We start from the raw sequence: 144,179 nt of genomic DNA, 5'->3' as shown, positions 1-144,179 counted from the left end.
TTTGTGTGACAGACCCACTTCTTCAGGTCAGGGAAGCAAGCTGTAACAGAGGGCCTAGGATACATCCCAACAACCATGGAGAAGCCTGCAGCCAGGGTGCCAAAGTAATGCCATAATAAATGATGGGTGCAGTGAGGTTTTAAGGGTCCATTTGGGAAGTTGGCTGCAGTAACTGGTTGAACTAGTGTGCTGAGCTCACCCCCTGGGTAAGTGAATGCCAGGGCCCTGCTGTGGACAGCAACATGGTTCTCCAAAGAGATGTTTAAGCAGAGTTAATTGTTGCCCCTCACACCTACCCAGCATACAGAGGGCTCTGCTGAAACCTTTCTGTAGGCCCTGCTACGGCCAGGCCAAGCCAAGCCAAGCCAGGTCCGCCAGGGGGACTCCCCGGGGGCACGCGTGCTTAGGCAAGAAGAGAGGAGACTTTGGCCAGGTGTTTGCCACGCTCCTCCCACCAGGCTTAATGCGCAGTGCAACGGACTTCCCTGCAGATTAGAGCTCCCTGGCTTTGCCTTCTGGGCGCACAAAGGCTCCCTGGGGGTCGCTCCCGCCCTGCCCAGTGCTTCTAACCGCGGGCGCCCACCCCTAGGAGCACGACAGCGCCGGCTCCGTGCGTGGGGCGTCTCCCCAGCCCTTTAGCCGCTGCGGCGAGGGAGGCTGGTTTGTGGCTGGTTTTGTTTGTATCCTCCCCGATCTCTTCTGTCTCGCAGCAGCAAGAACAACGCCTAGGCTCGCAATTGATGAATGAGCGTGACTCAGAGCAGAGGCAGGCAGACTGCGCCGGGAGGGGCTGGCTTGCTTCTCTGCCGGTGGGGACAGAATTTGAAAGCCTTACAACAGAGGGAGCCGAGCTGACTTCACGCCGCAGCTCGGGTGTTTCTGCAGGGCCATTGTGAAGGTAGGAAGCCTTCCTCCGCGAAAATGACCGCACCTGCTGACACACACGTTTGCGGCCATTTAGGGTGCGAGCCACAAGTCCTAAAGCTCCGTGGTGCAGTAGGTCCGCAGGTCTGTTCCAGTTAGCTACATCTGTAAATATTAATCGACCTGTGACTGGCATTGACGTATCTGGAGTAATCTAGAAAGTTGGCACTCGTGCTACCTTCCTGGTACGTTGCTGTTGGTGTTTCCAACACTCAGTATGCATTCCCTGGAAACGGAATGGGCATTTCCTTTCTCAGCTGTGTGGATGAATTTGGGTTCTAGGTACACTTTCTTTTTCAAACACAAGAGGTTTCTCTGGAGAGGGGGGGGGGTGAGCCCTTTGCAGCAGGCAGTCCGCCATCCCTGCTAAATACAGTATAGAGAAGGAGTAAAAGCTGATGCTGACAAACTGGTTATAGGAACAGATTTCTGCCTTGCTGTGAGTTGGGGTTTTGGAAGTTTTGCATGGTTCATCCCTTGTCCCATCAGGGAGAGAGGAAGCTGCAAATGCTGGCTTTGGAAATAATGTACTTTAATTGTGAGCACTCAGTGCAATAACATGTTTGTGGTCTGTAGTGCCTGGGAGAATAACTGTGCCTTTTATGTCTCTACTTTGCATTAATCTTTGCAACAAAAGGAGGCTGTCAGCCCTTGAGTCCCCACTCTGAGCAAACGGTATGTGCTGCCCCTTGGAGAATAGGGGACTAACTGGGGGATGTTGCCCAATGTCGCTTTTCCCACCTACCACTTACTGATTACTCCCAAGGTCCAGAGCCATGGTCCTTTGCTGACAGTGGTGTAAGTACTATAATAGGCCTAAGGAAAGCTCAGTGACTGATTTCATAAGATCATGGAAACCAACCTCTGTGGAGGCTTTGTGGATCCTCTCCTGACAAGTGCCATTCCCTCAATGTGAAAGCCAAATGCCGGGCTTGATGGAGCTGCACACATTTACTTAGTGGAAGGTCTGGGAAATATGTTAACGGAGAGCTGTGTCTGGGGACACATGAGTGTATAGGTGTATGTATGTATGCACGCACACAAGCTGTACACAGACACTCATGTTTACTCTCTCACTCATAAGCTACCCATACACACAAGTATGAGCACACGACAGTCTCTGGTGTATGTAGGGATGAGATGTGTGGCCTGTATTCCATGGGATGCAGTCACCTGATGTGAGCAATGGACTGTGCAGGAGCTGAGTGCAGTACTAGCTTTTGACTTCTTTGCTTTCTTTTTCTGAATTAATTTCCCAGAGATAAATACAATACTGTCTAGTCTGTGCTCGTGTGTGTGTGTAAGAATTATGTGATTGAGTGACAATAGCACTCTTCACCTTGCTTCTGTGACTCAGGCAATAGGCTCTTGCAAAGCCATCCTTAAGTTTTATGGGTCCCTAAACACTGCTATTACCCTGGTGCTCCTTTACCCAATGATACCCCAGGTGGGAGAGGAGATGATTATTTTAGAGATGTTATTTTACATACTACTAAAATATTTTTACAATAAATTTTAAATTAAGGTCCTATAGACTAGCACAGTAAATTCAGAAAGTTTATATAAATGAATATACGTGGGGTTGGCAAATGCCTGTTAAATGGGTTCATTACCACTTGAATGGGCTCTCTGTGTTTTGCTAATAGGTCTGGCAGGCTTTTTTCTTTCAGGTTAATTAGATTCTCTCCTGAGGAAGCAGAACCTCAGAACAAGAATAGAAAGAGACGTTGGATGGACATTAAGATCCACTGGTGCCACAAATTTTTGTGTGGATTATGCAGTTGCATATTCTGCATATGGGTAAAGACAGCCCTGGTCTCTTACCACATATTGTAGGAAAGCTGGCTTAATGGTTTGGCCCAACAGGTAGTGGTCAGTGGCTCAATATCTGGATGGTGGTTGGTTTCAAGTGGAGTGCCCCAAGGCTCAGTTCTGGAGCTGGTGTTGTTCAACATCTTTATTAACGACCTGGATAAGGGATTGGATTGCACCCTCCGCAAGTTTGCCAATGACATGAAGCTAGGAGGAGAGGCAGATAGGCTCCAGAATGACCTGGATAAATTGGAGGATCGGCCCAAAGGAAATCTGATGCAGTTCAACAAGGAGAAGTGTAGAGCCTGCACTAGGGATGGAAGAATCCCAGTCATTGTTATGGGCAGGGGAATGACTGGCTAAGCAGCAATACAGCAGAATGGGACCTAGGGGTTGTGTTGAATGAAAGGCTGGATATGAGTAAAGAGTGTGCCCTTGTATCACAGAATCACAGGGCTGGAAGGGACCTCAGGAGGTCATCTAGTCCAGCCCCCTGCTTCAAGCAGGATCAGCCCCCACTAAGTCATCCCAGCCAGGACCTTGTCCATCCAGGACTTAAAAACCTCAAGGGATGGAGAATCCACCACCTCTCTAGGCAACGCATTCCAATGCTTCACCACCCGCCTGGTGAAGTAGTTTTTCCTAATATCTAACCTATACCTCTCCCTCTTCAACTTCAGACCATTACTCCTTGTTCTGCCATCTGACACTACTGAGAACAGTTTCTCACCCTCCTTTTTAGAGCTCCCCTTCAGGAAGTTGAAGGCTGCTATTAAATCACCTCTAAGTCTTCTCTTCTGTAAACTATACAAGCCCAGATCTCTCAGCCTATCCTCATAGGTCTTGTGCTCCAGACCCTTCATCATTTTTGTTGCCCTTCGTGAACCTGCTCCAGCAAATCCACATCCTTTTTATACTGGGGGGCCCAAAACTGGACACACTATTCCAGATGTGGCCTCACCAGTGCCGAATAAAGAGGAATAACTAGTTCTCTAGATCTGCTTGAAATGCTCCTCCTAATGCACCCTAGTATGCCGTTAACCTTCTTGGCTACAAGGGCACACTGTTTACTCATATCCAGCCTTTCATCCACCATAACCCCTAGGTCCCTTTCCATCGTACTGCTGCTGAGCCAGTTGGTCCCCAGCCTATAACAATGATTGGTATTCTTCTGCCCCAGGTGCAGGACTCTACACTTCTCCTTATTGAACCGCATCAGATTTCTTTTGTCCCAGTCCTGCAATTTATGCAGGTCCCTCTGGATTCTCTCTCTACCCTCCAACGAATCTACCTCTCCCCCTAGTTTTGTGTCATCCGCAGACTTGCTGAGAGTGCAATCCAGTCCTTCATCCAGGTCATTAATATAGATGTTGAATAACACCGGCCCCAGAACCGAGCCTTGCAGCGCTCCACTTGAAACAGACCACCATCCAACTATTGAGCCATTGACCACTACCTGTTGGGCCCGACCATCAAGCCAGTTTTCTATCCATCTTACCGTCCAAGGATCCAATCCATATTTCCTTAGCTTATGGACAAGAATGTTGTGGGAGACCGTATCAAAAGCCTTGCTGAAGTCAAAGTATATCACATCCACTGACTTCCCCATGTCCACAGAGTTTGTTACCTCATCATAGAAGCTAATCAGATTGGTCAGGCAGGACTTGACCCTGGTGAATCCACATTGGCTACTTTTGATCACTTTCCCCTCTTCCTAGTGCCCCAAAACGGATTCCTTGAGGATTCCCTCCATTATTTTCCCAGGGATTGAGGTGAGGCTGACTGGTCTAAAGTTCCCTGGATTGTTCTTCTTTCCTTTTTTAAAGATGGGCACTACGTTTGCCTTCTTTCAGTCATCTGGTATCTCCCCTGATCTCCAAGAGTCTTCAAGGATAATGGCCAAAGGTTCAGTAATGACCTCTGCCAATTCCCTCAGTACCCTGGGGTGCATTAAATCCAGACCATGGACTTGTGCACATCTAGTTTTTCTAGATATCTCAGATCTTGTTCCTTCCCCAAAAATGGCTGTCCTCCACCTTCCCATACTGCATTGTCTAGGACCGTCATGTGGAAGTTGACTTTGTCCGTGAAGACTGAGGCAAAAAAAGCATGGAGTACTTCAGCTTTTCCTGCATCATCTGTCACTAGGTTACCTCCCTCATCCAGTAATGGCCCCACACCTTCTCTGATAACCTGTTTATTGTTCACATGCCTGTAGAAACCCTTCTTGTTACTCTTCACATCCCTTGCCAGCTGCATTTCCAATTGTGCTTTCGCTTTCCTGATTACTGCCCGGCATTCTCTAGCCGTATGTTTATACTCCTCCTTAGTCGATTGTCCACATTTCCATTTCTTGTATGCATCCTTTTTGAATTTAAGCTGACTAAGGATTTCCCTGTTAAGCCAAGCTGGTTGCCTACCATGTTTGCATTTCTTACTATGCAGGGGGATCGTTTGTTCCTGTGCCTTCAGTAAGACTTCTTTAAAATACTGCCAGTTCTCCTCAACTCTTTTCCCCTTCATCTTTGTTTCCCAAGGGATCCTTCTCGTCCATTCTCTCAGGGAGTCAGTCTGCTCTTCTGAAATCAAGGGTCTGTATGTTACTACTCACCTTCCTTACTTTTGTCTGGATCATGAAATCTATGATCTCATGGTCGCTGCAGCCCAGGTTCCCTCCCACTTCTATTTCTTCTATTAGTTCTTCCACGAAGACTAACAGCATATTAGGGTGAATTAGGAGGAGGATTGCGAACAGATCTAGAGAAGTGGGTGTTACCCTCTATTTGGCACTGGTGAGGCCACATCTGGAATATCGTGTCCAGTTTTGGGCCCCCCAGTATAAAAAGGATGTGGATGTGCTGGAGCAGGTTCAGTGGAGGGTAACAAAAATGATTAAGGGGCTGGAGCATATGAGCTATGAGGAGAGGATGAGGGATTGGGATTGTTTAGTTTACAGAAGAGAAGACTGAGGGGTGTTTTAATAGCAGCCTTCAACTTCTTGAAGAAGAGCTCCAAAGAGGATGGAGAGAAACTGTTCTCCATGGTGACAGACGGCAGAACAAGGAACAATGGTCTGAAGTTACAAAAGGAGAGAAGTAGGGTGGACATTAGGAAAAAACACTTCACCAGGCGGGTGGTGAAGCACTGGAATGCATTGCCCAGAGAGGTTGTGTCTTCTCCATCCCTAGAGGTTTTTAAGTCCTGGCTTGACAAGGTCCTGGCTGGGATTACTTAGATGGGGTTGATCCTGCTTGAAGCAGGGGGCTGGACTAGATGACCTCCTGAGATTCCTTCCAGCCCTATGATTCTATGGTACAATATTTCTGTATGGAAGAGCCCCAATATTATATCTGGCTGTTTGCCCCGAAGGCTGCTGCCTCTGGATCTTATCCTGCTTTTGGCTGATCATCTGGGTGAGGCTCCAATATCAGTTCTTCTAGGGCAGCGGTTCCCAACCTTTTTCCAGATGAGGACCCATTTTGACAATTCAGGAAGATTGGTAACCAAAAGCATTTAAGAACTGGAGGTGGGGGTGGGTGCCATAACTAGCTAATTTTGTGCCTGAGGCAAGAATGTAAAATTGTGCCCCATCATTTTTATCTATTCATAATCGTTATTTCATAGAAAAAGGGAAATAAAATAACACTACATTTACTATAGTTAATCAGAGTTGTGGTGGTGGAAAGACACCTATCCCCAAACCCCTCCGCCTGGCTTAAATCCCACACTCGGGCTAGGAGTCATTCAGGCTGGAGAGGGTTAGGGGAAGCACACTCAGGGGCTACGAGACTCTCACTTAGGGGCTAGGAGTCACTCAGGGGCTGGAGTGGGCTAGGGGAGACACAGGGACCTCGGACTCCCATGACAGAAAGCTGGCTAGAGCACAGAGCTCCAGCCAGCAGTGCCAGCTGAAGGAACCCTGGGTGGGTGCAGCAGGGAACCCTGCACCCTGCAGCTGGAATTCAGCTGGGGTGCAGAATCCTGGGCTGGCAGCGCCAGCTGCAGGAACCCCATCTGGGGGCCCCTGATTCCCATGACTGAAAGCTGGCTGTGGTGAGGAGCCCAGGCCAGCAGTGCCAGCTGCAGGAACCCTGGCCGGGTGGAGAGGGGGCCCCCTGAGCCCCACAGGTGGAAGCTAGCTGAGGCGTGAAGCCCTGGGCTGGCAGTGCCAGCTACAGGAACCCTAGCCAGAGTGGGGAACCCCTACCTCTGTGGCTGGAAGCTGGCTGTTGCAGAGCCATGGCCAGCAAGTGCCAGCTATGCCAGGGGAGGGACTCTGACCCCAGCAGCTGGAAACCTACTGGGGCAGAGCCCTGGCCGGCAAGCACCAGCTGCAGGAACCCTGGGCAGGGCTGGCGGGGGGAGGGGAATCCTGACTCCTGCAGATGAATACCACCTGGGACAGAGCCCTGTCCAGCAAGAGCCAGCTGTGGGAACCCCAGCTGGGGCCAGGGGAAAGACCTCGAACCCTGCAGCTGGAAGCCAAGTAGGGCAGAATCCTGGCCAGTAAACACTAGCCACGGGAACATTGCTGGGGGCTAGGAGAACCCCACCTCCTGCAGAGGCTGGAAGCTAGCTGGAGCAGGGAACTGATCAGTTCTCAGCCCTCTCTCCCAACCTCAAGCCTCCCAACCACCCATCCAGGCCAACCCCCACACCTCCCTCACCTGAGCTGGGTGCTGCTCCTTTGGCTCCCTGCCCTATTCCTTTCTCCTGTGAAGATGTACCGTTCTCTGCCCTGCAGTCCTGAAATTATACTCAATTTAACTGATTGGTTTGAGTGCCTGATGGCTGTTAAGCCAATTCAGAAGTTGAGTATCACTTCCGCCTCAGTGGCTTCTTAAGGGTCACCTGTGGAGCTGCCCAGCCTAGCCAGTGACCCTTTTCAAAAGTAATCACGACCCATAGGTTGGGTAACCCTTTCCTAGGGTTTTTATATGGCTCTTTTGGGAAGCAGAACTAGGAGTTGGGCCACTAGTTCCAGCTGGTGGGTCAGACGTTATCAGTCAATGGTGACAGGCCAATTGTTACAGCCACCCATTTGGGTTTCTGATACATGGTTTTTTACAATGTAATTTATACCCTTCTGGTCACTTCCCTCAAGTATCTTTACAGACCTGGGAATTTTGCCTTCCAGAACTTGGGATAAAGTGTGGCACAGCCCATGAGCCATAGGAAGAGAAACTGACTGTTCCAAACTGTGTGCAGCAATTGTACGGGGGAAAAAAAATCCAGGCACAGCTTGAAGGATGCTGGGTGACAAACTGGCCTCAGGCTTTCCCACAGTTGGGAGCATGCAAAGCTGGTTGTGAGCAGCTTTCTCAGGTCCCATGCTGTTTGTAGTTTAGCTCCAGAGCCCCTTGTGTATTCCAGCCAGTCCAGCCCTCCCAGAGTCCTGATGTCTTATCAACAATCACATATCTTGGTGAACAGTAACAGAGAGGGATCTGTGCTAGTCTATGTACTATCAAAATAAAAAAGCAGTCAAGTAGCGCTTTAAAGACTAACAAAATAATTTATTAGGTGAGCTTAGAAGTGGGTCTGTCCCACGAAAGCTCACCTAATAAATTATTTTGTTAGTCATTAAACTGCTTTTTGACTGCTTTTTTGTTTTGATATCTTGGTGAGGGTAGGCATACCACCCACCTGTTTCAGGGGATCCAGTGCAGTGGCACCCAGTCAGGGTGTATAAAAATTGATGATTTAAAATAACAGATTTTTTTAAAAATCATCATTATAATACTAAATTTTTAATTTAAAAATAACAGTTACAATTATATCTCATCACAAACACATCACACATACACTTACAGTCTCATAAAAATGAATTAAAGGGCTCTAGTCTGTCCAGCCTTACTACTAGCTCGCTCTTGCTTCTTGAAAGTTCTGGGCTTTCAACTTCTGTTTCTCAGCAGACTAAAAAGTAATATGTACAAAGAAAGGCATAAGCTGCATAGGATTCTTTTTGTTACACACTTATGTGGTGGACTTTCACCAGGCATGGCAGAGGAGTTAGTTAAGACATTCTCATAAAGAATATATGACAATATATAGGAAAGGATGAAGGCAGCATGGAAAGGAACAGTAGAGTGGACTGGAAAGAAGAAGGGAAGACATTATTCAGTGTGCACACAGCTTCATATATTTCCCCACACTTTTGCCACAGAAAAACTGTTATGGCTTCTGGATGTAAGAGAGACCCTATCTGGGAACATTTTGAAGAAATTCATTCCCTGAGTGAAAAAGAAAAATGTGTGAAGTGTAAGCAGGGCAAGATGATGCAGGGCTTAGTAGCAAAGATGAAACATCATGAGGAAAAACTGCTTATGGAGAGAAAATGATGTGGATATTGCTGAGTAGATCAACTGATTAGTAACTTAAATAATTCGCTTTGCAATACATCATTCTTCAAGACACTCTCTATGACTTTTAACATAAGTAACAGAGAGATAGCCGTGCTAGTCTATATACTATCAAAACAAAAAAGCAGTCCAGTAGCACTTTAAAGACTGACAAAATACATTTATTAGGTGATGAGCTTTCATAGGACAGACCCACTTCTTCAGATCATAGCCGTACCTGAACAGACTCAATATTTAAGGCACAGAGAACCAAAAATAGTAATCAAAGTTGACAAATCAGAAAAATATTATCAAGGTGAGCAAATCAAAGAGCAGAGGGGCAGAAGCAGGAGGAGTCAAGAACTAGATTAAGCCAAGTATGCAAAAGAGCCCCTATAATAAGCTAGAAAATTCCCATCCCGGTTCAAACTGTGTGTTAATGTGTTGAATTTGAATATAAAAGAGAGTTCAGCAGCCTCTGTTTCCAAACTGTTGTGAAAATTCCTCTTCAGTAAAATGCATACTTTCAGGTCATTAACAGAATAGCCCACTCTATTAAAGTGCTGGCTGACAGGTTTGTGAGTCAGGAGTGTTTTTATGTCTGTTTTATGCCCATTAATTCTTTGTCTCAGAGAGTTTGAAGTCTGTCCAATATACAAATCATGTGGGCATTGTTGGCACATGATGGCATATATGATGTTAGTTGAGGAACATGAGAATGTGCCTGTGATTCTGTGAATAACCTGGCTAGGTCCAGTGATGGTATCTCCAGAATAGATATGTGGACAAAGTTGGCAACAGGCCTTGGTGCAAGGAAAAGTTCCAGGACTAGTGTTCTTATGGTTTAGACTGTGGTTGTGGATGAGGATCCTCATAAGGTTGGGAGGTGGTCTGTAGGAGAGAACAGGCCTGTCACCTAGGGCCTTCTGGAGTGCGGCATCCTGATTAAGGATAGGTTGTAGGTCTTTAATAATGCATTGGAGTGGTTTGAGTTGAGGGCTGTAGGTAATGACCAGTGGTGGTCTGTTCTTGGCTTTTTTGGGCCTGTCTTGGAGTAGCTGGTCTCTGGGTATTTGTCTGGCCCTGTTGATTTGTTTTTTTATTTCTCCTGGTGGGTAATTCAGGTTTATGAATATTTGGTAAAGATTTTGTAGTTTTTGGTCTCTGTCAGTAGGATCAGAGCAAATGCAATTGTACCTAAGGGCTTGACTTTAAACAATAGATCTAGTTGTGTGTGCAGGATGGAAGCTAGAAACGTGTAGGTAAGTATAGCCATCAGCGGGTTTCTGGTAGAGTGTGGTACCAATTAGGCCATCCTTGATTTGTACTGTAGTGTCCAGGAAATGTATCTCTCGCATGGAGTAGTCGAGGCATAAGTTGATGGTGGGGTGCAGATGGTTAAAGTCTCTGAGGAATTGTTCTAGAGTCTCTATACCATGGGTCCAAATCATAAAGAAGTCATCAATGTATCGTAAGTAATACAGAAGGGGTAATAGGGGACGAGAGCTGAGGAGTCATTGTTCCAGGCCAACCATAAATACATTAGCATATTGTGGGGCCATGAGGGTGCCCAAAACAGTTCCACTAATATAAGTGTGATTTGACAAGTAAATTCTCAAGCTGTTTGTGGTTTTGGCTGTTGCTACAAAAAAAGTTTTAACTTAGCTAATCCTTATGTTTGTTAATTGGCTAACCAGGCTGAGTGTCTATCAAGTATACAATACAGCAACCGTTCTCCAACCACAGGGGTTATGTTCCTGAAAACCAGAAGGGTAAGGGAATTCATTAGAGGAACTTAAGAGCTTATGGGAAAAATAGGGTTGGGGGACCATGGTCAGAGTGAACTATGAAAGCTTTGCTCAGGCTGACATCCCCATTATTGTCATCCCCAGCTGGCCTCCTGGCTATTGCTGGCTCACTCTACACAGGTTGCAGGCCCTGCTATTGTCCTCTCCAGCAGGCCTCCTTGCTGCTGCTGGCCCACTCTTTTGGGCCTGACAGCCCTGCTATGGCCATCTGTGGCTGGTGTCCCAGTTGTCACTGGCGTGCCCAGCACATCAACCGTTCTCACAGAAGTCTGAGAGACAATATAGTGTCAGTTAACCATCAGAATGTGCAATGTTTGATTGTTTGAGTTGTGATGGCTTGTGGTTACTCTTGTATACTCAAGGCAATTGCCTCGCATTTGTGGAAAGGGTATACAGAAGAAGACTTGTGTGTATTTAAATTTCACATGTACAGAACGCTGCAGTAAGAGAATTCTAAAGTCAGTAGCCACCAAGTATTATTTTTTTATTTTAGATTACATAATACATGCCCCTTATTTTGAAACATCATGGCTACCAAACATAATGGCGATACCATAAATCTGTTCCCTATTTTATTTCTGCATAACTCAACTTTTCCAAGGGAACCTCATTCTATAATTGTTTTTCTCAAAAACAGAAGTAAGTGCCAGTGAGTTCAAATTGGGCTTACTCCAAAATTAAGTGCAGTCTGAGCACAGGCAGTCTTAGCTTTTTTTGTAACTTGATTTAAATCAGTAATTTTTGTTATTCTAAATCACTGTGATTTAAATCAATCCACTCTGCAGACAGTGCTGCCTGTGCTGCCATGCACCATGAAAATGACTAGCAGATCTGGGTTAGTGCAGCATTGTATGAGCATGGGCACTGCAGTAGCACCCCTCCCTTTTTTCTTGTAGTCAGTACAAGGGGATGGCATGAGGATGATGGAGGATTATCAAACACTCTCATCCCTGTGCAGCAGTCTCACCTGTGGTTCAAATGTTGCCCTGGGAAAGATAAAGAAAAGAGTTGAGTCTCCTAGAATTTGAATCTGTGGCTCCAGTGATCTCTGTGTAGGCTCCCCAAGGTTTTGAACACTAAGCAGTTTTCTCTGGCGTAGCATTTTGGCTGACTTACCCTGGGCTGTAAGGAGATCACATAGGCTGTGTCTGGACTAGCCCCCAACTTTGAAGGGGGCATGGTAATTAGGAAGTTGGGAGATTACTAATAAAGTGCTGCAGTACATATGCAGTGCTTCATTAGGCTAAATCTCTCCCACGACAACTTCGAAGTGTGAAACTTCGAGCAAGCCGGCACTTAGAAGTTTCACACTTTGAAGTTGCTGCGGGGGAGATTTAGCTTAATGAAGTGCTGCATATTCACCACATCACTTCATTAGTAATCTCCTGACACCCTAATTACCATGCCCCCTTTGAAGTTCGGGGCTTGTCTAGACACAGCCATAGAGCCTGACCTTGCAAAGTACTGCTTAGCAGCTCTTAAAGGTGCTTCTCTCTGCCATTGTGACCAATAACAGCTGAGGGTGCTCAGAACTGTGTTGGATCTGGCTCTTGAGACTGTTACAGATGAGCAGTGCATAGAGTAGATGGACTTTGCTAAGTGTTCCATTCCCAGGATGATGTTAGCTCTTGAAAGACTCTAGACGTTGGGATGTTCTCAGCAGTGTGTGTCCATGGAGATGTGCACAGGGGAGGCTTTATTGTGTAGTAAGAATAAAGCAGCTCCTGCATTTCTTATGGCTTCTCTCCTGCAAGCCATTGAAGCAAGGGCTGCTCTGTCTATTTTACCATGCCATACTCTTTTGGTATTCTTCCTCCAGTTAATTCCAAGTAACTTTATATTGTATTCGTTATAGGCCCACATCCAGTTACATCACTAGACTTATGCTCCAGCAGCTCTAGTGAAGTCAATCCATTGGCAAAATATTGTCATAGATTTCATAGCAGCTATACAGAGGGCACTCTGATACAGATGCACCTTGTAAATGTAAAACAGAGCCCCTGTTCCATCTACCAAAGGCATTAACTGCTGTGAAAACCCTCAGAAAAAGTGCAGATAGCCTAACAAGGTAGTTCTGGCCAACACTGGGCAGCCTGTGGCCTGCTCCTTTCTCTACCTCCATCATACATGGTGCTGGAGACTCTCCGCATCTACAACATGCCTTTCTGTTGATGAGCAGCCGTGGCAGTCGCTGTTCTGTGCTGTTATCTTTGTGCTGTCTCCATTGCACTGAAGTCAATGGGAATTTTGCCCTTGACTTCAGTGAAGCTAAGTTTTCATCCATAGTTTAACAATCGTCTCTCCTACTCCCCCATTGCCCTGTCAAGAAAATCAAACCTGCTGCTATGATCAAATGTAAACTCATGAAGGCCTAATATCCCTTCTCCTTGCCCATCCTTTCAGGAAAGACAGACTGTACTGGATAACTCAAAGGACCTTCCAGAATTGAGAGCCATGCAGATTTTTGTGGGCCTGGATAAGGTCCAGACTAGTCCACTGGAGTTCTCACATCAGCAACCTTGAGACTGTATGTGGAGTACATGTCACTGGCTTGTGAATCCTGTGGAGTAGAGTAATGACTGCTGTTCGCTAGGGCACTCTGTGGTAGCCTTCACTGATGGAATATTGCCATAGAGTGTCACCCGCTGCATACCCTGCCAGCACAATGCCCTCTCCCACCCTATGCCAGGACCATGGCTTAAACTATAAAACACGGGTGTGTGGCTGTTCTGCATGAGACCAGGGCTCCAGCTTGCCTTCAGTCTTGTCTTGTGTGCCAACACCTGTTGCTTCAGAGGAAGTTGATGATATGCCCATAATGGAATATTAGGCAATAACCTAGCCATAGGGGACTTCTCAGCCTGAACTCAAGCAGTTTGTAACAGAGAGGGAGCCATGCTAGTCTATGTACTATCGAAACAAAAAAGCAGTCCAGTAGCACTTTAAAGAGGAGGCTGCTGAACTCTCTTTTATATTCAAATTCGACACATTAACATGTAGTTTGAACTGGGATGGGAATTTTTTAGGTCATTATAGGGGTTCTTTTACATATTTGGCTTAATCTAATTCTTGACTCCACCCCCACCCCCCCGGCCCCTCTACTTTCTGATTTGCTCACCTTGATAATATTTTTTTTTATTTGTCAACCTTCATTACTATTTTTGGTTCTCTGCACCTTAAATATCGAGTCTGTTCTGGTGTGGTCTGAAGAAGTGGGCCTGTCCCATGAAAGCTCATCACCTAATCAATTATTTTGTTAGTCTTTTTCAAGCAGTTTGTGTGTGGCTTCTGCCCAGAAGTGCAAGACCTTTATATCTTTTCTATTTTAACCCTGTGTACTGTAATCCTTTGTATCCCTGTAAAGGACTAATCGAGGACTCCTACTTCACTCTTGGACATGGTAGAGAGAGTGGCAGTGAGTTCCACAGACATTATGCATTGTTTAAAAGAACCATTTCTATCAGTTTGACACACGTTGAGTATTGTTGAATGTCTCCTCTTTTCTGTCTTGAAACAGGGTCAGTATGAATGACCCAAAAACAATGAGAAGTCCTGTGGCATCTTATGGGCTAACAGATTTTTTGGAGGATAAGCTTTCATGGGCAAAGACCCACTTCACATGAATGCCCCAATCACCTTCACTCTCCCATTCATTACTCAGTAGACCTGCAGCATGTTCCTGCTCCTTCGTCTTGTCAACACTACTCACCCCACCTGTTTTCTGTCTACCTTGAGATGGCAAATGCTGTAGATGCCTCTGATCATTTTTGCTGCTGTTTCTGGACCCCTTTGATTTGTTTTTTGAGCTGGGGTTACTATCTTTTGCTATAGGAGTGGGAGAAGAAATCATTGCTTTATCCTTAGCTACCTGGAAGGCAACTACAGTGATCGTTTGGAGACAAAGGGATGGGAAGTATTCTATGTATGGGACAATTTGCTCATTTTCTTAAAGTCAGGATGCCTGTGAGACAGCTTCAGTAATGAACTCTCCAGGTAAAAATGGGATAGATGGTCACCTTATTTGTCACAATTCTGAGAGATGTCCTAATGGAACCTGCCTGGCACTGAGAACAATTGTTAGAAACAGGGACACACATTCATAATATGTTTATGTCTAAATCTGTTCAGAAGCAAAATTCTTGCAGAGCTGGAGCCTTTTGGTGTTGGCAACAGTTGGGAAAGGATGTTAAGAGTATTGATTGAGTTCGCAAGGCTGAGCAGGAGGAGAGAGTGTGTGTGTATGTGTGTGTTTAGTGATCTATACAAGTGGAAGCTTAGTGGGAAGGTGACTCTGGAAAGATCTTCTCCCACATACCAGGAGGGCTGGCTGCGTGGCTAAAGTATCTTTTTGCTATGGGGCATCTGTCTTATGACCACGCTGCCTGCATACATGGTTAGCTCTTTGGGACCTGCTTACATGGAGCTGCTTACACATTTAGCTCTCTTTCTCATGCTGTGGTAGGTTCACTGCCTGGCACAACATGAGGCTGAATTTGAGTGGGGTTGTGGTTGCTACTTGCATGTCATACAAATTAATAATTATTGTTGTCACCAACTCAGCAGGTGTTGGGCTGGGAGAGACCTTGGGGGTGGATGCTGGCAGGGGTGCTAATAGTGGGGACAGGTGGGAGACTCATCTTCAGCACCAAGCACCCATGTGAGGGTGGTGTCTAGCTGGTGTCTGGTGATAGGTGCAATAGAAATGCTGAGATGTACATACTGAATTTATCTAATTCTGGCGAGGAGTTTCTCTGGCTGGCTGTATGTTGTGTGAAGAAGTACTTCCTTTTGTTTATTTTAAACCTTCTGCTTGTTAATTTCATTTGGTGACCCTTAGGTGTTGTGTTGATGAGAAGGAGTAAATAACACTTCCTTATTTCCTTTCTCCTCACGATTTTATAGATCTCTATCAAATTCCCCCTTAGCTGTCTCTTTTCCAAGCTGAAAAGACTAAGCTTTATTAATCTCTCCTTGTACAGAAGCCTTTCCATACCCCTAATCATTTTTGTTTTCCTTTTCTAAACTTTTTCCAATTCCAATATCTCTTTACTGAGATGGGGAAGCACATCTGTACGCAATATTCAAGGTGCAGGTATACCATGGATTTATATAGCGGCAATCTGATATTTTCTGTCCTATATATCCCTTTCTTAATGATGCCCAACATTGTTATGTCTTTTGACTGCTGCTGTACACTGAGTGAATGTTTTCAGAGAACTATCCACAATGAGCGCAAGATCTATTTCTTGAATGGTAACAGCTAATGTAGACTCCATCAGTTTTGAGAGATGCTTTTATAGCTTTTCACATTCTGTCTGGGACTTAACTGTCTTGAGCAGTTTTATAAGATCTACAAATTTTGGCCGCCTTACTCTTTACTCTACCATCACTGGACCTAACCAGGTTACTCACAGAATCACAGGCACTTTCTCATGCTCCTCTACTAACATCATATATGCCATCATGTGCCAACAATGCCCAGATGCTTTGTATATTGGACAGACTTCTAACTCCCTTAGACACAGGGTCAATGGGCACAAAACAGACATCAAAACACTCCAGATCCACAAACCAGTTAGTCAACATTTTAATGGAATGGGGCATTCTGTCAATGACCTAAAGGTATGTGTGTTACTGAAGAAGAATTATTGCACCATTCTGGAAAGGGAAGCAGCCGAGCTGGCTTTTATATTCAAAGTCGGCACATTAACACATGGTTTAAATTGTGATGGGAACTTTCTGAGTCACTATAGGGGCTCATCTGCATACTTGGCTCAATCTAATTCTTGACCTTCCCCCCCCACCCCTCCACTCTCTGATTTGCTCACCTTGATTATCTTTTTCTGATTTGTCCTCCTTGCTTACTGTTTTTGGTTCTCTGTGCCTTAAATATTGAGTCTGTTCTGATCTGGCTATGGTCTGCAGAAGTGGGTCTGTCCCACGAAAGCTCACCTAATAAAGTATTTTGCTAGTCTTTAAAGTGCTACTTGACTGCTTTGTGTTTTAATTAATTTCTGGATTTGGAGTTAGGGGATGCTTTTTAGACATTGTAGCAGGAGGCTTCATTTGCCAGAGTTTATGTGCCTTTCTATCTTCTCAAAAGGATTTAACTTCCACTTTTTAAAGGATACTTTTTTGTCTCTCTCTGCTTCTTTTACTTTGTTGTTGAGCCATGGTGGCAGTTTTGGATCTCTTTTTATGTTTTCTAATTTGGGGTATACGTTTCAGTTGAGCCTCTATTACAGTGTCTTTTAAAGGTTTCTGTGAAACTTGCATGGATTTCACTTTTTGTGCTGTACTTTTTCATTTTCTGTTTAACTAACCACCTCATTTCTGTGTAGCCCACCTTTCTGAAATTAAATGCTATAGTTTTGGACTGCTGTGGTGTTTTTCCTGTTGTGCCAGAGGCTGGGAGTGAGTGACAGGGAATGGATCACTTGGTGATTATCTATTCTATTTATTCCTTCTGGGGCACCTGACATTGGTCTCTGCTAGAAGACAGGCTTCTAGGCTAGATGGACCTTTGGTCTGACCTTACATGGCCATTCTTATGTTCTCAGTTACAGAGATGATTATCCCAAGTAGAGTTTCCTGTAAGATGAGCACTTGGTGATTGCCCTGGAGAGATTCAGGTGCCTCCCAGTGGATTAACAAGAGTGCTCATAGCCACCCACAGTGAGCAGCATGTGTTTCTATTGGTGGTCACATCCACACATGGCTTGGTGCACATAACAAGATTTATTTTGCCCATAGGTGGAAAAACTTAGCTGTAGCACTGGTCCCAAGTGCAAGGAAGTTGACAGTCTTGGCAAAGGCCAAACAGACTTCCATAGCCTCTTGACAGTAGAGGTGGTGAGTGGGGTGATGCCAAGCTGTGGAGTGAGGTGGAGAGGACAGGAACTGTAATTATGTCCCTAGCAGTGTATGAAGAAGACATAAGAAATGGAGATGCTTCTTGCACCATGAGGTTTCTGCAATGAGATCTGGTATATCCCAGAGCAAAGACTGACTTGTTTTCAAGTAATGTAATCCATTTGCTTTTGTGATTTTTGTGGAGTGTAACATAATTTCCTTTCTGAGCAAACAGTGTAAGGTGGAGCTGTGTAGCCCTGGGATGCAGACAAAAGATGGGATCTGCTTAAAGCCATGTAAAAGGTGTTGTGGAACTAAACAGCAGATTTTAGTCCCTATGAACCAAGCATCTTTCAGGGCCACTGGAGTTTTCAGTAGGGGCCTTTCCTTGTGTTCCCTGTGTAGTAGGTGTCCTCCAACCAGAGAAGGGACAGCACTGTGCTTTTGGGTGAGGGTTGTATGTAGTGACCTGGGGTGACCATCTCAAGGACAGGAGAATGAGCTGGTACTCAGTGAAGTTAAAAATAATTAGTTGCAAGTCCATTCATGGAAACTGTCCTCTCCTGAGTCTGGGGTCTCAAGAGAGCTTGGCTCCTACTTGAACTCATAAGGGGAGCCCATTTCATGCTGTACCTCCTGAATGCTAGATCAAGTCCTTGGTGAACAGCTGTAATACGTAACTCTTAAAGTTCAGAAGCTGATGCTAAAATTAGGCACATTTTATTCTTCTGGGTGTAAACTGCTCATTGCAGCTGAAGTCAGGAAGGAATTTCATATTGCCACCTATATTACCACTCATAAATAAGCAGACTTACTGCTGGGGCTGCTCAACAATTCCTCTTTAAGACATCTGCTCTTACGTGCTGCATCAGGCAGGCCAGCACAGGAAATGGTCTGACCCAGTATAGCAGCTTGTTTTGCTCCCATGACAAGAAGACGACTGGTGATGAGATGACAAGGCCCTCCATTTACAGTGGTTCTGTCTTTCTTAACCTGCTGCAGGTACTGTGTGCAGCACCCATCTGCCACAGAGCCTTTGGCTTCACAGGGGCAAGCAGCACAACCTGTGGTGTCAAAACAAAAAGCAGTCAAGTAGCACTTTGAAGACTAGCAAAATGGTTTATTAGGTGAGCTTTCATGGGACAGACGCACTTCTTCAGACCATAATCTGTTCTGGTCTGGCTATGGTCTGAAGAAGTGCGTCTGTCCCACGAAAGCTCACCTAATAAACCATTTTGCTAGTCTTTAAAGTGCTACTTGACTGCTTTTTGTTTTGATAGTGTATAGACTAGCACGGCTCCCTCTTTGTTACTATTCAACCTGTGGTGTGTGTATCTTGCCTGCCTGCAAGGCAAGATATGCTGGAGATGCCTGGGAGGCTGTGTGGGCTAGGGTTGAATTTCACTGAACGGGTTATGTCAGTTATACACATGGAAGCAAAGCAGCACAAGGAATACCCACGACAACAGCAGAAAGTACCCAGCTGATTCTCTGCTTCCAAGGTACCCCTATTGGGCTACACAATGCCTCATAATCACATATTGCTACAGCCCTTCACCTCATTAACTAATCATTCTTTCCAGCCATGTTGTGCCTCAGTGCTCAGTTGCAGACACAGAGGAGTGAGCTGTCATTGCACCACAGTTCCTGGTTCATTGACTGGCTGTGTAACACCATCTCCCATCACATAAACATTCTTCTCCTAGAGTAGCTGTGGTGTTTGAGCAACTGGACAGAAATGGCTGCGTGTGGATTTTCTTGTGCTGGAGAATGTTTATATTGCTACGAAGGAGATGAGTTCTGGGCTTACGCTTCACCCTACCTGAAAGAGGAGCAGAGGGGATTTCCTGACTAGGACAAAGTAACAGATAAAATGATAAGGAAGAGAACTGAGCTGAAACTTCGAATCTTTATTACATTGTATCAGTGAACCCACATACAAAGTCCATGGAAACTGATTAGATAAGGTTGTCCGGCTAACTAAAATCATGCCAGATTACGGATGTTGCCAGATGATAGTGTTCTGGATTAGAGAGGTTCAACCTGTATTTCTCTTAGGAGGATGGTGAAGCACTGGAATGTGTTATCTAGAGAGGCGGTGGATTCTCCATCCCTCCATTTCTCAAGTCCTGACTTGACAAAGTCCTGGCTGGAGTGATTTAATTAGGATTGATCTTGCTATGGGCAGGAGGCTGGACTTGGTGACCTCCTGGTCACTCTTCTAGACCTAGGATTCTATAATTCTGTGAACCCAGTGCCAAAATGCAGGATTTGTTGTGTCTAAACCAGGGATAGGCAATAAAAAAGCAATAGCCCACCAGGGTTAGTCCATATATTTACCTGCTCCTCTGCATGTATTTTGTGATAGTAGCTCTCTTTGGCCATGGATCACTGTTTGCAGCCAACGGAAGTGGCGTGGACCAGAACATTGCTTTCTACAGCTCCCATTGGTCATTAATGGCAATCCACAGATGACAAGAGCTGCAGTCATCCAATAGCTGTGGAGGCACAGGTAAATATAGAGGTCAGGGCCTGCCAGGACTAAGCCTGGCAGACTGGATCCAGCCCATAGGCCAGTATTTGCCCATCCTGATCTAAACCATCCAAGACAGATGTCTATCTAGCTTCTTATTGATAAGCTCCAGTGAAGGAGCTTCCATGACAGCCCAAGGCAGCCTGTTCCATTGTCGTACTGTTCTTACAGTTAGGAATCTTTTCCTAAGATTTTAAAAAACCAGGTGAGTTCGCTGTAAATACACTTTGCAATGCGTATCATGTGCATGGAAGATGTTTGGTAGCACTTGCCTAGAACTGTTGGCCAATGTGTTCAGTCTTGCCCTGCAGTGTCTTGGTCACCTCCTGTGGATGAGGAGACTAGTTGAGTTACCCTGCCCATCCTGCCCTCATCTTTTCCACCAAGGCTTCCCACAAAGCCTCCAACTAGCACAAGTCTTGTGGGTGCTGTGGATACCTCTTCACTTGGACCTAGCCTAAAACTATCAGCTAATTCCAGACAGCCCAATGAGCAGCCAGCATTGTGTAGCTGCTTCTGGTCACAACAAGCAGAATCAACATTTCAAAAGTAAGAAATAAATATTTTCCTTAGAGAAATTTCTGAGATAAGATCATCCTACATAGATCATGCTGTCTGGTGCTAGGGCAGGGCTTTCCAGCTTCGTAGTATTGCCAGTTTTGGTTGGACGTATCTCTGGAGGTCTCATCACATGACATAATCATCGACTAAAAATTAACCTTTTTTCCTGGAGCTTCCAGGACAATCCCGAGGGTTGGTGACCCTTGATCATAGAGCAAAGGATACAGCATCTCTGGGCTCCAGCTATTCCCTGTAGCTGTGGAGCCCTGTCAGGCTGTGAGCAAGGAATAGATTCAATCACACTCAGGCTGCTTTAAATTATGCCACATGTTGACCCAGAGCCTGGGAGCCAAAAAAGATGGCCTAGTGCCCCTTCCTTGTTCTTTTGAGAGTTGTGTGAAGGCCCCAGGGTTTATGCCATCTCTGTAGGGCTACTGCAACATCTGCTTAATGGAAAAGATGTTTTGAGAAAGCAACTGTCCTGAAACATTGGCAGACTCTCAATAGTAGCAGAATCTGCTGAAGCAATATCAGGCTTTCTACCAATAGCACAGCATCTAGCTGCTAAAGATTCAGACTGCTGTTGCATTGGACAGATGGTGACTGATGCTTGTTTGATTCTTGTAAAGCCAGCATGGGCAGTGACAGCATGGGTTATACTAATTCAGTTCTAAACCCTGAACAGACTACACAAGTTCATCACAGCTTCCTTTAGCTTGACTTAGAAATAAAGAGGAGGAGGCCCAGCCAACTCTGCACAGAGCCTGCCATATTGATGTCTGGCCCATCAGCTGCACAAGGTGAACTTTTGGAGATTCCATATTAGGGCAATAACATAATGAAATCAAAAACCCAAGCAAGCACAGCCAGCATTTCTTTTTCCAAGATGCTGCCATGGAAGAAGATGATTGAGCACAAGGATTTCACGAGTGAAAACTGGGTCTGCTGTTCCACATTTATGGCTCTCATTAGTGTAAATCTTTATTGGTAATAACTTAGATTTGAACTAATAAGCATGTATGGTATTTACAGTTCTAGCTTCTTGATTGTAATTTATTTTTTCCCATATAGTAGTAGTAGCATCCTTCAGTCTACGTAGACTATGGAACGTGCCCTTCGTAGTTCTGTTTGGCATCCTCATTTGCAGCGTCGGCTGTGACTGTGAAGACCCACACGAGAGTGACAGTCCTTGCTGCATCTGTTGCGTATGTAATGGGTGTCTGGCAGGTCCTTGCTGTGCTTTCTGTGGGCTCGCTTCTCCTTTGCTAGCTGTCTGATCCTCAACTCACCCTTCTGAAGGCCCTTGTATAGTTCCTGCCTCCATCTGCTGCGATCGTCTGCCAGCTCCTCCCAGCTGTTTGGCTTGATGTCTACTTCCCTGAGGTCTCTCTTGCAAACATCTTTGTAGCACAGCTGGGGGCATCTGGGAGGTCTTTTGCCAGAGGCTAGCTCACCATACAGGATGTCTTTTGGGATCCTTCCATCATTCATCCTGTGGACATGGCCAAGCCAGCGGAGCCGCTGCTGCCTGACAAGGGTGTGCATAGTTGGGATTCCAGCTTGATCAAGGATGGTAGTGTTGGACACTCTGTCCTTCCATGATATTCCAAGGATGTGCCTGAGGCAGCGCAAGTGGAAGACGTTCAGCCTCTTTTCCTGGTGGGCGTACAGGGTCCAAGTCTCGCTGCCGTAAAGGAGGGTGCTGAGGATGCAGGCTCTGTAGACTTGCATTTTGGTGTGAGTGTACAGCTTGTTGTTGTTCCACACTCTCTTGCTGAGTCTGGACAGAGTTGTGGCTGCTTTTCCGATCCTCCTATTTAGCTCAGTCTCCAAGGACAGGGTGTCAGTGATGGTGGACCCGAGGTAAACGAACTTGTGGGCAACCTCTAATGTATAGTTGTCAGTGCTGATTGATGGAGAAACAGCAACGTCCTGAGCAAGTACATTTGTCTTCTTTAGGCTGATGGAGAGCCCAAAGTCCTTGCATGCTTTGGAGAACCGATGGAGCAGCTTCTGAAGCTGGTCTTCTGTGTGTGACACGACAGCAGTGTCATCTGCGAACAGCATATCTCTGATGAGGACTTCCCGCACCTTAGATTTAGCTTTCAACCTTGCAAGATTAAACAGTTTCCCGTCAGATCTTGTGTGCAAAAAGATGCCCTCTGTTGACGATCCAAAGGCGTGTTTAAGGAGGAGTGCGAAGAAGATCCTGAACAATGTCGGAGCCAGGACGCATCCTTGTTTGATGCCGCCCCTGATGCTGAAAGCATCCGATAATGTGCCATCGTATTGGACGGTTCCTCTCATGTCTTTGTGGAAAGACTGGATCATCTTGAGTAACTGTGGCGGACAACCTATCTTGTGGAGCAGTTTGAACCGTCCATCCCTGCTGACCAAGTCGAAGGCCTTGGTTAGGTCGATGAAGGCAATATAGAGTGGCTTCCTCTGCTCCCTGCATTTCTCCTGCAGCTGCCTCAGAGAGAAGACCAAGTCGACGGTAGATCTCTCTGCGCGGAATCTGCACTGCGATTCAGGATACACCCTCTCAGCAATCTTCTGGAGTCTGCTGAGGATGACGCGAGCGAACAGTTTACCAGTGATGCTTAGGAGGGAGATTCCACGGTAATTGTTGCAGTCGCTTCTGTCTCCTTTGTTCTTATACAAGGTTATGATGATAGTGTCACGCATGTCCTGTGGAACCTCTCCCTCTCTCCAGCACAGGCACAGTAGCTCATGTAGGGGTTCCAGAAGAGTGTCTGTGGCACACTTGATTACCTCTGGTGGTATACCATCCTGGCCCTGGGGCCTTTCCTACTGCAATGTAGTCGATGGCTTTCTTCAGTTCATCCACAGTTGGTTCCTGGTCCAGTTCGTCCACTACTGGTAGGAGTTCGATGGCATCGAGGGCTGAGTCGACCACAATGTTCTCACGTGAGTATAGCTCGGAGTAGTGCTCGACCCAGCGCTCCATCTGTTTGGCTTTGTCAGTGATGAATATATATAAATGAGGCCAAAAGCTATTGCTAATTGAATACTTCCAGTTAACCTGTGCTATCTGAGGCCAGAGTCAGTCTACAAACTCTGCTCCTAACGAAGTCCTAGGGACTTTCCTTTTTTGCCTGCAAGAGGACCTTGCATCTCCCAAGTCATAGCAGGTTACAGAAACTAGGAAAGTTAGGGGCAAGGATGAGTTATGTCCCATTTCTGTGCAGTGCCTGGTACAATGGGGCCCCCAGATCACTGTTTGGGTGTGTCTTTACAATGCTTGCTAAAATATCTCTCCCTACCCACAATCACTACCCACAATCAGTAGGGACCCTTATCGGGCGTGTGTTTGTATGGCACCTGGTACAATGAACCCCCAAATCTCTATCTTGGACCTGTGTCTGTATTAACATCAGGTACAGTGAGGCCTCCAATCCCTGGCTGGGTCTATATCTGTATAGTGCCTGGTGCATTGGGGCCTTCTGATTCTTGAGTGGAACCATGGCTGTAATTACAAACACCCTGTAAAATGGAACCCTGATCTGGCCCTGAAGGTCTGCTTCCACATTCTTTGGCTCTCTAAAAGAAGCAGACAATGCCCATCATTTTTCTGTTTAGACTTGTGTTTATAGTGCACCTGGTAGAAAGCCCCCCCCATTTGCTCACTGCCCCCATTATTCAAATATGTATTGTAATTGATTAATATTGCAAATGTTAAATACAGTGGACTTCCGATGATTCGGAATCTTTGGCACCTAGGTGGTGCTGGATTATCAAATATGCTGGACTATCAGGAGGTACTATAAACTGGTTCTGTATATCAAGTGTTTTTAACCCTTTTATTGTACATACTATATACAGTATACTGTAATATTTTAGTTTTTAACCTTTTGTACCATTTTTAATGTACATATTGTAATGCATAAATTCAGTCATAGAATGGAAGAATAAATGTACAGTACAATACTCACCATTATGGTTGTAAAGCCTTTGCATACAGATAGCAAAGGATACTATGTACAGCAGTGTGCAGAACTGGCTAATCACTTAAACTATTAATCACTTAAATTATTAATACAATAACTTATAACACTTAACACAGCCGAAGCCCTCTCACTTGGCTCTTGCCATTTTAATGCTGGAGTACTGGGAGTGCCATACCATTGGATGCCAGACTATTGGAGTTTTACTGCACATGTTTTTAATGTATTAGCACTCTTTTGCCTTGATTTTTGTATGCCCCAAATCATGGGATGAAATGGTGTTATTTCAGAATGCTCAACTGTGATTCAGTGTTATCAGACAGAGTCTTAAAATGTATGGTATTGAGATACAGAATCCACAGAAAAAACTTGTAGAGGCTAGGAATGTAAAATCTTGTTTAATTAGTTAACTGGTTAAACGTTAAGTTTAAATGGTTAATTGATTAAATGGATGTCAGGGAGGTGTTCTCCCTGCAACAAACAAGGTCTGCCTCAGCCAGGCTGGAGCATCCCTGCCTACAGGATGCATGAGGCCACCATGGACGGGGGCTGCTTCATCTAGACTGGAGCTCCCCCAACTGCAGCTCTCCTGGGGCCACCACAGACCAGGGCTGCTCTGGCTGGGCTGGACCCTCTCTAGAAGGAAACCTCTGATTGCTGTACTTACCTACGCACTTCTAGCTTCCATCCTGCACACAGAACTAGATCCATTGTTTACAGTCAAGCCCTTAGGTACAATCACATTTGCTCTGACCCTATTGACAGAGACCAAAAACTACAAGATCTTTACCAAATATTCATAAACCTGAATTACCCACCAGGAGAAGTAAAAAAACAAATCAGTGGGGCCAGATGAATACCCAGAGACCAGCTACTCCAAGATAGGCCCAAAAAAGCCAAGGACAGAACACCACTGGTCGTTACCTACGCCCCCCAACTCAAACCACTGCAATGCGTTATTAAAGACCTACAACCTATCCTTAATCAGGATGCCGCACTCCAGAAGGCCCTAAGTGACAGACCTGTTCTCTCCTATGGACAACCTCCCAACCTTATGAGGATTCTCACCCACAACCAGAGTCTATACTGCAGGAATACCAGTCCTGGAACTTTTCCTTGCAACAAAGCTCGCTGCCAGCTTTGTCCACATATCTATTCTGGAGATACCATCACTGAACCTAACCAGGTTAGTCACAGAATCACGGGCACATTTGCATGTTCCTCAGCTAACATCATGTATTCCATCATGTGCCCACAATGCCCAGATGCTTTGTATATTAGAGAGGCTTCAAACTCTCTTAGACAAAGATTTAATGGGCACAAAACCTGTCAGCCTCCATTTTAATGGAGCGGGCCATTCTGTTAATGACTTAAAAGTTTGCGTCTTACTGAAGAGGAAATTTCACAACAGTCTTGAAAGAGAGGCTGCTGAACTTTTTTATATTCAAATTTGACACATTAACATGTGGTTTGAACCAGGATGGGAATTTTCTGGGTCATTATAGGGGCTCTTTTGCATTCTTAGCTTAATCTAATTCTTGACACACACACACCCCGCCCCTCTACTCTCTGATTTGCTCACCTTGATCATTTTTTTCTGATTTGCCAACCTTGATTACTATTTTTGGTTTTCTGTGCCTTAAATATTGAGTCTGTTCTGGTATGGCTATGGTCTGAAGAAGTAGGTCTGTCGCACAAAAGTTCACCAAATAAATTATTTGGTTAGTCTTTAAAATGCTACTTGACTCCTTTTTTTGTCAGGAAGGGAAAGGCAGGTAGGGGAAAGGCATGAGCAAAAACAGGGCTGACAATCAAAGTGGGAGCAGCTGAAGAGTAGGCTGCCCTAAATCAATTAGGGCCAGCTGATCCCACTCAGGGCTACCTTTATAAGCCCTTCTCCATGCAGGGCAAGGGGGGTTAAGGAGAGTTTGGAAGGCGAGCAAGGAGGGGGAAGGAGACTGGGAGGAACACCAGAGACCACAAAAAAGGAGAGGAGCCTCAGTAATCCAGGGGGCCTGAGGCCCAACCAGAAACTGTGGGGAACTGGTCAGCTGGAGTAGCCAAACAAAGAAGGGGACTTGCTGTCATGACTACGACTAGCAGAAGGAGGTACTGGGGGAATCGACTGGGGAAGTGGCCCAGGGAGGAGAGCTGCAGAGGCAAGGGTGAAGGGAGTCATCCCTCGCTGGTAGCAGCCATCCAAGGTCCTTGGGTTGGAACCCAGAAGGAGTGGTTTGGGACCAGGTTCCCCCCAGACCACCCCCTGTGTCAGCAAGGGTAATGGGGTTTGTATGGTGGGGCCAGTGGACTGATCGGAGGACCTGGGGCCCAGGAACAAGACTGACCCTGTCACAGTATGTATCACTTATGTCACAGTTATTACATGGAATTTCTTGCCCACAAGGTCTGCCCTAGCTCCACTGAAGTCAGTGAAAGCTAGACTGGGACCATGACACACAGGGGTCATTTAGTAGTATTATCAGAATCCTTTTTATAGAACAAGCTCACTGCAGAGAGGTTAAAGGTGCCATGTGGATGTTTGCAAAGACATTTGGGCCCTGTGCTCAGCCATGGGATATGCAGACCTCCATCTGGCTGGACTTAGAATAGCTGGCATTTCCCCTTTTCTAGCAACCTGGTCACACTTGCTAGTGTCTGACCACTTTCTTCCATTGGTATTTTTAGCTGGTTGTTAAAACATCCTGAGCAGTTTCTCTCTCTAAGATCTGGTTGTCTCCTCTCTGTCACTCTATAGACAGTCCTGGCATTGTAGTCTCAAGCCAAAGTGCTGAAAGGGAAGTAGGTTGTAAGGACTGAAATGTACTACTGACAAGTACAGGATGCACTTCCAAAAACCGGCATTCTCTTCTCCGGCAACATCCCATATGTTCTTGGGTCAGAGGGCCAGAGCAGGAGGGCACCCAGCCTGGCCTCCCAGCAGTCCCATAGGAGGCAGCTGGTCCAGGTCTGGAGGCAGTGTCCCCCAGCAACCCTGTGCAGCATACCCTGGCAGCTTTGCGCAGAACTGTGGCTGGGGAGCTGGCGTTCCTCCATTGTGGAGCCACGGGTGGGGAGCTGGCATCCCTAGCAGCCAGACCCAGGAAACTGGCTGCAACAGGCCAGCGGAGGCAGCCAGGCGCTGGGGGGAAAGTCACCTCCCTGATCAGGTAAACTCTCGTCTGGGACCACTGAGGACTAGAAAGATGCTGGATGAGGGAGATGCAACCTGTAGTTCCAAGAATATATCTGTATGGTGGAGATCCTTCTTCCTGCTCTGTGGTCTGGTGGGTGTATCAGCATGCCTGGAATGACATTAGGTCCTTATATGCAGACCCCTGTAAAAGGCACTGCAGAGCATACCCTTCTGTTACCTGAAGATGATCTCTGTGTTTTTAATAAAATCATAATCAGTGCTCCCTGATATTTTGTGGAATGCTTTACATTTTAGGCTGAACTGCCCAAAGGCCCACCCTCCCTGCTTCAGATAAGCTGCTTACAATAAAATTGCTCAGACCTGGGCAGCTTGCCTGGATGAGCTCCAGAGCAAGAGTTTTGCTGTCATTTAATGGTGTGTGCCTTCATGGAATGGTTTCATTACCAATCAGATGCCATTAAGCAGTAGGGGCAGAAAGGAGGGGAAGAACTTGCCTTAGTGATCCATATTTCTTCTTGAATAGTAACAGAGAGGTAGCTGTGTTAGTCTTTATCCTAACAAAACAAAGAAGCAGTCATGTACCACTTTAAAGACTAGCAAAAATTTATGAGGTGATGAGCTTTCATGGGTAGGCCACCTCTTCAGATCTGGAGGGAGTGCTGTACTGTACATTTCCAGTACAGCACTATCTCGAGGTCTGAAGAAGTGTGTCTCCCCATGAAAACTCATCACCTAATAAATTATTTTGCTAGTCTTTAAATTGCTACATGACTGCTTTTTCATATTTCTTCTATTAGACTGATAAAATTCTCATTTTACACTGGGAGCCAGACCAGTTGGCTGTGCTCACTTACCTGAGAGTAAGTATCAGAGAGGTAGCCATGTTAGTCTGTATCTTCAAGATCTAGAAGTCCTATGGCACCTTATAGACTAACAGATATTTTGGAGCATAAGCTTTCGTGGGCAAAGATCTGCTTCATCAGATGCATTGGGGGGTGCGCTTCACAGGGTTATTTAAAGAGTGAGATCCCAGTAAAAGGGAGGGCCAGAGCTGACCAGGTCTATTGAGCAAGGTGGAAATGGCCCATTATCAGTAGAATGTATCTAAAGAGGAAAAAACAAGCCAGATCAGACAGGGGGATGTAGTCCATTGTCAGAGTCTAATGTGGAGATATTAACACCCAGGGCAGAGAAGCTGCTTTTGTAAGGGGCCAGCCACTCCCAGTCTCTGTTTAGTCCTTGGTGGATGGAGTCAAATTTGAAAATAAAGTGCAGCTCAGAGATTTCTCTCTCAATTTGATTTTTGAAATTTCTTTGTTTTAGGACTGCTACCTTTTAAGCTGTTACTGAGTGTCCAGGGAGATTCAAGTGCTCTCCCACCGATTTCTGTACATTACTGTTCCTGATGTCTGATTTATGTCCATTTATTCTTTTATGTAGGGACTGTCCAGTTTGGCCAATGTAAATTGTAGTGGGGCATTGCTGGCACATGATGGCATATATTATATTAGTAGATATTCAGGTAAAGGAGCCCCTGATGGTATGGTAGATGTTAGGTCCTGTGATGATATCACTGGTGTAGATATGTGAGCAGAGTTGGCAGTGAGGCTTGTTGCAGGGTTTGGTTCCAGGTTTAGAGTTACTAAGTTGTTGTCTGTAGTTGCCGGTAAGAATTTGTTTAAGGTTGGCAGGCTGTCTGTAGGCAAGGACAGGCCTGCCTCCCAAGGTCTGTGAGAGTGAAGGATCTTTGTCCAGGATGGGTTGGAGAAGCCTTAGGTAGGGGCTGTATGTGAAGTAAGACATTGTATCTGGTGAAGGATTGATTTAGCTGAGGAAAAGCTAGATCAAATGAGTGCTGGAAGGGTGAAGGGCAGATCAGTCCTTTACAGCTCAAGATATTTATGATTTATTAGTACTAGAAGTGCTTTTCTCCTCACACTCCAGCATGCTAGCTGGTACCTTACACATTCAGGAATGCTTAGTGGGGGAAGATACAAGGGTAAGTACCGAAGTGGCTACCATGAGTGTTCATTCATCTAGACACTGAAGGACATGCATAGCTTTAAGCACATGCTTAACTATAATTGATCTCAGTGGAAAGTGCTTAGCTAAATCAGGACTCAAGTGCAAAATTTAGCTGGAAAGGGTAAACTATCACCCTCCTGCAACTTCTCTTATGATAGGGGCAGCTGGAGGTATGCTGGGGAGGTGAAGATGAAGAGATTCCCGCCCCATAATTCCAAGTGTAAAACAATCTGATGATAATATTTAAAGAAGGATTAGTGATGACACCACACTGCATCCATTTCTCCTCAGTTAAGCACATGCAACATGATCAACTTTGTGGAGCTCTAGGGGCAGTACTGAATTTGTTTCATGGGTTGCATGAGCCGTTTCTGTACAGAATTCCAAAAGCCCAAATGAAAGAGCTGGACAAGAGAGTCTTTCTGTTGATAACCCTTTCCTGATTGTGTATTTGTTTTATTTTTAGGAAATTTGCCCTAGGTAAATGTTGAGTGCTATTCATTTTAATGAGAGCTGATGCTGAGCAAGGGTAGAAGGGATAGAAAAACTAAAAACTGTATTGATTACTTTTAACTAGACGACATCGGAAGGCAGCTGTTGGCCAACATGACAGGAGAACTTACCGCCATGCTTATATTGGTGTTCTTGTAAGGAATGTGCCAACAGGAGCTCAATACTGCTGAAGGAGTTGGGGAATGTGTCCTGCAGAGATCATTTGCATGAAAACACAAAGGTGTGCATATGTAAGGCCTTGTAAACAAAGCCTGCTGGGAGCAGGCAAAGCAAGTAGGTTTCGTCTATTGTAAACAACATGTTGCTGTAAATCACAATTTATGCTATCATCCAGTGTAAGAATTGTGGTGTCTCAACAATGCTTGAAGTTTTGTGGGGTGTATAAGGCAGACATCATGACTGTGTAAGATATGGATTACAGAGGCACCCAGCCCCAAACACTGTATAAGGGAAGGGAAGAGTTGGGCAAGCTGGCTGGAAGTCTTTTGGCTGTACAGCTGCAAGACTGGTTTGACTAGTTCTCCCATTTTCAGTTAGACTAAAAGGTAGGTGTATAGTTGTTCTGTGAGAATTTTCTTTGGTAGACAAGTAGCACTTTAAAGACTAACAAAATAATTTATTAACTGAGCTTTTGTGGGACAGACCCACTTTTTCAGACCATAGCCATACCAGAACAGACTCAGTATTTAAGGCACAGAGAACCAAAAACAGTAATCAAGGTTGACAAATCAGAAAAAAATGATCAAGGTGAGCAAATCAGAGAGTAGAGAGGTAATGGGGTGGGGGTGGGGGTCAAGAATTAGATTAAGCCAAGTATGCAAATGAGCCACTATAATGACTCAGGAAATTCCCATTCCGGTTCAAACCACATTTTAATGTGCTGAATTTAAATATAAAAGACAGCTTGGCTGTCTCCCTTTCAAGAGTGGTGCAAAATTTTTTCTTCAGTAACATGCAAACTCTTAAGTCATTAACAGAATGGCCCACTCCATTAAAATGCTTGAAAGGGAGATAGCCGAGCTGTCTTTATATTCACATTCGGCACATTAACATGTGGTTTGAACCGGGATGGGAATTTCCTGAGTCGCTATAGGGGCTCATTTGCACACTTAGCTTAATCTAATTCTTGAACTCCCCCCCCTTATACCCCTCTATTTTCTAATTTGTTCAGCTTGATCATTTTTTTTCCTGTTTTGTCCTCCTTGATTACTGTTTTTGGTTCTCTGTGCCTGAAATATTGAGTCTGTTCTGGTATGGCTATGGTCTGAAGAAGTGGGTCTGTCCCACGAAAGCTCACCTAATAAATTATTTTGTTAGTCTTTAAAGTGCGTTTTGACTGCTTTTGTGTTTTGATAGTGTATAGACTAGTACGGCTTCCTCTCTGATACTATTCTTTGGTAGATACTGAGATGCTGTGGCTAGGTCCACAGCTGAATGCCACTATGAGTTGAAGTGACTGAGAGCTGGAATCACAGGGTTTTGCCTACAACAAAACCCCCAAGACAGTAGTGGGTGGATGGTGTGACTGATAGGAGGAGCCGTGGATGGGTGGCATGACTGGCGGACAGCTGGTGGGAGGGGCAGTGGGCGGACAGCAGGTGCAACCGGTGGCCAGCCAGCAGGAGCAGCAGAGGGTGGATGGACGGCGCGACCGGCGGCCAGCCAGTGGGGCAGCTGGCAGGGAACAAGCAGAATGCTGGCCCAGTATAAGGGAGGCATTGCCTCAGGTTCAGTGAGGGAATGTATCAGGGTGAGGTGTCAGGGCCTGCACAGACTGAACCGAGTTGTAAGTGGGGCATTTGAATTGGGGGTACAAAGAAAGTTTGCATGTGTGGATTGGATGTTTACAATATTGGACTGGTGAGCCTGAGAAAGAATGGTTAGAACATAAAGGTGCTGAAGCAAAGAAATGCGACACCAAGACACTATATCATATTGTCCGGGAGTTAACAGGAGCAAGAAGCAATAGCAACGCTCCCATCAAAGACAAGAATGGGAAGATCTTACTCAGTAAAGAAGAGCAAGATGCTCGCTGGGTAGAACACTTCAAAGAAACACTGAATCAACCGAACCCAACCGCAACCTACGACTTCAGTAACTTCAATCTCCCTGATGAGCTGGAAGTAGACCCAGACATGATCACGATTGAGGAAATACATAGAGCAATAAAGGCGCTAAAGAACAACAAGGCTGCTGGCCTAGACCAAATTGCAGCTGAACTATTGAAGTATGGTAGAAACTCCGTGGCGCAGGAACTGACAGGGCTGTTGAATGAATGTTGGAGAACGGAGTGCGACCCAGGCAAGTGGAGGAAGGGAATGATTGTCAAGTTACCAAAGAAGGGGAATGTCACTGATTGTAATAATTGGAGAGGTATCACGCTCCTTTCGGTCCCAGGTAAGGTCTTCTGCATCATCCCACTCAGGAGGTTCCAGAGCGTGGTGGATAAAACACTGCGTGAAGAGCAAGCCGGATTTCGCTGCGGACGATCGTGTAGTGAACAGATCTTCACGTTGCGCAACATCATCGAACAGAGTATCGAGTTCCAACGGCTGCTGTTAATTAACTACAGCGACTTTAAAAAGGCGTTTGACAGCGTTCATAGAGAATCATTATGGAACATAGTGTGAACATATGGCATCCCACAACACTACATCAACATCTTCCGAAATCTTTATCTAAACTCTGGTTGCTGTGTGAGGACCGATAATGGGATGACAGATTTCTTCAACATCGACTCCGGAGTGCGTCAAGGGTGCGTCCTGTCTCCATTCTTGTTCTTTCTGGCAGTGGACTTCATCATGAGAAAGGGGATTAGCGACGCACATCTGGGTATCTCATGGAAAGATCAGCGTCGACTCACGGATCTGGACTTTGCAGACGATATTGAACTGCTAGCAGAAACGAGCAAATGCTTGCGAGGCATGACGACAAATTTGGAAGCAGAAGCCGGCAAAATTGGGCTGCGGATAAATAGTGATAAAACAAAGCTGATGCAGGTTGGGAACACTCAGACAAACACACCACTAGTGGTTGGATGCCAACCCATAGAAGAAGTACAGCGGTTCACCTGTCTTGGCAGCACTCTCTCTAACAATGGAGGTGTTGAGGCAGATGTTAACTGCAGAATCGGTAAGGTGTCAGTAGTATTCCAAAGACTGCGCCCAATTTGGTCTGCACCAACAATCGACACTGCAACAAAAGTTCGACCGTATAACACCATCGTCATGCCAGTTGCCATTTATGCTAGTGAAACGTGGAAACTAACGTCGAATAGCATGCAAACTCAATGTATTCCACCAGCATTGCTTACGAAAGATCCTGGGTATCGCCTACAGCGATCACGTTACCAGTGAGGAGATACTGCAAAGATGTGGGTCATGGGCACTGCAGGATATTGTGACATAGCGCAGAGTGCAGTTTGCTGGACACATTCTGCATCTGCCAGATCAACTGCACCCAAAGACTGCAATGAGATGGATGCCGGCAGAGGGAAGAAGGAAGAGAGGCAGGCCACTCAAGACCTGGCGCACTACATTTAAGGAAGACTTATTAAACATTGGTATATCATGGGAGGAGGCAGAATTATTTGCAGCTGACCGAAATCTTTGGCGAATGCTTGTTGCCCAATGTGCCCAGATGCACAGGCGGACCTAACTCTAAGTAAGTCTAAGAGCCTGAGAGGCCAAGGACGTTGCTCAATCCATTTGAGCTGGGACAGTTACTTGAGGGTTGGTTATGAACTCTGGGTGTGGTATATTCCCAAGCTTATGCCAATTGACTTTTCTGCCTCTTTCATTAGAAGTTTCTTGTCTACATGCAGACTGTGTGCTTGCGAGTGGGGAAGCATTGCCTCTCCGAGGTGCCCAGGGGTGTGTGAATTTCCCAGACTACTGGGTGCGGGCTCAAGCTGATTCTGTGTGAGATGGATAAAGAGGGACCCCTAAATGTTGAACCCAGCCCTGGTTGCTGCCGACTCCTTCCGGCAGAAGAGTTCATTCTGATAGAGCAAATCATGTGTTCTGCATACATCTGAGTCTGAGTTCTCTGTTGTATGGGCCAGAGTCCATTGAGAAAATAAAATAGTCTAGACTTGAGATTTACAAATGAGTGTGGGGAGTAAGATGTATCTTCTGTGTATTTCTATGAAAGATACATTGCTATCTTCTGTAGACAGCCTTGAAAATTCCTCTCAATCCCAGTATCTTACTTACCCCATTGCACATTGTCAAGTATTTTGGGAAATCTGTAGCTCTAAAGGGGCTCTACCTTAAGCTTTTCCTTGTCCAATAAAAGGAAATGTCCTTGTCAGACATTTCAGAAGAAATACCAGAAGATTTTAGAAGTTATTTTTATTGTAGAAATTTCATGCTTCAGCTGAATAAAACTTTAAATCAGTCATTATAGATAGGAAGCTTGTGCCCACATTTACTAATAGCTTGTGCCTTCCACTGACCTTGAGAGTGGTCTGCATTAATATAACGAAATACGGAACTTGGTGGGCCCTTTGCTTCATTGTCCTTTTGTCGAGCAGCTGTAACTCGTGAACTAGAGCTAGCAGAGATTTTGCTCATGCCTGGATCTTTCTTGTCACGTCTGCATGGACCCAAGAGGGGGTGCCATATGTTTCTCTTTTCACCTTTCAGGTAAAGTTTGAACATGAGTCTTGCTAGCAAAGTGCTAACACACTTTCCCTAGCAGTACAGAGAAATCCAAGCACATTCCATGCAAGGTTTGCCCCAGTGATGCACGTGACCAGGAAAAACCAAAACCTTTTTTTGATCCCAGTTCAGTGAGGCAGAGAGAAGAGCCCTGGAGAAGGTGAGAGAAAGTGCTCCACACTGGTATTTATTGATCACTCTGGCCATTTCAGCAGCCACATTGTTGAATGTTTCAGTAAGCTAGGCACATTCAGCTCACCTTTTAAAAGGGAGACACTGAAATCAAGAGTTGAGACTTGCACAGAGAAAGAATGCTGTGTGCCATCAGGCAGATATCAGGCTCTCTGGACAGACGTGTCCCTTCTTGCTCCAAAAGGAAACTGATTGTTGGAAGCAGCGGAAAAACAATGGAGAGAAAGCAATTTTAGATGAGTGTTCCTCAGATGGTGACTTGCACATTCATGTATGTCATGAGATTTATGGTGTGTACAGCTAGCTTGAAGGCAGAAAACCAGATACTAGGGACTTTTAATTATATATAGTTTTTCTTTAAATTGTCCTTTCTGTTTTCCTGTGTGTCCTGTAGCATTTGGCAAGGAGAACTTGTTCATTATTCTGGAGAGTTGTACCTCAGGAAAACCTAGGCTTTGCTTGTGCATAGAAAGAGGCCATCCCTGTCCCAAAGAACTCTCATGCTGCACAGACACAACACTGTGTTGGCCCTCAGTTTGTAGTTGGGGAGTTGAGGCCCAGAAGTATTACAATCCCTGTTTTTAAAAACCTGATAAGCCTGAAGAGGGGGTTGAGCCTCTTAGTAAAGACCGAATTTTTAAAAGTCTCTTTTGGGCCTTGGGAAGATATTGCTCATTCTCTTTCTACTAATTCTGGTAAATGTGTTTAGTCATACTGGTGCTGCAGCCTTTCTGAGTGTGTTTTTAAGACAGGGAAATGATTCTAGCAGTATCCTACTTGGCATAGAGGGAATATAATGCATTGTAAATAGCTAGGATGGATGGTTTGCTCTGGCATATGATGTCTCAGTTGGAGTCTCTTGGGAAGAAGCGGCAGCAGCTGGAGCAAGTGCTGCTTCTGTAGTCCTGGCTTTTTGCTATGCTGATTCCATTAGCAATGGAGTGCCCCACTGTGCCATACTCCTGCTATGGAAATTAAAAAGCTGTCCTGAGGATCAGGTCAGGCTCTTGATTTTATGTGGAGGCAGATTGTTCTGCATATGGTGACTTTTCTCCTTCGGCAGGACCTAGATTTGAACAAAGCATGTAGGAAAGACTTTAGATGGCTGAGATCTAGTTGTCCTTGAAATATGATCATGTGAATTTATCTTGGTTTGTAGCACTGGTGTGAGCATGCAAGCTCTCTGCTATTGCAGATCAGTAGGGCTCTAATGGTTGTTGTAACATAAAAGCAGAGACAGGTGGCTCACGTCAGAGCAGTAACCCACCTGGGGAGTTACACAGTGCACTCATTCCCCTGACCAAGACTTAAAGGATCCACTGTCCCATTTTCTCCAAACTGCTTAGTGGTATTTCTGCAGATAAGTCTCTGTTAATAGATGCCTACTAGGAAATGCTGTCTCGTGGCCATTAATAGTGATTCTAGTCAGGTAAACTCAGTTCACAAAATACAGGAAATTTCATGTTTCTTTTCCTTTTAAAAATTAAATGCTGTTTTCTTGCTTTTAGAACAGATCTAATCTGCATCTGTCTTGGCTTTAAGCTTTTTAAAAGACTGTCACCCTGTGCCTTTTTTCAGATTTGTGTCTTTCACTGGAGGCACAGCAGAGACTGTGCCCATGAGCAGGAAGTGTACATTAAAATTACTCAGATCAAACTGACAGACCCTCCCACCTTTTTCTCTACAGTTAATCCTTTTGACTGTTCTGACAGGTGGTATTCAGAGGAACACCCTAAATTGCTGACTTGGGTTTGACTGAAGAGGAAGCGCTTTGTCCCACTACTAACAATTGTGAGTCACTGAGATTGTTTGAGTAGTTTTTTCTCAGTCATGGCCTTAGCTTAATTACTTGGGGTTGCTGCAACGTGCCGGATATCAGACTAGATGATCATGGTGGTCCCTTCTGGACAGAAAGTCTCTGAGTCTGTGTTAGTTCCTCTTTTAAAGGAGGGTAGTGCGTGAAAAAGAAACTTGCATATCTTCCCCATAAGGCCAGCAGCTGTTCGTACCAAACCTATTGACTCTCAGACCTCTATGATTAATGCACTTGCTATCATGATAGTAACCTTCTGCTATCAGAGATACCATCCCATATAGTGTGACATGATATATATGTGAAGGAGGGGGTAAGAGTTTGCCAGTTTGCCAATTTGTTAGACAATGTAGACTTTCCAGATAGGTAAATAGCAGGAAACTGCTACTCCAAGCAGGTTATATAATGTGTGGCTATGAAGAATGCAACACAGACGGTGAAATCTGGTCTTCTTTTGTGTGTTTTTGCCTTATACTGATTTCAGGAGGGAGTCTAGCATTTCTGAAATTGTGGGGTCCTGACCCAGAAGAGAGTAGCAGGGAGGATGTGGTATTGTCAGCATTGCTTCTGTGCTATCTTCCCCAGGGGTAGGCAGCCAGAGAGCAGCAGCTGTTATCTGGGCTCTCAGTTCTGAAGGGACCACCCTGCCAGCAGCAGCACAGATCTAAGAGTCGCAATACTGGACCATGTCACTCTTACTTCTACACTGCTACCTTCAGAGCTGAGCAAGCAGATAATATCGAAGCGGACAGGGGGAGTTTAAGAGGGAGGAGAGCAAGTGAGCCCGCCGCTGAAGAAGCTACCAGGTGAAAGTGCTGATCTCTGGGTGAGTGAGCGTGTGCTTTAACTGCTGGCAATTGAACTGCCATTTTGATTCCAGGTGGAGGGAGTTTCAGTTTCAGTTGGGACTGCCTGCCTGACCTTTTGCTTCCTTGATCAGCCTTCTCCTGTGTGACTCATAGGGGGAGGGCCTGAGAGAGGCCAGCAGGCTTAAAAGCCAGAGGCAGGAGCTACCAGGGGAGCGAAGCGGACAGGGAGCTGCAGACAGGGGGAGTTTAAGAGGGAGTTTGACAGAGGACTATGATGGTTAGGAAGACCCGCAACACCTGTGCCAGCACTACTGCTGTCTCCTCCACTTGTGCCTGTAGCCAGACAGACTGCCTGACCATGGATGTTTCTACCCAGATCCTGGTGTGGTTCTGCAAGGACTGTGGCTTGCCGTTCCCACTTACTGATATCCAGGCTGAGGGGAATATTCAGTGTGGAAGGTGCCTGCTGGTGGAATCTCGCAGGTGGGAGGGCTACAGGAGGCGGTGGCCAGGTTGAGGAGTATCAGAGTCCATGAGCAGTTCCTGGATAGTATTCAGGTGGAGACTGCGGAGGTAACTGTCCCAGTGCACAGGATGGCTGATAAACCACTGGAGGAGGTGGACCAGGGTGGACACTGGCAGCTGGTTACTTCTCGCAGCAGGCAGTGTTCCACCCCTGCTCAGAACCCTCCCACCGTGGTACTGGAAAACCAGTATGCTGTACTCGATACAGGAGACCAAGAATTACCCCGTACAGACGAGGAGAAGCCTCGTACCCCCAAGGCTGGGAAGGCTACTGCCACCCCTGCAAGAAGGAAACGTAGAGTAGTGGTGGTTGGAGACTCTCTTCTGAGGGGGACGGAGGTGCCCATCTGTCGCCCTGACATTTCATCTCGGGAGGTGTGCTGCCTGCCGGGGGCCTGTATCCGAGACGTTACACAGGCGTTGTCGAGGATTATCCGGCCCTCTGACTACTATTCCATGCTTCTCATCCATGTGGGCACTAATGATGCTGCGAGGTGTGACGCTGAGCAGGTCAAGAGTGACTTCAGGGCTCTGGGGGCACGGGTCAGGGAGTTTGGGGCGCAGGTGGTATTCTCTTCAATCCTGCATGTCAGAGGTGGGGGCCCAGGCAGAGACGGGTGTATCCTAGAGGTGAATGCTTGGTTGCGTAGATGGTGTCGCCAGGAAGGCTTTGGTTTCTTTGACCATGGGATCCTTTTCCGGGAAGGACTGCTAGGTAGAGATGGCGTTCACCTTTTGAGGAGGGGGAAGACCATATTCGGACACAGGCTGGCTAACCTAGTGAGGAGGGCTTTAAACTAGGTTCGACGGGGGCAGGGGAGCAAAGCCTGCAGGTAAGTGGACAGCATGAATACATGAGAGATGAATTTGAAATGGGAAGGAGTATGGGCTACACTGGGAGAGTAAAAAGAGGGCCAGGGCAAAACTGGGAGGCAAGACCAAATCAATGTCTGAGATGCCTATATACAAATGCAAGAAGTTTGGGAAATAAGCAAGAAGAATTGGAAGCACTAATAAATGAATACAACTATGATATCGTTGGCATCACAGAAACTTGGTGGGATAATACTCATGATTGGAATGTTGGTATTGAAGGGTACAGCCTGCTTAGGAAGGACAGGCAGGGAAAGAAGGGAGGAGGTGTTGCCTTGTACATTAAAAATGTACACACTTGGACAGAGGTGGAGATGGACGTAGGAGATGGACGGGTTGAAAGTCTCTGGGTTAGACTCAGAGGAGTAAAAAACAAGGATGAGGTCCTGCTAGGAGTCTACTACAGGCCCCCTAGCCAGGTGGAAGAGGTGGATGAGGCTTTCTTTAAACAGCTAACAAAATCATCCAGGGCCCAGAATTTGGTGGTGATGGGGGACTTCAACTATCCAGGTATATGTTGGGAAACTAATACAGCAGGGGACGGACTGTCCAATAAATTCTTGGATTGCATTGCAGACAACTTTTTATTCCAAAAGGTTGAAAAAGCTACCAGAGGGGAAGCTGTTCTAGATTTAATTTTAACAAATAGGGAGGAAATTATTGAGAATTTGAAAGTGGAAGGATGCTTGGGTGAAAGTGATCATGAAATCATAGAGTTCACAATTCTAAGGAAGGGTAGAAGGGAAAACAGTACAATAGAGATAATGGATTTCAGAAAGGCAGATTTTGGTAAACTCAGACAGCTGGTAGGTAAGGTCCCATGGGAAGCTAAACTGAGGGGAAAAACGGCTGAAGAGAGTTGGCAGTTTTTCAAAGGGACATTATTAAGGGCCCAAAAGCAAGCTATCCCACTGTGTAGGAAAGATAGAAAACATGGCAAAAGACTGCCTTGGCTTAACCAGGAGATCTCGCATGATCTCAAAATAAAAAAGGAATTGTATAAGAAATGGAAACTAGGACAAATTACAAAGGACGAATATAGGCAAACAACACGAGCATGCAGGAGCAAGATTAGAAAGGCTAAGGCACAAAATGAGCTCAAACTAGCTACAAGCATAAAGGGAAACAAGAAGGCTTTTTACAAATACATTGGTAGCAAGAGGACGACTAAGGAGAGGGTAGGGCCATTGGTCAGTGAGGAGGGAGGAACAGTGACAGGAAATTTGGAAATGGCAGAGATGTTTAATGATTTCTTTGTTTCGGTCTTCACTGAGAAATCGGAAGGAATGCCTGACATAGAGAATGCTAGTGGAAAAGGGGTAGGCTTAGAAGTTGAAATAAGAAAAGAACAAATCAAAATTTACTTAGAAAAATTAGATGTCCGCAAATCACCAGGGCCTGATGAAATGCATCCTAGAATCCTCAAGGAGCTGATAGAAGAGGTATCTGAGCCTTTAGCAATCATTTTTGGTAAATCGTGGGAGATGGGAGAGATTTCAGAAGACTGGAAAAGGGCAAATATAGTACTCATTTATAAAAAGGGGAACAAGAATAACCCGGGAAACTACAGGCCAGTCAGCTTAACTTCTGTGCCAGGAAAGAGAATGGAGCAGGTAATTAAAGAAATCATCTGCAAGCATTTGGAAGGTGGTAAGGTGCTAGGGAACAGCCAGCATGGTTTTGTTAAAAACAGATCATGTCAAACCAATCTAATAGCTTTCTTTGGTAGGATAACGAGCCTTGTGGATAAGGGAGAAGCGGTGGATGTGGTATACCTAGACTTCAGTAAAGCATTTGACACGGTCTCACATAATATACTTACCAATAAACTATGCAAATACAACTTAGATGGGGCTACTATAAGGTGGGTGAACAACTGGCTGGATAACCGTACCCAGAGAGTAGTTATTAATGGTTTTCAATCCGGCTGGAAAAGTATAACTAGTGGGGTTCCGCAGGGGTCTGTTTTGGGACCGGTTCTGTTCAATATCTTCATTAACGATTTAGATATTGACATAGAAAGTACACTTATAAAGTTTGCAGATGATACCAAGCTGGGAGGGGTTGCAACTTCTTTGGAGGATAGGGTTATAATTCAAAAGGATCTGGATAAACTGGAGAAATGGGCTGAGGTAAACAGGATGAAGTTTAATAAGGACAAATGCAAAGTGCTCCACTTAGGAAGAAACAATCAGTGTCACACATACAGAATGGGAAAGGACTGCCTAGGAATGAGTATAGCAGAAAGGGATCTGGGGGTTATAGTGGACCGCAAGCTAAATATGAGTCAACAGTGTGATGCTGTTGCAAAAAAAGCAAACATGATTCTAGGATGCATTAACAGGTGTGTTGTGAACAAGACACAAGAAGTCATTCTCCCGCTCTACTCTGCACTGGTTTGGCCTCAGCTGGAGTATTGTGTCCAGTTCTGGGCACCGCAGTTCAGGAAGGATGTGGAGAAATTGGAGAGGGTCCAGAGGAGAGCAATGAGAATGATCAAAGGTCTAGAGAACATGACCTATGAAGAAAGGCTGAAAGAATTGGGCTTGTTTAGTTTGGAAAAGAGAAGATTGAGGGGGGACATGATAGCAGTTTTCAGGTATTTAAAAGGGTGTCATAAGGCAGAGGGAGGGAACTTGTTCTTCCTTGCCTCTGAGGATAGAACAAGAGGCAATGGACTGAAATTGCAGCAGGGAAGGTTCAGGTTGGACATTAGGAAAAAGTTCCTAACTGTTAGGGTGATCAAACACTGGAACGAATTGCCAAGGGAGGTGGTAGAATCTCCATCACTGGAGCTATTTCAGAAGAGGTTAGATAGGTGGCTTTCAGGGATGGTCTAGAAAGTGCTTGGTCCTGCCATGAGGGCAGGGGGCTGGACTCGATGGCCTCTCAAGGTCCCTTCCAGTCCTACTCTTCTATGATTCTATGAATATCAGCAGTTGACTGTAGGCTCAGCTCTACAGACAGCAATGAAGACGTAAGGGGAGGAATACCGTACTGTGCTATCCTTACTTTGGCTGGTGGCAACTCTTGCTTCAGAGCTGGGTTCTTGAGCAGCAGATGCTGTTTTCCATCAACCTAGTTCTGAAGGGTGTCACTGCCACCAGCAATGGAGAGGTAAGGGTAACAGTAATGCAACCTCCCTTACAGTAAACTTGCAAACATCACTCCTTTTTGGGTTGTGACCCCTATAATTAAAAAAAATGAAATTTGAGGGTTAAATAGCTGAAAAAATTAAATTTATTATTTTAAAAATCCTATGAAATTAACCAAAATGGACTAATTTGGGTAGATCCCTAAATATGTGTGATAGCAATCCTGGGAAAAGAGCATGGAGACCCTGTGCTTCATAGTTTTAAGACCTCTTTGTGGTCAGGTTACAGACCCATCTCGATGAATGACTTCATAATGCAAGGTCCTCCCTGGTTTAGCTCCATGGCAGCCTGTGAAGTCATCTAGGATCTTTTGCTTGCTATTGTCCAGCTGCGTTTGTAACATTTTCCTAGTGGTTGAATTTGCAGAGGAGCAGTTTGTGTCCTGAGAAGCCTCTCCAATAGTGGTTGGTATCTCAGTTCTAGCCTCACCTCCTAAGTCTGCAGAATGGAGTTGGAGTTCACAGGAGAGCTTGACGACAGCCCCTTCTTGCACTCCCTGGAAATACGATGAGAAAGCATTTCCTCCTGGTATTGAAGCACTCCTGTTTCTGTAGTGCACCTACCCAATTCTACTCCTGGAGCAACTAATGCAGCCTTTTAACCTACTGCAGATGGAGGGGAAGAAAGATCCCATTATTACTGCCTGAGCTATTACACTGCTGACTTACCTGCCACAAATGCTAATGCCCAGGGAGAGTGCAGTTTGCATGCCTTCTAGCAGAACTTTCTGCTGAATGCTCTTTCCAGATCACGATCAGGGTCATTTTCTGGCTCACAGTACCATGAGCTCATCATCGTTAGAAAGTAAATCTCAGCTATGCAGGTCTGAGTGGTACTGAAGCGTGAACATCAGATCAGTCAAATCCCTTGGGGAGGGGAAGGCTGGGTCCCTCCAGACTTGTGATGTGTAAGGCTTTGGATGCCCAGATCACCAGTTTAATCTCAACAAAACAACACTGTCTGTTTTCTGTACAGCACTATCTCCACGTTTGATTAAGTGAGTCTGCCCCACGAAATCTTGTCACCTAATAATTTATTTTGTTAGCCTTTAAAGTGCTACATGACTGCTTTTTTGTTTTGTTAAGATACAGACTAACACAGCTACCTTTCAGTTTAATCTCAGTTCATGTTAAAATTGTTGCCCTCTGGTGGACAAGTTGTGAAATGAATGAATTTGTGATTGGTCTCAGCCCAGTTTATGGCAGAGAAGTGTCCTTATCACAGAAAACCCCTTTATAGCTGAGGCTAATTGTATTGATTTTGGGGGGGTCTGCTTCATCGTTTACACCAGGACAAGATGATTGTGTGTACCTGCATAACCTGAGGATAATGGGCTCCCCACCAGTAGCTTAGAAGGATAAAATTATGAAGGTATGTGTTTAAGGTGATCCATTCCCTTGCTCTGCAGAACTGCCCTGCTATCATTTTGCTCATGGATATTCTGGCAAAGTACTTTATTATATGTGGGTTGTAGCTTTAGGTTGGACAAAAGCATTCCAAAGTCACGAGTCAGGCTTCCAAAATCACAAGACTGGTCTAAAATCAATAATATTTTTAAAGAAAGATTGGTTTTGTGATTCTTCGTTTCTTTTGGTTTCTAAGCCATTAAGTTGCACTTGGTTAATCTTTTAAAGCTTTTAGTCACTAACACCATGTCTAGAAATGGACTTTACTTTAAAAACAAAATTGGGGGTCGTACTTTGTAACAAAAAGATGTACTGACTAAATAGCGACTCTGAGTGATCCTAGAACAGTCGCTTGAGTGGAACTCCCTCCTGTACACAACCTTCATAGACTTTGAAAAAACCTTCAGCAGTGTTGGTAGAGACACTGTGTGGAAACTTCTGCAACACTGGGCATCCCATCCAAAACTAACAACTTGATCTGTTCAACATATGAACCCTCAACATGCCAAGTTGTTCACAATGGTGTCTTGACAGAATCCTTCAGCACACTGCCAGGAGTGTGACAAGGTTGCTTATTGTCACCTTTCCTGTTCTTGATCACATTGGATTGGATTATGAACAAGACAACAGATGGCCATCAAAAGGGCATTCAGTGGACACTTTTCAAGCAGGTAGAGAACATTGACATAGCCCTCCTTTCACACAGACATGAAAGCATGGAAGAAAAGATCACAACACTAACCAAAACTGCCACAGTGGTTGGACTGAGCATTAACAAGGAAAAGACCAAGACAATGAGGATCAACCAGTCAAACAATACCACCATCACACTGGGAGGGGATCACCTGGAAGATGTGGAGCAGTTCACCTATTTGGGGAGTATTATGGGCAGAGATGAAGGAACAGACAAGGATATCAATGCCAGTATAGGGAAAGTAACAGCTGCATTCAGGACTCTCCATCCCATATGGCATTCACAAATAATATCTGCGAAGGTGAAACTGTGGGTCTTCAATGCAAATGTGAAGAGTGTGCTCTTGTATGGATGTGAGGCCTGACGTACTAACAAGCCTTCAAAGCACAAGTTACAGACATTCATAAACAGATGCCTGACATACATCCTTCACATCAAACGGCAAGACTTTGTCACAAATGAGAAGCTTTGGAACAGAGTAGGACACACACCACTTGATGCTCAAATCAAGAGAAGAAAATAGGGATGGCTAGGCCACGCTCTCCAAAAACCATCATCCAGCATAGTCCATCAAGCTCTCACATGGAACCCAAGGGAAAATACAAAACAGGAAGATCTCAGACAATGTGGAGAAGATCTATTGAAATTTGAAGGATAACAACAGGGGTACACCTGGATTCAGCTAGAAGTTTTGTCTCAAGACAGAGTGAAGTGGAGGAGACTTGTAGATAACCTTGCACTCTGAGTGGAGCATAGGTCAAGTAGTAGTATTTAAAAAAAAAAGTTGAGACACACTGGTGTGGAGTCTTTTTTGCAAACATTGCTCCTTCCTGCTTCAGAGCCTATCCCCCAATTGCAGCATTTTTCCTTGTCCTCATTTGCTTTCCACCCCAGGGGTGAAAAACTTAAAAATACTAACTGATAAAAATAACTGTGTGTATGTATAACTGCCCAACAGGCAGACTCAACCTAGAACCTCTGGAGCTTAGTGCAGGCATCTCTGCATACTGAGCTAAGGGCCAGTTGGCTCTCAGCTTTGGCTGTAGAGGACACTTATTCTTTCTCTGTGACATGGTCTAGGTACCACTACATGGGACAGTTAACCACACAAAGGTGTGTGGGTTACATGTACGCTGTTCTTAAAATAGGAGTTACAAAACATATTGTATGACGTTACTTATTAAGACATGTCTCATATTCACATGCATAGAAGCTCTTGAAGTATCAGTGTTGTTTTTTTTTGGGTCACACAATTTGAAAAAATGGCTCTTCTTGCTATTTTGATTGCAGACCTCCGTGCTAGGCTATGTCTTCCCAGCCAGCATGTCAGATTCCCCTTATGGTTTCCATTCCCAAGTAGAAGTTACCCAGTAGGAAAAAACTATTTCACCCAGCCACACAGGGGAGAGGTGTGAGCTGTGTGCTTCAAACTCTGGCAGCCCACTCTGAAAGCAGTAGTGTGTTTAAAGTGCTTGGACCTGCTCTAATAGATGTATCGAGAACTGAGGCATTGGTCCTGATTACACAGGCACTGACTCTGTGATTCAGTGAGGGGAAACCTGGGTTAGTGAGTGGGCTGCATGCATGCCTCTCCTTCATCTCAGTGGACCACAAGAGTGTCCTAACCAAGACGGTCTCTGGAGATAAGGCAGATTTGCTAACTGTGCTTGCATAGCTAGAATTGCGACGTGTGCTGATTGAACCATATCAGAGCTTTGGATGCAGAGGAAATGCACAGCTCTCACAGTGTTGTGTGTATCATCATGCACCTCACTTCACGTGCCCTGGCCTCATGTATTTATCAACTTAGTGGGAAAAACTACACAGATGGAAACCAGCATAATCTATCAACCCTGCGCATGGCCAAAGGTAAATAAAGTGTTTTGTGAGCCATACATAGAACCCAGATGGATAGCAGGTTGCCCACCACTGCTGTGGGTGCTCCAGAACTGGAACACTCATGAAGAAAAATTAGTGGGTGCTCAGCACCCACCTGTAGCCAAGCCCCACTCTTTTCTCCTCCCCTTAGCTTCACCCACTGGCAGCTCCACTACCTAGTTCTCCTTACCTCTCCATGTCTCCTGCATGCCATGAAACAGCTGCTTTGTGGTAACAGAGAGATAGCCGTGCTAGTCTATATACTATCAAAACAAAAAAGCAGTCCAATAGAACTCTAAAGACTAAGAAAATAATTTGTTGGGTGATGAGCTTTCATGGGACAGACCCACTTCTTCAGACCATAACCATACTAGAACAGACTCAATATTTAAGGTGCAGAGAACCAAAAATAGTATGCATTTGGAGAGAAAGATGATGTCTGTCTGGATCTGGGCGAGTTTTTTCGTGTAGTTGGTTGTCTGTGCTGTAAATATTGAGTCTGTTCTGGTAGGGCTATGATCTGAGGAAGTGCTTCTGTCCCACAAAAGCTCATCACCCAATAAATTATTTTGTTAGTCTTTAAGTGCTACTGGACTGCTTTTTTGTTCTGCTTGGTGGTGGTCAGGATGCTTTGGGAGGATCAGGGAGGAGTGGCGATGGAGCATGCTTGCCAGACGAGGTGGTGACGGAGAAGGGCATGGGCAGGAGCTTGGGAAAAGGGGTGGAATGGTGGGTGAGAGGCAGAGCAGAGGTAAGAAGTGGCAGAGTGGGGGCAGTGGCTTGGGAGACGAGGTATAACGGGGAAGCGGTGGAGTGAGGCAGAGGGTGGTGCCTGCCACCCACCATGTAGAGGGGAAGTCAGAGCCTATGTTTGATTGTGCTTGGTTTAGAGCAGTTGAGTCTCTTATCACAGTGCTCATTGAAGGTGGGGCTGTAGATGTTTAGTGCGTCAGAAATTGGCAGAACTGGATGCATTCTTGATTTGGTTTCATTCTCTCTCTCTGGGACTCTGAGTTTCAGTTGGCATCACAACTAAGAGGAATTGTTTTCTCTGTTTTGTGGTTTTTTTTTTTTCTTTTTTGGATGTATTGTGGTTTTCTGGCTACCTTGGAAAGAACTTTCTGCCAAAATCTGATTATGCCTATTTCAGAAATCCCTTTACTGATTCACAATGTAGTTTAGCTGCAGGTGTGTTGGGGATTCTATCAAATGGATTTAACTACAGTTAATTGTGGGGTGATGATACAGATCCGTTTCTAGTCACACAGGTGTAAGATACTTAACACATGAAGCTAAATATAGAGAGCAGAGTGTAGAGTACAGTAGTCCCTCAAGTTATGTGAGGGTTGTGTTCCCATGCTCCCTTGCGTAACTTGAATTTTGCCTAAGTTGGGGGGGGCAGGTTTTTTCCCTGGCGTGCGCAAGTTCTGCAGTGGGGGAAGCAGCAGGACCACCTGGAGCTCCTTTTGAAAGGTAAGTCACAGAATCACAGGGCTGGAAGGGACCTCAGGAGGTCATCTAGTCCAGCCCTCTGCTTCAAGCAGGATCAACCCCCATTAAGTCATCCCAGCCACCTTGTCCATCCGGGACTTAAAAACCTCAAGGGATGGAGAATCCACCACCTCTCTGGGCAACGCATTCCAATGCTTCACCACCCGCTTGGTGAAGTAGTTTTTCCTAATGTCTAACCTACACCTCTCCCTCTTCAACTTCAGACCATTACTCCTTGTTCTGCCATCTGACACCACTGAGAACAGTTTCTCACCCTCCTCTTTAGCACTCCCCTTCAGGAAGTTGAAAGCTATTAAATCACCTCTAAGTCTTCTCTTCTGTAAACTATACAAGCCTAAATCCCTCAGCGTATCCTCATAGGTCTTGTGCTTCAGACCCTTCATCATTTTTGTTGCCCTTCGCTGAACTTGCTCCAGCACATCCACATCGTTTTTGTACTGGGGGGCCCAAAACTGGACACAGTATTCCAGATGTGGCCTCACCAGTGCTGAATAAAGAGGAATAACTAGTTCTCTGGATCTGCTCGAAATGCTCCTCCTAATGCACCCTAGTATGCTGTTAGCCTTCTTGGCTACAAGGGCACACTGTTTACTCATATCCAGCCTTTCATCCACCAAAACCCCTAGGTCCCTTTCCATCGTACTGCTGTTGAGCCAGTTGGTCCCCAGCCTATAACAGTGCTTGGTATTCTTCCATCCCAGATGCAGGACTCTACACTTCTCCTTATTGAACCACATCAGATTTCTTTTGTCCCAGTCCTGCAATTTATCCAGGTCCCTCTGCATTCTCTCTCTTCCCTCCAACAAATCTACCTCTCCCCCTAGTTTTGTGTCATCCGCAGACTTGCTGAGGGTGCAATCCAGTCCCTCATCCAGGTCATTAATAAAGATGTTGAATAACACCGGCCCCAGAACCGAGCCTTGTGGCACTCCGCTTGAAACAGACCGCCATCCAGATACTGAGCCATTGACCACTACCCGTTGAGCCCGACCATCAAGCCAGCTTTCTATCCATCTTATAGTCCAAGGATCCAATCCATGTTTCCTTAACTTATGGACAAGAATGTTGTGGGAGACCGTATCAAAAGCCTTGCTGAAGTCAAGGTATATCACATCCACTCACTTACCCATGTTCACAGAGCTTGTTACCTCGTCACAGAAGCTAATCAGATTGACCAGGCAGGACTTGCCCCGGTGAATCCATGTTGGCTACTTTTGATCACTTTCCCCTCTTCCTAGTGCTCCAAAATGGATTCCTTGAGGATTCCTTCCATTATTTTCCCAGAGATTGAGGTAAAGCTGATGGGTCTATAGTTCCCTGGATTGTCCTTCTTTCCTTTTTTAAAGATGGGCACTACGTTTGCCTTCTTCCAGTCATCTGGTATCTCCCCTGATCTCCAACAGTCTTCAAGGATAATGGCCAAAGGTTCAGCAATGACCTCTGCCAATTCCCTCAGTACCCTGGGGTGCATTAAATCCAGACCATGGACTTGTGCACGTCTAGTTTTTCTAGATATCTCAGAACTTGTTCCTTCCCCACAGATGGCTGCCCTCCATCTTCCCATACTACATCATCTAGGACCATCATGGGTAAGTTGACTTTGTCCGTGAAGACTGAGGCAAAAGAAGCACTGAGTACTTCAGCTTTTCCTGCATCATCTGTCACTAGGTTACCTCCCTCATCCAGTAATGGCCCCACACCTTCTGTGATAACCTGTTTAGTGTTCACATGCCTGTAGAAACCCTTCTTGCTACTCTTCACATCCCCCGCCAGCTGCATTTCCAATTGTGCTTTCGCTTTCCTGATTACTGCCCAACATTCTCCAGTCGTATGTTTATAGTCCTCCTTAGTCAACTGTCCACGTTTCCATTTCTTGTATGCATCCTTTTTGAATTTAAGCTGACTGAGGATTTCCCTGTTAAGCCAAGCTGGTTGCCTACCATATTTGCATTTCTTACTACGCAGCGGGATTGTTTGTTCTTGTGCCTTCAGTAAGTCTTCTTTAAAATACTTCCAGTTCTCCAACTCTTTTCCCCTTCATCTTTGTTTCCCAAGGGATCCTGCTCATCTGGTCTCTCAGGGAATCAGAGTCTGCTCTTCTGAAATCAAGGGTCTGTATGTTTCTGCTCACCTTTCTTACTTTTGTCCAGATCCTGAAATCTACAATCTCATGGTCGCTGCAGCCCAGGTTCCCTCCCACTTCTATTTCTTCTACTAGTGTCTTCCCTGTTTGTGAGCAGCAGGTGAAGTTGTGCATGGCCCCTGATCGGTTCCTTCAGCACTTGTACCAAGAAGTTATCCCCAAGTCCTGGTGTTGTGGAGGGGAGGACAGTTGGGGAGGGTTAAGGTTGTGGGTTTAAACCTGGGCTGGGGTGGAGTTGAGCCAGAGCCACCCGCAGGCGGGGGTGGTGGTGGGGATTGAGTGGGCTGCATGGGGTGGGGTGGGTTGAGCTGGTGCTGCGTGCCTGTGTTTGGAGGGGGTTGAGCCAGAAGCGACTGCAACAACTACCGTGGAATCTCCCTCCTAAGCGTCACTGGTAAACTGTTCACTCGCATCATCCTTGGCAGACTCCAGAAGATTGCTGAGAGGGTGTACCCGGAATCGCAGTGTGGATTCCGCTCAGAGAGGTCTACTGTTGACATGGTCTTCTCTCTAAGGCAGCTGCAGGAGAAATGCAGGGAGCAGAGGAAGCCACTCTACATAGCCTTCATTGACCTGACCACAGCCTTTGACTTGGTCAGCAGGGATGGTCTGTTCAAACTGCTCCACAAGATAGGCTGTCCTCCATGGTTACTCAAGATGATCCAGTCGTTCCACGAAGACATGAGAGGAACCATCCAATATGACGGCGCATTATCGGATGCTTTCAGAATCAGGAGTGGCGTCAAACAAGGATGCGTGCTTGCTCCAACATTGTTCGGGATCTTCTTCGCACTCCTCCTGAAGCATGCCTTTGGATCTTCAACAGAGGGCATCTTGCTGCACACAAGATCTGATGGGAAACTGTTTAATCTTGCAAGGCTGAAAGCTAAGTCTAAGGTGCGGGAAGTCCTCATCAGAGACATGCTGTTCGCAGACGATGCTGCTGTAGTGTCTCACACAGAAGACCAGCTTCAAAAACTGCTGGATCGGTTCTCCAAAGTGTGCGAGGACTTTGGGCTTACCATCCCCCTAAAGAGGACAAACGTACTCGGTCAGGATGTTGCTGAATCCCCATCAATCAGCATTGACAACTATACATTAGAGGTCGTCCACGAGTTCGTTTATCTCGGGTCCACCATCACTGACACTCTGTCATTGGACACTGAGCTAAATAGGAGGATCGGAAAAGCGGCCACAACTCTGTCCAGACTCAGCAAGAGAGTGTGGAACAACAACAAGCTGTACACTCACACCAAAATGCAAGTCTACAGAGCCTGCATCCTCAGAACCCTCCTTTATGGCAGCGAGACTTGTACCCTGTATGCCCGCCAGGAAAAGAGGCTGAACGTCTTCCACTTGCACTGCCTCAGGCACATCCTTGGAATATCATGGAAGGACAGAGTGACCAACACCGCCGTCCTCGAGCAAGCTGGAATCCCAACCATGCACACCTCCTCAGGCAGCGTCGGCTCCTCTGGCTTGGCCACATCCACAGGATGAATGATGGAAGGATTCCAAAAGACATCCTGTATGGTGAGCTAGCCTCTGGCAAAAGACCTCCCGGACGCCCCCAGTTGTGCTACAAAGATGTCTGCAAGAGAGACCTCAGAGAGTTAGACATCGAGCTGGACAACTGGGAAGAACTAGCAGCAGATAGAGGCAGGGTTTACACAAGGGCCTTCAGAAGGGCGAGATGAAGATCAGACAGCTAGCAGAGGAGAAGCGAGTGCACAGAAAGCACACTAAGGACTTGCCAGACACCCACCACATCTGCAAGAGATGCAGCAAGGACTGTCACTCTCGTGTGGGTCTTCATAGTCACAGTAGACGCTGTAAATGAAGCCCTCAATTGAAACTATAAAGGGCACGATCCATAGCCTATGCAGACTGAAGGATGCCTACTAGAGCCAGAACCACACCCGTTGGTGGTGAGCAGGAGCCAGGCTGTGTGGATGTGAACCGGGGCTAGGGGGTTTGAACTGAGGCTGTGGGGTGGGAGGGCGTGAGCTGGAGCCGTGTGCAAGGGGTGGTAGGCTAGAGCCATGCTCAGGTGGTGAGCTGGGCTGTGGAGAATTTGAGCCAGGGCTGTGGGGGGTGAGCCAGGGCTATGGGGGGTGAGCCAGGGCTATGGGGAGTGGGATTTTGAGTTGCGCTTAACTCGTTTTAATGTGAGTTAAGCAGAACTCGAAATCGTGCATTTCGAGGGTTTACTGTGTTCGCATGTTCACACAGCAGCCTGTACCATTTAAATGCATTGCTTTAAAACTGGATTTAATCTATGTCTGTGCTACAACTTCATGGAGTCCAGTCAAAAGCATATTCATTTTTGCTGGTTTTCTCTGCCTGCTGTTCCTGCCAGCTGCTCACAATGAACTTAGCCCACTAGCAGATTTCACTGTCCCAAAAACTGGTTTGCTGTGTGCATGTAACAAATAGTAGACTAAAACTGGGCATCTCTGGCCTTAAGACAGCTGCATTGAAGGGAGAGCAGAAGAGCAGCTTGCCTCATGCACTGATCCCTGGAGCTGGATTCAGCTTTATTCAGCTGAAGACCTATGCATTATTGGAAGTATTAGTGACACTGTGGCAGTGTATGCAGCACTGAGCAAGAAGCAGGAAAAGTCAGGCCTGGCTTTATTCTTAATCAGCAAAACTACCAGTGGACTAGTATTTGCCTAAATAAGAACTGTGAAAAGAACTAACTAGCGTTCTCAGGATGTAGCCCATAGTCCCTTATGGACATCTTAGGGTCAGCATGGAGAACTCACCTGTATTACACCTTTTCCCCCATCCAACTGATACGCATGCTTTTGATGAAGATCAGGTAGGACAAAACACATGTCATTCTCATAGCTGCAGCATGGGTCAAACAAAATCAGTGCACCCATTCTGTTAAGCCTTTTGCTGGAGGCCTTAATCCAGGTTTTGCTGCATTTGAACCTGATCTCCTGAGACCATATGTGGCAGACACACCTGAACCTCAGCACTATTCTTCTGAAACCCTGGAATCTTCATGGCTGAACACTGAAGAGCAAACTTGCTCATAGCAGGTCCATAGTGTCCTGCTAGGCTGTCGGGAACCGTCCCCCCCCCAGTCCCCTTCCCCCACTCCCCTCAACACGAAGATCACTTTACTTGGCAAAGTTTAAATGGTTCTCTGCCTGGTCCTCACTGTGTGGAATTCCCCTTATACAGTCCTCATTGCAACTCATATTGGAGTATCTTTCTCCAGAAACCACAGGGCTTGGCCTTTTCTTCAGAACGTAAGAACAGCCACACTGGGTGAGACCAAAGGTCCACCTAATTCAGTATCCTGTCTTCCAACAGAGGGCAATGCTAGGTTCCCCAGAGGGAGTGAACACAACAGATAATCACCAAAGTGATCTCTCTCCTCTCATCCTTTCCAGCCTCTGGCAAACAGAAGGTAGGGACACTTTCCTTAACTGTCCTGGATCATATCCATTGATGGACCTAACCTCCATGAATTTAGCTAGTTTTTTGAACCCTGACCTCCTCCTGGCAAGGAGTTCCACAGGCCTATTATGCATTGTGTGCAGAAAAACTTGCTTTTGTTAGTTTTTAACCTGCTACCCATTAATTTCATTTGGTGATCCCCTAACTATGCCTTAGAAACAATGAAAAGTCCTGTGGCACCTTATAGACTCAGGGATATTTTGGAGCATAAGATTTTGTGGGCAAAGACCCGCTTGGGCAGTTTTGGCCTCATCTGTCCTGTGGTTTGAATGGCCACCTAGCAGCAGCAAAATGAATTGGAAGGATGGGAGCATTCAAAGCTCCAAAGTGACCTAGGCTGGTGACTCTCAATGGGACTTAGCGTTTTAAGTCACTTGGTGCTTTTGATAGTGTTCCAAGGCCTCTCTTTCACTTGCTGCTGTTGCATGGTGTTCAAACTGCTCATGACAGACTGCAGACTCAGTGCGTTTGGATTGGCAATGGATAACTCCAAATTGTCTTACACTTAATCAGAGCATTTGAAATTCAAAGCTACCTGACAAGGAGACAGTGAGATTAGAGTTCTGTTGGCATACCTAGGGAATCTCATTATCTGTTCTTGTTGGGACATACCTTGCTGCCTTATTCAGCCCTGATGAAGCAAAATTCTATTGAAGTCAGTAGACCCGTTGTTTGTGGAGTGATTGAGAATTGTGGGATGTGCTCATAGGTGAATGGTACAGTATATTGAAAATACACATGTACTGAGGAAAAGTGGTTAATAAATAACAATTACAATGTAGTAATTTAAAATAAATTGAATTAAGCCATTAGTTTTCCATGGGTTTTCATATAACCTGACTGCTGTGTTCTAGCACACTTCTCTAGTCAGTTTCCTTCTCTCACAAGCCCATGATGAGCAAACAGCCTCTGGTATTTCAACAGTTCCACTCCCTGTGAGAGCCAGGAATGCAACAATATAACAGGAAGTGGGCGGAGTCCTCTCACTGATCAATCCTCAGAAGAGTTTGGCTTTATTATACTTTGAGGGTAAAACATTCTTCACTGTCTGTCAAAATCACCTATTCTAAGTTGAGTTAAACACCAGATGGAACATAAGTCCAGCCACAAAGAGGGGGATGATGATGGGGAGTAGCGTGGTCTGTGCTTCCTCTGCAAACAGACTTAAAATCACATGGCTCCTCTGCACACAGGACCCTGATTCTCAGGTTCAACCAAGCTGTGCGTGGATTTTTTTCACACCAGGAAAATTTCCTGCAGCTCCATAAGGACAGCCTAGTGGTTCTATTGTGCTATGATTGTGTCTTGCTTCCCTTTCCTTCCCCTCTGTTTCAAGGAGATTTCTTAGAAGTGGAAAAGTGTAGTACACAGCACTCACACCAGGACAGCAGATTCAGGCTGTGCACACCATTGGTTGGCATGATCTTTTATTTTATCCAACCCTGTAATATGGGGATTTCCTATGCTAGGGAAGGGAGGGGAGAAAGAGAGTGCTTTCTTAGAGAGAGGTGAAGTCAGATTACATGCAACTAAACATGCTGATGTTAGAGGAAAGGTAGATGTTAAAGTTGCTTGCTTCGGCGTCAGGACCCTTCTCCTCAGCATCACCCCCGCAGTTGGTGTTATGGTGCTCGTTCAAGTCTAATCTACTCAGCCTCTTGGCTATAGAAGCCCTCCTGTGCTGGGTCTTTGCCCAGAGCCTCCCCTGCTGCTCACCATACCCAAGAAAAAGTTAGTAGAAAACACTTCACTCCACTCGGTGGGACAGAGGCCTCACACACAAGGTCTGTGGGGTGTAAGGACAATTCACAGTCTTCCTTCCACTTCTAGGCTAGAGGTTCTTATGTTCTTGACAATGGTTCGTTCAAAGGCTTCTCCTCCCAACAAAAGTATGTCTAGAAATAAGCATGAATTGCTCAATTCAGATCTGAATCAGGATTTGCTTTTAATTCTCTAATACCTCCATGGTTTGTTCTTTGTGGTCACGTGCATTTGATCACAAAGTTTGATATGAATGAAGGAGTACCCACTGTTTGTGACTTCTGTTAATGTAATACTTGAGGAGTTATATTCACACGCTCAAGCCACTAGAGAAGTTTAATCAGTAGAGCCCCTGCATGGATACAGAATTTGTGTCTGCATCCAAATGTGTATCCGCAAAAAGGAGCCATGGATATTGGCATCCCTATCCTTGGATGCAGATACCTCAGAAATAAAGCAGTTATCGGCAGATTGGCGGGGGTGTCCTGCACAGAGGCAGATTTACAATGAAACATACAATGCCCTTGCATGGGGCCTCCAGGATTGGAAAGTCCAGCAGTGGGTCCAGCACTGCCTCCACCACCACATGGGGAAGGGGCACTGCTTTGCGGGGAGGTAGGGGGACACTTTCTCTTCAGAGATGCCTTGTAGGGGGATAAAGGGTAGGAGCCTCAGGAGAGCTGGGAGGAGGTGGCAAGCAACTCAAACACGGGCTGCTTCAGAAGAGCATGGGGCAGCCGTGCTCCCTGCTGGAGGAAGGAGTGCTTTGAAGTGGGAAAAAGCCTTTTCTCTCCAGCCACTGGCTGCATGGCTACCCAGTGCTTCGCTGAAGTTTTCCAACCCATGTTCATGATTGTGGCCACCACCTGGCTGGAAAGGCAGCTAGCCAAGGGTGTCCACAGAGGAAGGGGAAATGATGGCAGCTGACAGGAAAAAAGTTGCACTTTGAAGCAGGAAAGCACCACTTCTCTCCAGCAGCTGGCTGCGCTGCTGTGCTGTGTCTCCTTCTGGTCCTCCAACTCTTATAGTATTGTGTGGCTGTTGACTGCCACCTGGTGAGTGGCTGTGGCCCGAGAGCAGGGGATAGAGAGTGGCCCAGGGATGGGGAGCTTGAGATGGGGGTGCACTTGGGTGGCAATGGAATTGTGCCACCCCATCACCTTCATGTGGCGCACGTGTGGGTGTCTGCCTGCTTCTCCAAGATAGCAAGCGCAGGGCCACTGGGTGTCTGAAGCTGTCCTTCACAGCCAAAGAGATCTCCATATCTCCAGTGTGAGCCATCTTCTTCAGCCCCCCTGTGACAGCTCTGCTCCTTCACTGGGGCCCTAGCTCTGCACTTTCCATTGGGGGTGGGGAGGGGACCTGCAGCAGGGGAGTTAGCTGGGGCACTGAGCTGAAAAAAACTGAAGCAAAATCCTTAGCAGAAAAGTTTGAAAAGTATGATAGTGCTGTTTTTACTGTTTTGTGGACCTGTTTACTTCAAAGAATTAATGCTGTCGGCAAATCAGCGCAAAAAGTTTATACAAATTTATTGAATGTTCCACAATTCATAGCCCCAGTTACAAGTTTTGTCATGGAAATTCAAAATGACTATAGGTCCATCAAAGCAGAGGGACTAACATGAACAGAAAATATAGATTTCTCTGTTATATCTGATGAGCAGTGTAAAACAAAACCAGGAAGTTACTTTTGCAATTGAATCTATTTGAAAGGGAAAGAGAAAATCATGGTTGAGACTGTAAATGTTATTTGTGACACAATGGTACAGGCTGAACCTCTATAATCTGGAATTCTTTCGTCCGGCAACATCTGTACCTTGGCATGATTTAGTTAGCGGGATGACCAGTTACCATGGGCATGGCCAAGTTTCGTGTGTTCCCATAAAGTTTGTTTACAGCCACCAGTCCTGGCTCTCGGTGTTCTGTGCTGTTATTTAGTTGTAACTTACACCTAAATGTCTTCTAAGAGCCCAGTAACTAGTGGAAGTATTGGTAATGTGCTAGACAATATTGATCTCCTTTGATCCAGCAGATTCTCTTGTCTGCCACAGGTCATGTCCCAAGGGTGCCAGACAAGAGGTTCAGCTTGTAGTGCAATTGCAGAGTAGAGGTGACTCTCCTAAAAGACAATTGTTGATTTATATTTCATGTTTTTTGACATAAGTTTAAATGAAGATGCTAAAAGCCACTACAGTAAGAAATGAAGTGAATTGTATGGAGCGGACATGGACACAAATATTTTTGAAGCTGAAATGAGACATTTCATTCATTTTATTTAAATGATGAAATCTGTGTTTCAAGAGCACCAGCTGATTTGTATAGACTTATACACAATAGTTTGCATGCAATTTTGCTAAATGTAGAAACCATTCTGGAAAACATTTTTAATAATAGCCATCACAAATGATTCTGGTGAATATTCTTTTTCTGTATTCAAACAAGTTAAAAATTATTTGCCAGATACAATGACTCAGGAACATTTGACAAGTTCAGCAATATTAACAATTTAAAGCACCTCTTTACAAAATATTACTTAGGATGACTTAATTGACAAATTTTGTAAACAAAAAGTACAAAAAGAAAGCAATCTGAATACATTTATTTTCAAATTGAGTAATTTTTTTTCAGAAGAAGTTAGCTTTTATTTTTTCATTCATGTGCCACCTATACATTTTAGTTTTACACATTTTTCAAACTGTGCTCTGAGAACTTACTGAAGAATGGTTATGTTTTTTTTTTAATAAGGTGTTTTTAGCCAAAGCACTATACAAAAATTAGCTAATGGTATGAACAATATCTGGAAAGATCATTTAAGTGGTCCACCAAGACCCTCAACAGTTTTCAAGTAGTCTGTGGAAACAAATGACTACAGTACAAAAGCAATCAATGTATCTCACTTTATTTTCATTTACTACTTAGTATTTATATAAGAGGGTGATGAATTAAAAAGAATGAAAAATGGGAGGGGCAGGAAGAGTGATTTTTTTTTCTTGGGTAGGTTCTCAGGGGGCTGAGCACAGGGCCCCACTAATTGTAAAGGTGCCCCTGGGTCTGTGGATCAGCTCATTTGCCTTCCTGTTTCTGAGCTTTTTGAATTCTATCATGTTGTGTGTTCACAGAGTCATGGGAATCATAGAGTCATGCAAGGTAAAAACTGATTTTGTGCCTCAATAGTAACAGAGGTAGCCATGTTAGTCTGTATTCTAACAAAACAGCAGTCAAGTCACTACATTTAGACATTTGGAATGGAGATCCATCAACTATATGAAGTGACTACTGTTTTGTTTTGTGCTTCAATGAAAGTGAAAATTCTCACAAAATCACTTATCTTCAGGAGCTGAGGCTTGAAGAAAAACACCTAGTATTGTGAGGCTTGGAAGCCCCCAGGGTAATGATCTGACCCTGCACAATGATCTAGCAAAACAAAAAGCAGTCAAGTAGCACTTTAAAGACTAGCAAAATACTTTATTAGGTGAGCTTTCCTGGGACAGACCCACTTCTTCAGACCATAGCCATACCAGAACAGACTCAATATTTAAGGCACAGAGAACCAAAAACAGTAATGAAGGAGGACAAATAAGAAAAAAATGATCAAGGTGAGCAAATCAGAGAGTGGAGGGGTGGGGGGGGAAGGTCAAGAATTAGATTAAGCCAAACATGCAGACGAGCCCCTCTAGTGACTCAGAAAATTCCCATCCCGGTTCAAACCACATGTTAATGTGCCGAATTTGAATATAAAAGACAGCTCGGCCGCTTCTCTTTGAATAGCGGTGCAAAAAATTTTTTTCAGTAACACACATACTCTTAAGTCATTAACAGAATGCCCCATTCCATTAAAATGTTGACTAACTGGTTTGTGAATCTGGAGTGTTTTGATGTCTGTTTTGTGCCCATTAACCCTTTATCTAAGGCAGTTAGAAGTCTGTCCAATATACAAAGCATCTGGGTGTTGTTGGCACACGATGGCATTATGATGTTAATAGAGGAGCATGAGAAAGTGCACATGATTCTGTGAGTAACCTGGTTAGGTCCAGTGATGGTATTTCCAGAGAAGGTATGTGGACAAAGCTGACAGCGGGCTTTGTTGCAAGGAAAGGTTCCAGGACTGGTATTCCTGGGGTATAGAGTGTGGTTGTTTGTGAGGATCCTCATAAGGTTGGGAGGCTGTCTGTAGGAGAGAACAGACCTGTCACGTAGGGCTTTCTGAAGTGCGGCATCCTGATTAAGGATAGGTTGTAGGTCTTTAATAATTGGTTGCAGTGGTTTGAGTTGTGGGCTGTAGGTGATGACCAGTGGTGTTCTGTTCTTGGCTTTTTGGGGCCAATCTTGGAGTAGATGGTCTCTGGGTATTCGTCTGGCCCTGTCGATTTGTTTTTTTACTTCTCCTGAAGTAATATGAATAATTCATATTCAGGTTTATGAATATTTGGTAAAGATCTTGTAGTTTTGGTCTCTGTCAGTTGGATCAGAGCAAATGCGACTGTATCTAAGAGCTTGACTGTAAACAATGGATCTAGTTATGTGTGCAGGATGGAAGCTAGAAGGGTGTAGCTAAGTATAGCGATCAGTAGGTTTTCAGTACAGTGTGGTACTGATCAGGCCATCCTTGATTAGTACTGTAGTGTCCAGGAAGTGTATCTCTGGCATGGAGTAATCGAGGCATAAGTTGATGGTGGGGTGTGGATTTTTAAAGTCTCTGTGGAATTCTTCTAGAGTCTCTGTACCACGGGTCCAAATCATAAAGATGTCATCAATGTATCTTAAGTAGAGGAGAGGTAATAGGGGACGAGAGCTGAGGAATTGTTGTTCCAGGTCAGCAGAGAGATCTAGCAGAGAGAGCTGTGCAAGTCTCTCCTCTCAGGGTGGTGTCTGAGCACATCAGCTTTGCCCAGCTGGAGGTATGCCTTACCAGCTAATTCTCCTACACTATAGTGCTTAAAACTCAATCAAAGTAATTAGTCAAAGATAATTGTGGTATTCCTTACCTGGTGAATGCTTCCTGCATTAAGTGCTTGGGAATGGCCAGGGAACTTTGCTGATAAACATCACCGTATGGGTGTCTGTTTTATTTTTGTCCATCACACCTGGTATGAGCACATGGGATTGTTGGAGCACTTGCCATGCTGTTTAATATGTCGTGGTGAGTGTCATGATACTTAGAGCCTGAGGAAGGCCGTACAGGTACAGTGCATACAGATGAGGTTTCAGAAAGTGTTTTGATTTGTAGACAAACAATGGCAGTAAACTTCTGTGCTGTGGCACCTTCTTCTCTCAACTTTAATCTCCCACCATCATAGCAAGAGCCTTGCCATTGGGTACCTTCCTGAAAGGCCTCATATATTTGATTGTAATGTTAGAAGCACTTTTCCCCGTGTTCTGTACGGCAGGAGTAAGTTCACCAGGTTTTTGGGCTTCTTGTTTTTCTTGGTGGTCATGCAATAATGATAAGGACATCTTCATGTCACCCTCCTATTTGTGAGTCTGTCGATGGCTGCAGCTCAATTCTGGAGCTACATCTTATTTTAGAAGAGGCAGGTGTTAGTGGCTGTTGGAGGGGTACAGGGCAGTTTTTGTTGCTCTTTTCCTCTTGTCCACCTCTCTTCATCTGCACTGTGGCAGGACCTCTCAAACTGTGCCACCTGCTCATGTTCTCCACTGGGGATGGTCTTTTGTAAGGTTCTCCAAAGTGTCAACACTGATGCTGCACTTTTTCATGTGTGCCTTCACCATGTACTTTTGGGCAGGGCTCCTGGGAATATCTGTGCAGGAGCCAGGGCTGGAGTGATTGCACTGATCGATTCCCAAACCAGAAAAACCTCTGTGGTCATAGAGTCCTGACCTTTTGTACCATATAGGCCAGAGATCTGCTTCCAAATAATGCCTAGAGCAGAGCTTTTAGAAAAACAGCCAATCTCAAATTAAAAATTAAACCCTTCATAGGTTGTTCCAATTGTTACTTACCCTCACTGTGAAAAAGTTAATTTTTATTTCCAAAATGAATTGGTGTAACCTCGACTTCCAGCCATTGGTTCACGACAGCTGCTGGGCAACAGGTTGAGGGGCTGTCTTCCTGTCTTGTCACATGGATTTGCTAGCCAGTTATTGATGTGCAGTATTATCTAGTAAGGTATTTTCCTGGTGAAGGTCCTGAGGGCATATGTCAAACTGAAGCAATGAGATGTGTCTTTGTTCTGTGTTCTAATAATACCGTGGCCATTTAAGATTGAATGCATCTTAAAACCTAGCCCTATTGAATTCAATGGCAGAACTCCATTGCTTTCCTGGGGGCCAGCATTCACCCTGAATTTTCTAATATACTTATGCTGCTTGTTTGCATTCCTGAGTCCTGTGTAGAAAATTAGCGTGCTACTTTCACTTAATGTTTCTGCTGTGCTATTTTCACCCTCTGGTCCTCAGGCATAAGAAAATGCTTTTGTGCAGTAGGATAATTTTCACATTGGATATAGTCTATAATATTGTCACACTTCTATGGGTAGAGTAGATTTGGTGAGAGTGTCTAGCATCTATGAGGACTTTGTTACCATTCTTGCCTTATATTCACTGCCTGAAATTGACTTGACTGCCTGTTTATCAGCCCAGTTTGGTGCATAGTGAAATACCATGAAATTGAATTGTCCAATAGCAAAGTGTTCTGGACGCATGTATCCTACTTAGTCATCGTTTTTTGTGCTGTGCAATCCTCTAATAAAGATACTGCCCAAAACAGATACTGGCCTGTAGTGGGGCAGAGTGGCTGCCCACTAACCCAGAGGTGGAGGAATCCCTCCAGGAGCCTTTTTGGCTGAGCCTAACCCCATCCCAGTCACCTGACCGGAAGCCTGGAAGTCGAGCCAGGACTATAAAAGCCCAGCCTGTGGGCTCAGTCTGTCTCCAGTCTCCAGAGGAACCAGAGGTCTGCCCAGTGCTCCCTTCCTGGGAGACTGAGGACCAGCTGGGACCACTGGACCTGCAAGCAGCCAAGGACTGGCCTGGATCTCTTGGACCCTAGCTGGTCCTGGATTACCTGGAAACCCTGAGAGACCAGCCTGTCCCAGAGGAGTGGCCTCAACCCCAGCCTGCACCCCGAGTCTGGCTGGAGCTGCCAGACCTGCAAGCAGCTGCAGACTGGCCTGGACATCCCCCCATGCCCCCCGACCCCAGCTGGTCCTGGATCCCCTGGAACCTCCGAGAGACTGGCCTGACAACCAGGTATGTCTCCATCCCTGGAGGTGTTTTCGACAAAGCCCTGGCGGGGCTGATCTAATGGGTTTGGTCCTGCTTAGAGCAGGGGGCTGGACTTGATGGCTTTTTTAGGTTTCTTCCAGCTCTATTGTTCTATGATTCTATGTGCCAAGGGGGAGAACAGAAGTGGCCTACTGAATCATGGGTCTGTCAAAAGACCCCAAGTCGGCGTGTTACAGTGTGGATTGTTGCCGACCCTCATGGCAGATCGCGCATCTGTGAGCAGACACCTGGGCTGGGATGCAGTGGAGTGGGTGGGCCTGCATCCCCCCTACGTGACAGCCTCCTGCTCTCCACCAGCACAGGCTAATTTCCTGCACCTCCCCTGAACAAGGATACAGACTATTTGCTGGGCTACCAGATTATGCTGGGGAGTGTTTGTTTGCTGCCCTGCCCAGAACCAGGCTTGGGCTGTCTGTGTGTTTGTCACCCACCCTGAACCAGGACTTGGGTGCCCTGAACTTCTAAACTGTGTTTGTTTGCTGTCCCACCCTGGGCCCACTGAACTGCTAAACTGTGTCTGTTTGCACTAACAGTATTTGTATAATGCCAGCCCTGACTGAGGGCTAAGACCCCTCACCTGGGTTTATTTCCCTGTTGCCCATCTGAAGCAAGGTGGCCTCTGAACTGTTGCCTGTCATCAACCTGAAGCAAGGCTGGGTTTAGTGGACTTGGGGGGTTTGTTTTAGCTCCCATGGTAGTGGAGTAGGCAGTGGCTGCCCATTGACCCAGAGGTGGAGGAACCCCTCCAGGAAGACAAAGCAGTTACATGGCCTTACAAAAGAATTAATGTATCTGTTCCTGCTGGTTTTGTTCAACTCATTTTTCCCTTTTAATGTAAAGCCCAACTTTTAGGTCTCTGTGAATGGAGGTTTCCCTGGCTTCTGGTCTAGGTAGTTGGGATCAGAGGCAGGGATACTTCCTTTGGAAATGTAGTGAAATCTAGTGAAGGGAGGAGACATTGCTTTTCCAGTATAACAACAGTGCAGATGTGCTGTGTAGTGCCCCATGGTGCTGAGATCAACCTGACAGCATCTGTGTCCTGGATGCATGCTGTTTTGGATCTACCCACTATAGGCCTCGTATACAGCTGGCAGCAAGGTGAGAAGTAGCAGGCAAGTCATTCTTAAGAAAGAAGCTGGCAGTGCATGGTTCCAGGATGGCCATTTCATGCACTGTCTCAATCCTGGGCTATGGGGACAACTTAAAACTGGCCTTCCGTTGTCATTTGTGTGCATTTAAACCTCACGCTTCCTAGTGACACAGCCATGCCAACAGGCCACCCCATCCCTCGTGTAGGCACAGATATGTTGACAAAAGAGGGTGTCTGTTGACAGAGCTATGATTTATTTGGAGAAGTGATGGTCATACACAGGCACAACTCCTTCTGTTGGTATATGCTAGTGGGCTAATTGAACATCCTATGCTGAAATAGGCTCCATAGAGAACATGCAGCCTCCATTTCTCATTGGTAGCTTAGAATGTGCAGGTGTGGGAATATGCCAGGTGTAGAAATACAACATCTGGAATATCTTCACATGTAAGGGCTGTCAGATGGCCAGTCCCATCTCAGCAGGACTGCTGCCTTGTAGCAAAGCCTTGCTGGGAGCACTGTGTAGAGGAGCACAGGAGAGATGTGGCTGCTTTCCAGGAAGGCACAGCTGCTGACTATGCTGAGCTGCTTGCAATTTAATGTAAGGTATGGCTGGGCTTGGCAGACTGCACTGATGGCCTTGGGTGAGGGCTTGGGGAGGCGTAAATAAGATAAAGGGAGAAGGACCTATGAGTGGTCTGAAGGAGGAAATGGTAGATATGTGTATGACAAAGTAGAGGAGAGGAAAATAGCTCCATGGGCATGTTTGCAGTGCCCCAGGTCTGGACCTGACATTTTGGAGATAGATGTGTACTGGGAGCTAATCATGCTGCAGATGTTGGGAAAGGATGTGCTGAATTTGAAACCCATGCCAATGTCTGATATCAAGGGGGTGGTTCCTGCTTCACCAACTGTCTTGTGTTTTGACTGCTGCAGATGTCATGGCACCCTCAGTACCGGAGTTCCAAGTTCCGCCATGTCTACGGCAAGCCTGCTAGCAAGGAGAAGTGCTACGACTGTGTCCCCATCACCTGCAGCGTTCATGACAACCACTTCTGTGCTGTCAACCCCCACTTCATTGCTGTTGTGACAGAGTGTGCAGGGGGCGGGGCCTTCCTTGTAATACCTATCTATCAGGTGAGCAAAGCCAATGGGGCACATGGAATAGTCTGCCCCTTCCAATGATATTCTGTGCTGGAGTGTGAAAGTGGATCAGCATGCATCCCAGTGGGTTGTGATGGCAGTACAAAGGTTTGATTACTGCTATGGCCTCTTTTACAAAATGCATGGTAGGGCCAGAGATTGTTTGGGACAAGGGACCATCTGTGCCATATTTGTGCAGCGCTGAACATGGTAGGATTCTGGATATCCATCCATCCATCCATCCATCCATGTGTCTTACCTTGTTTCCTTTCACCATGGCATTTGGATACACTCCATGCCTCTGGGAGCAACTGCAAAAGAAGTCATAAATAACCATAACTTTGAATGGGACAAAGCAAACAGTTCTTTAATTAGATGGCTCTAGCTCAGTGGTTTCCAAACTTTTCAGCATCATGCTCACCTTTAGATTTTTGGGACACCTTCATGCCCCCCCACCTCTTCTTTACCATTATCCAAACCCCACTTTTAACAAAAAATTCAATAATAATTTAAAATAAACACAAAAACGTGATATGAAAATGTTACTTAAAATTAAAAATACGCACAAAGAGTTTTTCTTGGCCCCTTGTGGGGGCCTGGTGCAGCCCCAGCTGGCCAGCTGCATGAGCCATATGCCAGCCACCAGAGCTGCCCACGCCAGCCACCTGTTAGCCTAAACCCAGTGCCGCCCAGGCCAGCCACTTACCCACCAGCCACCCACCCCAGCTGTGGGCCAGCGACCCTTCCATCATCCCAAGATGCCCAAGCCCCATGCTTCTGGGGCCAGCCACTGGGGCCTCACATTGCTGGGGCCAGCTGCCCCGCCCACCTGCCAGCCCAGGCTGTCTGAGCCCTATGCTGCTGGAGCCAGCCAGCCACCCACCAGCCTGAGCTGCGAGAGCCCCATGCTGCCATGGCCAGCTGCCCACCCACCAGGCCAAGACACCCAAGCCCCATGCTGCTGGGGCCAGTTGCCTGAGCACCGCAAGCCCCACGAGCCAACTGCCAGAACTCCCCTTTCACAAAGCCAGGCACCACCAGCCCCCTGCTCTTACCCCATCCCATCCCCCTCACCCAAGTCAGGCACCCCCAGTCCCCTCTCTAACCCCATCCTCCTCCTCTCGAACCCACACTCACTCACCTTTGTGGAAGGCAGCTAGCTCCACGTGGGTCTTCGCAGGCTGCCTGCTTTTTATAGTGGCTGTGCCTAGTCACCCGCATAAAATGTCAGGGGCTGAGAGCAGGAAGCTAAGGCTGGCTCTTTCTTCGGGTGCAGGGAATGATGGCGGGGCTGGGTTGCCTTGCGCCCCCCCTGGAATTTCTTCACACCCCCTTGGGGGGCACACCCCCCAGTTTGGGAAACCATGCTCTAGCTTTTGCTCACAGACAAGGAGCCTCTTTGGCCTCTGAACTAATTTCTGGCTGGGAAATGGAGGCATCTCCATGGTCATACAGAGCACTATATCCTCATCCTGCAAAACACTGAAACACATGCTTAGTGTTAAGCATGTGATTTTAGTGGAAAAACTCATGCTTAAAGCTAAACTCTTGCTTCCAGGTTTGCTGAATCGGGGTCTAGAGCATGAAAACAGGATTATTTGACATTTATTCATTTATTTAGACCCCACTTCAGAAGAGTTAAGCATATGGTTAAGAATTGTCCTGTATTTCTGTATTAAGTTTCTTTAGACTTTAGCTTGAACCTATATGCTGTCCTCAAGTGACTCACAAGAAATGAAAGAGCAAATTTGAACCTTACCACTCACTTTCCTTTGCCTGTGCTTTAAGATATACCCATAGTTTTACCTTAATGTGGTGTTTCTAACTATATTGTAATTTCCAACTAGGAAGGTCTGAACAAACCTGACCCCCCAACCCCAGCCATCCTAGATCTATTGGGCTGTCCAGTCCAAAGAGAATATTAGGGGGTGCAGTTTGATTAATTTATCTCAAAAGTTAACCATTTTATTATCTTTTAAAACAAAGCCATGTTTTGTCTGATGGTAAAAAAAAACAATGTCTTTCTGCTTGTGTTTTGGTTCTCTGAGCAAACATATCCCAATATGGCCCTGGTGTGCTGCTAACTAAGACAGGATTGGGAAAGTAAGCAGAGTCTTTTTTTTTGTTCACCATTAATCAGTTGTTTTCTCAGACTAAATTGGATTCAAGGACCATATGTACTGAGAGCTGTAGAAACATGAGAAAAACAGTCCATGCACCAAAGAGTTCACACCTTGAATGAATGAAAAGGTACTATTCACTAGAATATGCTGCAGGTAATAGATGTGCCTGTGTTTACTCTGGTAATCAGTATGCTAAGCACTGTCTGCATTGCTAATTGCTACCCTGCAGGACTGATCATTGCATTGTGGCATGTGGTGTCCCCACATCACAATGACAACTCATTTCACAAAGACTGTATCATCGCATCTTGAGGCAACATCACTGCCTATGTAATAGGTAAACATGAAACACCATTATGCTGTGATGCCTTATCATGATGTAATGTCAGGACTTCACTGGACTCAGAAAAATCCTGTGAAAATCAAAACTCCTTTGATTTGCAGGCCAGTTGGTAATTCTGTATACAGAAATACCTCTCTTGGTCCATAGGCAGCTATTACCTCATCCATCTTGTCTCTTTGACATCTTAGGATCGACATGGGTACAAGCCCAGACCTGGTGAAGAGCTCTGTGTAGCTTGTTAGACTCACTAGCAGAAGTTGGTCCAATGAAAGTCCTCACCCACATTATCTCTCTAATGTACTGGTCCATGGAAAGACATGGATGGAGGAGAGGATGTGTCAGATTTTTACTTGGATTCTAAGTCTCAGGCCGGGTAGGGTGATTGGTCATGGACCTCACACAGTAGAAGGAATATATGTGGACTCTCTAGATATCCATGACAGTGAAAGCAAATATTTCCTTCCAGCATGTTTACCACAAGGGAGAGGAAGGGAGACTCAGAGATGGTTTTGGAAGCCATTGCTTGTGCTGTGCAAACATAGCTTAGTGGTTAGTGCATCAGCTTGCTAAACCCAGGGTTGTGTGCTCAGCCCTTGAGGGGGCCATTTAGGAGTCTGGGGCAAATAGATACAGAAATTGAAAAAACAAATCAGAGAGGGTCAGGCGTCCTACTGTGAGTGCAGGGCACTGGTGGACTCTGACCTGTTGAGGTATCTTCCAGTTCTGTGAGATAGATATATATATATATATATATATATATATATATATATATATTGCCATATTTATGTTTTCAAAGTCAGATGATTTACAGCACTGTCCCCAGGTTGCAGCTAGATGTACACAAATCCATGGGTCTGGATTTAATGTACCCAAGGGTACTGAGGGAATTGGCAGATGTCATTGCTGAGCCTTTGGCCATTATCTCTGAAGACACTTGGAGATCAGGAGAGATCCCAGATGACTGGAAAAAGGCAAATGTAGTGCCCATCTTGGATAATTCAGGGAACTATAGACTGGTCAGCCTTACCTCATTCCCTGGGAATATAATGGAGGGGATCCTCAAGGAACCGATTTTGGAGCACTTGGAAGAGGGGAAAGTGATCAATAGTAGTCAGCATGGATTCACCAAGGGCAAGTCCTGCCTGACCAATATGATTAACTTCTATGATGACGTAACAGGCTCTGTGGACGTGGGGAAGTCACTGGATGTGATATACCTTGACTTCAGCAAAGCTTTTGATACAGTGTCCAACAACATTCTTGCCCATAAGTTAAGGAACTATGGATTGGATCCATGGACTATAATATGGATAGAAAGCTGACTTGATGGTCAGGCCCAATGGGTGGTGGTCATCGGCTCAATATCTGGATAGTGGTTGGTTTCTAGTGGAGTGCCACAAGGCTTGGTTCTGAGGCCAATGTTGTTCAACATCTTTATTAATGACCTGGATGAGGGACTGGATTGCACCCTCACAAGTTTGTGGACGACACTAAGCTAGAGGGAGAGGCAGTTATGTTGGAGGGTAGAGATAGGATCCATAGTGACCTGGATAAATTGAAGGATTGGGCCGAAAGAAATCTGATGCGGTTCCACAAGGAGAAGTGTGGAGTCCTGCACTTGGACGGAAGAATCTCAAGCATTGTTATAGGCTGGGGTCTGACTACTAGGTTGATGGAAGAGATTTTTCTGCTGACATAGTGCTGTATATATGGCAGGTTAGGTTTGGTATAACTACATCACCCAGGGGTGTATATTTTTCACACACTGAGCAAAGTCTTTATATTGAAATAAGTAAATAGCATAGGCCTGCCCTGGGCTAATGAGTATGTAGCTTAAAGGTGGAGCATGGACCTATTTCCTGTAAACAGAGCACTTTAAATAGATGCTGTGGATCTTGCTGTGTGAGGTTCCAAGGAACATAGCTCCAGTCTAGTGATGCCAGCTTGCATGGAGGCCTCCTGCTGATCTATGGCCAAATGTAGCCTTTCTGAGCTAATAGAGACTTGCTATTCTTTTCAGACCGGTAAGCTTGATCCTCACTACCCCAGAGTATGTGGGCACAAAGGAAATGTCCTTGACATCAAGTGGAGCCCTTTTGATGACTTTGTAATCGCTTCGTGTTCTGAAGATGCCACTGTAAGTTTCCTGGGTCACATTCACTGAAGCTTTTATTTGGGAAAGAAATACAAAATACTGAACAAGAACCTCATTGAGAGGGTCTTTTCTAACTGACCAGAGCCAACATATCTTGGCCTTCCACGGAATCACTCCTCATTTATACTCAGTTACATAGACATCAGTGTGGGGGGGTGGCATCTGAGCAAGAGACGATGATTCAAATTGCAAGACATGAATGATTTGCATTTGAAAACAAGTTCTATGCACAATCAAGTCCATGTCTGCAGAGGTCACAACACTATTTTCACACTGACATGGCTACACACACTGCAAAAGCCATGACAGAAGGATACTGTGCTTAAGATGCTTTTGTGGTGGTGTCAGCTCTTGAGGATTGTTTCTGCTCTCAGCTATAGGTGCCAGCTCCATGGGTGCTCTGAGGCTGGAACACCTGAGAGGAAAAATTGCATGAACTGTCAGCCAAGCTGCCCTGTTTCACCCTTCTCCCCCAGTGTCTCTCGCCTACCAGTAGCCCTGATGACCAACTTGTTTGTCTCTCGCCAAGCACTGCCTGCCCACTGTGACCAGCTGTTTTGCAGAGTTCAAGACCCTCCAGGAGGGAGGAGAAGGACTGGGGGCACAGGACATTTGGGAAGGAGGTTGGAAAGAGGTGGGGGCTTAGGAGAAGGAGCAGAATGGGGGACAGGTCAGAGACAGAGCAGAGGTGGCAAGAGGTGGGAAAGAATGGAGTTGGGGTGGTGTGGTGTTGGGGTCAAGCATTCCCCAGCTAGATGGAAAGTCAGTGCCTATACTCTTGGCTACTCTGTTAAGTGAGTCTGGATTAACAGGTAGAAGAAAAGTCAAAATCTAGCCCAAGCACAGGGATACAGTTCCTCCTGTCACTCCTTTATTCCCATTGCTATGCACAGTAGTCCTTGAGAAGTTCTAATAGAATAAAAGCCACTTGAGGAGTAAGGTTCTGCTAAGGGACATTCAAATACACTAAAATGGGGACTGATGAATTCAAATCCAATGCAAGGTAATACTGTTACATACAACACATAACTGACCTGTGGGACTCAGTACCACAGGAAGGTGTTGAGGCCAAGAAATTGTAATCCCAATTATATATTGTGATAAAGTGCTGAGCAATCCCTTGTGGGTGTGAGCTTTGGGGCAGTTAAGGTAATGCTTCAGAGGCTCACTGTGCCCCTTTTAGCTCTGCCTCCAGGGCGGGGCACAGCCTACTGAGACGTACTCATCATAGGCACAGCCATAAATGGGGCAAGTCCCCACATGGACGTTGAGGCTCCCCCTGCTCCTGGGGAGTGTGGGAGCAGTCTGGGGGTAATCTGGTCCTCTCCCACTCAGTCTGGGTTCCAGCCTAGGGACCCTGAGAAGCTGCTGCTGGACGGGATGTCTCCCTCAGCTGAAAGGGCAACAGCTTCCCCCCAGGCCACTTCCCCAGACTCTTTCCCCAGTATGTTTTTTTTATGTAGCTCCAGCAAGCCTTCTCTCTTGCAGGGCTCTCTCTCCTTCACAGCCCTTTCCTCCTTCCTGGTCTGCCCCCTTTCTCCTTCCCCCTCCGTATCTGAGGGGAAGTTTTTTCAAGGGCTCCACAAGTGTTGATTGGAAGCAGGTGCTTAATTAGCCCCAGGTATTGGTTTGGCCTGGTGCTGCAGGCTGATCCTTGCTGGGCCTTAGTCACTGGGGAATGTAAAAGCACAGACCCAACTGTCTATGTACGTACCCTCCTACTACTGTACTGTAACCTGCTGTGGTCTGTCACAATATGTATAAAATGATGGGGACTAAATTAGCTGTTACCACTGGAAAGAGATCTTGGAGTCATTGTGCATAGTTCTCTGAAAACATCCACTTAAGAATGTTATAAATCATTAAAAAAGGGAAAGAGAATAAAACAAAGAATACTTTATTGCTTTTTAATAATTCTGTTGTATGTCCACATAGAATCATAGACTACTAGAAGTGGAAGGGACCCTGACAGGTCATTGAGTCCAGTCCCCTGCGCACATGGCAGGACCAAGTGCCATTAAGATCAGGGGTGTGGGACCCACAGTCCAGATCCAGTCCACAGCTTGCCTGGATCTGAACCCAACCCTCAGGGCTCCCCTCCCCAGCATCCGTCCTGCAGCGGGGTCAGACCACAGGTTTTGCAGGGGAGGGGGCAGGAAGCAGCTTGGTGTGGTGTCACTGCTACTTGCTGCTCTTCCCCCAGCCAGGGGAAGGGGAGGGGAGGGACCTCAGTAGTGCTTCATTCTACTAGTCTGACAGGAATTCCAGCCAATCAGAGCAGTGGAGAACAGTGCCTGAGAGCATGGGGAAGGGGTGCAGAGCCATGTGTGTTCAGGGTTGCTGCCCAGGTAAGCTTCATCATGCACCCTAAGAAGCTTCTGTGTCTCCCCGCTTCCACACTGTTCCTGCACCCTGCCTCCCACCCCAACTCCCCACCCTGCTCCTTCACTCTCTCTTCCAGACCCTTCACCTGTACCCTTACAGACCTGGTATCCCAAACCCTTCTGCACTCCCTCCCACTCAGATCCCTCACCCACAGCCCATTCCTACACCCCACTTTGTCCCAGATCACTCACCTCCACCCCACATCTCCCAGCCTGCTCCTACACCCTTGCTCCCACCCTGACCTCCCAACTCCTAGCCTACTCCTCCACCCTCCTTCCTGCCCAAACTTCACATTCCCTGCCCACTTCCTGGTAGCCCTCTCCCAGACTGAACATCTCATTCCCTTGCAGGCAGATGTGTTTGCCTCATATCAAAAAGATATCTTGGCATTGGAGAAAGTTCAGAAAAGGGAAACAAAAATGATTAGGGGCTATCACAGAGGCCTATAAAATCATGATTGGTGTGGAGAAAATGAATAAAGAGAAGTTATTTACTTGTTCCCATAGCAGGAGCTGGGCAGGGGAGGTTAAACAAATGAAATCAATAGGTAGCAGGTTTCAAACTAACAATAGGAAATATTTTTTCACACAACACACAATCAGCTTGGGGGGAACTCCTTGCCAGAGGATGGTGTGAAGGCCAGGACTTTAAAAGGCCAGGACTTTAAAAAGTCCAAAAAAGAGCTAGATAAATTTATGGAGGATAGGTCCATCAATGGCTATTAGTTAGGAAGGGCAGAAATGGTGTCCCTCAACTGTGAGAAGCTGGAAATTAGATGGATTGCTTGATGATTACATGTTCTTTTCATTCCCTCTGGTGCACCTGACATTAGTCATTGTTGCAAGACAGGATCCTGGGGTAGATGGACGGCTGTTGATATCTGAAGGGGCAGCCAATCCCAACCAAGTGCATCAGGGAGGGGGAGGGGAGGAGTTACAGGGAGCTGAAATCAAGCTAGCCACATCTTTGATCTTGTAGTAACAGCTTCATCTTAGGAGGCATGATGTCCTCCTCCCCACTGAGGCACATGGTCCTGCCTCACCTTCTGTCCATGCAGCTCTCATGCAAGCATTCAAAAGTATAAGCTATGTCTCACTTGTGGACTCTAATTGTTTTTTGTTCTGAGAGGATACAGAGGTTTGGAATCTGTGTAAGGGTCATACAGGTGTCATATAATTTAGTTTTTCTTGCCAGGTAGTTAAAAGGTCAGAAAGAGAAAGAGAAACAATTAAGCATGTTCAATGTCTGTACATGTTACTGTGGTAATATAATGATGTGCCTGCACTACAGGACTTGTAGTTTCTACCCTTTAAGACTAATCCACTGCTGGCTGCACTCAAATGTGCTTGACCTGGATCTTAGTGGTAGGACGTCACACTGCAGAATTACTGACTAAAGAGCAGAAAACTAACAGACTCTGGTGCTATCTGCTTTTCAGGTGAAAATCTGGGATATCCCCAAACATTTACTAACAAGGAACATCACCAATCCAAGCAAGGAGCTCTTGGGTCATACTCGAAGGGTGGGACTCATTGAATGGCATCCTACAGCCAGCAACATTCTCTTCAGCAGTGGTTATGATTATAAGGTGAGTCAGCTTTGGCCTTTGGGTCAGAGCCTCCTTTCTGACCTATTGACTGTAGATACTGTGGGGCACAATGTGCTGCTCAGGTCCAGGGGGAGAACCAGAGTGTGCATCTGGAGGGAGAGGGTTGCCCATACTTGCTTTGTTTCTTCACAGTCAGTTTTATTTGTACTTTGCCAAGTAGTTGCTTCCTGTGACCAGACCTTTAGGGAGTATAGGGAAATCCCTCCTGGACCCAGTACTATTATGGGGCAGAGGACATGAAGTTACAGTGGGGGAAGTCTAGGTTGGATATTAGGAAAAACTATTTCACTATGAATAGAGAGAAAGCTGTGCTAGTCTATATGCTATCAAAACAAAAAAGCAGTAAAGTAGCACTTTAAAGACTAACAAAATAATTTGTTAGGTGAGTTTTCATGGGACAGACCCACTTCTTCAGACCATAACCATACCAGAACAGAGATTGGTAAAGCACTGGAATGTGTCAACTTTCTTGCTTACTTAGATTGAGCCATCAATTGACAAATATCATCTTCACAGAATCATAGGGCTGAAAGAGACCTTAGGAGGTCATCTAGTCCAGCTCCCTGCTTCAAGCAGGATCAACCCCCAGTAAGTCATCCCAGTCAGGACCTTGTCAAACTGGGACTTAAAAACCTCGAGGGATGGAGAATCCACCACCTCTCTAGGCAACGCATTCCAGTGCTTCACTACCCTTCTGGTGAAGTAGTTTTTCCTAATATCTAACCTACACCTCTCCCTCTTCAGCTTCAGACCATTACTCCTTGTTCTGCCATCTGACACCACTGAGAACAGTTTCTCACCCTCCTCTTTAGAGCTCCCCTTCAGTAAGTTGAAGGCTGCTATTAAATCACCTCTAAGTCTTCTCTTCTGTAAACTAAACAAGCCCAAATCCCTCAGCCTATCCTCATAGGTCTTGTGCTCCAGACCCTTAATCATTTTTGTTGCCCTTCGCTGAACCTGCTCCAGCAAATCCACATCCTTTTTATACTGGGGGGCCCAAAACTGGACACAATATTCCAGATGTGGCCTCACCAGTGCCGAATAAAGAGGAATAATTACTTCTCTAGATCTGCTCGAAATGTTCCTCCTAATGCACCCTAGTATGCCGTTAGCCTTCTTGGCTACAAGGGCACACTGTTTACTCATATCCAGCCTTTCATCCACCATAACCCCTAAATCTTCTGTGATGCCGTTGGTGAGTGACTAAATCAATCCTTGATTGGCAGAGCGATTACAGATATCACATAAAAACCTGCTAACTGCAGGCATAGTACATTATTTTCGGCTCTGACGTTTTTCCTGTAGTGTCTGGATACGCGGACTCTCACAGCAATTATGAGCCTGTACTATGATTTGTTTCCAGAACAGTCTGTCCTGAAGTAAAGTTTGCAAATCATCGGGAGGTATGCCATATGAAGTCACGTTGGCCTTTAAAACGTCTTTATAGCGCTTATATTGACCACCGATAGAGTGCTTTCCATGAGAAAGCTGGCCATAGAAGATCATCTTTGGTATCCATGTATTATCCATCCTCACAACATGACTGATCCAGCAAAACTGTTTGTTCGTAAGCATTGCTTCAGTGCCCATGACACTACACAGCTTAAGAACCTTGATGTTAGGAATTTTGTCCCATCAATTCATGTGGACAATCTTCCTCAGACAGTACATATGTAACTGATCGAGTTGCAAAACATGGCAGTGATGTATGGTCCATGACTCTGAGCCATACAGGAGGATATTCTGGACAACTGCCTGATAAGCTGTTACCTTGGTGTGGAGTTGAACACCATGGTCATTCCATAGGCATTGGCTCAGCTTTCCAAAGGCTGGCTTTGGTTAATTGAGCAGAAACATCAGGATCCACATTTATGCTAGAGAGCAGTACACTTCTGAGGTAGCAGAACTTGTCAACAATCATAGAATCGTAGGGCTGGAAGGCACCTCAGGAGGTCACCTAGTCCAGCCCCCCGCTTCAAGCAGGATCAACCCATCTAAATTATTCCAGCCAGGACCTTGTCAAGCCGGGACTTAAAAACCTCTAGGGATGGGCAATCTACCACTTCTCCAGGCAATATATCCCAGTGCTTCACCACCCTCCAGGTGAAGTAGTTTTTCCTAATATCCAACCTACTCCTCTCCTTCTGTAGCTTCAGACCATTGCTCCCTGTTCTTCCATCTGTCACCACTGAGAACAATTTCTCTCCATCCTCTTTAGAGCACCCCTTCAGGAAGCTGAAGGCTGCTATTAAAGCACTCCTTTGTCTTCTCTTCTGTAAACTAAATAAGCGAAATCCCTCATCCTCTCCTCATAGCTCATGTGCTCTAGCTCCTTAATCATTTTTGTTACCCTTCGCTGAACCTGCTGCAGCACGTCCATATTGTTTTTATACCGGGGGGTGGGGGTGGGAAACTGGACACAATATGCCAGATGTGGCCTCATGAGTGCCAAACAGAAGGGAACAACCACTTCTCTAGATCTGCTCACAGTCCTCCTCCTAATGCACCCTAATATGCCATTAGCCTTCTTAGCTACAAGGGCACACTCTTTACTCTTATCCAGCCCTTTATCCACCATAACCCCTAGGTCCCTTTCCACTATGCTGCTGCTTAGCCAGTAGGTCCCCAGCCTATAACAGTACTTGGGATTCTTGCGTCCCAAGTGCAGGACTCTACACTTCTCCTTGTTGAACCACATCAGATTTCTTTCGGCCTAATCCTTCAATTTATCCAGGTCACTCTGGATCCTATCTCTACCCTCCAACATATCTGCCTCTCCTCCTAGCTTAGTGTCATCCGCAAACTTGCTGAGGGTGCAATCCGATCCTCATCCAGGTCGTTAACAAAGATGTTGAACAACACCAGCCTCAAAACCGAGCCTTGGGGCACTTCACTTGAAACCAACCGCCATCCAGATATTGAGCCATCGACCACTACTGTTGGTCCCGACCATCAAGCCAGCTTTCTATCCATTGTATAGGCCATCAATCCAAACCATGCTTCCTCAACTTATGGGCAAGAATGTTGTGGATTGTACCAATCTTAATGACTGTGCCAGTAACAGTGATCACTCAGGTGCTGGTCTCTTTCCAAACAGGCTGAGGCATAACCTCCATCTTCCTGACGCTCATTGTGAGTCCCGAGCAGTGGGGAGAAGTAACAAAGTGGTCAAAAAGCTCCTGTGCATCCTTCACTGAATGAGCCAACAATTCACAGTCATCAGCAAACAAGGTCATGGATAGTTGTAATAACCACTTCAGTGCTAACTGAAGTCTCCAGAGATGGAAAATACTGCTATCTGTTTGGAACTAAATAAATATGCCCAATGTGCAGGCCTTAAAAGTAACTAACAGCATGATTGAAAACTAGAGGAGCAAGGGCACATCCTTGCTTCGTACTGTTTGATATTTCAAAAAGTGCTGATATTTCTCCATAGTTAAGGATGTGACCAAGTATGCCATCATGAAAATACTGAACAATGTTAATACATTTTTCAGCACATTGGATTTTCCCAAATATTTTCCAGGGCTCATTTCTGTTGACCATGTTGAAGACCTTGGTCAAGTTGATGAAAATCACACAGAGGTCCTGATGTTGCTCTGTACCTTTGTCTTGTTATCTGTCTAGAGGTAAATATTATCTCAGTAGTGCCTCAGCCAGCACAAAATCTACACTGGCTTTCAGGTATAATACCATTTTTTAACACGTGTAGTGAAACGTGGTTGTAAAGGATGTGGGCCAGGATCTTATTACCCAGCTATAGGAAGCAGAGAGATGCTCCGATAGTCATCACAACACCTTTTCGCTTGTATATGTGTACAATCAGGGCATCTTTGAAGTCCTGGGGGCCTAACTCCTTCTCCCAAATGGCACGAAATAAATGTGAGAGATGGTACATCAGGTGGCCACCAGCAGCTTTATAAATTTCTGATGGAATTGCCTCACTGCCAGGTGTCTTTCCAGATTTCATCTGTTTAACAGCTTTTTGTGCCTCATCAAGAGTTGGTAGTATGGCCAGCTGTAAATCTTCCTAACTGTCAGGGTGGTTAAACACTGGAATCAGCTACCTAGGGAAGTTGTGGAATCTCCTTCACTGGAGATATTTAGGAGCAGGTTAGATAGACGTCTATTGGGGATTGTCTAGACGGTGCTTGGTCCAGCCGTGAGGTCAGGGACTGGACTCAATGACGTCTCAAGGTCCCTTCCAGTTCTAGTGTTCTATGATTCTATAAATCATTAGCTCACTGAGGAGTCTCTTCAAGAATGCTGCTTTCAAAAGTTGAGGTCTGGTTCAATGCTTTGTGTAAATGTTCAGCCCAGCAGTCAAGGATTTTAGCACTATCTGTGATCAAAGTGAGGCTATTGGAAGAGTGCAGTGGTATACCATCAGCAATGCTGCATCTTGCTGTTTCTGCTTGATATTTCTACTAGTCATTTTATTTGCCATAATTTGACTTATGCTTCCCGCTTACTTTGAATATATGCCGACTTCCTGGAGGCATTCTTTTTTTATTTTTGATCTAAGCCAGGTATGTCACTTGCATCTTATCAAGAAGAGCTTGGGCATCTCAGTGCTTGTCATCAAGCAAATGCAGTCCCTGTGCCTGCATTTTTGGAAACCGAGGATCTCGACAGCAGTTCTGTAGATTGTTTGTTTGTTTGTCTCTTTGATGTTACTCCAGTCATCCTCAAAAGTAGGTGACCATTCTGGACCTTCACTGCTGATGACTAAGGAAGCATCAAGACTATGTAGAAACAGCACTTGTGTCTTGGGTATTTCAAGTTTACCTACATCCAGCTTTTTTCAGCATGCAGCAGAACGATGATGTTTTGGTAGACAAAGGTTCAAGGAGACAACGCTGCGTACCATGTAGTGGTCAGACCAGGAGCCGGTGCCACGCATTGCATGAGTTGACTTAACATCAGAAAGATCTCTTTGATTTATCTTGTTTTCCACCACCGAGAGAGGTAGTGGCATCTTCATCCCTAGAGGTTTTTAAGTGTCAGATTTACAAAGTTCTGGCTGGGATGATTTAGTTATGGTTGGTTCTACCTTGGGCAGGGGGCTGGACTTGATGACCTCCTGATGTTTCTTCCAGCCCTCTGATTCTATGACAAAGGCAGGGATTTGTACAGATGCCCTGTGCTTTTGGTCCTTGTTGCAGGGACAAAAGCAGGGATTCCACACATGGGTGAGACCTTACCCAGCTCCATCAGGGTGAGGGAGCAGTCTGGCTCCTGGACTTTCCAGTTAATTTTCTGTCTATCAGAAGAGTAGAGCAGGCAGGGAAGTGTTTTCCCCACGATAGCCATGTTATAGTTGTAAGATGGGGCAAAATAAGGGGAACATGTAAATACAAGAAGCCCTCTGCTTACGAGTGGGTTATGTTCCAAAAATTCATTTGTGAGTGGGTTGTTTAGAACTCGAAATGCATTTTCCCATAGAAACAATGTTATAAATGGTAGTTAGGTTCCTAGGTTCATCCACAAAAGCCAATTTCATTCATAATATAGCTGAAATACTGTATATTTGCAATGAAAAATAGTACAAATATTTTTTATTTAACTTTAAATTCTGGTGTTGGAGGAAATGCAGGGTTAACTACAGGAAGATGAGGAGGTAGGTGGAGATTCTGAAGGGGGCCTCCCTCCTTCATGGTTTCTGCCCTGGCTCCTGTAGCCAGCACCATCCCCCCAGCTTCTCCATCTTCCACCCCATGGGGCTGCACCCAGCCCCTGCTCACCAGGAGGCAGTGAGCAGCACAAGTGCGGGGCGGAGGACTCTGGAGGAGCAGGGGTTGGCTGTGTAGCGAGTGGCCAGAGGGAAACAGTGGTTTCCCCTTCAGAGTGCCACTTCTTTCCAGTTGCTGGCGGTACGACCACTCCCTTCTCCTCCAAAGTCCGCTAGCCTTCACTCACACTACTCACTGTCATCTGTGCCTCTTGCCTGCTCCCTGACTCTGCAGGTGAGCTTTTGTTTGTGTATGCAGATGTTCATAAGTCAGATGTTTGTAATTCAGGAAGTGCCTGTGTTGGTCTTTCGAAAAATGGAGATACCTGGAGGCAAACAAATTGCATCGAAGCTTGAGTGCAGGGCAAAGCATGGCATTTCCAAGTCACAGCAGATTTCGAGATTTCAAAATTTGTTTTCAGTTCAATTCAATCAGGGAACAAACTTGGCGGATCTGGAAATTTTCATAAGAGAGAATTCAGAAAAAAAACATTTTGTCTATTTCAACTTTTTAATTTACATACTATATACTATACTCCCAATAATAATAATGTTGAAGGGCAACAAGAAGTCCTGTGGCACCTTATAGACTAACAGATATTTTGGAGCATAAGCTTTCGTGGGCAAAGACCCGTTTCATCTTTGCCCACGAAAGCTTATGCTCCAAAATATCTGTTAGTCTATAAGGTGCCACAGGACTTCATGTTGTTTTTGAAGGTACAGACTAACGTGGCTATCTCTCTGATGATTGTTGAAAGGGAAAATGGAAATATTTCATTCTGAAAATGTCAAAGCAGGACACTAATGTCATCAAAACTTTTTCCTTTCTTTTATGTTTTCTCTAAACTAAAATTTTGACTAAAATCAACCCAGCTTTACAAAGGTTTTTGAAATTAACAGAACACAGTCCTTTCTGAGTTCCTCCAACTGCCTTAAAGTGAAGTGACTTTTTGTGTTCTGGCTGCTACTTTGTGTGCCTCTGAGTAGAGGTGGCTTTGAAGTGATTTGAGCAGCATGTGGAAACTTCAGGCCTGGCTATGGTTTTAATTAGGTACAAAAGCTGAAGAATATTGGAACAAGCTCCAAAAAGAAGTCTTGAAATTTCTTGACTTTCAGTGATCCTCTTCTTTCTTTTAAGTGTCTGTATACTGCAGTCAGAAGGGTGACTGCCACTCTTATAGATGGCACGTGGGCAACATGTGGCTCTAGCATTTAGGGAGGCTAGCATGAGCCTATGGCCTCATGTTCTGCCCAGTCCCAAGGTCCTGCCCCAAGACCCCTCCCCCCCACCTTGTTTGGCCGCTTGCTCTCAGGTCCTGCCCCTCCTCTGCTCCCACTGTGCTCCAGATTCCGCTTTCATTTGGCCCCTCCCCTGAGATCTTGCTGCTCACTGAGTCCCGCATCTCCTGCACTACCCTCACAAGACACCAGCTACCCACCAAGTCCTTCCAACCCCCTCCTCAACAATCCCACCAAGTTCTATCTACCCAACCTTCCCCCTACCCGCTGCAGACACCTTTTTGCCTGTCACTCAGGGGAGGAGACCACAGAGAAATGGGAATGGAGGAGTGCAGAGAGCTGAGATTCAGCAAGTGCACTAGCAAATGGAGGCTGGAAGGGACACTAGGGATGCAGGAGGTGTAGTGGGGAGAAACTTGGCAGGGGTCATAGAGGAGAGGAGAGACTCAGCAAGAACATCCCATGGCCCAGGCATTTGCACACTCAAAGGTAGCAGCTTGGTGGCTGAGCTGCAGGGGAGGTTTAGTCTCCCCTAGCCTATTATGGCCATTACCTATGCATACCCCAGCTAGTATTGATCTAGGGATCATGGTACCAGTTGCTGTGAAGCCACAGCAGCATGGAGTACAACATGGGCTGGCCATTCAAGTACAAGTTCTGGGAGCCTTGTCTATGGCATTGCAACTCCTACTAGCTCAATCAAAGTGAGCGGGGGCATGTCTATAGAAGCTGCAGTCACCCCTCTGGTTGCAGTGCAGAAGACTCCAAAAGTGTCACAACCCCCCCCCCCCCATAACATTCACTTCACGTAGTCTGATTTTAAGTTAGTTAATGCAAATGACTGCTGTTCACTCTACCACTTTTGCCCTGCAACAACTTCTTCATGCAATAAAAAGTCCCTTGGAAATCAGAATGTCATGGAGCGTGTCTCTAACACAGTGCTGTAATGCACTGAGCTGAGCATGCTTTGCAGGTCACAGAAGAAGAGTTAAGGATGATGATAATTATGTGGGTAAAGAAGGGTGTGAATGCACTGGGGCACACTGAGTTCCAGTCTTTCACTCCTATCTCTTCAGTGGAGCAGCCATTTGATATGTGCTTTTGTACTTGCTGACTGTCACATGCGCTGGTTTGAGTGAAAGGTTCTGAGAATTTGTTTCTTTGTCTCAGATAATGATCTGGAACCTCGACACAATGGAGCCATTAATTCAAAATCCAGTGAAAATAATTGGTTGCCACAAAGATGTGATCCTCTCCATGTCTTTCAACACAGATGGCAGCCTACTAGCCACTGCCAGCCGGGACAGGAAGATACGGCTCATTGACCCACGGTCAGGAGCAGTCTTACAGGTATACAGGGTTAAGTAGCTGACATGTGGTGAGTCTGACTGTATGCCCTCTTTCTCTTTGCAGCCCCACGTGACCTGCACTACCATTGCTCCAGCAGGGTGAGCAGTACACTCCCCATGTGACCAATGCTGCTGTTGCTGCAGCAGGGGGAGCAGCCCAGCTCTCTGTGACCTGTGTGGCCGTTGCTGCAGCAGAGGATGAGCAGCCCAGGCCTGTGTAACCAGTGCTGCCATTGCTAAAAAGGGCACGCAGCCTGGCCATGTGTGTGTTGCACTGCCATTGCTTCAGAGGGCGTACAGCCTGACCCTGTCCAGTGCTGTCACTAATGCAGAGAACAATGTGAGGTGAGGCAGATGCACAGTGAGATCCTCATTCAGTGGGGCTTCAGGAGTAGGGTGCAGTTATTGCCTTTTCTGCTCAGCAAATTAAGATAAGCATCAGATGGCAACGAGAAAAACATCTCCTCCCTGTCCAGGTTTCCCATGTGACCGCACCAGTAATGTGCTGTCTGTATCCTTACAGGAAGCCAGCTACAAGTCTCACAGAGTGAATAAAGTTTTGTTTCTAGGAAACATGAAAATGCTGCTCTCTACTGGAACATCCTGTTGGAATAACAGGCAAATTGCTCTCTGGGAGCAGGTGAGTGAAAGCCAGCAATCTAGTCATAGACAGCTTTGATTTTCTCATTACACAGGATTCTTCATTAATGTCACATTAAAACGTGTGCCTGCCAAATATGCATGGATTAATTTGTAGCCAAGTTCCAAGATGGTCTGCCAAGCTAAGACTTTTTGTTGTGATGGGACTCTCTGGATGGATTGGTAATTAATATTTAAATGAGTCCCTGAATAAGGGAGCAATCTCCCTGTGTGTTCGATGCCGGGACCCAGACCAAATCCCTGCTACAAAACCCAGCCTGGATAATGCCCGCCCAGGTAAGCTTCTGGACTCTGCCCTGAGCCTCCTGGAAAGGAGTAACTAGCAGGAACAATGAGACAAGGACAAGGGTGAAAGGTTTAAAACAAAGTAACTGAGATTTTTATTAAGGAACACAACAAGATTAAAACTATAACAAGTAACAGTTTCTTAAATGCAAACTTTCTTATGCTCTATTGATACGTACATTTACTTTTGCAACTGTATCCATTTGGTAACTTGTTCTCAGATCTTGAATTGATTTTATTGTACCGCAAGATAAAAGGATTTGGTTACTGGAATAAGGGAGGAAGGATAGAGGGATTTGGGGATGAGGGTTGTCAGGGTTTTAGAAATCCCCGCTGTCTCCTTCCAGAGCCGGGGTGGGGGTGCTAAACCCCACCTCCGTGCGGGGTCAGGTTGCTAGCCCAACCCAAGGGGTTGGTACCCGAAGGCCAGTTGGGACTGTCCCTTTATGTTGTGGGTACCCCGGTACCCTCTTAGTGGGCCCAACTAAGTGATCCTGGGAGGCTTATGCTCTTCCTCAGGTCACTGGGGTAGGATTGACAGTTAGGGAGGCAGGGTGGCAGCGCCTTCTCCTGCGGTTTATTAAGAGGAGGTGAGCAAGGATAAGGGGAAAAGGACAGAAGGGGAAAAGGTTAGTTAGAGCTTTTACCTTAATGTTAGAACATCGAAAGTAAGACAACTATAGCATCTATGACAACTTAAACTTATTAATGAACATTAATTATTAATTACATGTGCCAATGTTTGGCTACAATGGTAAACCCTGCCTGGGATGTCCAGGCCCCGCCTCAGGGGGTCAGGCCCCTGGGCACTTCCCTCCCCTCGTCAGGGAAGGGAACAACGAAGGAGCAACCCCCCATTCCCTCGAAGAGGGTCCCGATTACCCAGGTGGGAGTAGATATAGATTAGGAATTAAGGTAAGTTTACGTGTCCAGTCTGGTTATGCAAGGTCCAGTCCAGTTAAAGTCCAGTCCAGTGAAGCGATGACAAGATGGCAGGCGGCGGGAGCGTAGGTGCCACAGTGGTGGCAGGCTCTGGGCGTCAACTGGCGAGCGCGCAGTACCTCACCCTAGGGGTGAGGCCATTTTGCCGCTCGCCAGATTCACCTCAGAGCTGCTTGTTGGCGGCAGGATCGAGGGTGCCGCTGTGATGGCAGGCTCTGGGCTTCAACAGGCAAGCACGCAGTACCTCACCCTAGGGGTGAGGCCAGTTCGCCGCTTGCCTGATTCACCTCAGAGCTGGTTTTGTTCTTTTAGTGCTGAGGTAAAGTTGTCACCACAGCAGGCGGGCCCTGCTGGGCGACGATGGTGTTGACTTGGAAGATCTTCGCAAAGTCTTCTTAGCTGGAGCTCTTCGCCACCTGTGAGGCAGCTGGCCTAGGGGCTGGTGGACGCCTCAGGGGCCAGCACCTCCCCGTACAGGTAGCGGAGTCGTATCCGCGCCAAGAGCCGGTGAGCGCTCTCCGGTGCTGCCTTATATTCCGTGATCTTATGCATAATTCATGAAGCTATTTACATATGAGAGTTCTAAGCACATGCTTTCAAACAGGTCCTGTGGGCCAGGGAAGCTTCTAGAAGCTGCTTCACCTGCATCCAATGAGGAGCCTGGATTTCAAATCCATGATTCTGAGGTGTTTGTGAGTTCAGGTTACTGGGGAAACCAACTGACAGAGAGTGACTGTTACAGGGGGCTGCTGACTGGCAGCCTATGTACCTTTTAGAGTCTACCTGCCCCTGTAATGATGTTTAATGGCCAAAGGCTTGTTTCCCCTGGCCCACGGGGACGATTATGCCCGAGGGATGAAAAATCCCTGACATGTTGGATCCTGGCTTTTGTGTGTGGAATGTATGAAATATAAGTTAATCTGAAGAAGCAAAGATGTGGAATTCACAGCAATAAAGTACACAGAAATGGACACAATTGGAAGAGGTGCAACCTAGGGGAGGTAGTTTCAAAGGAGCTGTAGGCTGGAAGATGGGAGCAGCATGCTCACACTTCACACCTGCAATAAGAAGTGTGAAGATATGTCTTTGTGTCCCTCCCAGAACTTTCCACCCTCTCAGTCCAGTGGGAGAAGCAGTGGGGTTCACATAGGATCAGATGTTTTGGGCATTTTCAAGCAAGACACTAAACTTCTGAGAGCAGCTGTTTCTCTCTTCTTTGATATGTCCAGGGTGATCTTTCTGTGCCTTTGGTTGAGGAGGAGCTGGATGGTTCCTCAGGGCTGCTGTTCCCATTCTATGATGCTGACACGCACATGCTGTATGTGGTGGGCAAGGTATGTGCTTTACCTTTGAATTAACGTTAGCACCCCAAATGCTGTTCCCAGTTACGTTGCTTTTATGTGACTGGCTTCTGTGGAGTAGCACCTAATTTACACTTGCTTGAATGAGATGAGAATTGCATACTTTAAGTGAAGAGTCCCAGTGTAGCAATAAGATACTTACTGGGTAATAGGTGCTGATTGTAGATCAGGTTTTCAGTGTTAACTGCAAAACTCTCATATTCTCAGGACATCCCACAGTCTTGCCAAAGATAAGCAACAAAGTAGCAGGAAAAGACTTCACTTGCACTCACGAGAAGTGAAGCTGAAAAGATGAGATTTCACTTCATTCATAAAAGCCTTTTGGTGTCTCTTGTTATGGCACAAAATTGTGTATGCAGAAATGTGTCTCATTTTTCACACACCCTAGCATTTACTTCACATGTGAGCTGTTACAACTGGCCAATTAAGAGACCTAATTCACACAAGCAGTTTTGACATTTGCATGTGTCACTTAGGAGCACAATTTCATACTTTGTTACATCACTAACATTTTAAAAATCAGATTCCTATCAATTCTCTCTCTGAGAACAAGTAAGGAGTGGGAGATTAGGGGGTGGTGGTGTCACAGCACCAAAGGATTGCAGTAGAACCAGAGGACAAGCAGCCCCTGGTCTCAGAATCAGAAAAGAAAGAAAGCAGAAAATTAAATAAACCTGCAGCTAAATCTGTTAGATTGTCTATAGATGGGCACATTTTGTTTCTCACAAAGATTACAAGCATATACCCCCACTTGGGCATCATTACATCTATCTTAAGCAGTTGGGCATGTAATGAGTTCTGTAGCACTTTGCAGCAAAGGAATGAGTAGGGCTTCTGTGGAACACCTAAATATTTTCATGTAACATTCACTTATTGTTCAGAAGAGTTTTGTGTAGTCAGGAAAGACCCATTGGTAGCAAGTGGGAACAGTACTTGCTAACTGACAGCAAAAAGTGATGATGTCTGTATGTTATCTAGTATGGTATGCATTTGCAGATTTATATGTCCTTCTGTTTTTGGTTCATTATATGACAGGCAGAAAAAATTCCTTTAGTGTATTAATCTGAAAGTTACCAAAGTGCTCATGTTTCTAGCTCTTTAGTCCTCACCCATATCCCCAATCCTGCACAAACTAGCCTACCACTACGCATGTGAGCTAGAGCCACTGTCTTTGTGGGAGTAGAGTTAGTCATGACCCACCTGTAGGGTCAGGACCCAGGTGAGCAAAAGTCTGGAATCTTCTGTCCCCTCCTCCTTGCAGAGAGAGAATCAAATCATGGAACTTATGTCTAGCCACAAACTGAGCTGTATTCCTATGCAGTGGGCAGCCCATGATGGAGGCACTGCTGAACACTTAGAAGCAGGTAAATGGTAACACTTAGAAACAGGTAAATGACTTCTGCAGTAACCTGTACCTGTGTTGAGTTGTAGACCTCTTATTTACAGAGCCATTGTTAACAGTCTCATGTACTATGTGCTATCTGCTCTTTTTTTTGGCTTGATTCCCCACCCCCAACTTGTTAAATTTAAAATGATCTGTGTGTGTGAGTAAATATACCTGTAGTTTTATTCTAACCATGGAGATTGTCTCCTCTTTTTCCTGGAGGCCAGCACTGTAGCTGTATTTCTTAACATGTTTAAAACACATTTTGAGCCAATCTGTATATGCAAGGCCAAGGTCTCTTATAAAGCCTGTCCTATCACCTTCACACCATTAAAGTCAAACTTGTGGCCGGTGTTATCTTCATGCAATGAGATTAATGATAAGGGGCTATGCTGTTTCATGCATGCCGTTTCATGCATGACTTTAATGGTGTGAAGGTGATAGGACAGGCTGGATCTAGGCAGGGAAGAGAATTCTTAGAAGCTTGGTTCTCCGGAAATGAGGCAATTAACCAGCGCATTGATTTGGATCTTGTGGTTGAACCTATGAGATCAAAGGATAATAGAAGAAGAACAGATAATGAGTGTGTGATTAGGTGCAATCGGTTTTAAATTGGAAGACACGAGTAACCAATTAAGAACTAATTACCGATAAGGTCTATGTGAAAGGACTATATAAAGAACAGTTTGGAAGAGCTCTCTCTAGGCAGTGATGATGTTACTCCGTTTTTAGTAATGAAACGTCTGCAATTAAAGTTGTTAAGCTCAGTGCATATTTTAAATATTAAATGGAACTTCCCAGGCTACCTGTTTTTTATTTTTATTTTAAAATGTGTATCTCCATGTATTATTATTTATTATAATCATAAACACTTGGGGCTGGAAGGGACCTCCAGCAGTCATAGAGATGAGCCCCTTTGCTGAGGTAGGGCCAAATAAACCTAGACCATACCTGACAGATCGTTGTCCAACCAGTTATTAAAACGTCCAATGACAGGGATTTCACAGCCTACCTTGGAAGCTTGTTCCACAGCTAAGTATGAGTCAACAGTGTGATGCTGTTGCAAAAAAAGTAAACGTGATTCTGGGATGCATTAACAGGTATGTTGTGAGCAAGACATGAGAAGTTCATTTTTCCCCTCTACTCTGCACTGGTTAGGCTTCAGTTGGAGTATTGTGTCCAGTTCTGGGCACCACATTAAAAAAAAAACCAAAAAACATTTCAGTAGACATGGAGCGCAATTAATCAGTTTTTTTGGTAACCAACCTTAATGTGTGAAAAACTGTTATCAAGTCCCCCCTCTGTCTTTTGCAAGACTAAACATACCTAGTTTCATGAACATTGCCTCATAATTCAAGGTTTCTAAGCTTTTGTGCATTTCTGTTACTCTCTTTTGGATTCTGATATGTGTCCCAAAGAGTGGTACCCAGAGTTGTACACATTATTCCAGTAGAGGAGTGGGTGTTGTATAGAGGGATACTGTTTCCTACTGTGTCTTTCATATGGTGCTCCAATTAATATACCCTGGAATATGAGCCTTTTTTACAACTGCTTCACATTATTGACTAATATTCAATTTGTGATTCACTGTAATCATTTTTAGCAATAGCCATCATTTGCCACCTAGCTAGTTCACCATGTCGTAGTTGTTCTTTTCATTTTTGCTTCCTAACTGCAGTACTGTAAATCAAAAATAATACACCTTCATCTGGAATCCTGGTTCAGTTCTGGTCATCCTTTCTCTAAAAGGACATAACAGAACTAAAAAGGGTTCTGAGACAAGTAGAGGAAAAATATTAGATGCCTAGAAAAGACGTTGAGATGGAAGAAGACTGGAAAGATTGGTATGGCTTAGTTTAGAGTTGAAACAAATAAAGGATGATATGACGGAGCTTTAAAAGAACAGTGGGCATTATAGAGACAGTAGACCAGGTAATCCACCTTGGTTCCCTGACTCCTGCAGCAGGCGGCTAAATAATGCCTTTTGTTCTGTTTTCCCATCTCTAGGGAGATGGAAACATACGATATTATGAAATAAGCATGGAAAAACCATACCTGAACTACCTGATGGAATACCGCTCCCATCTACCACAGAAAGGAATTGGTGAGTTTGCAGCATGTATTTATCATCTCAGTAGGAACTTAAGCCTACATCCTGAGGGAATCCACTGGGAGTGCAGGACTGGTGCACAATAACATGGGTTTTGGTGAGAAGACAAGGGATCCAGTTCCACTCACCCAGTGTTGCACTGATGTCAGTACTGCCACTCCACAAAGCTACTTACAGATCAGAGTCGGGCCCAATAATTCCATGTTTTAGGCTTTGGAACTAGTTCCTTTTTACTCAGGAGTAGTGGCAGAAATGAATTTAAACAGGTGCAGTACAGTAAATGCTTTGTTATCCATCATTTTGTATCTGGAAAACTCAGTTAAACAGCATCTGCTATAGACGGCAATACAGTTCCTCCTTAAGTTAACTGGAAAAATTCTGATAGCTGTCCAGCATTATATTCCAGATTTGCAGAAGTCACGTTCATTAGGTGGTCTTGAGGCAGTAGAAGAGCAGTAAATTACATTAGTGTAATAGTGTTAAAAAGGTGTAGTGTTAAGTAAGGTTATTTCATTTCCTAAACGTTTTTGCTTTTGGTGAAAAAGCTTGATTAACTGGCACGTTTGATTAACTGGCTACCACCATTCCCCGTGGATGCCAAATAACAGAACTTATATCGTGTTTGTAAATGGAATCCAATAACGTAAACCTCGTATGCTACATATGTATATGATCTAGATATCTAATGACAATATAGATGTCACAGATCCATAGACTTCTAAGCCAGGAGAAATTGTTATTACCATGTATCAGCTAGTTTTTAATCTCCTTAATAATAGAAGATTTACCCAGTCTTGCTTGGGTTCTTAATTCAGTTTTTGTTTTTGGGAAAATAAAATAGAAATGTACATGCTTCATTTAAATCATTGCTCTGGTGGGGAGCTGGTGATGAGGAGTATCCCAGCCCTTTATCACCACAGCAGCTTGGGGCCAGGTGAGAATTGCCTGTCCATGGTAGCTGGTTCTCCAGTGGCCACAGATGGGGGCAAGGTGCATATCCTGCTGGCTGGGGCAGATCCAGGTTTGCCGGCCCCCTGTGCTCCCCAGCCAGTGAGGAATGCAGCAAGCTGTGCACTTTCCCCTTGCTCCTTGATGAAGGGAAAGAGCCAGCAATGTTACCATATGAATTGGGCAGGGGGAGCTTCACTCCCGCCCCATCCCCAAGGGCTCATGATGGGGTCAGAAGCTCTGAGATAGGGCAGTCCCAGAGTGGGGAAGTACACACCAGCCATTCCCTTTCTCCTGCTTGGTGGTTGTCTCTTTTCTGTATGGTTTAATGAGAACTAGTAATCCCATTCCAGTCACCTCCCATTTTCCTGGCACAGTCAAACCTTTCCCTTGCTTTAAGTTATAGTAAGAGGAAACTATATACCAAATTTTGGTGGTTCCTAGCTCTTACCATTTTGGAAAAGTTCTTGAACAGACAGACAGACAGACAAGCTTCCTCAATATATAGTAGATGTGTCTTTTTGATTTTTGTACAGTGCTAGCTTTTAATCAGAAAATCATTTTGTATGAAGTCAAATGCCTCACACCACTTTCAGTGCATCAACACAATTAGCTTTATCAGCCTAACTTGTAATCTCAGCAAAAAATGCTGTCAAATTTGTTTGTCAATACTTTGATTCCAATGTTACCAAAATCTCATTCATTAAATGTTATGTTGAGAGGGCACAGGGGATGACTCCAAAGTCAGCTCAGGGTGTAAGAAAAGGAGCGACTACCTTTCAAAACAGATCAAATGCATGTTAGACAGGAGGTTTTATTAACATTACATGCAAAAGAAGCTTCTATAAAACTCAACAGTACTTCAGGAATAGAGGAGGCTCCAGTCAGTGGAGGACTAAGAATCACAGGGCTGGAAGGGACCTCGGAGGTCATCTAGTCCAGCCCCCTGCTTCAAGCAGGATCAACCCCCACTAAGTCATCCTAGCCAGGACCTTGTCCAGCTGGGACTTAAAAACCTCCAGGGATGAACAATCCACCACCTCTCTAGGCAACGCATTCCAATGCTTCACCACCCACCTGGTGAAGTAGTTTTTCCTAATATCTAACCTAAACGTTTCCCTCTTCAACTTCTGACCATTACTCCTTGTTCTGCCATCTGACACCACTGAGAACAGTTTCTCACCCTCCTTTTTAGAGCTCCCCTTCAGGAAGCTGAAGGGTGCTATTAAATCACCTCTAAGTCTTCTCTTCTGTAAACTAAACAAGCCTAAATCCCTCAGCCTATCCTCATAGGTCTTGTGCTCCAGACCCTTAATCATTTTTGTTACCCTTCGCTGAACCTGCTCCAGCAAATCCACGTCCTTTTTATACTAGGGGGCCCGAAACTGGACACAATATTCCAGATGTGGCCTCGCCAGCTCTGAATAAAGAGGAATAACTACTTCTCTAGATCTGCTCGCAATGCTCCTCCTAATGCACCCTAGTATGCCGTTAGCCTTCTTGGCTACAAGGGCACACTGTTTACTCATATCTAGCCTTTCATCCATCATAACCCCTAGGTCCCTTTCCATCGTACTGCTGCTGAGCCAGTCGGTCCCCAGCCTGTAACAATGTTTGGGATTTTTCTGCCCCAGGTGCAGGACTCTACACTTCTACTTATTGAACCACATCAGATTTCTTTTGTCCCAGTCCTGCAATTTATCCAGGTCCCTCTGGATTCTCTCTCTACCCTCCAACGAATCTACCTCTCCCCTTAGTTTTGTGTCATCCGTAAACTTGCTGAGGGTGCAATCCAGTCCCTCATCCAGGTCATTAATAAAGATGTTGAATAACACCGGCCCCAGAACCGAGCCTTACGGCACTCCGCTTGAGAGAGACCACCATCCATATATTGAGCCATTGACCACTACCCGTTGGGCCTGACCATCAAGCCAGCTTTCTATCCATCTTATAGTCCAAGGATCCAATCCATATTTCCTTAACTTATGGACAAGAATGTTGTGGGAGACTGTATCAGAAGCCTTGCTGAAGTCAAGGTATATCACATCCACTCACTTCCCCATGTCCACAGAGCTTGTTACCTCGTAATAGAAGCTAATCAGATTGGTCAGGCAGGACTTGCCTCTGGTGAATCCATGTTGGCTACTTTTGATCACTCTCCCCTCTTCCTAGTGCTCCAAAATGGATTCCTTGAGGATTCCCTCCATTATTTTCCCAGGGATTGAGGTAAGGCTGACGGGTCTATAGTTCCCTGGATTGTCCTCCTTTCCTTTTTTAAAGAAGAGCACTACGTTTGCCTTCTTCCAGTCAGCTGGTATCTCCACCGATCTCCCAGAGTCTTCAAGGATAATGGCCAAAGGTTCGGCAATGACCTCTGCCAATTCCCTCAGTACCCTGGGGTGCATTAAATCCAGACCATGGACTTGTGCACATATAGTTTTTCTAGATAGCTCAGAACTTGTTCCTTCCCCACAGATGGCTGCCCTCCACCTTTCCATACTGCATCATCTAGGACCGTCATGTGGAAGTTAACTTTGTCCGTGAAGACTGAGGCAAAAAAATCATTGAGTACTTCAGCTGTTCCTGCATCATCTGTCACTAGGTTACCTCCCTCATCCAGTAATGGCCCCACACCTTCTCTGACAACCTGTTTCTTGTTCACATGCCTGTAGAAAGCCTTCTTGTTACTCTTCACATCCCCCACCAGCTGCAGTTCCAATTGTGCTTTCACTTTCCTGATTACTGCCCGGCATTCTCCAGCTGTATGTTTATACTCCTCCTTAGTCAACTGTCCACATTTCCATTTCTTGTATGCATCCTTTTTGAATTTAAGCTGACTAAGGATTTCCCTGTTAAGCCAAGCTGGTTGCCCAGCATGTTTGCATTTCTTACTACGCAGCGGGATTGTTTGTTCCTGTGCCTTCAGTAAGACTTCTTTAAAATACTTCCAGTTCTCTTCAACTCTTTTCCCCTTTATCTTCGTTTCCCAAGGGATCCTGCTCATCCGGTCTCTTAGGGGGTCCAGGTCTGCTCTTCTGAAATCAAGAGTCTGTATGTTACTGCTCACCTTTCTTACTTTTGTCCGGATCCTGAAATCTATGATCTCATGGTTGCTGCAGCCCAGGTTCCCTCCCACTTCTATTTCTTCTACTAGTTTCTTCCCTGTTTGTGAGCAGCAGGTCAAGTTAGGACTACATGCAGCTCCACCTGTAAAAGGCAGAGCCATGCTGCTGATGCTGAGCAGGTATCAGCCTGCCCCACACAGTTTCTTGCTGCAGGGCTGAGTATGTTTTTTTCAGTTACTCCTGCAAATGGCTATAGAAGCTGAAAGCAAGTCCAGTCGCTGTACTCCAACTACAGTATTTATCTTGAATTGCACTTTTATTTCATAAAATTATCCTTATGCAACAAGGGTCAATGCTTACACACTGTGATTATTATATTTCAAGGCAATTATTATTAGTAAAATCACAGAACTACCTCTGGGTTTGTATTGTCTACAAATATTCTCCACAGGAAAATGTCTCATGTCTATACAGAGACGTTTATGGCTTCTGGTCCTGCCAGCTACTTAGAATTGCCTTTTAGATGCAATAGGCAGGGCACCTGTTCCATGCTGTGCTGATCAATACTTGAGGAAGCCAGCAGATCATCACAGACTACACATTAGTCTGCCCCAAGAATTGCTTTCTAAAGTGTCTAGTCAGCATTGCAGGGCAACTGCTTCGTCGGTGGCAGCAACAGAAGAATGCTGGTTTATGTAGTGTGTGCCTCAGACAATTATTAGAGGTGATGAGCCAGACAGAACTGAGGCAAAGACTTCATGCATAAACACATGCTCAATATTAGCACATTAATTCTTGGAATTTAGGTTCTTCTTCCCGAGAGCTAGACGGTGACTATTCCTCATCTGCCCAGGCAGGAAGGTATAGAATCCTAGAATCTTGTGGCTGGAAGGGACCTCAGGGGGTCACTGAGTCCTGCCCCCTTGCCAAGAGCAGAACCAACCCTAACAAAAATCATCCTAGCCAGGCTGTTTTCAAGCCAGGATGTAAAAACCTCTAGGGATAGAGATTGCACCACCTCTCTATGTAATGCTTCACTGCCCTCCTAGTGAAATAGTTTTTCCTCATATCTCACCAAGACCTTCCCCACTGTAACCTCAGACCATTGCGCCTTGTTCTGCCATGCATCACTACTGAGAATAGCTTCTTCTTTGAGAAGGGGCCTCTGAGGATAGAACAAGAGGCAATGGACTTAAACTGCAGCAAGGGAGGTTTAGGATGGACATTAGGAAAAAGTTCCTAACTGTCAGGGGGGGTCAAACAGTGCAATAAATTGCCAAGGGAGGTTGTGGAATCTCCATCGCTGGAGATATTTAAGAACAGGTTAGATAGATGTCTATCAGGGATGGTTTAGACAGTACTTGGTCCTGCCATGGGGGCAGGGGGCTGGACTCAATGGCCTCTCCAGGTCCCTTCCAGTCCTAGTATTCTATGATTCTATGAAGTGTCCCCATGGGTGCTCCACTGTGGGTGTTTGATGTGTCCTCATGCTGGTGCTTGGAGATTCTTCTATAGCCATGGTTTCCTGTGTTGCACATGCACAGTAGTGCCACCTCATGCTATCTGGCATGCAGGTAGAGCAGGCTCCAGAGTTCCTTCTCTACCACCCTCAGCTGCAGTTGGAGCTTTGGCCTCTTTGCAAAAACAAGAGTTAGAGTTAGTGTTGTTTCTTTGTTTTCTATATTTTCCCTTTCTCCAAGTTACTTTTCCCAGTTTGCTTCACTGTTTTAAAAAAAAAAAATGTATAGCGTTAGGTAGTTAGTTAAGGTTTCATTGCTGCATCGCTGTCATGCCAGGCTCCCTGGGGTTCAAGGTGTGAGACTTGCAGGGGAGCTATGCTGGTCTCCTATGGCCATGCTTCCTGCATTAAGTGCCTGGATGAGGGTCATCAGACTCAGTTCTGTGTGCACTGCTTCAGCGTGACTGCTAGGGCTTGAAAAGATCAAGCCAATAAACTTAAAACTCACTTATATGGGAAGTCTCTTTAGCCAGCAGTCCCTGAGCAACAGCCTGCCAAGGACTTGGTGCCAAAACCCAAAGATACAGACCCTAAGCGTCCCTCTGCCTGAGCACCTTGCCCTCGCCAGATCCATTCCTGGCATGCTACTGGCCTATGACACTATCGTCATGGCCTGTGCCAGCGGACAAATCTATGGTGGCTTCACGGGCACCATCCTCCTCAGCACTGCCTAAGAGGGCACTTTCAGAGCTGAGCCACAAGCCTTCAGCACCTACAACCCCGTCAGCACTGTTGGCTCATCCAGCCCTGAACACACAGATAGCAGGGCATGGATGATCCTCGGTCACTACAACCTCATCGTCAGCATCAGACTCAGCACGCAAATGGCACTGGTCCAGGTCACCGCACTGCCCGCATCAGCCTCAGACCTCAGCACTGAGGAAGACCAAGGCTGTGACACCCCCCACTTTTGTGTGGAGTCAGTGACAGCACCAAAGCAGCACTGCACCAATGTCCCATTGGAACCTCCCACACTGGGGCACTCCACTGGGTCTAAAAGAAGAAACACTTAACTTGTCGGGGAGAGCAACTTTGGTGCTGGGCCTGACGCTGTCAGACTCTTGGCATCACTCCTCCTCCCCCTCGGCACTGCTGACTTCTCCATGCCTGTCTCAGCCATTTGGGTGATCGCGGGCATCAGGTGCTAGACCCCTCACCCCAAAGAGAGGCAGTTCTGATTGCCCAAGTGTCGTCTCCTCCTAGCAGTCAAGACTGATGCACTCTTCATGGTAAGACATTCCACGTACTATGGCGTATCCTTCTCCACCATCTCTGTGGTTCACACACCACTATTCCCACCACCATCAGGCACTGTAATGGTAATCATGGTCTCCCCATTCATACACCGTGTCAACACCATCTAAGGTGTTGGGGGGACTGTCCTCCTTTGCCACGGCCATCGAACTTGGCACCATACCACCTGTCTCAGTGGTGTGGTACCAAGGACTCTCTCATGAAAGGGGGACAGGACTTCCCACTCCACCCATCCTTGTCACGCAATAATATGGTGCTTTCCATGTCACCCCCTCCAATGGATGATGCTAGAGCCTTTCAGGACCCTTTTCAGAGAGTGGCCCAGGCCTAGGACATGGATTTGCAGGAGGTATCTGTTAAATAATATTGGCTCCTTTGTATGTTACAATCCCCCTCCTCATTCAGAGTGGTGCTCCCAATGGATGAAGCCATCACGAACCCTATCAATGTCATATGGCAAACACCAGACTCCATTTTGCCCACAGATAAATAGGCAGATAAAAGTATTCTGTGACCTCTAAGGATGCATAGTATTTATTCACACACCTGCACCCTAACTCTCTGGTGGTAGATGTGGTCTGCAAAAAGAAGCAATCGTTCTGCTCCACGCTGCATTTCAAAGCCAGCAAAAAGTAGGACATAATGGCTACGTCTACACGTGAACCCTACATCGAAGTAGCCTGTTTCGATGTGGCGACATCGAAATAGGCTATTTTGATGAATAACGTCTACACGTCCTCCAGGGCCGGCAACGTCGACGTTCAACATCGACGTTGCGCAGCACCACATCGAAATAGGCGCTGCGAGGGAACGTCTACATGCCACAGTAGCACACATCGAAATAAGGGTGCCAGGCACAGCTGCAGACATGGTCACAGGGTGGACTCAACAGCAAGCCGCTCCCTTAAAGGGCCTCTCCCAGACACAGTTGCACTAAACAACACAAGATACACAGAGCTGACAACTGGTTGCAGACCCTGTGCATGCAGCATGGATCCCCAGCTGCAGCAGCAGCAGCCAGAAGCCCTGGGCTAAGGGCTGCTGCACACGGTGACCACAGAGCGTCGAAGTAGGTGACCGTTGAACGTCGAAGTAGGGCGCTATTCCTATCCCCTCATGGGGTTAGCGGCTTCGACATCTCGCCGCCTAACATCAATGTTAACATTGAAATAGCGCCCAACACGTGTAGCCGTGATGGGCGCTATTTCGCAGTTAGTGCCGCTACTTCGAAGTAGCGTGCACGTGTAGACACGGCTAATGGGATGTAAGGTGTACTCATCTGGTACGCTCCTGTGGGAGGCCAATTATACAGCTCTGTTGGCTGGTTACAACTATCAAAACTACTCCAAGCTCCAGGAGCTGGTCCCGGCACTGCCAGAACACCAGCACCAGGCCCTTGTTGGCCTCATATGAGAGAGCCACAGTACTACCAGTATGGCGATGCAATCTGCAAGGAACATCATGGAAACGGCAGCCTGGGTTACAGCATCCACTGTAGTCATTCACTGTATGTCTTGGCTTCAATCTTTGGGGGTTCCCAGTGAGTTACAACAAAAAGTGGAGGATCTCCCCTTTGGTAGGCAACATTTTTTTTTTTTCCAAAAAGACCAATGATGTCCTTCACTCCACGAAGGATTCCAGAACCACACTGAATACGATTGGCACGTATACCCCTCCAGTCAAGTGGGCCCACTTTCCTTTCTACCAGCAGCCACGAGAACACTTCTCGCAGCAGCTGCACTTTGAGCCGCATTAAAGGTACAGACCACAATAATGGTGCTCTGGTAGACAGAAACACCAGCAGTCTTCGGTGTCACACCCACAACCACACAAACAGTGATTTTGAAGGTGTGGTCTAGAGTCTGGGACATGGTTCCAAACAGTCCGTAAACCAGCCCTACTTTCTCACTCAGAATTAAAATGGAAGATGGAGACCAATCCTGGATCTAACAAGACTCAACAAATACGTCCTCTATTGCCGCTTCAGGATGGTGACTCTTGCTACCATTATCCCAGCTTTAGAAAAAAACAACTGGCTCTCAGCTCTCAACCTGCAAGATGTTTATTTTCATATCACCATCCATCTGGCACACACTTTCTCCGATTCATGGTGGGACCACACCATTACCAGTATGGGGCCTTCCATTTGGCCTCTCCATTGTGCCCAGGGTGTTCTTCAAAACTCTGGCAGTGGTAGCCACCCACTTGCATTGCCAGGGGGGTCATCATTTTCCCCTTCTGGATGATTGCCTTCTCAAAGGCCTGTCGTTCACCGAAGTGCAACATGTGCGCATCATCATGCAACTCTTGCTCAGTCTTGGTTTCCACATAAACTATGACAAGTTCAGACTTCAACCCACACATTCTCTAGAGTTTATAGGAGTGCACATAAATACCATCCCTGCCACAGCCACACTGCCCATCCAGTGGTTTCAGACCTTGTGCAATTTAATTCAGGCAGTGCCTTTATCATGCATGGCCACAGTGCACGCTTGCCTCACACCATTGGGACACATAGCTGCTACTACCCATGTGGTCAAGCTGGCCAAACTCCACATGTGCTGTCTCCAGTGATAGCTGGTCTCATTCTACACCCTGCCCAAGGACCCTCTCTCCAAGACTGGCTATTCCACCACGTATCCTTGCTTCCGAAGAGAAGAGCCTGGAGAGCGATGGGGGAAGGTGGACGTGGGGGCACTGAGAGCAGCTGGGGGGAGAGGGGCCAGTTCAGTGAGGAGGGCGGACATGGGAGCAGATGGGGGTAGTGGGTTGGGGAGGGTCCTATGGTGATGGTAGCTGGGGGGAGGGGCAGTGAAAGGTGGGGAGGAGGGTCCTGGGGATATGAGATCATTGCTCCACAGGGAGCTATGGTGACTTGTGGTGACAGAGAGGTATGAAGTAGTGGGATCCTTAACCACATTCTCCACACCCCACTGCCTTGTGGGTTATCCTGGGAAGGAGAAAGGCTAAGGGAGTAAACCCTGACAGAAAATCCGGAGTGGAGTCCGAAGGCGGTTCGGTGTCAACTTCTGGCACTGTCCCGGCAACTCCTGCAGATGAGCTGGTACCAGACGTGGAGGTTATCCTCTCCTTTGGACTATATCAGTAAAGCCGAGAGGGGGACACTGGTGTCTGGGCAGCCCAGAGTCTCCATAATAAGTGCCCAGGCTCACGCCCGGAGAGGTACTCCGGCATCGCTGAACAGCGTTGCATCAACACGAGAGGCAACAGATACCAGTTATAAGCTCTTGCTCAATTGGCGTAGAGAACAAGTGCCAGGGGTTGCCTTCGACGGTGGGAGAGATCCTCGCATCTCACTGGACAGTCACCACCCGCCTTAAGCTGGGCAGCCCCCAGCCAATAGGGTACTGTCCCGCCACAGTTCACCTGCCTCGCTTGGTGCGTGAGGCTTAAGGTTCCTGAACCTGACAAGTGACTGAAATTTGGGCACCAGGCAAACCAATAAGAAAATCAACAAGAAATGAGAAACATCAACAATTTAAGCTTGCTTGCTGGAATGTGCGGACCATGCTGACCAGCTTGACTGAAGATCTTCAGGCCATCAGTGACACCCGAAAGACCGCTGTCATAAACGAGGAACTGAAGAGGCTCAGAGCTGATATCGCTGCACTGCAAGAGACGCGACTTGCAGATTCAGGATCTCTAAAGGAAAAGGACTACACCTTTTTCTGGCAGGGTAAAGCCCAAGAAGAACCCAGAGAGCATGGTGTTGGCTTTCCTGTCAGAAACACCCTTCTACAAATGGTGGATTTAGTGATGGGCGGATCAGAAAGACTTCTTCGGATCACGCTTCAAACTTGCGCTGGTCCTGTTCACCTGATCAGCGCCTATGCTCCAACCCTGTACGCCACACCAGAAGTAAAAGACAAGTTCTATGACGTGCTTAGTGCTGCAGTAGTGCAAATACCTGCTCGTGAACAACTGTACATCTTGGGTGAATTCAATGCAAGAGTTGGAGCTGATTGGGCCTCATGGTCTTCCTGCTTAGGACACTTCGGTGTGGGAAAAATGAATGACAATGGACAGCGTCTCCTTGAACTGTGCATGTACCACAATCTGTGCATCACAAACACATTCTTCCGAATGAAGCACAGCACAGAGTGTCGTGGAGACACCCACGCTTGAAGCACTGGCATCAACTAGATGTGGTCATCACTAGGCGTAATAACCTCAAAAACGTCCTTCTGACACGCAGCTATCATAGTGCTGACTGTGATACAGATCACTCCCTAGTTTGCTCCAAGCTCAAGCTGAGACCCAAGAAGCTGTACCGCTCTAAACCTGCTGGAAGGCCCCGCATTGACGCCAGAAAGACGGCAAACTCGGAGAAAGCTGAAAAGTTCAGAGAGACCCTCCAGGAAAATCTGCGCAGCAGCCCTGGGGGCGCCAATGCGACATCCAAATGGCAACATCTGAGGGATACAGTTTACAACACAGCCTTGTCGGTGTTTGGAAGAAGAGCTAGAAACACAAACGACTGGTTCGAAGCTAACTCCGATGAGATGATTCCAGTCATTGAAAAGAAGCGCGCTGCACTCCTGGAGTACTAACGCTCACCGAGCCAGAGTACCCAGCAAGCACTTAGAGAGTCCAGAAGAAAAGTACAGCAGACAGCCAGGCTCTGTGCCAACAGCCACTGGCTCCACCTATGCAGCAGCATCCAGACCTGTGCTGACTTTGGTAATCTCAGAGGAATGTACGAGGGTATGAAGAAGGCATTAGGACCCACCCAGAACACGATGGCACCTCTGAAATCCAAATCTGGTGAAGTCATTGCTGACAAAGCCAAACAGATGGAGCGCTGGGTTGAGCACTACTCCAAGCTGTACTCACACGAGAACGTTGTGGTTAACGCAGCCCTCGATGCCGTCGAGCTCCTACCAGTAATGGACGAACTGGATCAAGAACCGACTGTGGATGAACTGAAGAGAGCCATCGACAGCATTGCAGCAGGAAAGGCCCCTGGTCAGGATGGTATACCACCAGAGGTAATCAAATGTGCCGCAGACACACTCCTGGAACCCCTACATGAGCTACTGTGCCTGTGCTGGAAAGAGGGTGAGGTTCCACAGGATATGCGCGATGCTAACATTGTAACGTTGTATAAGAACAAAGGAGACAGAAGCAACTGCAACAACTACCGTGGACTCTCCCTCCTAAGCATCACTGGTAAACTGTTCGCTCGCGTCATCCTTGGCAGACTCCAGAAGACTGCTGAGAGGGTGTACCCCAAATTGCAGTGTGGATTCCGCACAGAGAAATCTACCGTTGACATGGTCTTCTCTCTAAGGCAACTGCAGGAGAAGTGCAGGGAGCAGAGAAAGCCACTCTACATAGCCTTCATCGACCTGACCAAGGCCTTTGACTTGGTCAGCAGGGATGGTCTGTTCAAACTGCTCCACAAGATAGGCTGTCCTCCATGGTTACTCAAGATGATCCAGTCGTTCCACGAAGACATGAGAGGAACCATCCAACATGACGGCGCATTATCGGATGCTTTCAGAATCAGGAGCGGCGTCAAACAAGGATGCGTGCTTGCTCCGACATTGTTCGGGATCTTCTTCGCACTCCTCCTGAAGCATGCCTTTGGATCTTCAACAGAGGGCGTCTTGCTGCACACAAGATCTGATGGGAAACTGTTTAACCTTGCAAGGCTGAAAGCTAAGTCTAAGGTGCGAGAAGTCCTCATCAGAGACATGCTGTTCGCAGACGATGCTGCTGTAGTGTCTCACACAGAAGACCAGCTTCAAAAGCTGCTGGATCAGTTCTCCAAAGCGTGCAAGGACTTTGGGCTTACCGTCAGCCTAAAGAAGACAAACGTACTCGGTCAGCATGTTGCTGAATCCCCATCAATCAGCATTGACAACTATACATTAGAGGTCGTCCACGAGTTCGTTTACCTGGGGTCTACCATCACTGACACCCTGTCATTGGACACTGAGCTAAATAGGAGGATCGGAAAAGCGGCCACAACTCTGTCCAGACTCAGCAAGAGAGTGTGGAATAACAACAAGCTGTACACTCACACCAAAATGCAAGTCTACAGAGCCTGCATCCTCAGCACCCTCCTTTATGGCAGCGAGACTTGTACCCTGTATGCCCGCCAGGAAAAGAGGCTGAACGTCTTCCACTTGCGCTGCCTCAGGCGCATCCTTGGAATATCATGGAAGGACAGAGTGACCAACACCGCCGTCCTCGAGCAAGCTGGAATCCCAACCATGTACACCCTCCTCAGGCAGTGTTGGCTCCACTGGCTTGGCCACGTCCACAGGATGAATGATGGAAGGATTCCAAAAGACATCCTGTATGGTGAACTAGCCTCTGGCAAAAGACCTCCTGGACGCCCCCAGTTGCGCTACAAAGATGTCTGCAAGAGAGACCTCAGAGAGGTAGACATCGAGCTGGACAACTGGGAAGAACTAGCAGACAACCGCAGCAGGTGGAGGCAGGGTTTACACAAGGGCCTTCAGAAGGGCGAGATGAAGATCAGACAGCTAGCAGAGGAGAAGCGAGCACACAGAAAGCACAGTAAGGACTTGCCAGATACCCACTACATCTGCAAGAGATGCAACAAAGACTGTCACTCTCGTGTGGGTCTTCATAGTCACAATAGACGCTGTAAATGAAGTCCTCAATTGAAACTTTAAAGGGCGCAATCCATAGTCTATGCAGACTGAAGGATGCCTACTATCCTTGCTTCACTCCAGTGATGGATGTGCCCGGGCAATGTTCTTGCCAGTGTGCCTTTTCACCAACCACCACTGTCGGTTACTCTTGCTACAGACACTTCTCTTCTGGGCTGGGGGGCCCACTGGGTTCCCGCATGATGCAGGGGAAATCGTTGTTCAATGAACAGATGCTCCATATCAATGTTTTGGAGATTTGGGTAGATCGTTATGCATGCAAGGACTTCCAACAGTCCCTGGTACACAGGTTGGTCAACATCATTACTGATAATACAACCTTCATGTATTACATTAACCACCAGGGGGCGTCCAGTCCTCATCTCTAAATGCAGAAGCCATAAAACTGTGGATATGGTGCATTTGGCATTGGATTACCCCTATTGCCATGTATCTCCCTGGAGTACTGAACTTGATGGAGATGCCCACAGCTGCTCATTCTGCGACCATCATGAATGGGAATTGAACACAGATGTCCTCAACCAAGTGTTTTGCCTCTGGGCCCAGCCTCATGTAGACCTGTTTGCAACCCAACGCAACAGGAAGTGCAAGCAGTACTGCTCTGGGGCGGGTCTCAGGAGACACTCCAACAGGGATGCTTTTGCCATCAAGTGGGACAGGCCCCTCCTTTATGTGTTCCCTCCTGTTCCCCTCATTCACAAACTGCTCATCAAAGTCAGACAAGACTGGATCTACCTCATCCTGAAAGCCCTGGCATGGCCCAGACAGACTTGGTACCTTGCCTCTTTCGGATGTCAATAATGGCTGCTTGTCTCCTTCCTCCTTGCCACGACCTTCAGTCTTGGGATTTCAGTTGCATTCTCCATCCTGACCCCCACAAGCTACACGTTCACGTGTGGCTCCTTCACGGCTCCAAAATGCTACAACCTTCTCCTCTGAGAAGATAAAGAAGATTCTCAGCAATAGTAGACAGGAGTCAACATGCAAGTCCTACCTATACAAATGGCGGCAGTTTTCTCACTGAATGGACACTTATCATCCCATGCCTCTTCATACCGCACCCCCTTCTGTCCCCATGGACTGTCTACTGCATCTACATGATTCAGGCTTAAGCTTTAGCACAGGCTGAGTGCATGCTGCAGCACTGACTGTGTTCTACCAGACAGAGGATGGATTGTCAGTCCTTGCCCATCCCATTACCAAACATATTTTGATGGGTCTCCAGAACACCTTCCTGTCAGTTCATTCCCCAGTCCCTGTTTGGACCCATAACCATGTACTTCATTGCCTCATGAACCACTTTTCAAACCTCTGTCGATGTGTTCTTGGCTTCACCTGTCTATGAAAGTCTCATTTCTAGTGACCATTAGGTTGGCCAGGAGGGTTGAAGAACTTGCTGCCCTTACAACCAAGCTTCCCTACACTGTCTTTTTCCAAGGACAGAGTCACCTTCAGCCTGACCCCAGGTTTCTTCCTAAGGTTCCTTCTATATTCCACATCAACAAACCTATCTGCTTACTGATGTTTTTCCTAGAGCTGCACTCTGACCCTATGCAGGTGGCGTGGCCCACTCTGGATGCTCTACTAATGCACCTCAATATGCCATTAGCTGCTTTGGCTATAAGGGCACACTGACTCATATCCATCTTCTCATCCACTGTAATCCCCAGATCCTTTTCTGTTGCACTGCTACTTAGCCAGTCAGTCCCCAGCCTGTAACAATACTTGGGATTCTTCCGTCCCAAGTGCAGAAATCTGCACTTGTCCTTGTTGAACCTCATCAGATTTCTTTTGGCCCAATCCTCCAACTTGTTTATGTCACTCTGGACTGTATCCCTACCCTCCAAAATATTTACCTCTCCCCTTAGAGTCATCTGCAAATTTGCTGAGAGTGCAATGACCTCTCAAGGTCCCTTCCAGTCCTAGCATTCTATGATTCTGTGATCTCCTCATCCAGGTCATTAATAAAGATCTTGAAAAATACAAGCCCTAGAACTGATCCCTGGGGCACTCCACTTGAAACTGACTGCCAACCAGACATCGACCCATTGATCACTGTTGGGCCTGACAATTTGGACAGCTTTCTGTCCACCTTCCAGTCAATTTATCCAATCCATACTTCTTTAATTTGCAGCCAAGAATATTGTGGGAGACTATCAAATGCTTTACTAAAGTCAAAGTATATCACATCCATTGACTTCTCCGGGTCCACAGAGCCAGTTATCTCATCATAGTAGCTAATCAGATTAGTCAGGCATGACTTGCCCTTGATGAATCCATGCTGACTATTCCTGGATTCCTTAAGGATCTCCTCCATGATTTTCCAGGGATTGAGGTAAGGCTGACCAGTCCACAGTTCCCTGGATTGTCTGTCTTTCCTTTTTTAAAGATGGGCACTATATTTGCCTTTTTTCAGTCATCTGGGACCTTTCGCAATCTCCACAAGTTTTCAAAGATAATGGCCAAAGGCTTTGCAGTTACATTTGCCAACTTGGTAAGTACCCTTGAGTGCATTAAATCCAGACCCATGCGTTTGGGTATGTCTAGCTTTTCTAAATAGTTCTTAATCTGTTCTTTCCCCACTGAGAGCTGCCCACCTCCTTCCCATACTGCACTACCTAGTGCCCTACTCTGGGAACTGACCTAGTCTGTGGAGACAGAGGCAAAAAAAAGCATTGAGCTTTTCCCTCATCTGTCACTAAGTTACCTCCCTCGTCCAGTAAGGTCTCCATATCCTCCCTGATCACCCTCTTATAGTTAACATGCCTGTAGAAACCTTTCTTTTAAACCTTCAAAATCCTTGCTAGCTGCAATTCCAATTGCGCTTTTGCCTTCCTGATTACTCCTTTTCATTCTCGAGCAATATATTTATACTCCTACTTAGTCATCTCTCCAAGTTTCCACTTCTTATAAGCTTCCTTTTTGTGCTTAAGTTCACCAAGGATTTTCCTAGTAAGACAAGCTGGTTTCCTAACATATTTGCTTTTCTTATTGCACATTGGGATGGCTTGTTCCTGTACCTTCAATAAGGCTTCTTTAAAATACTACCAGTTCTTCTGAACTCCTTTCCCCTTCATGTTAGCATTCCAAGGGATCCTGCTCATCAGTTCTCTGAGGTGGTCAATGTCTGATTTTCTGAAGTCCAAGGTGTGTATTTTGCTGCTCTCCTTTCTTCCTTTTGTCAGGATCCTGAAACCAGCCATATTGTGATCATTGTAGACCAGGTTGCCACCCACATCTACTTCTCCTACTAATTTCTCTCTGTTTATGAGCAGCAGGTCAAGCTGCACATGGCCCTTGGTTGGTTCCTTCAGCACTTGTACCAGGAAGTTATCCCGAACATTCTCCAAAAACATCCTGGATTGTCTGGTGCTGATGTATTAGTCTCTCAGTAAATGATTAAAGTTCCCCATGAGAACCAGGGCCTGTGATCTAGAATCTTCTTTTAGTTGTCTGAAGAAAACCTCATATACCTCATCCACTTGATCTTGTGGTCTATAGCAGACACCAACCACAACATCACGACTTTTGATTCTGCCCCTAAGCCTAACCCAAAGACTATCTCAAATGGCTTTACTCCCTGTATCTACTGGAGCTCAGAGCAATCATATTGCTCTCTTACAATTAGCTGATTGGTCTACCTTCTCCATTCGAATCAGGGGTCCTCCTTTGTTGTTCGTTCTTGATACCCTGCTTCCCCACTTACCTCAGGACTTAATCACCATCCCTCGGTGAACCTAGTTTAAAGCCCTCCTGCAAACCTGCCTGCGAAGATACTCTTTCCTCTCTTTGTTAGGTGGATCTCATCTTTTCCTAGCAATCATTGTGCCAGAAATAAGAGCCTATGGCTGAAGAAACCAAAGCCTTCTCTCTAACACCAACTGTGCACCCCATACATTTACTTTCATAATCTGACAATCCCTAACGGAATCTTTTCCTTCAACAAAGAGCGAGAGTGCTGAATACTATCCACTAGTCCACCAGGGAGCCAAGAGTTATAACACCACTCCAAGCCCTACATATCATTTTACTGCTTGACTGAAACAGACTTCTTCAAGTGCAACGGCCCCATGAATAAATGAATGGAGGAGGAAGGAAGTGGTTGGAGAATTAACTCCACCCTCCAGATTGTACAGTCATGCCCCTGAATTCCACAGATGGGATTGTCCACACATCAGTCTCTTCATGGTCTTCAGTAGCCAGAGGAGGCTTCCGCCCTGAAGCAGGAAGTTTGGGAATTTGTCAGAATGTGTGTTACCCTTAAAACTCAAGCTTATTGGCCATTTAAGTCCATCTTGCTAAATTATGGGCCTCAGTGTCCTCCTGTGACAATGAGTTCCTGTCTTGGTAGCCTCACTTCTCCGAGCTGTTCTAGGGAATGGCTTTATTCCAAGTGTGATGCCTGTCTTTGTGGTTTCTTGACCTGTTGTATCCTCTTTTACTCTGAGGGCCCTCTCTCATTCCAAAAGGTGCACCTTCCTCTTAGTGACTTAGTGCTCTGACCAGTTTGCTGTGTGCTCTGGGTATAGAGTCTCACTGGACCTGCTGTCTAGGTAATGTCACTCTGTCAGTGGCTAGTAGGGGAACCTGGATCCAGTAATCCAGGATCCAATCCAGGGACCCTACAGCACTCAGCCAAGGTCTGTTCCTTCCCCAACCTTGCCACTTCCTTTCTTGGATGCTTGCTCCTTGCCTCCCCATGACTTTTTTTTCTCCATCATCTTTTTCCCCCATGTGTAACAGAGTCATCTTCCATCTTTTGTGAGTTCCCCTTCAGCAATGGTTTGTTTGGTGGGCCTTCAGTGATTAAACCCACTGGCCAAGTCACATACACTGTCTGTAGATGGAATAGAACAAAGCCCTTCCAGGATATACAGGCTTTATGTTCTCCCAGCCTTGGTATGGCGCTGTATCTCCAAGGTTTACCACCCTTGAGATGATGTCTTACTGAAGCCCCTCCTCCAATCCCCTCCTTGCCACCCCCCCACCTCCAGCCTCAGTTCCAAAAGCCAGCAAGGAGATCCTTCCTTGCTCCCCCACCCCTGCCCAAAATTAGCTGTCTTCTGTCTTGATGCTCTGTCCGCCAGCCAGGATCCCAGTGCTCTCTCTTCCAGGTCCAAGTAGCAACTAACTGTCTCTGCTGCTCCTTTTTATATGGCCCTTCCAGCCCTGAGTTGGCTGCTTTTCCTGGAGCATTCTAGGCTGTTTGGAGGACTTGTCTGCTTCGCTCTATGATGGGGTATACCAGGAACCTGAGACCTCCAATGGTGGGGTGGGGGAGGTCTCTGGACCTAGTTCATCTCACCATACTTTGATTCCCCCCTTCTTTCTCTAATGCATAGAGAGTGGCTGTAGCCTCCCTTACTACAGCCATATTCATTACCAGCTTCGTGGCTTGATCCAGCCCAGCCCAGCCCTACTAATCTGAGCTTCATGCTGCAGTCAAGAGTTGCTTCTCAGTCCCCCGGGGGGATTGTGGGGCCTATCACTACTGGCGTTTCCCAATGCCCATAAGCCTTTCTGGTCTTCCTCCATACTGGCAGTGTCTCACAACTTTTAATTTTATTAGCACACTCCCACTTTGTGCGCCTAGGCCATTAATGAAAATATAAATAAGATTAGCCCTCAGACCGTAATTGTGGAATACTCCCAGTACAATCTCTCCAGCTGGACAGGTCACCTTTCAGCGTGATGTGCTGTAGACTCCTTTTTACCCAGTTCCTTACCAACCTTTCAACTTTCATATTAATCCTCATCTTTGCCAATATAACTAATAGTTTCCTGTGTGAAACTGTATTGGATTTCTTACTGAAATCCAGGTAGGTTGTCATAGACTATTACAGAATCATAGAACTGGAAGGAGCCTTAAGAGGTCCGTAAGCAGTCCCCTGCATTTGTGGCAGGACCAAGCATCATCTAGATTGGGGTGTCCAACCTTTCCTCATTGGAGGTGAGCTGGCAATTTTTTACAAGTTCCAGGGGCCAAACACAAAATAGCCCTTGTTGGAACAAAGTCTGGACACCATATATGCAACAAGCAGGAGATTTTATTGCACACGATGCTGGTGGAGTGCCACTTTGCCTATCAGGACTCAGTGGAGCTCTACTAGGCAATGGGTTAAAACTGATTACATAGATTATTGGTGGGCTGAGGGGAAGCTATGGCTTGGGTGTTATCCAAGCCTGGATAGGTCCTAGCAGCAAGACTAAATGAGTGCAATAAGCCAATAATCTAGAAAGGTTACATAGCATCCCTGCCCACTGCTTATAGAACAACTTATCTCTAATACAAGAGGTTTTCCTTAACAAGTTACTTAAACAAAGCAGACATTTAATGACATCTATGTGTCTAATTGGATTAATGATGCTTCCACAGGAGTAATGATGGTACCTTCACATGGGCATATCTAGGGGTGCATTATCTAGAAGATTAAAGGAAAAGAGACAGTAACAGCATAGAGCAATAACATATTTGTTTTGAGAACCAGCCTGGGATAGCAAATGGGACGGTGCTATATCCTGGTTCTCTCTTGCATGGCCTCTTCTTGGAATGTGGTTGCTGGGGCAGCTATCCCTCCCTCCAAATTTTAATGCCCTGTCCAAGTTGGGATGAGCTTCCGTGGGACTTATGAGTAAGATGTTTTGGGCGGGGAGGGTGTCAAGTGAGGATAACCTTCCACTCATGCTAACTGGGTTTCTGTAGGATTATAGGCCTACTCCAGACTCTAGGATTCAAATAGGGGATCTTTAGCAGAATACCATAACCTGCCGCAGAAATTTCCATCCTACAGGCACAAACCCCATGCCCTACCATCCCCAGGCTTAATCCCTCGCAGTCACAAACCCAGGATTAACGGTGGTGGACCCTATCAGTAAACACCATGGCAGGGATTGCTTTTCATAGGGCTCCACCATTAGTGGATCTGGTATCTGACATCTCCAACCAAAGCTGAGGGGGATCCATCTTGGAACTTTCCAGACACAGGGAGGGTGGCCAATGGAGGAAGTCACATTGCATATAAATATGCAGGAACTTGGGGCAGTGCATAAGGTGTGTGAAGTGTACGTGTCTTGCCTATCAGGCAGGGTGGTCCGAGTCTTCGCAGACAACTCAGCCACCATGTTGTACATCAGCAGGCTGAGAAGAGTCCACTCTGTGTCTGTGCCAGGAGACAGTCGGGCTCTGGAACTTCTGTACCAGTCATGACATCTCTTTGTAGGCCCAGTTCTTCCTGGGTACCAGCAAAGCTGTGGCAGATCGCTTGAGCAGAGAATTCTCTTCTAACCACAAGTTGGCTTACCACCCAGAGGTGGCCTTTTGACTTTTCCGGCATGTCCCCCAATGGACTTATTTGCCCCCAGGCAGAACATGAAATGTCGGCAGTTCTGTTCCAGGTTGGGGAGGGAGCAGGGCTCCCTAACGAATGTGTTTCTTCTTCCCTGGGTGTGAGACCTCTTCTACATGTTCCCTCATTTCTCCAGGGGGGAGGGATAGCTCAGTGGTTTGAGCGTTGCCCTGTTAAACTGGGGTTGTGAGTCCAATCCTTGAGGAGACCATTTAGGGATTGGGGCAAATAGATGTCAGGGATGGTGCTTGGCCCTGCCAAGAGGGCAGGGGACTGGACTAGATGACTTCCCAAGGTCTCTTCCAGTTCTAGGAGATGTGTATATCATATTTATATATATATTTTTCTGATTAACAAGGTCTTGCAACACATCAAATGGGACAAGATGTGGGTGATTGTCGTTGTGCTGGTGTGGCCATGCCAACACTGGTTCGGCACTCTAATAAACCTCACAGTGCAGCTGTCTCACATCTTCCTCTGCACACAGACCCTCTGTCACAAGACCAGGGGAGTCTACTTTATACAGTGCTTTGGCCACTCCATCTCATGGTGTGGCTGCGCCACTGATGAACCTGGAGGTCCAGCAGGTATTTCTTGAAAACAGGAAACCTTCCACTCCATTGGCTTTCTCCACCAAATGGAAGCAGTTTGCCATCAGGGCCCCTTGAGAGGGCTAAAACTCAATTGAGGCCCTGCTTCCATCCATTGTGGACTGTCTTTTGTAGCTCGAGCACAAGGGCTTGGCGTTAAACTGTGTTTGAGTATACTAAGATGTCATCTCTACGTTTCATCCCCTAGTGCAGGGCCACGCCATCTTCTCCCAGGGGGTCATGGCCAGATTTCTTATGGGCCTGGAGAAGATCTTTCCACAGACCTTAGCCATGGTTCCCCAGTAGGACCCTGATCTTGTGCTGTCCAGACTTTAAGTACTTCCCTTTAAGCCATTGGCTTCTTGCTCTCTTCTGCTACTTTCGGCAAAGGTTGCTTTTCTAGCGGCCATCACATCACAGAATCATAGAATCCTAGGGCTGGAAGGGACCTCAGGAGGTCATCTAGTCCAGATGGGTCTTAATCAGACGGGTCTCAGAGTTCCATTCCTTTATGTCTGAACATCCTTAAAAGGTCTTTTTCAAAGATAAGGTTTAGCTTTGGCCACACCCTGCCTTCCTTCTGGAAGTTCTTTTGGCTTTTTGTGTTAATCTGGACATTTTTCTCCCAGTGTTCTGTGCTAAGACTCAGACCTCTCCACGCCCTCAATGGTTGTAGGATGTTTGCCTTTGTATCTGGAACAGACCAAACACTTCTGCAGACCACCTCAGCTCTTAGTAGCATATGCCAAGCAAATTAAAGGCCTGCCGGTATCTACTCAGAGGATTTCCAGATGGATCACTGATTGCATCTGTACTTGTCATGTGTTAGCGTGGGTTCGGCTGCCCACTCTGCTAGGGCTCAAGTCTCTTCTAGGGCCATCTTTGTTCACATCCCCATTCAGGGTATCTGCAGAGTAGCAATGTGGTCATCTGTCCACATCTTTATATCCCATTACACCATTGTGCAGCAGGCAAGAGAAGAAGCAAGCTTCAGGAGGGCTGACTTGCAATTGACATGCAGTCAGTGAAACTCCTCCCACCTCTGTGGACACTGCTTGGAGGCACTTATTTTGAATGGACATGAGCAATCGCTCAAAGAAGAAAAGACAGCTACCTGATTCTGTAATTGGTGTTCTTTGAGATGTGTTGCTCATGTCCTCAACCTCTTGCCCGCCTCCCCTTTTCTGAGTTCCTGGCAAGAAGGACTGTGGAGGGAGGGGACCAGAGGCCTGCTATATAGCGCAGCATTTGCACATTGCTCCCCTACAGGTACTGGTGAGGGAAAAATCTTCCAGCATTGGCGCATGTGGCGAGCGCACACACACCTATGTAGCATGGATACGAGCAACACATCTCAAAGAACACCAACTCTTTTTTAATTAGTTTTCTACAATTTCCCTGCCCTGTTGGCAACTCGGCTGCAATTTTTGGACAATCGCACAATTAAAGTAGAGCCGTAAGCATATTATCAAAGAAAGAGAGCAGGTTAGTCTGTCACAATCTACAGGCTGAATTTAAAGCATTGTAACCAATTAATATATGTTGCATAACCATGTGGTAACGATGGCTAAAGATGGTGAGGAAGGCTTGTCTGTGCAGTGAGGTCACTGGCAGTCAGGGGGAACCTATCCCGTCTCCATATCTATGCGGAGGGTCACCAGCAGCCAAGACAGTCCATCACCAGGTGCCAGAAGCCTACTTGCTTCAGAAGAAATCCAGTTCTCAACTATTTATGCTATGTCACTGAGGGAGATATGGGTTCCCCCAGGATTCCACAGCTCTTTGTCCATTACAAGCCACTTGGCTCTTCATAATGTGACTTGGAAAGGCAAAGGGCTGTATCTGGTCCCAGAGATATGTATGTTGTGGGAGGGTCAGTACGCCCATATGGAGTGTTGACTGGTGGAAGGCAACCGTTACAGCCCCCCACCTGTTATTTCTTGTACTCTTCCCTCAGGAATCATGCCAAAGAGAGGCCTTGATGTGTCATCTTGTGAGATCTTCCGGTTCTACAAACTGATCCCAGTCAAAAGCCTGATTGAGCCAGTCTCTATGATTGTGCCTCGACGGGTAGGTATGCATCAGCAGCCCTGTCACTCACAGCTGCTTTGCCCAATAGTGCACTACTGAGTATGGAGAAGGAGGCATGGTTAAGGCAGGTTTCCTTTGTAAGCTCTGTGACCTAGAGCATACCAAAAAAGGGAGCTGAGTAAGGCAGTACCTCAATTAGAAAGTAATTGTGGATTGTTTGGGGACATTGGAGCATAACTGGGGTAAGTGTTGTACCCAGGGCACCTGTTTCAGAGATCAGCCTGTTGGTAACCCCATGGGCAATGCTGGGACAATCACTGAGTCACCCTAATGGAGAGTAATGGTTGCCGAGGATGGGTAAGAGGCCCCAGATAAAGCCAGGAGCCTGGAAGGAGAGTTTATGCATAGAGTTGCTGTACTACTTTGGGGAGGAGGGAGTTTGTGGAAGGTCTTTGCTCCACTGATTCTTTTCTAAAAGCACTAAGCTGAAAGTAGTAGCTGTATTCAGAGGAAGGAGCAGAGCAGCTTGTGGGTACCTAGTGCCCAAGGAATAGCTAGTGTTTACAGGTAGAGTGGAGTAGCAGTTGAGCATATTAGCAGCACTTTGCTCAGAGCTATGAACCACACTTAAATAATGGAGCTGAGCAGATGATAGTAGCTGTTAGGAGGGACAGCTCGAATTACTGTTTGGGACGGTGACTCCTCTGGGGTATGTGTGGTAATTCTATCAATCTACTGCTTTATGTCATTTGTGTTTCCATATGAATCTCTATTTCTCCCTTCTGAATGTTCGCGCCTGATGAAGCTGTCCTGCAAGGACCTACGTTCCATAGGACTGGGTTCTCCCAGCCCTAGAATCAGATGAACATGCAACTCTGTTCTCCATTCTTATGCAAATGGAATTGCTTCCCTGTCCCATCTTTTGTAGACTGAGCGATAGGGCTGAGTAATCCCCATTGTGTGGTGCTTGGATAGCTGTCATTGAATTTTAAATCTCTTGATTACAACTCTTCTGCTGATTAATGGGTTCGAGTTGGTTTGCCTTCTTTGTATGTCACTAGCAAATTTACATGTTTCATTAACACCCATACAGCAGCATTTCATAATTTTATATACACAAATTATATATGTATTTGGACAGAATAGTAGACTATTCATGTGCTTGCTCATGTAGATTCCATTACAGATGTGCATGTGTCCATGCATCTGGTCAGAGATTATACTTAGCAGTATGCTAAGTACCGCCTTAGCAGTATGCATAAGCCAGCTATGGTGCTCCTGCAAATGCCACATTCATGCACTGCTGTATCAGGCACTGTTGACCCTACACCATCTTCATTCTGTCTTGCCACTAAAGTGTGGTCAATTAGCGCACCTCAAGGACTAAGAGTTTTTGTCTTGGACTTTGTGCCTTGTATGTAGTTATCCATAGGAGTCAGTGTTAAGTACCTGTTAGTCGCTGCTGGGACCTTAACTGCTAACAATTAAACTGTGTCCTGCGCGGGCATGCCCCAGTCTCTGCGTTCCAAGCCTTGCTGAGTCTGAAAATGCATGTGCCTGTTAGTGACCCCCACTCATCTCAAGTGGTTTCCTTTCGCTGCCTTGTGGCTTGTCGAGATGGAAAAGGACCCTCGGCACTTCGAAATCCCCTTATTCCTATCAGCAGATAGAAATAAGGGGATTTTGAAGTTGGCGGGATCCTTTCGAAAAGGACCCCCGTCTGGACGAGCTGCGTGGCAGTGAAAAGCGGCAATTTCGAGTAACTGTGGCCGGCGGTATGCTAATGAGAAACTGAATATGCATGTCGGTGCCTCGTTAGTAATCTTCGAAATGGCCATTTCGAAGATTTGGGTAGTGTAGACTTGGCCAATATGTCTTTTCTGAGCTGAGGTAACCACATCTGTACATACTGTTCGAGATGTGGGTATACCATGGATTTGTACAGAAACAATAAGATATTCTCCATCTTATTCTCTTTCTCTTTTAAAATGATTCCTAACATTCTGTTTGGTTCTTTGACTGCTGCTGCACATTGAGTGGACGTTTTCAGAGAACTATCCAAAATGGCTCCAAGATCTCAATCTTGAGTGGTAATAGCTAATTTATTCCCTATCATATTGTACATATAGAGGAAATTATTTTCTCCAATGTGCATTACTTTGCATTTATTAACATTACAATTAATTTGCCATTTTTTTGCCCAATCACCTGTTTTTCTGAAATCCTTTTGAAGCTCTTCACAGTCTGCTTTGGTCTTAGCTATCTTGCAGCTGATACTAAACTGCTCAGATTTTTCCACCTCATTGTTTATCCCTTTCTCCAGATCATTTATAAATAGGTTGAATAGGATTGGTCCCGATATTGACCCTTGGAGGACGCTACTAGTTACTGCTCTTCATTCTGAAAACTGATCATTTATTCCTACCATTTGTTTCCTGTCTATCAGTGCATGAGAGGTGTAATGTTACTGGAGTTTAAAATAAACATGTCAACCATTATTGTAACTACTATCCTAAGTTTGCACCAAATCTTGGACCAAGTGGGCCAGGTGAGGTATCTAATGAAAGCTGGTGATTCACTGAATCTGTTTGTTCTGTTTATATGTCTGCATCATTTTTGTATGTGAAGTTATAGGAGTGGCTCTGAACTTGAACTAGAAATATTAAAAGTGCTGGGATTCACAGTACGAGGTGTGGGCACCTCCTAGACAGGTGAAGATAGATTTAACAGAGAAGGGGCCTCATCAGACCCCAATCCACTGTAGTCAGACACCATTACTAGTGTGGTGTCTGGGTGTCTGTTCTGCTCCCTTTGTGTCGATAACCTTTGACTGCGTTCATGTGCTCTCTTTGAGAATGCAGTGTAGGTTCTGCAGTTAGCTGACATTGCAGTCTTCTGAGCGCCCCCAAGTACCACAAATCAGGCAAGGTATGAAGGCACTGGAATCAGGCTTATTGTCATTGACGCATGGTCTCTAGCCCCCTGGATGCCTAGATTAGGTGTCTATGGTTTACACTAGTGCATGCACATGCTGCAAAAATGGATGCAGCCCTGATGCGCGGCTAAAAGGTTCCGGGGTCCCCTTAGTGGCCAATGACACTTCTCAGAGATACACTTTTATACACATGTACAAACAAATTACATATACGATACGTACTCCGGGGGACTCCCTTTACTGTAATAAGTTGACACCTGTTGACGTAATCATATACCACCTATCCACCTTGTATATGGTGGTACGATCAAAACACTATCCATCATGCTATCATTCCAACCCTGTACTGAACCTGGGTCAGAATGTACGTGTTAATCTGAGGGGGAGTATGCTGGTATCGTGCAAGCTATCCTGTTACCTTACTGGAATGTTTATGTGTATTACTGAGTGCTTGGTACTTGGGACATAGTCCTTAGCAGCAGCCCTGTCTTTGCTGCATTCCTGTGAGCAGAGCCTGCCTGGCTCACAGCTTGGCTTTTCAGTTAGCATAGTTAATCCTGTGTTGTTCAGCCCTTAGCTTGGGTTTAGGCATTATGTTAACAAAACACTGACTGTTGCTTTAGGCCTTATTGTCAGGCCCTCTTATTACTACATCCACGTACCAGAAATTTAGCTGAGACATGTCATCTGGAAATCTGCCAATGACAGAATGCCCCAAAAGAGGAGAGAGAGATAACTCAGTCCTGTGGTTTTTCCATTGCTTATATGATCACAGGCAGAGCTTTTGCCTCTCTATGGGCAAGGCTGTAAAAGGGACCCTGGCAGTCACCATGTTGTCTCCAGTCTGCAATCTCCATCTTGTCTCCAGGCTGCAGTTTGCAGAAATATCTCTGCTGTGAACTGAGCCTGGATAGACTGCCAGCCCATCCTAACAAAATATGTATTTCCAGAGACTATTAAAGTAGCAGTCTATATCATCTGCTGCATGCCTGCATCAAGGAATTTATGACTGATGTATGTAATTTGACCACTTTAACAATTTTTCGCTCTCAGCATATTCTTTCTTTTATTAATAAACCTTCAAATTTTAGAGTCTAAAGGATTGGCACAGCATGCTATTTTGGGTAAGAGCTAAGTACATATTGACCTGGGAATGTGGCTGGTCCCCTTGAGGACTGGAAAGATCTATGTGGATATGGTGAGATTGGTTTTCATACCCTCTTATCTGTTTAAGGAGGGATATTGGTTGGGGGACCAGGGAAGCTAGAGAGCCTGAGGGATTTGTGATGTAACTGCCAGGTGGCCAGGAAGGCAGAAGAGGTGCTCTTTCTGACTGGTTTGGTTTGTCTTATTTGAAGGAACCCCAGTCTGGGCTTTAAGTAGCCTGGTTTTAAGCAATTTGCCCAGGTTTGACTCTCTCAGCACTGCTTGGGAAACTTCTTTATATCACAAGAAGGCCTTCCCATTTACCCTATGACAAGATACTTTACTTAAGAACCTTTGGTGAGGGATCTTGTCAAAAGCTTTCTGGAAATCTGAGTACACTATATCCACTGGATCCCCTTTATCCACATGCCTGTTGACGCCTCAAAGAACTCTAGCAGATTGATAAGGAATGATTTCCCTTTACAGAAACCATGTTGGCTTTCCCCCAACAAATTATGTTCATCTGTATCTAACAATTCTATTCTTTACTATAATTGTGATTAATTTGTCTGCTACTGGCTTTAGACTTACCAATCTGTAATTGCCAGGGTCATCCCTACAGCTCTTTTTAAATATTGGGGTCACATTAACTATCCTCCAGTTGTTAAGTACAGAAGATGATTTAAAGGATAGGTTACAAACCACAGTTAATAGTGTTGCAATTTCACATTTGAGTTGTTTCGGAACTCGAGTGAATGCCATCTGGCCCCAGTGACTTGTTACTGTTAAGTTTATCAGTTTGCTCCAAAACCTCCTCTAATGACATTTCAGTCTGGGGCAATTCCTGTGAATTGTTACCTAGAAAGAATGTCTCAGGTTTGGGAATCAATTGATTTCCCCACTCAAAGAGAGTGGTGTGCCTAGGGCTTCTTCGCATGCTGTCCTGGGGATATTCTGTGGTAGATGTTGGGCTCGCCCAGCACCGTAGCCCGGAGACTTTTCCTGAGCAGCACTGAGTGGGGCTGCACCTGTGCTAACCCAGCGTGTGCATTTCACACCACTAGGGATAGTCTGTGCAACTCTCCTCAGTTCCTTCACTGCTGCCCTCAGCTTCAGAAGGAGCAGGAGTCTCTCCTCTTCCCTCAGACCTGTAATTGGAGCTTATATAGCATAGCATAGCATAAACTATGTAATCAGTTGTAATCTATTGTCTGACAGTGCTCCACTGAGTCCTGATGGGTGAAGTGGCACTCCACCAGCACTTTGTGTAATGAACCCTCCTGCTTGCTTTGTACATGGTGTCCAGACTTTGTTCCAACAGATTACTAGTTTGTAGTTTTTCTGTCTAGACAGCTCTTCCTGGGGCTGTCAGACTCACTCTCTACACCGGATAACATCCCTTCTGTCAGGGACGCTACTCCTTCTTTACTGGGAACTGAGGCAAAGGCTAAGCCATTGGCTCCATGCTCCGAGTGAGCATAGGAAACACACTGGGCACTTAGAGCACAAAAAGCCCAGGTACATTTCCACTTTAAAAACCTAAAGGCGTGCTTCAGGGATCGTGACAGGATGGATCTGAAGATTTTGAAGTTGGATTTGGCCCGCAGAGTGTATTTTGTCCATCCCTACTTTGTGCATTGTTGCAGCAAGCTCAGTATGCTTCTGGCTTCAGTAGAGTGATTCTGTTATCTGCGAGACTTTGAATTCTTGGCCCACCTCTGAGGATATTGCTTGTGAGTCACCTATAATGGAATCGACATGAGTAAGCACTGAAGAAGTAAAAAAGGGTTACCTCTTTTTTCATAATCATTGTTCTTGAAGACATATTGCTCATATCCATTCTATTACCTCCTGTCGTGCCGAAACTGACAGCAAGAAGGAACCGAGCGCATAGTTGCAGCAACGCTTTATATACCAGAGCACAGCACTTGAGGGAGCACCACAGCTGGCCCTGCTGATACGATGGAATGGGCATGAGCAACACCTATCAATGAATAACAATTATGAAAAAGTAGTTAACTATTTTTTTAAGCAGATCATGACCTTTCATATGGTATCCTACATGGCAGGTGTTGTATGAAGTATCACAAGCATATTCGAATAATGCATATGGGGGTTATGGAATGCCATTTTGAGGTATAGTGTCACACCACACCAAATCTTTGAAATCATCCACCTCCTTCCTGCTTTGTGCTTTGCTATTAATAATCACCGTGGTTGAAATCTAGATGGTGCTTGCTGGAACAGGAATCCTGGCATCACTGGTGTTAGTGGCAAAGCTCCCATTAACTTTTGGAGGGTCTGGATTAGGAAGCAGCTCTGTGCCAAAATGGCAGGACAGGGATGCTTTGTTCCCTGTGCTGGCTTGCAGACCTCACCCCTGTTGCATTTATTGTTGGGGGAGCAATGGGGTTGGAGCCTGTAAGCCATCACAGGGCGGTGCAGAGTTTCTTGTGGCTTCCCCTATTTAGCTGCACCAGGTAGGCACCCCCTGCTTTTGCCCACCCAGACCCTGCATTCTACCCGCTGACACCTTCCACACACCCCTACTTTCCAGACTCTCCTCACTCCAGCTCATTCCTGGATACCATCATCCCACCATCCCAACTCATTCCTGCACTCCCCCTCCCATCCAGATCTGCCCATCACCAGATCGTTCCTGCATCCTGCTTCCCACCCAGATCCCACATTCACACCTTCAGCCTGCTCCTGCCTCCTGCCCAGACTTTGTATCCCCACCTTGCTTCTGCATTATGTCACCCCTCCAGACCTTGCACTCACTGCTCACTGGAAGTTCCCTTCTGCACAGTGAACCTCTCATTTTTGGATCTATCACAGAGCCTGATGTGTGTGACCTACAACAGATTTTTTGTGTGTGTCAGTGGCCCCAACCCAAGAAATGGTCTTCATCTTTGCAATAATGTGTCAAAGCTGTCAATAGCTGGCAGCAACAGCCGTGATTGTGTTCTCTCTGTGTGTTTGCAGTCGGAGTCATACCAGGAAGACATTTATCCACTGACAGCTGGAGCCCAGCCAGCACTCACAGCACAGGAATGGCTGAATGGAATAAACAAAGGTTAGGCTTGCAGAAAGAGTACAGAGTCAAACATTGTATACACACAATGCCATTAGCTACGGAAACATGTCAGGGGAAAAATTTGTACTCAGTTGTGTCAAAGCCATCTCTGATGTATATCATCTTTGGAAATAACTCCAAATTTGAGCCTGAATATTTGAACCTGCAGCTTTCTCGTATTTTGCCCAGTGCTGATGCATGTGCTCTATATGTATACTAACCATTCACCTACTTGCCTTGTAGGTCCCATCCTAGTATCTTTGAGACCAGGTTCTGAAATCCTGAATTCCCTGCCACAGTTTCCTGAAAAACAACCATCATTACAGCCCACAGAATCAAATTGTTACCAGGACAAGACAGAAAAGATGGCCGTGAAGGAAATTCAGAAGCAAAGTGGGATCCAAGGACAGAGAGGCCAGAAAAAAGCATCAGAAAGACTGCAAGAAGGCAGACAAGTGTGGTTTTCGAATGGCTTTGACTTATTGGCGTGCCCTCCACCCAAAACCGAGAATGAGGTCTGGCTGTGGGGAAGCGTGGGAGAATGGGAGGGAGGGGAGGCAGAATTATATGCAGGTGGCAAAACATGCAAACTGCAAAGTGTTTTTTGAACTGAAAAGCAGTGCCAAGGGTCTTCAGTGTGAGATTCGGGCACACAAGCAGAGCTAAAGAAACCCATCACTTCAATGTGAGCATGTCAGGTATACAGCTCGCACTGACCTGGAGTTGTCCATGTCCATACCTCTGAGAGATCACAATGTGAACAGAAAAAGGAATGGTTACCATCTCCAATGGACAGATGGGAATGGAGGCCTGGAGAGACTGAGCCCTGGTCTAAACTACAGAGTTAGGTTGACATAAAGCAGCTTACACTGACCTAACTCCGTAAGGCTAGGGCTACACTGTAGCCCTATCTCAAAGTAACTTACAAAGTTACGTTGCATAAGTTATTTTGAAATAAGTGCCTATTTCAAATTTCCCTCTATCCCTCTGGCAACTAGGAGTAGCAGGAACAAAATACCATGCTCGAAGTAGCCCTGATATTTTGAGCACGGTGTTTGGCCATGGGGTTTATGTTTCAGGATACAAATGTATCCCAAAATAGAAACCTCAGTGTGGCTGTAGCCTAATTGTCTACACTACAGTGCAGCTCCCAGCAGTGTAGGTCACCCACTCCGCTGACTAAATATTCACCTCCACAAGAGGCATAATATTAAGGTTGATGTCGTTAGGGCGAGGCAGAGTCAGTGTAGACGAGGAATAGGCAATTTTTTTGTCCTAAGAGGCACATCTAAGTATGTTTAGTGGTCCATAAAAACTTGTTGGCCTGACCCCTGTCCCAATGGCAGACTAGCCACCAGGAGCCCCAGCCAATTGGGGTTCCCTGGATAAATGTATCAATAAGATAGCTGTGTTAGTCTATAGCTGCAAAAACAACAAGAAGCCCCGTGGTGCCTTACAGACTAACAGATTTTTGGGAGCATAAGCTTTTGTGGGCAAAGACCCGCTGCAAACATCTGATGAAGTGGGTCTTTGCCCATGAAAGCTTAAACTGGAAAAATGGGCACCCCCTGTGCTGCTACCAGCATCACCCCTGCTAAGAGTTCCAGCCGGGGAATGGTGGGTGTAGCAGGGCAAGGACTGTGCTACCCAGTGCAAGTTCATGGACTGGAAGAAAAGGTTTGACAGGGCAGATGTAGCCTGTGGGCTGTAGTTCACCTATCCCTGGTGTATACTCTGTGTTACTTGCATTGCTTGGCTGCTGTCAGCTCTGTGCAGGGCTTGTAGCTGGAGTGCCTTACTGACCCTGGGACACATGGCCCAATCTGTCAGACTCCACCCTCAAACCCCCTTCCCCCCCACAGCTGAATTTCACAACAGGAAACCTCCCAGAAGAGAAACTGATATTCTTGTCAGTTTCATGGCTGCTGTGATTTTCATCTTTGGTCTCTGGCTGTCAGCTCTGGGGCAGACAGGTGGGAGGGGCTGTCAGAGCGCCACGGTTCCAGCTGTCAGTGTCGCACAATGATCCTCTTTAGTCACTGAAAGCCTTTCTAATGGAGGGGGGGTGGCATTAGCAGACCTAAAGAAACCCACCACTTTAGTACTAGTCATAGTTAGGCAGATTTACTGCTGTGGTGTCCTCATGGATTTCTTGCTCCCTTGATGATGATAATCAGAAGGCTGCTTATGTGTGTGTTCAGTGTTGTGGGCCCAATAATTTTACCAGACCCTGAGAGGCCCCCAAAGACCACAGACTAGATGAGGATTGAAGGTACCTGACCAGGTTTATTGTAAAGCTAAGTACAGTACCAGTTTTCAGTACACTTTACTGAACCACTGCACACAGGTACCAGCCACAATTTAAATTTTTAAACAATTGGAGATACACCTCTCCTAGAACTGGAAGGGACCTTGGGAGGTCATCTAGTCCAGTCCCCTGTCCTCTTGGCAGGACCAAGTGCCACCCGTGGCATCTATTTGCCCCAGTCCCTAAATGGCCTCCTTAAGGATTGAGCTCACAACCCTGCGTTTAGCTGGCCAACGTGCAAACTGCTGAGCTATCCCTCCCCCGCACAATGGAATGATTCAGTCAGTGGGAAATTTCTACTGCTCCCTAGGTCATACAAAGACTATTCCACAAAGACACCACTTTATATACAGGTACAAATAAATCACACCTCCATGCTGACATATCAGCTTACCACCTTCTGATGCTACTTAGCGCCCACCCGTCACCCTGTACCTTGTGGTTTGGTTAGATCATCTCTAACCATCATGCTGTCATTTTAGATCCTTTCTTGAACCTGAGTCTGTATGTGTGAGGAGTGATACCAAGATCTTTTTAGTAAACTAGTTGTACCTTGTGATTTCAACTTATGACCCATGTCAATTATTGTTCTGCACCTGGGCCGATGACCAATTAGTGTTTTGTACTCTCAGCCCTGCTTGTGCGAAGTTCCGTTATCCCGGGCCTGCCTCTTGCTCACAGCTTAGCCTTGCTTTGTTAGCCATGTTTTGTCCATTGCTAGCTAGGCTTCAGGCCTCAGACCAAATTTGTACTCCATGGGCTTACACCTTCATCTTACTCAAGGAGGGCACTGTGGATGCCAAGAGCCAGTTGAATGACTGCAGTGGCTATAGGTAAAACTAATGTAAGATGACTTAATTCTGTAGTGTAGAAATGCCCTTAGTGTAAATGTAACTCCCCATGATGTAACTTGTTCACTACTCTGACTTAGGAACTCCACAGCCGTGAGAGGTTAGCTCTGAGGTTTAATGCAGTTAGACTGATGAGTCAGTGTAGACTACTGCATTGCTTACACTGACTGGGGCTGCCTTTGGCAAGCTTTCCCACAATGCCCCATACTGGCAGTCTAAGTGCTTCTAGTGAGTATATACACCTCCTGGGATGTTTAAAAGTGATTTCACTTCTTGAGTGGCTGTACATTCATGTAGCGTAGATTGACATAACTTTGTAGTGGTGACTTGCCTAAGGACTCACATGAAGTCAGTGGCACAGCTAGGTATTGGACCAAAGTGGCTCGAGTGTCAGGGCAGTGTTTAGTCCCTAGCCCACTTGTGGATTGGAGTCACCTTGGCTTGGGTTGGAGGGTGGAAAGACATGCATAATCTTCTTTCCTTTTCAGTGTGTTGAGGATGTAGGGCTTTGCTGGGACAATTGCTGCCTGATGTGACCAAAGCGCCGAGTCTAAACTGTCAGGTAGAGGCAGCAGTTCCTAGGTGCTCTATGAAAAGCTGGGCCCCATGTTTTATACTGTAGTGCTGCAGTAGCATAGAGATGTTCAAGTGCATTGTGCCTAGACCCAACTGGCGTATGACAGAAATAAACAATGGTGTTTGTTTTACAGCTTTTGCAGGTGTTTTACCGACAGCAGGAAGAAATTCGGAGGCTGCGAGAGCTGGTTAACCAGAGGGACATCCAGATCAAACAGCTAGAACTGGAAATCAAAAACGTTCACATGGATTTGGGCAGGTACTGAGGGGGGCAGGCTTACTCTGCAGCCATGGCATGTATTGTGTTTGCAGTAGGCACCCAGCTGCCTCATGAGAACAACTCTTTCTTTGTTTTGTATTGGGGGAAAAGGAAGTGAATGCAGTGCAAACTTACACTGGTTCTGGATGGCCACTTGCCTGCTTCTAGGTGCTACATGAGGATCTGCTTGGCTGCTCCACACATGCTGCCCTCCAGTTCTCTTACTGCAGGTGCTCCTAGGTTGAACGCACTTCTAGAGCTGCAAGCAAGACTGAGGAGACTGAGGCTGTAGCAGTGCCAGCCAGATTCTGGTCTGAAGCCTTCATATGATGTCCCTGGGTGCCATAAGGGTGCTGGAGCAGGGCTGGCCAGGCTCCAGGCTTGCAGTCTGCATGTGACTGCCTGTGTGCTTCAGGCAGGTGGCTATAAGCATGAAGCCTGCTGCCAATTCCCCAGGCTAGCCTGTGCTTGCACTGCAGCTGCAGTGGCCCTGTCTTCCATGGCAGGTGGGGAAGACTGTCAGTGTCACGTGGTATGGAGTGGAGCCCTCAGAGATGGCTCCTATCCCAAAGGAACCATTGCAATTCCCAGAGGAAAGCTAGTCCCTGCTGCAACTCTTCCCATGGCCCCCACAGAAGGGTGTTTAGTGAAGAGGGTCATGACAGTGATGGACTCCAGCTGCATACTGGACATTGCCTCCCCTTGGCCAGGTGCAGCAGAAAGCCCCTAGTGCAGGCTGTATAGCAGTCTCTGTCTGTACAGGAACTAATCCTGCCCAGGAGTGCTAGAACAGGGTGGGAGGGGGCAGGAGGCCATGAGCCCCACCACTTTTAAAAGTGGGAGTGTATATCTGCTCTTTTCCTGTCGTAAGGGTAGTGGAGAGGAGCAAAGTAGTAGGCAGGGTCTTGTGGGGCAGGGACCCAGAGGAAGGAGTGGAGCAAGGGTGAAGCCACAAGGGAAGAGGTTTAGCAAGTGCAGGGCCACAGTTCAGGCACCTGTAGGTCCCCCCCACCACTTCTAGGAAGATTCTGGCACCCTTGATCCTGCCCACAGGAGATCAGGCTGAAGGCGGGGATAAAGGCCTGTGGACACACAGGGTGATTTCATGGGACTGCGCACTGCATTATCAACGGACAGTGTTATGTCACACATTGCTCTTGGTGTTTCCTGAAGGACAGTGCAGGGGAGCTCTGTCCAGGACACATAGGCAATGAGATTGCCAGCCATTTTCGGTCTCAGATTACCAGAAGACGGAGTGTTGCTGAAGGCAGGCGGGTATTGAAAATCCATCTGGTTACTGTGAGGGAACATCACTACCCCTTGCACAAGGGCTAGATTAGGGAGTGTCTCTGCCATAAAGCCAACACCAGAGACCTGCACAGGCTTTGCCTAATTCCCAGTGTTCTCTCGGTGTCACCTAAAGCTCTACCTCTCTAAAGATATCTCCCCTACTACTTCCCTGCCTCTGGCTTCTTATTGCACTACTGCACAGGGCACTGTATGAGTGCACTGCACTATAGTGGATGCTAGAGGCCCACACTGCACATATTGCTACAGGGATGCATTGCAATGGCCACCATTGACTTGCACTGCATTGCACTCCACAGAGGCAGTGGGATCATGAAGTCATATTAACTCTGGTATGTGTCTTTTGGACCCAGACGGAGAGTTGGGCCCATTTGTCCCAAGCAATCTAATGCTATTTTCAGTCCTCCTATTAAATGGGCTTGTAGCCCTGGTCTGCCTCTGTCTGCTCTCTTCTCCCTACACATGCAACCCATTGCCAAACTTGCTGCCACCTCTTCACAATCTCAGCTTTGTCCCTGCCTCTTGGTTTTCCTTTCCCAGACATTAGCTCATCCCTAAGCCATTTCATGCCTCAACACCTTCAACTTCCCCTTCTGCTGCCTTTCCCAGCCATATTCTCCCATACTGTTCTCTCCATCTCATCTCATCTCATCCATGCACTGTTGGCTCAGCCTCTGTCTACTGCCAAGCTCTGCCACCTTATCTGCCCATTTCTGTGCTCCATCCAAAGGCATGTCCACCCACTCCTCTGTCTCCTTCAATCATGCTCTATTGCTGTACTTTCCTCATTGACCTATCCCACCCTGTGTCAGCAACAGCTTCCCAGGCAGCTATCACCACTGCCCTGTACTCCAACATGGTGCACTGCCGTGAAAGGCATCTGGCTCTGCAGAGGTGGTGTGGGTAGGTTGCCGGGCTGGTCATAACAATTCAGACTTCTGGGACTGTAAGAACAAAAAACAAGGGTGCAGGCAGGATCCAGCTTTCATCTACACTCTGATAAGGGGAGTCTGTCCTTTTGCCCACTGGAAAGAAACAGTGTAGTGAGATCCCAGAACAGAGAAGGCACCCTGAAGATGGACTTGAAGATAATTATGATTTCTAGGAAAAAACTAATGAGATGAGGGCAGAGAGAGAGAATGTGTGTGAGAGTGCGTGTGTGTTGGGTGTTTGCATAGGTGTGTTAGGGATGGATGGGAACAGGGCTGAATGCCAGGTCCATTCTCTGAATTCAAACATTTTCCAAGTGATAGAAAGAAGTATTGCTCTAAAAGCCACTTCAAGAGCGAGGATTCATCTGCAGGAGAGACTCAAGGACTGTGTCCTGCAAATACTTCCATGAACCCGTAACTTGCTAGTCGTGGCTCCCAGGACAATGCCCTGAAAACATGTTTGCAAGACTGGGCCCAGACTTTCTTAGCCCACCAGATCAGGGAGATGAGGTAGATAAGGATTTCTTCAGACAGCTAAGAAAAGCTTTGAAATCACAGGCCTTGGTTCACATGAGAGCCTTTAATCATCCAGATGTTTGTTGGGAGACCAATACAACAACACACAGACAATCCAGGAAGTTTTTGGAGAATGATGGGGATAACTTCTTGGTAGAAGTGCTGAAGGAGCCAAACAGGGGCCATGCACAACTTGACTTAGAGACTTCCTGAGGTGGACCTATTCTCCACATTCATTTGGGAGACTTAGATTACCTTCCTTTGGAACACATTTTTCTCATTACCTGGATGAAGGGTTTGTTTTATGCATTCCTCCAACAACACTAATTGTAATTCCAGATGAACAAGAACAGATAGGACAAGATTAGGGTTATGCTCGTAATACCAAAACCAAAATGCACTCATGTGGCTCTTTAAAGACAACAAAATAATTTATTAGGTGATGAGCTTTCATGGGATGGAGCCATGTTTTCAGATCATAGCCTTACCAGAAAAGACTCAATATATAAAGCACAGAGGTACAAAAATTGCTATCAAGGTTGGCTAATCAGAAGAGTAGAGGGGCGCCAGGACGGGGGTGTGGGGTAGGGCAGTTAAGAGTTAGATAAAACAAATATCAGAGAGGTAGCCATGTTAGTCTGGATCTGCATCTGACGAAGTGGGTCTTTGCCCACGAAAGCTTATGCTCATACACTTCTGTTAGTCTATAAGGTGCCACAAGACCCCCTCATTGCTTTTGCAGATAAAACAGACTATGTAAAAGAGTCCTTATAATGGGCCAGGTAATTGCTATTCCGGTTCAAACCACGTGCTAATGTGTCAAATCTGAATATAAATGACAGTTCTGAGCATTTCCTCTGTAGACAGTTGTTAAAGTTCCTTTTCAGTAAAACACAGAATTTCAGGTCATTAACAGAATGGCCCACTCCATTAAAGTGCTAGATGACAGGTTTGTGTGCTTGGAGTTTTTTGATGTCTGTTTTGTGTCCATTCATTCTTTGTCGAAGAGTGTTTGCAGTCTGTCCTATATACATGGTGTGTGGGCATTGTTGGCACATGATGGCATATATGATGTTAGTTGAGGAACAGGAGAACGTGCCCATGATTCTGTGATGAAACATGGTTAGGTCCAATGATGGTACCTCCAGAATAGATATGTGGACAAAGTTGGCAATGGGGCTTGTTGCAAGGAAAAGTTCCATGATTAGTATTATTGTGATATAGCCTGTGTTTGGTAGTGAGAATCCTCATAAGGTTGGGAGGTTGTCTATAGGAGAGAGGAGGCCTGTCACCTAGGGCCTTCTGATTAAGGATGGGTTGTAAGACTTTAATGATGTATTGCAGTGGTTTGAGTTGGGGGCTGTAGGTAATGACCAGTGATGTTCTGTAATTGCTTTTTTGGGCCTATCTTGGAGTACTTGGTTTCTGGGTATTCATCTGGCCCTGTCGATTTGTTTTTTTACTTCTCCCAGTGGGTAATTCAGGTTTATGAATGTTTGGTAGAGATCTTGTAGTTTTTGGTCTCTGTCAGTAGGATTAGAGCAAATGCGATTGTATCTAAGGGCTTGACTGTAAATGATGGATTGTGTTGTGTGCAGGATGGAAGCTACAAGTGTGTAGGTAAGTACAGTGGTCAGTGGGTCTCTGGTAGAGTGTGGTATTGATCAGTCCATCATTGATTTGTAGTGTCCAGGAAACGTATCTCTCGTGTGGAGTGGTCAAGGCATAAGTTGATGGTGGGGTGCAGATTGTTAAAGTCTCTGTGTTATTCTTCTAGAGTCTCTTTACCGTGGGTCCAAATGATAAAGATATCATTGATGTGTCATAAGTAAATGAGGGTAATAGGGGATGAGGGCTGAGGAATCGTTCCAAGTCAGCCATAAATATATTAGCATATTGTGGGGCCATGCGGGTGCTCATAGCAGTGCCACTAATCTGGAGGTATGAGTTGTCCCGAAATCGGAAATAATTGTGGGTGAGAACAAAGTTACAGAGGACAGACACCAGATTGGCTGTGGTAACGTCAGGGATGATATTCCTGATCGCTTGTAGTCCACCTTCATGTGGAATATTAGTGTCACTTGTAATACCAGTTTGACTGAAACAAACTTGGTATACTTACTTGCTTCATCTTTGTGTGCAACTGTGATTCAAGATGTCTGCTGCTCCTCATCTCCTCTCCCAGCATCAAAGTTGGGGTTTTCAGCCCAACCTGCAGGCCCTCTGTCTCCTGGCGCGTAGTTACCAGATGGTTCCCTGGATTAGAATCCACCTGTTAAATAGGAGTACAGAAAGTATTACTAAGGAGTACCGGGGGTCAACTTGAATTACATATAATGGCAAAGGTTCAGTCATTGGTATCAACAGCACCCCTCCATGCCTGAATCTCTGCTATTCTCAGTCATCTTGGATTGTTTTCTGGATTAAAATAGATTAGGTTTATCCATTAGCTATATTAAAGTTAATCTAGGTGCTATATTAGCTTTTCATTTCCCCTAAGAGGGGGTTCCTATTTTTGTCCTTTAGATCAGGGGTGCACAAAGTGGGGTGTGTGCCCCTTTGGGGGGTGAAAAATTTCAAAAGGGGGAGCAGAGGGGCATAGAGCTATCTATCCTCCCCCCTCGACTGCTGCTGCTCCACATGGAACCTGAACATGCTGTCTGCAGCCATGCTGTGCCTCTCTGGGAAGCCAGGCAGAGGGCATCCAAAGGCTGCGGCTGAGCAGCCGCTGACTTGCTCCAGAAGCAGTTAGAAAGGAGAGCAAGCCATGCGTAAGTGAGCTGCACTACTCCTCACCTCCCTTACCTTACCCCACCCCCCACTGCTAGGCCCCCCAGCCTGGAGAGGGAGCCTTGAACTTTGCAGCCAACTCTGTCTCAGCTTCTCTGGATGCCCTGCAGAAGCCAGGGGATGCAGGTGCAAGTGCTGGGCATAGTGGGAGTGTGGAAGTAGTGTGTAGAGACTCAGTCAGCAGGGACAGGGGATGCATCCCAGTTGTGCCTGGCGGAAGTGTGTGAGGGACCCTGGCCTGTCTCTTCCCTATGAAAGACAGGAGCAGATGTTCACCCCATGCTTTGATTAGGCAGGGTGTTGCCTCTCCTAGGAGACTTGCCTGTGGTGTTAGTCCTGCTTAATGTGATGTCTATAACATCCCAGTGCAAACGTACACAAAGCAGGGGGTGGGGGGCATGAAATGTCATAAAGGACAACAGCACAATCGGCCTCCCACCCCCACAGCCTCTGCTGGCTCCTCCAGTCTCTGCTGCCTCCCACCACCCCCATCCTTCCCCTGGGAGCTTGGCATGTCACTTCTGGGAGACCTCTGCTCGCTTCCAGAGCCATTGGGGGGGTCTCTGCGAATTGCAGGGACAAAAAGTAGGACCAGATGCTGAAAGTTTGCTCACCCCTGCTCTAGATTCATTAAAGGTTTTGGGAAACTTTACCTCCAGATTAAGGATCCTACTCTGATTTGAGACCTCAACATAGTACTTAGGTACCTTTATAGGATGTCCATTTGAACTTATGGTGTCCTGTTCCTTGCTTCACTTTCAAGAAAGATGTGGAGAAACTGGAGAAGGTCCAGAGAAGAGCAACAAGAATGATTAACACTCTAGAGAACATGAGCTGTAAGGGAAGACTGAAAGAACTGGCCTTTGTTTAATTTAGAAAAGAAAAGACTTAGAGGGGGGACGATAGTGGTTATCCAGTACCTAAAAGAGGGTTACAAGGAGGAGGAAGAAAAATTGTTCTCCTTGGCTTCTGAGGATAAGACAAGGAACAATGGGCTAAAACTGCAACATGGGAGGTATAGGTTGGATATTAGGACAAACTTGCTAACTGTCAGGGTGGTTAAACACTGGAATAAATTGCCTCGGTGGCTGTAGAATCTCCATCACTGGATATATTTAAGAGCAGGTTAGATAGACATCCAAAGGGGATGGTCTCGATAGTCCTTGGTTCTACCATGAGGGGAGGGGACTGGACTCAATGACCGCTTGTGGTCCCTTCCAATTGTAATGTTCTATGATTCATTTATTAATTAAAAGAGCCTTTCTAGTGCCTATCATGTCAGCCTGCAGGGTAGGAAAGAGGTGAAACTTTAAGGGCAGACTGTCCATTTATGTTTTGGTTTTTTTTTTTTTTTAAACAACAGCATACAAAGTTGTCACTTAGGTGCTGTCAGATTTCCATTTTAAAGAAGTGAATTCATCTATCAATATTTTTTCCTAATCCCAGAGCCCATCTGAGATTTCCTTTCATACATTAGGTATATGTGATTAGTCATTCACCTTTTACCTGGATGGGACCAAGCAATTCTGGAAACAACTTAGGTTTTGTCTCCATCAGTCTAAGGGGTCCAGGATTTCTTCACAAAGACTGTTGACAGGAGTCTCTTGGCATATTGTTGCTTGCCATGCTGCGTTGGTGCTTTGGCTCACCAGAGGATAACAGCACACTCTGCAAGATCACAGGCAAGAGTGTTACTCAAAAACAGGTGAATATTCAAGAGCTGCAGAGTTGCACCATGGGCATCAGTGCATATGTGTACTGAACACTATACCTTGGTCCATAGCATCAGATCAGATGTGGCTCTTGATTCTGCTGTACTGTCTTCAGTCTTGGACTTAATTCGGAAGCTTCTTGCTCCTTTGCCCTGGAATCCCCTGAAGTGGAACATCTATGGGGACATTTCCTACAGTGAGTGTGGTTCTTTGAGAGATGTCCCCCATGTGTGCTCTGCTACATGTTCTCCGTCCCTCTGCTTCAGACTGTTCTTTGTTGGATATCTGGATAGAGAAGGAACTGAGGACTACTCTGTACACTTTGTGTGTGCCACAACTCACAAAAATGTATAGAGTATGCACACAAGTGGAACATACACAACTAATGGAAGATTTCTAGTTGAGGGCTCAAAAAGCTCATGCATATCTGAAATGGAGCACCCATAGTGACACCCACCTTGAAGAATCACAGTTACTGCACAGGGTGAGTAACCCTGTCCTCCTCTGCCACAAAATGCTTTATGCTTCACATCCCTCATTTGTTTCTCCACATAATACTTAGCTATGCTGACAGCTGTTGTGTATGGAGTGATATCTGTAGAACATCCTTTCCTGTAGAACACATTCCCCATTACCATTCATTGCAGTGATGGCTGTGATGTAGAAGCTGTTTGTCTGCAAAGATGGACGTTTCCCTCCAATCACCATTTCCAAATGTTGGACAAATTAGAGCTAGGTATATATTTTTAACCAAAAAATGTGATTCCCATGTGATGTTTATTAACTCTATCTTTAAAAATGAACGTTTCAGTAACAGGTTGTCATGGAAACTTCCAGACATACTTTGTGCTACACATCATCATTTTCTGACCAGCTCTGATCAAAACTAGACACAGAGACAACCTGTTTGATAAATACTGTTTCATGTCACACAAGGTATATTTTCTTTTCTTGTTTTTCATTCAGAATAAATTGTCAGCTGATAGGAAAGTCATCTTTACAAGATACGACATTATTGATTATGTTGTGTTTTTGTTTATACATATGACTAGATAGTCTTGAAACTGATCAGGAAACGGGGTTCTTAAATTATTATTAGACTTGTTGATTTCAATGCTTACTTAAAATAACAGTATCATTTATTGTTTACTGTCAGCTTTTCAGAGAACAAAAAATATCTAATCAGCACTTGAATATGCTCTTTCAAATCATACCTCTTTGTCAATGTAGACACTGAAATATGCTTCATTCAGGAGTTGAAATGTAGTTGTAAATTTTTATGTAACAAAACAAAGTCACACACTGGTTTATGCTTTATTAATATGTGCCTAAATGTGTGAGTGATGATTTTGACACTGTTCCTTATATTGTTTGTAAAAATGGGAAAGGGGCGGGGCGACACAAAGGAAGATGTAATTTTTAAATGTTTAAAGCAAACATAACTACAGAATAAACAGCTGGCTAGAATTTCACTTCTCTATATATTGAGGGTTTATTTTGCTAATGGTTAATAAAGAAAAATTCAACCTGAAGGACTACCTAGGCATGCTCAGCATCCATTGAGTTTCTCTGCCTGTTCCCTTTGCCCATGTGGATGGGTGGCCTTGTATTAGTTGGAAGGGACAGTACATTATCGTAAACTCACGTTTATCTTCCTATGGACCTTCCCACCTAGGCAATGCAGTGAGGTAGTCATCTTGGTGCCCTTGATGTTACATTGATGATGTGTTTAGCCAATTTCTAATAAAACTAGTAGTTTAGACATGGAAACATCTCTCTCACTGCTAGCTATTCCAGCCTTTTGACCATTACACTTTCTGGATACTGAAATGTTTAGGCTGGATCCTAGACTTGGCGGACCCATAGATGGTGCTCAAGCTTTGAATAACTCAGCAAAAGGACTTGCATTTCACATAAAGAGAAACACTGTGAGGCATCCTTCCTGTCTGAACTGTTGAGTAGGTAGAGAGGAATTGCCTACAACACAGAACCCTAATCTTCCCTGAACAAAGTAAGTATGCCTGTCTCTACTCCCTAGACACATCCTGTTGTGCCAGGATAGGCTGAAAGAGCAAGGGTAGCTGTCTGCTTTCACAGTTGCATTGTAACCCAACACCTTGTATATCACGTTATAATACTATAATTGGCCAGATGGAATCAAAGTTGAGGTCAGATCTTCAGCAAATGGAAATCAGTGTCACTCTTTGTGTGAAGTCAGATTTATGTGAGTTTGTGCAGGAGGTGCTGCCCCAGCACTTAGATTCCAAGTGCTTCTGTGATAACAGCAATATCAAAGCAGCTCCTGGGCTCAGTCACATGGGTAGAAATGCCTTGGGCTTCAAGGGGTGGCTCTGGAAATCAAGCCACTTTTTCAGGTTCCCAGTTACGGCTTTAGGTGTCTCATTGTAGGCTTCCACATTTGAAACCATTGGCTGGATTGCTGGTGCCTCCACTGCAGGAAATGAGCTTAGTAAGCTCACTATGTTCCTGCTCCCTACAGCTTCACGAAAGCTCTGCAGCCTGCAGGTGCAGCTCCCCTTGGGCCATATGCATGTTCTATACCACTGTGACCGAAAAACTCCCTGTATTCATATTCTACACACCATTGCAATATTCTTTATACACAATGTGCCTTGGGAGATAGCATTTGAAAACTAATATCCTCCTGGTTGATAATGCTACGGTAAAGTGTGTAACAACATTTTACACAAAGTTATCAATTCCTCCATATTATGTCATTAGTGCATATTCAAAACTTGACAGCCCAGATGAAACAAATGTTAGATACCTATCCTAAGCAAAGAAAGGCATGCTTACCTCAGTTTATGTAAGCAAGCTGAACTGTTTGGTAACTCCAATTAAACACTGGCCTGGGTTATGGACTTAAAAACATAATTAACAAGAGAAGAAAGGATTTTAAGTGAATTCAAGTATAGGAGATAATGGTTACTGCAAACAGAAGTGATAAGCGAAAGCGAGATGTCGCAGTTCTTTGCCTCTTTCTTTCATTGGCCAATGAACTTTTGCAGTGGATTCTTCTGAGGATTATTCTCCGTAGTAAAGTTTATTCAAGCAGTCAAGAAGATGACATGGAGTTTGGTGGCAAAGGCTGTTCCATGATCTGTCTTGCCCTGATGCTTACTAAAATCCAGATTGTTCTTTTTCCTGCCATCCCCTCTCCCTTCTGTCTGCATTTACTGCTTACATAAATTGAGGTACCAAACGGTTGAATATTGATCCTTTACAGGACAACGGATCTGTTTATCTGAACTTCCTGGGAGAGGACTGGATTGTGCAAAATATGTTTTCAGGAAAGTTTGAGACTGGGTGTGTGTTTAGGGGAATGAATCCTGCAAAAATTAACCAAACCTGGAGGGAGCCAGTGTGTAACTGGTGTGCTGCTGACAGGCTGTGGGTCTGAGAGCTGCTGGAGCAGGACTGTGTCAATACACAGATACTGATGATGTGATCTACATACTGGTAGGCTGACTGTGAGTGGCTGAAGCTCTGAGCTACAATAGCAAAGCACTGTGAGGCACCCAGGGTCACAGAGCAGGCTTTGACACCTGTCACTGGTCTGGTCTGCTGTTACTAATCAACATGCAAGGCACTACATTTAGTGGTCTGGTCTGGATTGCAGCTCACAAACTGACAGTGACAAAGTCGGCAGGATTTACATAAAGCTTGTTATTTAACCTCTGTTTACACTTCAAGTACTGATATAACCATTTTAAGTGCTTGTCAAGCATGATATCTGGGAACCACCCAAAAAAGATTAGTTTTGTCATTTTGGTTGGTTTTTTCCTGGGTAAAGGAAATAGAGCTCAAAGTAAAGATGAAAATGAGCTTCAGCAAATTCCCTACAAAGTTAAAGCTGGTCATGCTGAAGAATGAGCATGGATGAATAAACAGTGTGCACTAGCAGCCAAGAAGGCTAACTGTAGGGTGCATTAGGAGGAGCATTTTGAGCCAATCTAGAGAAGTGGTTGGTCCCCCCCATTAGGCACTTGTGAGGCCACATCTGGAATATTGTGTGCAGTTTTGGGCACCCCAGTATAAAAGTGATGTGGATGTACTCAAGCAGGTTCAGTGAAGGACAACAAAAATGATTAAGGGGCTGGAGCACAAGACCTATGAGGATAGGCTGAGGGATTTGGGCAAGTTTAGTTTACAGAAGAGTAAATTTAGAGGTGATTTAATAGCAGCCTTCAACTTCCTGAAGAGGAGCTCTAAAGAGGAGGGTGAGAAACTGTTCTCAGTTTGGTGTTGGATGGCAGAACAAGGAGTAATGGTCTGAAGGTAAAGAGGGAGAGGTGTAGGTTGGATATTAGGACAACCAACTTCACCAGGAGGGTGGTGAAGCATTGGATTGTGTTGCCTAGAGAGGTGATGGATTCTCCATCCCTGGATGTTTTTAAGTCCTGGCTTGACAAGGTCCTGGCTGGGATGACTTAGTGGGGGTTGAGCCACGGGGCTGGACTCGATGACCTCCTGAGGTCCCTTGCAGCCCTATGATTCTATACCTCATTAGCATGCTGCTGGCTGTGGCACTTCAAAAGCACTGCATTTCGATTGTGCGTGGCGTGGCTACATGTGGCCCTTTTTGAAAGGACCCTGCAGACTTGGAAATCCCCTTATTCCATATTCATTTCAGCACCTCATGAGTATTCTCCCTTTCGAAATTTTGGCCAAGTGTGGCCACAGCCCTAGTGCCACTTAAGTAATACTGATACAAAAAAAATGAATCTGGCACCCCTGTACGTAAGCAACAATAAACAAAATGTCTTGCAGGCCATGCATAGAAGGCTAAAAGGTTGTATATTGCCCAACACTCTTCACCTGTGATATGAGAGGCATTTTATAGGGTAGTAATGGACAGTTTGGCCCCTGTGCTTACAGCCTACCCATTGGATTTTGTCACTTGGTTTCCTGAAGCAGTTACTGTACCTAACCTAGAAGGAGATTCTGTGACAAAAGTTCTTTTCATTATCTTTAGCAGAATGAGTTTCCTGAGAGAGATTCACGTCTTTGTTAATTAGTAAGTTATGGAAGTTTTGTAGGCTGAAACGACTAAAAGATGTGGGGAGCCAAATGGCTTGGTGGGGAAGTTCAGTGGAACTTGAACATCTTTTCCGGGAAAGTATGGCTATGTCTAGATTGAAGAGATCTGTTGCCACAAAAATATGCAAATTGTGCAAAGCATTTGTGGATCTCCTGCTGATAGCCTCTCCCGACAGAACTTTCTCAACATTCGGCCCATCTGCACATGGCCAAATGTCAGGTAAACCACCTCTGCTGGCACCTCCCTTCGTTGTGGAACAAGGATTACTGGGATGTCAGCAGAGGGCCCCCAGAACAGCAGACTCGGGGCAGGGTTGAGTCACATGGAGGGGCATGGCCTCAGACAGAGCTGTGCCATCCATTGGAGAAGGTGGCACAGCTGCCTCAGGGGCCCGTGACAGCCACCCCACCCAGCTTATGCATGGCAGACAGGGATTACCTGGGGCAGAGCCTGGGTGGCAGGGGGCAGCAGCAGGGGATTGCCTCCCCTCACAATCACCATGCGTCATGCAGAGCACTTCGCTGTTGCCTCCTGAGCCGTGCCTTACTGAAGTCATGCACCACGCGGTTAGTGCTGGAACAGAGGAAAGCTGGTGAAGAGACGACCTCCTGTGACAGCAGATGTTCGTGCTGTCCTTCACCTACCCCCTGCCACAGGTAAACCCCCACTCCAGGAGAGAGGGTCAGGGTTGGGGCAGAGCAAGGGAAGTGGTAGGGCCTGCAGCTTAGGGATAGGGTCCCACCATGGAGTGAGGAATCAGACATTTCTAGCTGCCAGGCAATCCTGGTAAGTGCAGGCTGCCATGAGAAGAACAGAGGGACAGATGGAGCAACCCTGAGCTGTGCAGCCGCTAGGAGCAGCCAACATCACCGGGGGGCGGAATGGATGACCAACCTCAGAACCAGGGAGAGTTACAGTGGGGCACCTCAGCCACCTCCTGGCATCAACTTTGCCTTCCCTTGCTGACATACATGCCTTAGTTTCTTCCTTGGAAAGCACTTTATCTCCTGTTTCCACATTCCCCAGGCATTCACACCCTCCCCAATCCCCTCTCAGTCCCTCTGGCACACACCACAGGCCTCATGTAACATCCCCTAATTTTCCCACCTCTCTCCTTTCCATGGGACCCTCCTTCCAGAGGGTGATGTTGTATCCTCTCGTGCCGAGGATACTTCTCCGGGGGAGGGAGCGCCAGCTGTTAGGAAGAAGCAGGTTTTAGTAGTGGGGGATTCCATCATTAGAAATATAGATAGTTGGGTTTGTGATGACCGGGAGAACCGTATGGTGACTTGCCTGCCTGGTGCGAAGGTTGCGGATCTCTCGAGGCATCTAGACAGACTTATGGGCAGTGCTGGGGAGGAGCCGGTCGTCGTGGTACATGTTGGTACCAATGACATAGGGAAGGGTAGAAGAGATGTTCTGGAGGCCAAATTTAGGTTACTAGGAAGGAGACTGAAATCCAGAACATCTTTGGTGGCATTCTCTGAAATGCTTCCAGTTCCACGCGCAGGGCCAGATAGACAGGCAGAACTTCAGAGTCTCAATGCGTGGATGAGACGATGGTGTAGGGAAGAGGGGTTTAGATTTATTAGGAACTGGGGACACTTTTGGGGTAGGGGGAGCCTATACAGGAAGGATGGGCTCCACCTAAATCAAGGTGGATCCAGACTGCTGGCATTAAACATTAAAAAGGACATAGAGCAGTTTTTAAACTAAGAGGTGGGGGAAAGCCGATTGGTGCGGGGGAGCACCTGGATCGGACGGAGACTTCTCTTACACGAGGCTCCATAGACAGGGATTCCCTAGAAGTTAGTCAGATAGGGAACGTGGGAAATAATATATGGGCAAGATCAGATGTGAAACAATCGTGCATAAAAAAATCCACCACGTCTGTGAAAGGCGGACATATAAATAGTGGTAGTTTTCTAACATGCTTTTACACTAATGCTAGGAGTCTGTCTAATAAGATGGGTGAACTGGAGTACCTCATATCAAAGGAGGAAGTTGACATAATAGGCATCTCAGAAACATGGTGGAATGAGGACAATCAGTGGGACACTATCATACCGGGATATAAATTATATCGGAAAGACAGAACAGGTCGTGCGGGTGGCGGAGTGGTACTATATGTGAAGGATAATATAGAATCAAATGAAGTAAAAATCCTAAAGGAATCAAAATGTTCCATAGAATCATTATGGATAACAATTCATTCCTCTAATATGAATATGGCATTAGGAATATATTACCGACCACCTAACCAGGACAGTGATAGTGATGCTGAAATGATGAGGGAGATTAGAGAGGCTATCAAAATAAAAAACACAGTAATAATAGGAGATTTCAATTATCCCCATATTGATTGGGTGCATGTCACCTCAGGACGGGATTCAGAGATTAAATTTCTTGATGCCTTAAATGACTGCTTCTTGGAGCAGCTAGTACAGGAACCCACAAGGGGAGAGTCGATTCTCGATCTAGTCTTGACTGGAACGCAGGATCTGGTCCAAGAGGTAACTGTTACTGGACCGCTTGGAAATAGTGACCACAATATAATAACTTTTAATATTCCTGTGTTGGGAAGAACACCGCAGCGGTCAAACACTCTGGCATTTAATTTCAAAAGGGGAATTACACTAAAATGAGGAAGCTAGTTAAACAGAAACTAAAAGGTAGAGTAATTAAACTAAAATCCCTGGAAGCTGCATGGAAACTGTTTAAAGACACCATACTAGAGGCCCAACTTAAATGTATACCCCAAATAAAAAAACACAGTAAGAGACCTAACAAAGAACCACCATGGCTAAACAGCCATGTTAAAAAGGCAGTGAGAGAGAAAAGGGCAGCTTTTAAAAAGTGGAAGTCAAATCCTAGTGAGGAAAATAGAAAGGAACATAAACACTCCCAAATTAACTGTCATAATGTAGTAAGAAAAGCCAAAAAAGAGTTTGAGGAACAGCTAGCCAAAAATTCAAAAAACAATAGTAAAATGTTTTTTAAATACATTAGAAGCAGGAAGCCTGCTAAAAAAGCAGTGGGGCCCTTGGATGATAAAGATATAAAAGGAGCGATCAAGGAAGACAGTGCCATTGCGGAGCGATTAAATGATTTCTTTGCTTCAGTCTTCACGGCTGAAGATGTTACAGAGGTTCCTAAATCTGAGCCAGCCTTTTTAGGCGACAAATCTGAGGAACTCACTCAGATTGAAGTGACATTAGAGGAGGTTTTGGAATTAATTGATAAGCTGAATAGTAACAAGTCCCCAGGACCAGATGGCATTCACCCAAGGGTTCTGAAAGAACTCAAATGTGAAATTGCGGAGTTATTAACAGTGGTTTGTAACCTATCCTTTAAATCCACTTTGGTACCAAATGACTGGAAGACGGCCAATATAACACCAATATTTAAAAAAGGCTCTAGAGGAGATCCTGGCAATTATAGACCGATAAGTTTAACATCAGTACCAGGCAAATTAGTAGAAACACTAGTAAAGAGTAAAATTGCAAGGCACATAGAAGAGCACGAATTGTTGGGCAAAAGTCAGCATGGTTTCTGCAGAGGGAAGTCGTGTCTGTCTAATCTATTAGAATTCTTTGAAGGGGTTAATAAACATGCGGACAAGGGGCACCCAGTGGACATAATATACCTAGATTTCCAGAAAGCCTTTGACACGGTCCCACACCAAAGGCTTTTATGTAAATTAGGTGGTCATGGGATAGGAGGAAAGGTCCTTTCATGGATCGGGAATTGGTTAAAAGACAGAAAACAAAGGGTGGGAATAAATGGTAAATTTTCACAATGGAGGGGGGTAACTAGTGGTGTTCCCCAGGGCTCAGTCCTGGGACCGATCCTGTTCAACTTGTTCATCAATGATCTGGAAAATGAGGTAAGCAGTGAGGTGGCAAAGTTTGCAGATGACACCAAGTTGTTCAGGACAGTCAAAACCAAAAGGGATTGTGAAGAACTACAAAAAGATCTCAGCAAACTGAGTGATTGGGCAGCAAAATGGCAAATGAAATTTAATGTGGGTAAGTGTAAGGTAATGCATGTTGGAAAAAATAACCCAAATTACACGTACTACATGATGGGGTCAAATTTAGCTACGACAGATCAGGAAAGGGATCTTGGAGTTATAGTGGATAGTTCTCTGAAGACATCCACGCAGTGTGCAGCGGCAGTTAGTAAGGCAAATAGGATGTTAGGAATTATTAAAAAAGGGATCGATAATAAGACAAAAGATATCATACTTCCCCTATATAAAACTATGGTACGCCCACATCTCGAGTACTGCGTGCAGATGTGGTCTCCTCACCTCAAAAAAGATATATTGGCATTAGAAAAGGTTCAGAAAAGGGCGACTAAGATGATTAGGGGCTTGGAAAGGGTCCCATATGGGGAGAGGCTAGAGAGACTGGGACTTTTCAGTTTGGAAAAGAGGCGATTGAGGGGCGATATGATAGAGGTATATAAAATCATGAATGGTGTGGAGAAAGTGAATATAGAAAAATTATTTACCTTTTCCCATAATACAAGAACTAGGGGACACCAAATGAAATTGATGGGTAGTGGGTTCAAAACTAATAAAAGGAAATTTTTCTTCACACAGCGCACAGTCAACCTGTGGAACTCCTTGCCCGAGGCGGCTGTGAAGGCCAGGACTCTATTAGGGTTTAAAAAAGAGCTTGATAAATTTTTGCAGGTCAGGTCCATAAATGGCTATTAGCCAGGGATAAAGTATGGTGCCCTAGCCTTCATAACAAGGGCAGGAGATGGATGGCAGGAGATAAATCACTTGTCTTCTGTTCTCCTTCTCTGGGGCGCCTGGCATTGGCCACCGTCGGCAGATGGGATGCTGGGCTTGATGGACCTTTGGTCTGACCCAGTATGGCCATTCTTATGTTATGTTATCTTATGTTATGTTATGGCCCCAAGCAGCTGCCAGGCTGCCCCCACTTCAAGCCGGCTGGGCCTGGCCACAACCCCACATCCCAGAACTACCAGCCCCCCCCAATCCCTGTCTCCCCCACACTCCTCCACTTCCTCGCTCAGCCTCAATCCTCTGCAGGACCTCTCCACCCCCAGCACAAGCTGCTGACCCTTAGTACCCGCCCTCAGCCATGGCCTCGCAGTGTGCATTGGGGCCAGCAGCATCTGGGAGAAGCAATGTCGAGGGCCTGCTCTCCCAGGGGCCAGTGCAAGTCTCGGGGCTTTTCTGGCTGCGCGAAGGACACTTTTTGCATTACAGAGAACAAGAAGTTGTCTTGGGGCACCTTATAGACTAACAGATATTTTGGAGCATAAGCTTTCGTGGGCAAAGACCCGCTTCATCAGATGAATGAGTGCGGGGTGGTGGTTTCAGAGGGGTATTTAAAGAATGGGGTTCCAAAAAGGGCAGCTCTGGCCCTCCCTTTTTCTGGGACCCCATTCTTTAAATACCTCTCTGAAACCACATGCCCCTCTGACTCATGCATCTGATGAAGCAGGTCTTTGCCCACAAAAGCTTATGCTCCAAAATATCTGTTAGTCTATAAAGGTGCCACAAGACTACTACTTGTTCTCAAAGGTACAGACTAGCACAGCTACCTCTCTGATTTTTGCATTACAGTTTCTGATTGCAGAATGGGAGAAGATGGAAGTTGGTGGAAGAGGAAGTGGCATCATTGGTCAGTTAGCTAAACCTGCTACAAGAGGAGCTTGGTCTCACTTTGTAGCTATGTCTACACGTGAATGCTACATCAAAATAGCTTATTTTGATGTAGCAACATCGAAATAAGCTATTTCGATCAATAGCATCTACACATCCTCCAGGGCTGGTGCCGTCGACGTTCAAGGTCGATGTTGAGCAGCACCACATCGAAGTAGGCGCTGCAGGGGAGCATCTACACGCCAAAGCGGCACACATCGAAATAAGGGTGCCAGGAACAGCTGCAGACAGGGTCACAGGGTGGACTAGCACTTCTGGGGCAACAGCTAGCTGCTCCCTTAAAAGGCCCCTTCCAGAAACACTCAGCCTGCACAGCACGCGGTCTGCAGAGCCATAGGCACGCACACCTCGGCAAAGCAGTTATGGACCCCCAGCAGCAGCAGCAGCAGCCAGAGGTCCACCCAGCCGCCCCTGCAGGAGCAGTGCTTGCCCTGCTCAATGCCGTGCAGGAGGCAGCTGATCACCTTTTATTCGTGGAAGAGGAGCTGCCCCCAGGGGAGGAGGAAGCAACCCCAGACCCTGCTGTCCTGCACCGCACACGCCGCCGGCTGTGGAGCTACCCCACGAGCACCGACTGGTGGGAGCGGCTGGTGCTCGGCGAGTGGGACGATGACCGCTGGCTCCAGAACTTTCGTATGAGCCAGCAGACATTCCTAGAGCTCTGCCAGTGGCTCGCCCCCACACTGAGGCACCAGGACACCACCATGCGGCGTGCCCTCAGCGTGGAGAAATGAGTTGGCATCGCTGTCTGGAAGCTGGCCACTCCAGACAGCTACCGATCCGTGGGCCAGCAGCTTGGTGTCGGCAAGGCCACCATCAGGGCTGTCCTCATGGAGGTAAGAGGACCCACGGGGAGGGGGAGGCAGCCCTGGAGGGGGAGGGGAGCCCTGGGGGGAGGAGGGGAGCCCTGGGGGGGGAGGGCCAGACACACCCCTCATTGGTGCTCTCCCATGTCCTTCCCCTGCAGGTCGTCTGCGCCATCAATGCCCTGCTCCTCCACAGGCTTGTGCGGCTTGGGGACCCAGATGCCGCCATTGCGGGGTTTGCCACCCTGGCCTTCCCAAATTGCTTCGGGACTCTGGATGGGACCCATATCCCTATCCGAGCTCCAGAGCACAGCAGAGGACGCTTCCTGAACAGGAAGGGCTACCATTCGGTGGTCCTCCAGGCCTTGGTGGACAGCCGGGGCCGCTTCCTGGACATTTACGTTGGCTGGCTGGGCAGCAACCAGTATTCAGGAATTCGGGCCTGTGCCGCCGGCTGGAGACAGGGACCTACATCCCTCAGCGGGAGATCCCTGTGGGGGACACCACGATGCCCCTCTGCCCCCTCCGGCCCTGGCTCATGCACCCTTACACGGGCCATCTCACAGCCAGCCAGGAGCGCTTCAACACGCGCCTGAACCATGCGCGCCAGGCTGCGGGGTGAACGCTGGCAGGCCCTCCACTGCACCCCCCGCATCCTCCACAACACTCCCTGCCCCCATGCCCACACCACAGAGCACCCAAGAGCACCCCCCCCCCCCTTTTCTTGCAAATAAAAATAGACCTGTTGTTCTTGAAACCACAAAACGGTGAATTCTCTTATTATTACTACAAATATATATATTATATGATAAATAGTGGAACACAAGGAAGGGGAGAACTATTTACATGGGGGGGCAGGTATCATAAAATAACAGGGGTCTAATACAAACTATATACAAAATAATGGTGATATGTACAAAGGGGGGGGCGGGGGCACATCCTGGGCCCCACACCCCCTACTGTCCAGTGCTTGGGGTTGGCGGGCGCGACCCTTGCCTCGGCCTCAGCCCTGGCCGAGGCTGGCTGGGGGCTGGGCGAACCGGCAGATACGGCCGGCGGGTGTCAGCAGGCCCCAGGTCCCCTTCGATGGAAGGCCCCTTGGTGGCAGCCGGCAGTGGGATGGCGGGTGGAGCAGCGGGTGGAGCAGCAGGTGGAGCGGGCAGGGCGGGGAGAGCGGCGGCCGGCGCGGCTTGGGGGGGGCGGGTAGTCTGCAATGCGCTCAAAAGTGCGCATAAAGTCCCCCCATGCCTCCTAGTGCCAGGCCAGCGCCCACTCCTGCAGTTGCAGGCGCCGCTCGTCCACCCGCAGGCGCTGCTCTGATACCTCCAGCTGTCCGTGGCCATCCGGTGGTGGTGCTGGGTCCGCTGTCGGCCCCGCCCTGGGGCTGGTCGGTGCTCCGCTGAGGGGCTGGCCTGCAGCGATGGCCCCGGTGGGCTCTCCAGGACCACTGACACCTCGCCGGCACTCTCTGGGCCCTCCGATGGTGCAGCTGCAGAACACGGGGGGGGGGGGGGGGGAGAAGAGTGGAGACAGCCATTAGTGTGGCCCCCAAGCCGTGGCCCTTGTCCCCCCAACCCTCTGCTGCTGGTTCCCCATCCCCAGGAGATGCTGCTGCTGCTGATGGGTGTCCCACTCCCTCCCTCTGGGGGACCCTAGGTTCCGCTCCCCCCATCCCCAGGGATGGGGCATGGCACTGTCCTGCCGGGGGGGCAGGGGCTGATGCACTCTTCTGAGGGACATGCCACTGCTGTCCTTGGGGCCATGGTCATCTGGCCATGTGGAGGGCCCTGGTCATGTCTGTTGTCCCCGCCCCTCAACCCCCGGGGTGTGTACCGGTGGGGGGTACATACCTGATGGTCCGCTCCCACGGTCGGGGGACACCCTCTGGGCGGACGCCCTGCTCGAGCTCCGGGATGGCAGCGCGATGTGGAGCCCCCCGTTGCTGGAGGAGGATTCCCCCCCCCTCCTCCTCCTGCATCCCAGGGGTGGGCTCCTTGGGGGGGCCCTGGGGTGCGGGGCTTGCCTCTGGGGCGGACTCCGCCTCTGGGGCCTGCTGGGGCTCGTCGGCCGAGGTGTCAAGAGTGGCCGGCAGGGAGGAGGTGTGCTGGGGGCCCAGGATTTCCCTGAGTTCTCTGTCAAAGGGGCAAGTGGCAGGGGCGGCCCCAGATCGGCTGGCCGCATCCTGGGCCCGGGCGTAACCCTGCCGCAGCTCCTTGACCTTACTCCTGACGTGGTCAGGA

The 144,179-nt window shown here is 46.3% G+C and overlaps 1 protein-coding gene across 1 annotated transcript; it reads left to right on the top strand.

Moving 5' to 3' along the window:
• The first annotated feature begins 64,657 nt into the window (after positions 1–64,657).
• On the top strand, positions 64,658–131,888 carry CORO2A (coronin 2A). Its single transcript, XM_074993988.1, has 12 exons — positions 64,658–64,858; positions 69,351–69,467; positions 73,309–73,458; positions 81,620–81,799; positions 82,322–82,438; positions 84,915–85,019; positions 88,438–88,534; positions 111,885–111,997; positions 119,025–119,115; positions 119,359–119,630; positions 122,985–123,109; positions 130,133–131,888. The coding sequence occupies exons 1-12, from the start codon at positions 64,658–64,660 to the stop codon at positions 130,140–130,142; spliced, it is 1,578 nt and encodes a 525-aa protein (XP_074850089.1). The 3' UTR covers positions 130,143–131,888.
• The last annotated feature ends 12,291 nt before the right edge of the window (positions 131,889–144,179 follow it).

Source organism: Carettochelys insculpta, chromosome 5 (genome assembly GCF_033958435.1).
Source record: "Carettochelys insculpta isolate YL-2023 chromosome 5, ASM3395843v1, whole genome shotgun sequence".
In the NCBI taxonomy this organism is placed as follows: domain Eukaryota; kingdom Metazoa; phylum Chordata; order Testudines; family Carettochelyidae; genus Carettochelys; species Carettochelys insculpta.
Note: the sequence above shows the minus strand (reverse complement) of the source record. Positions and strands in the feature narration are given on the sequence as shown.

What these genes read in the sequence shown, in the direction of transcription:
- CORO2A (XM_074993988.1), top strand. Translation starts at nt 64,658, where the DNA reads ATGTCATGGCACCCTCAGTACCGGAGTTCCAAGTTCCGCCATGTCTAC. An exon ending in TGCTGTATGTGGTGGGCAAG is followed by an intron (nt 85,020 to 88,437) that starts GTATGTGCTTTA and finishes TCCCATCTCTAG; the next exon opens with GGAGATGGAAACATACGATA. An exon ending in CACCCAAAACCGAGAATGAG is followed by an intron (nt 119,631 to 122,984) that starts GTCTGGCTGTGG and finishes TTTGTTTTACAG; the next exon opens with CTTTTGCAGGTGTTTTACCG.